At 36.3% G+C, this 144,179-nt stretch overlaps 1 long non-coding RNA gene across 1 annotated transcript; it reads right to left on the bottom strand.

Annotated features, from left to right (window-relative positions):
• Positions 1-49,743: 49,743 nt before the first annotated feature.
• Positions 49,744-132,941, bottom strand: LOC130852396 (uncharacterized). The gene is made up of 3 exons (XR_009053343.1): positions 132,879-132,941; positions 54,291-54,327; positions 49,744-49,841 (listed from the first exon to the last, which is right to left on the bottom strand). It is a non-coding gene; the product is annotated as an uncharacterized LOC130852396 (long non-coding RNA).
• Positions 132,942-144,179: the final 11,238 nt, after the last annotated feature.

Genomic DNA, 144,179 nt, shown 5'->3' with positions numbered 1-144,179 from the left:
TGTCAACCATGGTGATGGGAATAGAGTGACTACACAGACCTCCACATAGAAGTGTAGCTAAGGGGTTAAGTTACTGTCCCTTACTTGAAAAAGAATAAAAGTTATGCTTCTCCCCAGTGAATATATATTTTTCGTCATAATTTGCCCATCTTTAAGAAGATTTTACTTCAAGGACAGATGAATCAGGGAAGAGATATATAATCATCCTTTGGTTGGGATACTATTGTTGAAAGAAGAGCAAGATTGCCTGTCATTCACAGTCACTCCTAATAATTGCAACACAAATATCTTCTCAAGGACAAATACAAGTCATTTGCTTAAGTAGTACAAAAATGCTGGACTAGATCTAGAAAAACAATGTAAATATGGTCTCCAAAGATGAGATTTTCTGTAATAAGTGGTCCATACTTCTCCAGAGAGGCACCTGGTCTATAATGACATGCTTCCCAGAATCAGAAAAGTCCATTACTAATGACCAGACTTATTAGTAATTATCAGCATGTGTTCTCTTGCAGGAATTCTGTTTCAGGGAAATAAAGCTGAAGGTTACTTTCATTCTCAAAATTAATGTTATGCTAGAGTATTTTAGTTTCCTACCTTCAGAGAGTTTTCAGATAACCCTAAGGCTAAAGATTTGAAAGCTGCTGTGGACCTTTTAAACTTAAATGGCCAGGAATTAGAAAAGCTAGTGCATGGGTTCAGTGGCGTAAGAATTTTGTTTGTATTCTCTTCTTTGGCTGGAGGAACTGTTAAAACATAAAATATCATTTAGACTAACTGTGCCAGGTGGGGTAAAAATATAATCTTTCTTTCGGGTGAAAATTCTTCTCACCAAAATTTACTCCTATTCGTGGACTATCTTATAAAATGGCTAAATGGAAAAGAAGGCCTTTTTCTATTTTCTTTTTGCTTTTCTGCTTTTACATGATTAGTTCAGTGGTTTTGTCTGAGGAAAATAATGACTCCCGCCAGAAAGCCCTCTCCAGAGGGCCAATGCCAAGGAAGGGGGAAGGGAAGTGTGGACAGATCAAGAGGTGTAGGAATCATCTCACATCACCTAGATGTCTTTAACCTGATCTGTCGCTCATCTTTCCATGCCCTCTGCCACGTTGTCCATCACAATGGACTTCCTGGTATTGCAAGAGCAACGCTGAGGACACCATAAAGATTCCACTGTGATCAGAAGGTCCTAGGGCTTTTCACTGGTAAAACGCTGAAAGTTGTCATTCTTTGACACAGAACGCCTCCGTGGAAAGAAACCATATTCTCAACCTTCCTGTGAAGGAAGAGGAATGAAAAACCACTCTGCAGCAAGCATGTACCATTTATTACGGGAAAGGAAAGATGACTCAGAGAATGAAGCCAAGAGTCCAGAGGAAGGAGCCCAAAGCCTCAGAAACCCCTTTCCAAGAAGCAGAATTGGACCCTAGCTGGAAGTGTTGAAACATGCCTAACTCGATTTCAGAATTTCTTGGCACGGGTGACTGCCGTCTGCCTCCTGTAACGCTTCCTCACCTCCCCCCCACACCGGACTCAACGGGAGTGTCTACTGTGATTATTCTAGCCCTGTCTCACCATTATATGTTGGATATTTGAAGGGCATTTAACTTGTCTCTTTAGTTCACAGGTCTTTAGCTTGAAAGGAACCATACTTGCCTCATCCTGATTTGCATATCAAAATTCTAGACCTCAAGCCTGAGCCTAAACTTATAATGGGATAAAACTTTGGGAATTTGGGGGGAAGGAGGAAGTTTATTTCCTAGCTGGTGTTAACTCAACCAGAAGGCCATTAGACCGAGGTGGCGCTAAGCCTTTGGCGGCCTGTGTAAGCAAACCAAAACCTCAGCCTGTAAATCCCCTGAGGTAAAGTCATGGAAACTAAGGACAACCAATCACAAACAGCCGACTTCTCTTTTCAAAACACGTAAGCTACAGTCCATCACATAACATCCTTGGTTTGTTTCCTCACCTTTTCTGTAAAAGCCTTTCCCCTAGCTCCTGTCCGTGACCACTTCTAACTACTTCCTGTTTGGCACTGCCCAATTCCACTAGATTTTCGCTCAAATAAACTCTTAAAATTTTTAATATGCTTCAGTTTATCTTTTAACATTGGTGAGATTATGGTTATTATGGGTTTGTTAGAGCTATATTGGACCAAGAGAGGGCAATTAGAAGGTTGTTGCAACACTAATGTTTTAAAAACATATACTCTTCTTCATAACAGGAAATGTCAGTTGACTTAGATAGAAGTGGATGAATTCAAAAGATATATAGGAGGAAAAATTCTAAAGTTTTGAAGACTGCTTGAAGTGTTGAAAGAAAAGCAACATTTTAGGGTGACTCTTTTAAAGTTTATACCTTGCAAAAACTAAGTGGATGGTGATGCCCTTCACCGAGATATGGCGGGAAGAAGAATGTCGTGGAGGAAAATGCAAGTTCAGTTTTAGATATTGAGTTTAAGGTGCTTATGGCACATCCAAGCAAAGATATCCAGGACATGATCACATACTGTTAAAACAGAAGACAACAGGCCCAACACAGAGTTACTTTTTCTAAGCTCTCCTCACCAAACCGAGACTTAATTACAGTTTTGGCTCTCCCAGAAATAGGATTTTAAATAAACCAGTCAACTAGGAATCTCGCGATCAGCACTAGTTAGGTAGTCTTCCTGAGAGACTGCTGCAATCCCCTAAAGGAAAGTAAACTTGCAATAACCAACCCATTTTTTGGCTAGTATAAATTTCCTTGTTCCTGCTACATTTTGCCTATAAGAGTCTTTCATTTTGTACAGTTTCTCTATCTGCTAGATTGGATGCTGCCTGATTCTAATCATTTTTCACTCAGACTTTACAAATTTTTAATATACCTCAGTTTATCTTTTAGTGCACTGGATAAAGCTCAGGAGAGAACTGGGCTTCAGTTAAAGATTTTTAACTGAAGTCTTACATATAATAACTGAAGCCATGGGAATGGTTGATAAAGTCTAGATTCTCTTATGCCACATGCTACCTCAAGTCTAAAACGGAACCCTGATAAACACTAGAATTTAAGAGTAAGTCAGAGAAAGACATCATGGAAGGCAAAAGAGCTTTATGAAAGTGAAGGTAGAGGTAGAGGGAACAACGTTAAACAGGAGGAGAAATAAATTATCCATGGTAATAAGAGAATAGAATTGGGAGAGGTACAGGAAAATTTATCTGATAGTGTCTACTTTCTCCATGAAACAAAAGCTGTTGTTTTATTTTGACAATAAAGAGACTGGGCGGGGAAAATGAAGAAAGAAGAGATAATTTGACAGAGAGAACTAGAAACAGCCAATCAATCAGGCAATAGAAAAGGATAGTTGGAGAGCATCTAAGAGTCAAGTCTGGGGGCCATAAATATATAGTTTCCCCTTGATCTAGCAATAGGCAGGTCACTGCAAACTTGCAAAGTTCACTTCAGTGGATCTGTGAGGGCAGATACCACGCTTACGAGAACATGCTTGGGAAACGGAATTTCAGGCTTCATAATCTACTTCTAAGCTGTCCACTTGTGTGACCTTCAGGATTTTTAACCTTATGTTCCTTTAGATTTTTCATATGCATAATGAGGATAAAACAATACCAACTACAGAGCCATAAGGATTAAATTAATAAGTACATGTAAAGAGACTTGAATAGGGTTGGGCATGCAGCAAGGATTCAGAAATGTTGACTATTTATATCAGTATTGTTTTTAAATTTACTATTAGTTTCAGAATGAAATTGGTATTTTTAATATTCTCAGTTTGAAAAGAGTGCTTAAAGTAATCAGCTATGAAATCCAATCGTGGAAAGACAGGAGGTTACTAGGAAAAGCAGCCAATGCTCTGAGACAAAGGAAAGGTTCAGTGCACATGGGGATCAGTCCTGAAGCTCAAGATTAGATTAAGTTCGGATAACTGGCTAAATAACTAAGCTTGGGCAGAGAGCTTATTTAAAGTTTACATCGAAAGACTGAGAATGCTGTTTAGCTTACGAGTTTAAGAATCATTTTCTTCGAGATTCCAATAGAAGGGCAAATGGGAAAAAATGAGGTTTGAGGTTTTACTCAGTTATACTTGCTGAATAAATGAAATTATACAGAATAAATTCCTGACCATAAAAGCAAACATAGCAGGAAATTATTAAGTAAGGCTAGAGATACAACTCTAAGGGAAGTTATAGGCAGAGAGATACTTATTCAAATTGGTTACTTAAAAAATAAAGGATTACCAGCTGTTGGCAATGTCCAAGGTACAGTCCTTGGAATGAGTAACAGAATGGGAGAAAAGGGAAGGATATTGGAAGTAAAGATTTTAAAGTACTGGATGCACTATCTACACGAGACTATGGTCACCAAGGAGATATTGGGATCTGTGTGCGTACGATCAAATGAAAAAATGTAAACGTTGATTCTCAAAAATCAAATTGGGTGGTTTCTTTTTTAACTTATAATATCTGTGCCAAAATTTATTATGATTTTGATAATTAACATAATCCTACACTTGGGTTACTGTGTTTTGCCACTAGAGGTGCTTCATAAATATTTGATAGATTCTAAATTTTTAATTAATCTACTCCTCTACTTAGCCTATTATGAATGCTTTTAAATCTTTGAGAGTTGTATCTCTAGTCTTACTTAATAATTTCCTGCTATGTTTGCTGTTATGGTCAGGAATTTATTCTGTATAATTTCATTTATTCAGCAAGTATAACTGAGTAAAACCTCAAACCTCATTTTTTCCCATTTGCCCTTCTATTGGAATCTCGAAGAAAATGATTCTTAAACTCGTAAGCTAAACAGCATTCTCAATCTTTCGATGTAAACTTTAAATAAAACCACAGTGCCTTAAAGATATATTTTGTATAAATTAAGACTCCTTGCTATGCTGATGAGAGAACTGCTAATTTCATAACATTTTCAGTCATTTGACTTAAAATATCCTATCTGGAATATGCTGTGAAAACCCAACACTTTTGTTCCATGTTTGTCTGACGTTTACTGTTTGGTTTGTTTCTCAGTTACATATGTTTACCAGATAGAATTTGGAAACTGAAAACCACCACGATGCACACTGAAAGGGCTGTAGAATTTCTAGCAAGAAGGAAAGAAAGAATATAATTAAAAAACTTAAAATTTTGACAAGAAACACAGGTATATTCTTACTAGCTTAAGTAATGTTGTCACGATATATTAATTGCATACTTCCTGGTTCTGAATCTAATTTAGCTAATTTAGAAAGATCGTTAGAAACAAATGCAGATATCTTTGATGTCTGCCCAATAGCATTATTTTAGTTCCCTTTTTTTATTTATAGCTCTTCGTGTCAGTCCCTTGTGAGTTCAAATTATACATGCACGAATAGCCTCTTTTCTGTAAAAATAAGATCACAGCATCCACAACGCTCTGCAGTTTGCTCTCTTTACTTTCATTTCAGACAAACTTCCTTTAACTGTCTAAGAAATTAGTTGGTAAATAACATGCAAAGGTAAAAAAAAGTTCATACTATGCAATTTCATGTACCTTAAAAAGATGTCCCCTCACTTCACAAACCCAACGTCGATCCAAAGCACAGGCCCGATTATCATTTTTTATGAATACATTAAATTGACATTAAAAATTTCAAAAGATACAAGCAAGTATATCACTTTTTAAAGTGTGCACACATCATACTCTTTTTGTACTTTAATCAAAAGATTTCACTCATTTGTGAAAGGATGTTCATTATAGCATCGCTTATGATATAGAAACAACCTGAGGTCTAGCCACTAAGTCCTATTTGAATAATAATACAGGCATACTATGGAACAATATAAAGTTATTAAAGTAAAGCAGAAATTTATGCTCTAGGTCTCAAAACTTTGTTATATATTGTTAGGTAAAATCTCTTCACCAGTGTTCATTATCACCTAGGTTTATCATGGCTTCAGTTTTCTTTTTAACTTTGAGAACAGGTAGAAATATAACTTTTCCTCCCCAAAGAGCTAGCATTTGGCCCAATGCCATATATAGATAATTATTTGAATTCTAATTTTATTATGTGCTAAATTCTTGTTAAAATTGAGCCTATTTCTTAGTACTATATCAAGCTCCATTTTTTCCATCTACCCCAGAAAAATACAGAAAGCTTTCAGCCCTGTAACTTTTCCAAGTGAACATTAAAATCAATTTGTTAAAATCTAATAGGAATGCCATTTTTTTGGTTGGGGGCACCTTTAAATTTAGAAAGTTGGAGAGGTTTGACACAGTTACAGGGAGTCTTTCAATCCAAAAACAAGCAATGTATTTCTACTTAGTCAAGCCTTCTTTCATAAATAGAGGTGTGGGTTTTTTAAATTTATTCATTATAGTTTGTCTTAAATTTATTCTGTTATATCAATACTTTATCCTTTGATTTATTATTTGTAATGAGATAGCTTCTCATATTCTTTAATGCATTATTTTGTTTGTGTATGTGAATGCTATTGATTTTTATACCAGCTTTGTAGCCAGGAGTTTTAGTGAAATATCTTTTTTTCATTTCATTTCTCATTTAAAACCAATTCTTTGAATTTTTTCAGGTAAATATTATGTCATCTGCAAATAATCAGTTTACTCATTCCTTTCCAGTACTTAGACTTCCTCTGATCTTACTGATTAGAATTTATAGAGTGATATTGTATAGAGATGACAGTGAATGGTATTTCTTTTTCTAGACTTCAAGAGAAGTGAATCCATCACTTTGTCACTAAGGATGACGTTAGTTTTTGGCTTGCAATAATCCTTTTTTATTGTGTATGTGTGTGTGTTTTTACAATAAAAAATGAATATGAATTTTATCAATTGACTTTTTAGCATCCGTGGTGATGAGTGTGGTTTTCCTGTTACTTGTTAAATGATAAACTATAAATTTACTAATAATGAGCTGTCATTACTTTCTTTATGTGAATTTTATGTGAACACTTTTTTATTTTAATGCGACTATTTTGTTGTTTACGATTCTGATATATTTAGGATTCTGTAATGACATTTGTAAGTGAGTCTGTTTTCTAATTTTCCTTTATTAAATTATGTCATTTTTATATTGTTATGCTGCCTATTAAAAAGGACACACATTTTTCTTCATTCTCTGTGCTTTGAGACATCTAAAAAGCATCAGAGATACGTTAAAAACTATTTTAAAAAATTCAAGTTATCTGGGTCTGGAAACTTAAGGAAAGTAACTGACAATTTTATGTCTATGTTAATTGGTCTGCTAAAGTTCTATGTCTCTTCTTGTGTAAACTTCAGTAACATAACATTCTATGGACTTATTTATTATAGGTTTAAAAAAATTAATTTGCCTAGAGTTAAGCTAAGTTACCTCTTTGATTTAGCAAACCTATTTTGTAACTATACAAGTCCATGCTTCGCAAAGTACTGTGTTAACAGAAATTCCTATATATGGGAATTCTGCAAAATAAGACATGGTTCCAATATATACACATTTCAGGTAACAGAGTGCAGGGAAAAGTGAGGAAGAACTATACAGAAAAATTTTCCCTGCTCTCATTTTTTATTTTGTACAATTGTGGTTCTTTTTTTTCCTTTTCTTGATTAGGTTGTTTCTTCCCCAAAGAATGAGATTCTAAATTATGTATTAAACCATTTTATGCTTGTTATTGATAAACTTTCATTTTTATCTTTTTTATTTCTTCTGTTTATTTAATTTTAATGTTAAATTTTGCTTCACTCTCTTCTTTAAGAAAGACATAAGACTAGAAGTTTTCCTCCTGTGTTACAATATCACATTGATTTTTGGTTTGGGGGTTTTTTGTGGGGGTTTTTTTTTGGTTTTCTTGGGGGGTGGTTTGTCTTTTTTTTTTTTTTGGAGCAGAGAAAGTTTTATTGCAGGGCCATCTAAGGAGATGGGCGGACCACGCTCCAAAAAACTTCAAGCTCCCACATCGATTCTTTTTTTTTTTTTTAAGCTCTTTATTGGAATATAATTGCTTTACATTCTTGCACCAGCTTTTGAGGTACACCAAAGTAAATCAGCTGTATTTATACATATATCCCTATATCCCCTCCCTCCCACTCTCCCTGTCCTGGCCCTCTAAGGCACCACATTGATTCTTTTTAATAAATAAATTTATTTATTTATTTATTTTATTGGCTGTGTTGGGTCTTCGTTGCTGCACATGGGCTTTTTCTAGTTGCGACGATTGGGGGCTACTCTTCATTGTGGTGCATGGGCTTCTCATTGTGGTGGCCTCTCTTGTTGCAAAGCATGGGCTCTAGGCACACGGACTTCAGTAGTTGTGGCACATGGGCTCAACAGTTGTGGCTCACAGGCTCTACAGCGCAGGCTCAATAGTTGTGGTACATGGGCTTAGTTGCTCCGCAGCATGTGGTATCTTCCTGGGGCAGGGATTGAACCAATGTCCCCTGCATTGGCAGGCAGATTCTTACCTACTGTGCCACCTAGGAATTCCCCGCATTGATTCTTAATATGCAGGGTTTTTACTATTATTAGGTACTTGCTCTCCTGCAGATTCAGATTAGATTCCACTTTGATCCAAAGCTGTTTACTTCTTTTATATGTGGATACTCCTCCTATCTGACTCTTCAAACTCATATACATCTACTGGTGCTTTGCAAGCACATCTACAAAGCTTACTATTGCTACTACTACTACTGCTACTATTAATTATTTCAACCTAACACACAGCTAAGAAGTGTGGAAGGTCATTATCTGAAAAATCTCAGTTCAAAATAAGGCACTATTTGATACTACCCAAGTGTATCAATTACTTTCAGAGAACCCACATTACATTGTGACCTCTGGTGGCTTATGTCTATCTAGCTGTGTCTTCTCTTGACTGGGCTCAAATCAAGAGAAGTATGACAGGTATTTTGATAAAAGTTGTGGATGTCTTTTACATACATAGAGGATGCTATCTTCTCCTCCCATTTATATCATTTCGCTGTTTTCCCTTATCCTTAGATAGAACAATGACGTATGAATGGCATTAGTCTATCATCTTCAAAAATCATTAATTTTGATAGTTTAATATTATTGGGTAGGAACAAATTTAAGGAGACTACCTTATCTGTTTATAGATGAAGAATTCATTCAAAACGTCTAGATAAATTACTTTTCACTCTTTTCTGAACAATCTTTAAGGCAAAATTGTATTGCCATACCCATTCAAAAGCAAAGTCATATTTTTTAAATACTACGTTTAGAGTGCAAATCTTAAAAGATAGCAACAACGGTAGATGAATAAAACAAAACAAATAGATATCAAAATCCCTTGAAAAGCTATCCCTATAGACAACAAAATTTAGTAGATAGGGGAAATTCCGCTCCCCCATTTTGGAGGACCAGATACCAAACTTTGCCTCCCATGACAAACAACTAGAAAACTGGATCATCTCCCATAATTTCCAGACTTTCTCTATAGAAATACAGCATAGGTCTAGCCTGTTTCACATAGCATGCTTCTCTGTTTGCAAATAGTCTTCTATCATAAGCATCCCAAGTTGCTTCAGTTTTCCTTGTATGGCCTGATTTCCAGACTACTATACAATCTCTTATTTCTGTGAATGTACAATATCCTTCCTAAACTGTGACAGTTCGAATTGTGTGTCCTATCTTAGAATTTACATGACCAGTGTGCAACATGCTGTAGGAAGTAACCAAAGACTCATAAGTATATTATTAACTAACAAGAACTAATCATTATATTCCTATTTTAAAACAGGGGGAAAACACTTCAAGATGACAAAACCAGTGATTGGCAAAACCAGATCTCTTTATTAATCATGATGTGCACATTCCATATCTCTTATTCAAAGGCTTTTTTCCCTGCACCTTTGGGTCATGACAAGCTTGGAGATAATTAAAATTCCAGAAAATTTTGTGTAAGAACTTTTGCAAAGCTAATTCTAATGATTGTTACATTATGGTAAATGTAGTCTGCCCTTTTATCAAATAGCTAGCTTTTCAGTTTATATATTGTTTCTAATAAATAAAGTATTGAATGTGTTACCTCAGCTTTTAACTAAAATTCAATAGAGGAAGAGGCGTTCATGGCAGGAGTATCAAAATAAACTTACTCGCCTACTGAAGTATATCCCATTCATTGAATAATTACCCTGTGTTAGACACTACAGGTAGCAAGATTAATAACATATGGTCCTTGTGGTTAAAGAGCTCATAGCACACCTAGTGAAAGAACTACATGCATAAATCATCTGTTTATAGAGTATTATTCAAAATTCAACTGTAGCACAGAGGGTGGTAGCTTGATTAGCCTAGGGGCTCGTAGCCATATCAACGGAGTCAGCAGTGAGAGCACAGGTTTTCCTTAAGACTGTTTTGAAATGGTAGTACAATTTGGCTACAACTGCATAGAATAGTAGAGTCAAGGGAGAACTGAACTCGAATCCTGAGCCTACCACTTTCTAGCCTTTCGATTTGGGCCATCAGCTTCCATTTCCTCATCTGCATACCAGAGATAATAATACCTAAAACGGGGGACAGTGGCCAATTAGACTTAAACCTAGTATGGTATTTGACATGTGGTATGTACCTAAAACAATGGTAGATACTGTTGCTGTTGATAATAAACAGATCAAAAGGTAAAAAGAAGAAGAAATGAGGAAATTCAACTGACTCAAGGAATCAATGATTTGAAGATTAAGAACTCTGTAAAAATCTTACGAGACAGCTTCTCTTCCAGGGATGACCTATCTTAAGTGTTATAATTTAAATGTCCCGCTTTGTAATAGCGACGACACTTGTTCTTAACCATCATTCAGACTTACTGGAGAACTCTTTGAAAAGAGGCTAGGACATGGCTAGGCTGAGCTGAGGAGTCTCTCAGATGGACAACAGACCCTTAGGGAGGTCACAGGAGAAAGAGGTTGTTTCAATTCAAGCCCGTTTGTGAGCACAAATTGCTTCACTCCAAGTAATCACCGTGCTCTGGGCCATCACACGATGGAAATTAGATTATTTAAGGATGTAGACTACACAAATAACAAGAATAGGCAGCATTCTAAATCAGCTTAATATTCAGCTCAATTAAAGAAAAGCCAAGCATTTGTGTCACTCAGAGTTTTGGTCTAGAAATGCTGCCGTAATTTTCTGCGTTGCTGGTCTAGTGTGAACAATACAATGTGTTGATAAACTTGCAGCTTGCCATGCAGATAGTTGCTCCTGTAAATGTGATTTACAATGTTTATTAAAGAGGGTTGTAGAGCAGTCTTATTCAGGCTGTTTTTGCTTAACTCAAGCATCAATGAAAGCAATGGCAATTCAAGCTAAGAAAATCCAAAACTAAATGCCCAGCAGTTGTCAGCATCAGGAGAATGCTGAAGTTACTGCAAAATTTAAGACTTCACTGAAAGCAGAAGCAGTTGTTTATGTTGATTTCAATTATGCTAATAAGCCAAAGAAAATAAGGGTTAGGGAGAATTTTTAAGTCCCACAGTCATTAATTTAAACATGCATATCCTTTTGCTACTTGCTTAGATTTTTTTATACCACTTCTCTTTGCAAAAATAGCAGATCATCTGAAAGAAATCTGAAATGTGAAAAAGAAACTGAATTCACGACACAGCTGCATGATTAACTCCGTTTTCAGGAAAAGGATAAATATCAAAAGATTCATTAGGTTAAAGTGAGTTTAAGTTTAAGCTGAAAGAAGAGAAGAGATGTAAAATTTTTCTTGGTGGACACAGATCAAAATATAAAATCACTCTAAGTTTTCACTAAAAGTGCTTTCAAAATTTAAAAAATTAGTAAAATTTCACTAATTCCTAACACAGTTTTTTTCTTTAAACTATGCCTAGAAAACTTCTTAAAATACTGAAGAGATATTTTACAAGTATGCTATTATTTTTTATATTAATTATGAAATTCAGAAACTGCAGATATACAAAAATTGGCAAGCAAACAAAAATACTTCCCTTTGATCTTCCACCATGCAGCAATTAACCACAGTCAAGGATGATTTGGGATTCATACTTCCAATCTTTACTTGTTTTTTTTTTTTATCATTGTCAACACAATACATAAGCATTTTATCTTCAAAAATGAACCATACAACAGAAGAACATGTTTTAAAAAATGGGGAATATGGGGAATACAAATTTCAATATCTAGACTCTAGGAAATGCTACAGGAAAAGCAATCTGGTTTTCTCCAACAATTAACATCATAAAACTGCAAAGGATAGAGAAAGAGAGAGATCAATTATCATTTGCTGTATAACAAATCACCCAAACTTATGGGTAAAATGGTTTTAATTATCAATAATCATTTATTATTTTCTCTCATGGTTCAGGGGGTTGATGAGTTCAACTAGGAGGTTCTGACTTGCGTCCTCTCGCCCTATTGCAGTAGGAAGGTGGGTAGGGCTAAATAAATAAGATATGAGCATTACGTAAGCTAATAAATTATCACTTGATTTTAAAAAAGAAGAAATTCTAATTCTCTCCACATTCCTCAAAAAAAAAAAAAAGAGAGACAGAAACAAAATACAGTTTGTATTTTGATAAAGAAGCTTGCTTATTGTACTTTACCCCTATATAACAAGGAGAATGTATGTAGGGAGACTCCCTGTATTCAAGAGAAGTGACTTATTTGGACAGACTCTCTACTTCAATCTCTTGATTGAGAATTTTTAATTCTCTGTATTGAATACTAGAAGCAACATGCACTCTCTGCAGTTGTGTGACAATTAAGTGTGTCTCTGAGTGCAGAAAGGATGAGATAGGGCATCACCTGCCCCATTCTCAGAGCAAAACAGTTTGGCTCAGTATCTCTCATCCCCTCTTCCGAACCACAGGCAGGGCCACTTGCTAGTTAGAATAGGTAGCAGTTTCTCTGAGGTCTTGAGTACGAAAGCAAATAGTTCCCTATCAGGGCAGGCATTCGGTAAAGTCTGAGTGAGTTTTCTCCCAATCCTGACGCTCCGGCTTCGGTAGCTGGCAGAGCCTATTAGTGCCACGTTTAAAGTGGATAGACACACATGGAAGAAAGTTATGAACGTGCATGGAGATGGGTTTGTGAGAACTAAGTACCAGGAGACTAAGCAATGAGACCATCAAAATTGAGAGTTATGAGAAACTTTAAGCATATGATCTTTCATCTAAAATCACTTCTGCATGAATAAATTGGATTTTTTTCATCATGTACATAAGTACCTTGTTACACAGGTGAGGATTAAACAATTAGAGCAAGAGGTATTTAGAAGAGGCAACATTCTTTTGATGATAATGAAAGTGATTAGAGCCTGTGAAATAAACCTTCCAAGTATCCATGGACAAAGTGTGTCCTGAGATGATTTTAACTACAGGGAAAAGAGTGATGAAAATGAAACGAGAAGAGTTAGACTACCCAAAGGATAGTAACCTAGACCAGAAGGCTCAAGCGAACAAAGCACATGGTGATGGCAAGATTCTAGGAGAGAAATTATAATCTAGGGTGTGATCAGGTAGGGCCAAGGGCTAAGGATATTTTGATTAATCCTCTTTATATAAAATAATCTTACATTGAAAGATAGTCAATTAATGTTCATTTTGGGTTGGCATGAACATAAACATTTACCCTACACTAATAGTAATTTCAGATTTCTACCTATCCCTGAATAGTGATTCCTGAATGCCAGTTTAGCTTGGTCAGACAGATCTACAGAGTTTCTTAAGAATGCAGATTTCTAGACCGCGGCTTTAGAGATTCTGACTTAATAGGTCTGGCTTAAGGCATGGAAAACTGTTTACAATTTCCCTAGATACTACTGATGCATAACTAAACTTCAGAACTGATAACATGCTTAACAAGGCACTAATCAACTAGAAAGCAGACACCCAATACTAAACCAGTCACGATGATAGTTTAAGTATCAGAATACATGCCTGCATTCTACTTGTTTCATCCTCATAGCAAGACTCATTAGATTATAAACACAGTGAGATCAGGGATGATGTCCATCTGATTTCTTATTTTTCCCCTAGGACCTAGCATTGGTATATAGTAGGCAATAAGTTTTTGATGAATGAACAAATCACTGAATTGTTGAGTAATATGTAATTTCCAAGTAAGTTTCTCAGGTTGCCAGAAAAGGCAGATCAAGAAATGGGATTCTTCATTAATTCTTTCATCTACCCACAAAGCAATAAATATTTATTGTTTATTGTATGGTAGGCATTTTGTGATATACTAACAATGCAGCAGTGAATGAAAGAATCCATATTCCTTATGGTCATACTCCGAAACGGTGCTTATTTCTGATGAAAAAATAAAGCCTTTTCATCTCCAAAATAAGAGGTATTCTTTGAGTACCCAAGTGTCTGTTTTCTGCAAAGGTGATTGTGATGCAGTTGTGAGTCACTGCAGTAAAATCTCAGATAACATTTCATGTTCTCTGTAACTTTTATAGCTGAGGTCTGCGATCTGGTTCATTTTCTCTCTGATCTGTGTGGGGCTAACTGCCCATTTTTCTCATAACAGAAAATTTCAGTGAATTCTCTCAGAAGCAAAGCTTTCAAATCCATGACCTCTTCACCAAAATACATTTTCTACCAGCTTTTTGATTTATTAAACAAAAAGGATTAAGAAAAAGATCAATATCTAACACAAACATGCATGAGTCTTTTCCTTGCCATGCATATGACAGTATCACATGAAGATTGAAAAGGATACCCAGGGAAGGTTAGTATAGATAAACAGAGTAACTATGGAATTGTAAATGACAGGAAAACAGTCAAATCAGATCAGAAGCTAATTTCAACCTGTTTCCTATCTCTGACGTTTTATCATGGAAAACTATTGAAAATGGACCTTGCATCTTATTTCCTTGAGAGGAAGATGAACCATTTCCTCCTTGCTTTCTTAGAAAATCCTCAAAGAAAAACATCTGTCCATAAAATTTTAGTTTCCTCAGATTGAGGTCATTTTCATATCAAGCCCTAGACGTTGAAATGGTCCTATTCATCATTTTAGAAATTTTGTGAGTCCCACAGCCCTGCCCAGAGCAGAGGGTCTTAACTGGATTTGAATTTTTAATTATGCAAAGGAGTTCTAAACAATGGACATGAGTGGACGATGCCATTGTGAAGAGACAAAGCCAAATCAGCATACCTTTCATGTGTGTTTTTTTGGTGAGAATTTGAACATTGTCATATTCCTCTATTTAAACATGGAAACAATGAAAAGAATGTATTCTACCTAATTCACAGCCTTGGTTATGAAGTCTGTTTTACTTTAATGGGGGGAGGGGGTGGCCTACAGAAGTTTTTAATAAAAATGAGATTGTGATTATAGCTTTAGAAAAAAATATTTTCATATAAAGGGAACTTAATACACCAGGTCAAATACTCAAGGGATCTTCAAGTTTGCAATAGGTGATAATAGTGTAAATTATCCTTCAATTACTGAAACTAAACCCTTAATCTTTTTAGGGTGTTCACAACTCAAACTTTCACTAACAATTTCAAGAATATACAGTATCAGCCCCACTTCAATTTGATTAATTAAACAATCATGCATTATGTGATCATTTGGCACCATCTGAACAAAGGAGCTGACATCACAGATGCTACATTTTATTTTACTTAGTTTATTAAGTTATTTTAATGAGAACTTTCAGATTTCTTAAGTCAGTGTTTATCAAAGAGCAAAGAAAATAACAACTCATTTCAGGTGTAAGAGATTCAATTTTGTCTTCAGAGGGGTATTATGTAGGTATTTTCTTTTTTTGTTTTTTAACAGTGATCTGTGAACCCTGAACCAGTACACGGCCTCTCCTAAACAGCACAGCAATGCACGGTGAAAAACACTAGCCTTATTAAAACGTGACAAACAGATATGTCAGTTTATAAATGGTATGCCCATTTTATTTCCCCATGCTTAGATAGATTTTAAGCAGGGAAACCTACAACCTGGATTCTAAAGTAGCTCTCTCTTCACAATTACTGGCAATATCTGAGCTAAGTTGAGGACAGAACTCTAAACATTTGTAACTAATGTAAATATGAAAGGAAGGGTGTCTCAAAAAGTTTCAGACCCACCAGGGTAGGTTAAAGTCCTGCTTGGAATTGTCTAGAGTTTGTCTTTGTTTTAATGACACAGCAGCCAAATATGATTGTGAATAATATATAGCATATATTTTTATGATATAATGGGTGGTAGACCTCAAGAGACAGATAATTCAAACTGTAATAGGAACCAATGCAAAGTGTAGGAAATCCATAACACATTTCTCACCAAATGCATTTACCTTAGCCTTCAGTAGAAAAAATATAGAGAGAATGAGTTAAAGTCCACAAAGATCAAAGCTGTCTGCGCTTGAGGACAGAGTCAGTGGAAGAGGTGATTAACTCGCTCTTCCACCTAACCCAGGAATTCTCCTGAGCTTAGCACTCCATGGCAACAGAGAGAGTATTAGAAAGGCTGAAGAGCATGTTGGAGATACATTCAAATGGAAGTGAGGGGATTTTACCTGAAGCCTAAAAAGATGGTTTGGGGGAATGCAAAAGTAAAATAGTAAGTTATTTTGTCTGAACAAAAATGCCTTTGGCTAGGGGCAAGAAGCCCACCTTCATTCCAGACGATTCACGGCTCTATAATCAACGGCAACAGTAAGGATCCATTTAAAATACAAGTCACATCATGTACCTTGTCTGCTCCAAACTATTCACTAGCTTCCCTTCTTATTCAGAGTAAATCCCAAGTTGTTTTTGGCCTACGAGGCAAGAGAACATCTTTCCCTCACACTGACAGCTCTGCCCTGATCCCCTGCTCGGTTCCTCTGTCTCAGGCAGCTATCCTGCTCTTTCTTGAACATGAGAAGCAGGCTCGGGGCCTCTGCTTGCCTGCTGCCTCTAGGCTATTCCCCCAGGTTCAGGGGTGCACACGCACACCTCCTTCAGATCTTGCTCTTCTCAACACGATGTGCCCTGACCACTCGTTCACAATTGTATTCCTCCCGCCCTCCAACTCATAGCCCCCACCTGCCCGCCCGGCTTTATTTTTCTCCACATCCCTCATCCCTCACAGATATGATATGCCATATATTTTACTTCCTCCAACTAGAATGTAAAATACAGAAGGGCAGGAACTTACTCTGTTTGGCCTCTGTTCATTCCTTAGCACCTAGAAGAATTCTTGGCAACTAACTGCCCAATCACCACTTGTATACATGAATTAATGAAAACTACAAACCCCAAATGCTCTGGGTATATTAGCACAACTGCCTGCTATGTTTTGCTAAGTCCCAAATTTCTACTTCCAACCACCATGTCTCCTTGGAATTCCTGGCCACATTTTTGCCAGCCTGCTGCTATTGCATCTTCAACTTCAGATTTCCCAATAAAACCATTTTCCCAAGCATATTTTACTCTGTTTGTGACCCCTCTTCAAGACGTCTGCATGAGAAAATTCTCTTCATTATTTCTTCATATTATTTCTCACATCCATGTCTTCTGTTCTCTTATCACTCCAATCCATACTATTTCTGTGGACTTAATGTGTACTCATTACACCCTAATTCTCCCTGAACCCATCTAATAAAGTTGACATTATGCTTCCCCAAAACATAGCCACTCTGATCCTACATACATACTGAATAGAAATGCATGACATGAATATAAGATTAAAATGCATCTTCCAAAAATACTGCTTATTCTATCATATGCTCAAAAGCGTATGACTAGATCAGGCATCCAGAGATTTTTACTCCCTGACAGACAGGGTCAGTGCCCCCTGCTCAGCCTTGAAGCAGTTACAGAAGATGGACCATCACCTTTCCACTTCCCATAAGAATATGGGAGTAAAATCTCCGAAAGGGGAATGAAACAGGAGGGAAGGGGGCAGGGCACAACCTTTGGAAGAATGACATAGTCGGAGGACATGACAAACTGATTAGAACCAAATGGGTCTAAGATGGCGGACAAGTCAACTTTCAGGCACCATGACAGTTCTAAGGCTGACCATAAGGATCAAAAAGTGGGAGGTGGCCCAATTCTGGAATATTCCACCCACTCATTAGCCTATGAAATTACCCACCCTTATGAAAACTGACAACCCCCATACCCTGGTGCCTTTCTCACCTTCTGAGATGGCCCACACTCTGTCTGCAGAGTGTGTTTCTCTCTAATTAAGTCTCCAAATAAACTTCTTACCTATCAAAAAAAGAAAAAAAAGTGCATGACTCATTAAAAAATTTGTTTAGCACCCTGCATGGCTTTCAACACAAACTTTCCACAATTTATCCCCAACCCTATCACTCTTTAGTGTTGTTTTTTTTTTTAACTTAAGTCTCTGCTCTTACCAACATACCCTGACTCTATGTCAAAGGAAATTGTGTACATCTGCATCTTATTCAGAAAATTGATGCCATTCTCTTCTACTTACCACTCATCCAAATCCCATCTAACCTTCAAAGCCCTGCTAAAGATGTATTTCCAAGTGGAGATTATAACATTTTTACAAATATGTTTCAAATAAACTCAATGTTAGGTACTCTGCCAGGCACATCACTGGATACAGACATTCAAGAGACAGAGTCTCTTTCCTTAAGATACTGTAAGGTTCAGGAAAAGGTGCATACCCAAGCAATTTCTATGAATTTCCATAGTGATTATCACATGTGTTAACAATGTGGCTGTTGTACAGTTAAAGGCATCATTAACCAGCTCATTTTTTCATTCACTTAATAAATATTTATGAAGTTCCTACTTCATACCTGGCACTGTTCTAGGTGCTGAAGATACAGGCATCAACAAAATAGTTTCTCTTCTGAAATAACACAGTATGGTGGGTGGAGACAGCTAATAAACAATAAATGCATCATTTGTATAAACTGTAGAAGCACGTGGACATTGGTGTTAAGTACCAGAGGGGAAAATAAAGTAGGAAAAGGGGAATGAGGTGAATATGGATATTTTGTATTAGGGAGTCACAAGAGCCCCTGTTAACTACCTAATTTTTCAGCAGAACCCTGACAGCAGTGAGTGAGGGATTCATGGTGGCACCTTGAGAGAAGTAACCCAGACAGTGGAAGAGCAAAGGCAAAAAAAAAAAAAAAGAGTCAAGAGTGTACATGATGTTTTCAAGATGCCAGTGTGACGACAGGGCGAGGGAAATGGAGACAACTAGGTGTAGGATTAATATTTTTATCCTGCCTATCCAGCTCCCAGGTAAAGTTCTTTGAGTACAGAACTGTCTTAGACTCACATTTTAAATCCTCCGTGGAACGTGCTGTGAAATCTTGCATGCAGTAGACATTTAAAAACAGAACTATGATGAGGCATTGACATTTACATGCAAAGAAATTTGCTATGAATATCTTGATGTTCCTTGCATGAAAACAATTTACCCCTGTATACATGAATTGTAGGTCAATTGAATGATCCTATCCATTACAAATTCATAAAAGCTAGACCAAAGCAGAAACTTTCCTAAAGATTATGCTCTCTCTCTTTGCCATATTTCCTCCCAAATTAGTGTACCATTCTAAATCTTTTTTACTGTACTTAGTTAATTTTTTAACTTCTTAATCCCTATTATTTAATTTTTAAAAAAAATCAATCAAGGATTACACCCTTTGGCTCTCTACTTTTTTTCTTTCTTCAGATGCACCCTTTGCAACTTCAGGCTGTCCTGTGGCACAAACATTAGTATGCAGTCAGTAATATGTTAAACAGACCTGGATTGAATGCCAACCCTACACAGATATGTATCTAGGCACTGGGAGGCAAAGACAGGGTTGAGATCTGAGCACAGATGTTGCAATTAGGGAAACCTGTCTGATTTGTAATTCCTTTACTAGCTGGGAGACCACATTTATGAAAGAAAGATAAGAACAATAAACTTACAGACCTCTTGAAAGGCTTAAGAAAATTCATATAAAATGCTTATCATAAATCTTAATAAAGACAATATTTATTTTAAAATAATCTTTAAATAATTATATATCTAATGTTATAATTTTCTCATAAAGAGAATAGGATGAGCAACTTAAACCTTACTCTTTCTCCATTCCTACCTTGTCTCCTGAACTTTGTTCCCAGGTATATTTTTACCTGAATATTGACCCCATACCTATAATCAACGAATCCAGAATAGAACTTTGCTCTGCTTTGATACAGTTTCTGCATTATGATATACAGTATGTATTTCCATCATTACCCATGTATTTGTAAAATCCTCACAATGGAAACAAGGTACAGAAATAGTTTTCTAAATGATCTTTCTGACTCTGGCCTTCCCCCTCTCTAATGTGTACAGTACATCATCCAACATTAGTTCTCTTTATTATTATTTGTTGCATGGATAAAGAAAGCAAAGCTAGTGATAGGTTAGAAACATCTAGCTGGCATAAAAAAAGAAAATTCTGTCATTTGTGAAAATATGGATGGACCTGGAAGACATCATGCAAAGTGAAATAAGCCAGACACAGAAAAACAAATACTGGATGACCTCACTTACATGTAGAATCTAAGAAGGTTGAAATCCTAAAACCAGAGAATATAGCAAAGGTTGCAAGGTTCAAGGGGTGAGGAGGTTGTTGAGCAAAGGGTACAAACTTCTAGTTATAAAAGAAATCAGCCCTGGGGAATAAATGATAACTATAGTTAGTAATACTGTATAGTACACTTGAAATTTCTTATGATCTTCAGTGTTTTCACCATGGAAAAGAGAAAGTGAGATATGAGGTGATGGATGTGTTAATTACATTGATTGTAGTAATCATTTTATATTACCAAGTACATGTATATATCAAATCATTATGTTATACACACATATATGTGTATACACACACACAATTTTTATTTGTCAAAAAAAAAAGAAAAGAAAAATTGCTGGCTGGCAAGCCCACCAGGTTCTTCATTATTAAATGAGGTGCTTTTCCTTTAGCCTGGTTTCTCTGAGTGAAACTCTCAGGACAATTTCCTCTTCAACCAACGTGCACATGCTTCCCTAGAGTGAAAATGATTAGCTGCCACAGGTGGGTCACCAGGCTACAGTGAGATAGGTAAGAAGATGCTAAGCCAATCTTCCTCCCCTGGGCTGTATTGAGAAGGTTTTACTTTAGATTTTCTCTACCTTCTCCTTTAGGGATTTTCCTTTCCCTTATTACTTGCACCTAAAATCACAGTTAAAATTTGTGCTCTGCCTTTTGCCACTTACTTAGAAATTTTATGAATAGTATGCTTTACAAGTCTGATTTGGAACTCTAAAATGCCCATGTTTAGTACTCAATTGTTTCCAAAATCTCACGTACGAAGCATAATTGGATATAATTGCAAAACATTTTGAAATCAAAAGCTCCTAAAATGCCCTTTCTTAACGATGGAACTAAAATACGCTGCTGTTGGCTTGAATGTTCTGGTCCATTTTCATTTGTTTTACCTAATAGTGAATGAATATGAAACTAACTGTGACAATGGTGAATATTAATTTTTCATGTATGATGCTTGACTTAGTTTTTCTGTTTGGCCAAAAAAAGGCTAATGTCAAGAGAAAAAACTTGAGGAAGTCTTGAGAACTATGCTGTTTCAAATTACTCTTGACCATTCAAATACAGCTTATAGTTGTCTCATTAAGTTATAAGTTAATTATTTATCCTATTGTGGTGTTGTGGGTTTTAATAAAGTAAACAATATGGAGATGATTTGTCTCCATTATTTCTTTATCCTATGTGTGATGAAAACCAGTTTTGGCTTTAAGAAAGAATGGCTAGGGACTTCCCTGGTAGCACAGTGGTTAAGAATCCGCCTGCCGGAGAAAAGGGAACCCTCCTGCACTGTTGGTGGGAATGTAAATTGGTACAGCCACTATGGAAAACATTAGAGAGGTTCCTTAAAAAACTAAAAATAGAACTACCATATGACCCAAAAATCCCACTACTGGGCATATACCCAGAGAAAACCAGAATCCAAAAAGAAACATGTACCATAATGTTCATTGCAGCACTATTTACAATAGCCAGGACATGGAAGCAACCTAAATGCCCATCAACAGAAGAATGGATAAAGAAGATGTGGCACATATATACAATGGAATATTACTCAGCCATAAAAAGGAATGAAATTGAGTTATTTGTAGTGAGGTGGATGGACCTAGAGTCTGTCACAGAGTAAAGTAAGCCAGAAAAGGGAAAACAAATACCGTATGCTAACTCATATATATGGAATCTAAAAAAATGGTACAGATGAACCCAGCAACAGGGCAAGAATAAAGATGCAGATGTAGAAAAAGGACTTGAGGACATGGGGTGGGGGGTGCAAAGGGGAAGCCGGGACAAAGTAAGAGAGTAGCACTGACATAGATACACTACCAAATGTAAAATAGCTAGCTAGTGGGAAGCTGCTGCTAACACAGGGAGATCAACTTGATGATGGATAATGACCTAGAGGGCTGGGATAGGGAAGGTGGGACGGAGTAGCGGGAGGGAGGGGATATGGAAATATACGTATAAATACAGCTGATTCACTTTGTTGTACAGCAAAAACTGGCACAACAGTGTAAAGCAATTATATTCCAGTAAAGAATATTAAAAAAAAAAAAAAGAATTCGCCTGCCAATGCAGGGGACACAGTTTCCATCCCTGGTCCGGGAAGATCCCACATGCCGCGGAGCAGCTAAGTCCGTGTGCCGCAACTACTGAGCCCGCATGCCGCAACTATTGAAGCCCATGCATCTAGAGCCTATGCTCTGCAACAAGAGAACCCACTGCAATGAGAAGCCCACACAAGACAATGAAGAGTAGCCCTGCTCACCACAACTAAAGAAAGCCTGCGCACAGCAACGAAGACCCAAAGCAGCCAAAATAAATTAATTTTAAGAAAACAGCTTAAAAAAAAAAAGAATGGCTAGAGCTACATAATATTTATTTTAGCTGTTAACTCATATTATCTACATGTCAAAATTTCATTAATAGGCCCTCTTGTCCTTTTTCCTGAAGACAACAAATATATAAAATGCTGGCTGCAGGAGTTGGTTCTGCTTTATTGTCACTTAGCTATTATTCTTTTGTTTGCTTTCTATTTACAGTACCTGCCTACTTCCCTATTATCCTGCAGAGCATAGTATATGAACTTGAAATCCAAAAACTTTCTTCAATTTGAAAAGCTCTGCCTTTCAACAAGTAGCTTTGAAAGAAGATGTTGGTCCTAAGGAAATGCTCTAGATGGAGAATGGTAATCACTCTCCACATTTTTCTTTTATATAAAATATTTCTCGTATTATCTTGTAGATTTTTATTTGGAAAAGCACTTGTTTTCTTACCAATAATACAGCAGGGGATTCTGTTGCTGAATGTTTGTTGATTTTGTTTTGTTTTCTGTTTAAGTATGCTCTTAGATTTCAATTGGGTGAAACATTTTCAAAATATAAGACAGGACTCCAGCCACAGGTAACAAAAAAGTAGACAAGTGGGATTACATCAAACTAAAAAGCTTCTGTACAACAAAGGCAACAATCAACAGAGTAAAAAGGTGGCGTATAGATGGGAGAAAATATTTGCAAAATATTTAGACAAAAGGCTAATGCCTAAAATATATAAGGAATTCCTACAATTCAGTAGCAAAAAAGATAAATAACACGATTTAAAATTGGACTAAAGATTGAAAAGACATTTTTCCAGAGCTAACATACAAACGGTCAACAAGTTTATGAAAAAATGTTCAACACCACTAAAGGGAAATGCAAACCAAAATCTCTAATGAGATATCATGTCATACCTGTTAGAATAGATATTGTCCAAAAAACAGAGAGAGAGAGAGACAACAAGTATTGGTGAGGATGTGGAGAAGTCAGAAGCCTTGCTCACGGTTGGTAGGAATGCAAAATGGTGCAGCTGCTGTGAGAAGTATGGAGGTTCCTCAAAAAATTAAAAATAGAACAACCTTATGATTCAGCAATTCCACTTTTGGGTATTTATCCAAAAAAAAAGAAAAAGAAAAAAGAAAAAAACCCACTGAAATCAAAGAGATGTTAGTATTTCCAATGTTTTTGCATCACTATTTCCAATAGCCAAGATGTAGACACAACCTAAATGTCCATTTGCAGAGGAATGAATTAAGGAAACATGGTATGTATATTCAATGGATTAATGTTCAGCCTTAAAAAACAAAGAAATCCTGCCATGTCATAAAACATGGATGCACCTTGAGGACATTATGCAAGTCAGTTACAGAAGAACAAATACTGCATGATTCAACTTATGAGGTATCTAAAATGGACTCATAGAAGCAAAGAAAAATATGGGTTGTACCAATTTTTCTCAAAATTTTCTACCAAAGCAGAGAATTTATATAAGCAAAGAAGAGAATGGTGGTTGCCAGGGGCTGGGGTAGAAGGGGAAATAGGGAGTTGCTAATCAACATGTATGAAATTTCAGTTTTTCAAGATGAATAAGTTATAGAGATCTGATGGACAATATTGTACTTACAGCAAAAGTATTTTGCAGATTTAGACATCTGTTAGGAGGATAGATCGCATGTTAAGTGTTCTTATCAAAAAATTTTTAAAAACTGTTTAAGAGACTGAACAATAAAATGAAAAATAAAGACAGGGCACAGCACATTTCTTTGCCAACAACCCTCCTCTCTTCTTTAACCATAAAAAATGCCAGAAAAGTTTGAGAAAGCCAGGGGCAGAGCCACAACGCTCTCTAAAGTGACAGCAAAAAGCAATGTGTCGTATCAATTTTTCTCAAAAATTTTTACTAAAGCAGAGTATTCTAAAGGTCAGTGGAAGAGAAAAAATGTAACCACAGGGTGCTGAATGGTCCATCCTGAAGCAAACTTACAAAGTTCAAAATCTGTTATTTCATAGCCTGCAAGTGAAAGTGGATTTTGTATTCTACTGTGCCACAGTTTGTATAAATGTAGGTATATGTATAGGGCTAGGAACAGACTTGCCTCACACAACAACTGTTCAGTTTAAGTTTATAATCCTTGAAAAGTTACACCATGTTTCACAGAGCACAGAATTTTTTACTTTTTTTCACTGTATAATGACTTTTCACCCAGAACACACTAAGTACACTGTATAAGTGCCACTTCTAGGATATGGCTCTAGGTGGACATAATCAATTAACTTGTCACCTCAGGTTCTAGTCAGAATATTGAAATACATACAAAGTAAGCCCCCTGTTTGAATAAACCCCAAATGCTTTTCTTTGGGTACATACACCAAACAATAGCAACAAAATGGTAGCACACGAGCTTATGTGCAAGTGCAGTTTCCACAAGGTTTGAAGGACTCACCTTTCAGCCTTTATTTTGCCCTAATGGCATTTTTTCTCTCTTACCTTAATCAGTGAAAGAGAATGAATTAAAGTGCAAACATGGTTGAGAAGTGTGGCTAAACTCTTAAATTCCATCATGCCTTACACTGATCATCTTTACAAATGTTTCTTAATGGCTAAAGGATAAAAACTGAAAAGGGGAACTTCTCCATCAAACAGTCTTTAGAATCAGATTTATTTCAGCAAAAAATGACATGCATTCTGAACCGGAGCTAAACTCTCTCAGTTCAAATTGTGTAAAATTCTGTCCTGGGAGAGAAATGAGTCTGGGTGTCTTTTCAAAAGGAGGCTCTGTGGAGAATCCTGTGGGCAGGCACCATTGCTCTTGGCCTCCTCTGTGCCTTTCTTACTTCAGCTAGTGCTACTGTGTTAACTCTTATCATATGGGTCCAGCCATGGCATCAGTGGCCTACATCCCTGGTTATCCTATTAGACACTTGGACTCCTCGAGATTAGGCAGTTTGTGTCAATTTTCTTATTTGTTTCTTATCAAAGTGTGCCTATATCAAACAGTGGTTAGTGCTTAATGGCTACAAGAAACAATCATTGAATTAAAATAACTGATGTGGTGAGAGATATGCCCCTTCCCCAGGTAAACAGGGAAAACAAGCAATGTTCCTGCATGGAGATGCGAGGATGATTTTGAGTTCTGGGAGGCCCGTGGAATGCTGGGGTTGCTTGTATGAACGCTGGCACCAGTCACTTGCCATTTCATTTTACAGAAGAAAAAGCCTCTCCTTCTAACCTTCCAAACTGCTACTGTAGCTTTATCAAATCTGTTTTTTACTTAAAACTGCAAGAGGTTTTTGTTTGCATCTTTTTTTTTTTTTTTTTTTTTTTTGGCCCATCCTTCTGTCTATCCTTCCTCCCCGCTCTGTTCTCTTCTAAAGTTTTTCCTGATTCTTCTCTCATTTTTCTGTGTATTCACCCAAAGGAGAGCAACTTTGTCTTTTATATTGTTTGTATTTAATTTCCATCTCAATCTCTTTACATAGCGTTAGCATGTGGTAGATTATCAGAAATACTTGTTAGAAGAAAGCACATTTATTTTTCTAAAATAAAAGTTTGGAAGAAGTCTTATCCTGGAATTCTAAGTTGCCTCCTCTTTTTTCTTGCCTTTTCCCTTTTTCTATACTATTTTTCAATGTGCAACTATTTGTTTGGGGTGTGTTTGTTGGTTTGTTTTGGGGGCGGTTGGTTTTACAGAGACCATTCAGTAGTGTGGTATCAATGAACAAATACATTCATAACAATGCAAGCTGTTTTTGTTCTGCTATTACTTATAATATGACTGATAAAACTAAATACACACAGCACAAGGAATATGGCCAATATTACTATAATAACTTTTGTGGAGGCAGATGGTTACTAGACTTATCAAGGTGATCATTTTGTAATGTATTTAAATGTTGAATCACTATGTTGTACACCTGAAACTAAATATTGTAAGTCAATTATACTTCAATCAAAAAAAATAAATAAAATTAGTTGAAAGCCAAAATACATACATACATACACACACACATACAGGTGACTCTTGAACAACACAGGGGTTGTGGGTGCCAACCCCCACAGAGCTGAAAATCCACAAAACTTCACAGTTGACCCTCCATATAGGTGGTTCCACATAGAAAGATTCAACCAACTGCCCGTTTTGTAGTACTGTAGCACGTACTTATCAAAAAAAATCCATGTATAAGTGGATCCCCACAGTTCAACCCATGTTGTTTAAAGGCCAACAGTACTTGCTATTTTTTTAATTAATCTATTTATTTAACTTATTTATTGGCTACGTTGGGTCTTCTTTGTTGCACACGGGCTTTCTCCAGTTGCTGCGAGCAGGGGCTACTCTTCATTGTGGTGTGCAGGCTCCTCATTGTAGGGGCTTCTCTTGTTGCGAAGCACAGGCTCAACAGTTGTGGCTCATGGGCTCTAGAGCACAGGTTCAATAGTTGTGGCACACAGGCTTAGTTGCTCCGTGGCATGTGGGATCTTCCCAGAGCAGGGCTCAAACCCGTGTCCCGCACATTGGCAGGCGGATTCTTAACCACTGCGACACCTAGGAAGTCCTGTGCTTGCTATTTTTTTGAAATCCTCCTCCCTTGGATTCAGCTATTATGTTATCCCTGAGCATCTTACTCCTTGTCCTTTTCTGATCATCTTTTTTATGGACATTTTCATGTTGGGAATAGTGATAATGAATGTGTGAATAAAAACAACACTGAGTGTACCATTTTATATTTTACCAAATGTTTTACACAGATCACCACTTTTTAAGACAACTGTCAAGCAGTCATTACAGACACCATGTGGATGAATATATGTTTATTTATTCCTCATTTTCTTTTTAAAAATTTTTCTTCTAACAAAAAGTGACTTATGTCATCACTTTTAGTCTTTCCTGCAATCTGGAGATAGTTACTTATAGTGATGAAAATCGTGAGGTTTGAAGAAGATTTTTCACTTGCCTGAGGTCATATGGAGAATTTTATTAACAGCAAGGATGAAGCTAAGCTCTCACATGAGCTGTTTCTCTTTACCCTCACAGCACTCCTCTACACCATTCCTGTTCCCATTTTATAGATTGGTATAGAAGTTAGAGGTGTTTGGAATATGCCCGAGGTCACTAAAATTCTGGTATATAACATTAGCAAACCTGTATTTCTAACAATTACATCAGACTCCTCCACACCTACCAACCCACAGCAGGCCACTCTCTGCTTTGAGCCTGGGATGCGAAGTAAATGGAAAACCACGTTATGGTCTAATCTCTCTTCCACGGCATCCTACTGCACTTTGTTATTTTTAATTCAAAAAATGCATAGGCTGTCCAGGTACATGAAGAGCATATGATCAACATTTCAAACAGACATATAAATTAAAGTGAACCAATTACAGGAAAACAAAATAATAAGTACATTTAGGAATTCTGGGCCTCTTTACATGTGAGAAAACATCCTTGGCATAGTTGGCCGTTCTTAATCAGGAAAGCCTTTCTCCAGGTAGGGAAGAGTCCTAAGCCAATGGAATCATGGGAGAGAAGGACAGCACATTTGGGGAACTGAGAGGGGCTGCACATGTCCTGTTGAAGGTGTAGCTTGGGGAAAATGGTCTAAGGTATCTTATGATGGAGAAAAGAGTCCATGTTCCTTCTAGAAAACTTCCCACAAATCACTCTGCAGGAAGTGCATGTAACCTCTACAGAAGCCTGGTGCGTGTTTTCCTCGTGAACTTTACATCTGGCATCTGGCATCATGAATGGATGTCCCCCACCCAGCAATGCTTACAACATTCTTGCTACTGGGAAATACCCCAGATATTAAGGGCTCAGCAGAGAATATTCTCTGCCTCATTTAGTCATTCTGAACAGGCCACTGACATCTGAAATTAGAAATAAAAGGGCTGAAGCACTTCAAAGACAACCAATTCCACTGATACTCTTATTTCCCCATGAAAAAGAAATAGTATTTCAGCATGGCAGCTGCTCCAGATTCCACAACAGGCCACAAGTTTTGTGACAGCTGCTGACACAAGCTATTTCCTCAGATTAAATCTTCCAGTATATTTCACACAGAAGGAAACAAGCCTCCTCCAGCCGACTGAATTTTAAGTAAAAAGATGGTCCTATTTTGTTTTCTCAGTGTGTATAATAAAGCAACAAGAACAACAAACCCTGTTAACATATTGAAACAATTTACAGAATGTGAATACCACACACAATAAAAAGAAGTGTTGCGAAATTATCTAAAATATTTTCTTGGGTTGTCATAACAATAGAATAATGTGCACTTTTAAGAACTATATAAAACTCCACCTATGAGAATCCAGGCCTCGCATCTATGGTACTATGAAGCTTGTTAATTCATTTCTCCATATGCAGCCCTTCTTGCTCTCAACTCATACTGGTCGAGAACAAAAACCAGACACAATATTCAATTTGATTCAGTTTTTAAAAGATGTTTAAAATCGTTTAAAGAACACTGAACAGATTTCTGAAATTCATGCAAATAGTGGATGTGATTTTAGGAGACTCCTTCTGCTCTGGAAGATTGAGAATAAACTGACATAATCAATGGAGGAAAAAATGGTACTCTCCTGAGAAGACAAGCACAGATGCCCAAAGGGAATGGGAGCATGTTTGCCAAAATTGTGAAGCTCTGAAGCACATCTTCCAGGAAGAAGACAACAAAAGTTCTTTGTGGCACAGGTATCCTGCTCTGGAAATGGTCCAAACAAGCTCAGGTGGTGACCTTCTTGAAATCAGCCTTATCCTTTTCTATGCCAGGGATGATGCAAACTTCTATTGGATGGCAACAGACTGAGAAAGCACCATTGCCCTCCTTGGTTCTATCTCCACAGTCTCGCTGAGGCTTTGTTTTTAGAAGGAAAGTAGTGAGTCTTGGTTAGTAACGCTACAGTGATGTGACTTCAGGCCATACTGAAGGTTGTCTTAGTCACTTTATCCTGTAGGATTTCCACATGCATCTAGACTTTGCATATTTTATATCAATTTCAATGTGGAATACTATTCCAACATGGTTAGATTATAACAGCTTTTAACCTAAGATTTTATCCAAGAAAAATATGTCCGTGTTTAACAGTAAATGACATTTAGTACTTAATGATATCTATGATGATACACCTAGCCTTTTGCCTTTTTCTTTCTTTTTTTTTTTTTTTTTTCAATGGATAAGAAGGAACAACACACCAAAGGTAAGGATTTTGCCTAGAACCTATACTGACTAAATCTTATGTTAAATCTCTTTCACATCTTGATCTTTTATTCTGAACAATGACTTCTTGAAAAGAAATCATACCCAGAAATAAGTATCCTATTAAGAATTAGTTAGAAATGTGTCCTAATTAGAGTTAATCAAGGACCATCTTGGATAAAGGGGAACAAAGAAATGTGATCATTTGGCAATAAACTGAGCTGAGAAACATGTAGCCCTGGCTACGAAATCTTATGTTGTACATGGCATATATACAGCTTGAAGGGAACCTGGGTAACATTTTCTAGACTCGTGTGGAGGTAATGGAGTACACAAACCTAGATTCATTGCATATTAGAATTGTGGTATTGAAAGCTTTGTTAAAGACCATCCAGTTCAACTACCAGTCTACAGTCTGAATACCTTTTCTAATATCTCTTCCATGGTGTTACCCATAATATATTTGAATGTATCCATTAGAATACTTTTTAGTTGCAACTAACACAAACCCAAATAAATAGTTTAAATAATAAAAGTACTTTATTGGTTCATATACCTAAATTTCAGAATAAGGTTGGATCTCAAGGAGGTCTTAATCCAGTGGCAAAACAAGACCACCGTGCTCCTACCTTCTGTCCATGTCTCTATTTGGTACTCCATGATGTCAAATCCTCCTAAAGACAATTCCTCTCATTGCTAACAAAGAGCCAAAAGCCTACAGGGCAATAAGCTACCTTCTGCTCACCCAAAAGGAACTTTGTCTTCTCAATCAAAACAAAGCTCCAGTCTTGCTATGATAGGCTACCTTATGTTACATGTTCATTCAACAGCCAGTTACTGTGGCCCAAGGGTTGAATCAGCTTTTTGGCTTCGCTTTGAGCACTGCTCCACAATCAGTGCCAAGAGGGATGTTTGCTTTTTAAGGACTGCATGGATCCTCACTGATAAATCATGGAGTTCTGATGGAAACTGAGGGATGAAGAATACAGGGTCACAATGCTGAATGTGTCCAATGATAGGGATTTCACTACTTTCCAAAACTATTCCTTCTGCTTTTGTGTGTATCTGAGAGTCAGAAGGTATAACAACTATTCAAACATTTTAAGTTCTCAATACTTTTGCCCACTTCAGTTTTCAAGAGCAAAGCATTAAAATATTCATTCCTATACTAAATTTTCATCACCCTAGAAGAGTAAGAATTTTGACATACTACATACTACTGTTTTTATCAAAGAAGCATCACTAAAAAGATAGGACAGTGATGGGTAATTGTGGCTGAGTGGATGTTTTATATAGTTCACCTCTATTTGAGCTAGTGGTAAAGCTGCAGCTGACACTTGTAATTTGGAAGCTAATTGCCAAATTTTAGTAATGGGGTAACAGATGTCTTTAAAAATGTACACGCTCTCATAATATCCAGAGAATGTCACATTTGTGCATGTGTATATAGTTGTTCCCACATACCAGCTAGGGGTAACTCAGACCATCTAAGCTGTTCTTTACACATTCTTATTTTACTTATGACTCTCATGTTACCAACAAAATTTTGCTTTCATTTGTTGCCTTGCCAACCAAAGATTTATTTTCATGACCCATTAAGCTAGGCCATATCCCAAAGAATTTGAAAGCCAGGAAAACTTAATCCTCTGCTTCCCCTTTAGCCATCAGATCTTCTCAGACAAAGGTATCTGATTTATATATGTGTGACTTTAAATTGAAGCTTCGATTGTTCACATGACTCATTTTCTCATTCAGATCATCTCATATACACTGCATGAATAAGTGCCAAGAGAAACATGACTGTTTGGGAAGAGAAAAAAAGAAGCTGAAAAATATTCTTTAAGAATAACTGTTAAAACAAATACTGTATGCTGGCTCACATATATGGAACCTAGAAAAATTGTACGGATGATCTTAGTGACAGGGCAGGAATAAAGACGAAGTCAAGAATGGATTTGAGGACACAGTGGGGGAAGGAGAAGCTGGGACATCGTGAGAGAGTAGCATTGGTATATATACACTACCAATTGTAAAACAGATAGCTAGTAGGAAGCTTCTGCATAGCACAGGGAGATGAGCTTGGTGCTTTGTGATGACCTAGAGGGGTGGGCTGGGGAGGGTGGCAGGGAGGCTCATGGTGGAGGGGATATGGGGATATATGTATAAATATAGCTGATTCACTTTGTTGTACAACAGAAACTAACACAACATGGTAAAGCAATTATACTCCAGTAAATATGTATAAAAAATTAAAGAAATAATTGTTAAAACCTCTAAGTGAAATATTCTTTAATGTAGATTTTAATAGATAAAGCCACAGAAGCTTGTAAGTTGCTGAAAATAGAAAGTGTCTCTTATTTTTATCATACCCCCAGTGCCAGCACAAGGTAGATATTAATACGTTAGATGAATAAATAAATCTAGCAATCTATTGACATATTCTCATAGTTTAACAATTTCCTCCACTAAACTTGCTAGGTAAAAATAATGATTTGGTGACTTTAAATTATAACTACAAATGCCAAGTGGATGAAGTGAAAGAGTATCTCATCCATTATTTTCAATTATTTATTGCTACCGTGAAACTCTTAAAATAAGAACTGGATAGTAGAGCTGGAGAGGATGACAAATCTTTTGCTGCTTTGGGGCTTGGTGTGGCAGATTTGAGGACATCGTTAATTGGTTTCTTTAGACATATCACCTAAGCTCTGCCAGGCATTAACCCTACACACTTGGTGACGTCACTTTCGCAAAGCAGCATTTGACTCTATCCTCTATTTGAAATTCCTCCCTATTCTACAGCATGGGAAACAAATGGATTATATTTGGAGGCAGGGAGATTGCCTGTCATATCAAGAAACAACATACAGAATAAGAAGATCTCTCTCAACCCAGAGAAATCTTTGATTTAAACAAATCTATAGATGACAATGACTAGTCCAAGGCTTATTAAATTAAATTCCTTCAAAGCCCCTTCTTGTTCTGAAATTATATAATGTCATGTATGGCCAATACTTCAAAAACTTTTGATGTATAAAATAATTTGAAACTATCTTGGGTAAATGCACTAATTCGTTGTTCAGCCATGAAACTGTGAAACTATAATAAATTATAATTTCTTCTTTAATATCTTGCACCATTCAATGGACCATGTCATAAACTATTATAGCCTTCTCATATTAATAACAATGTTTGACTACAATGAAGAACATTTGGCTTTATTGCTTTTATCTTTCTAAGTGAAATAAAAATTGACTTTTGTTGTCAATCACACCTCTACCTTTAATCCATATGTATTAATATTCTCACTTGATAATAGAATTACAAATTATGGTAAAAACGTGCCTATGTACCATTCCATCTTCCATTTCCCTTTGTAAAGTCACAGAATGCATCATTATCAAAGTGTAAAGCTTTATCTTGTGAACAAATACTGCCTTCAGACAGTGCCAACTCAATAGTCATCCAGTGCATATAATTCACAACAGTGATAGGAGGTGGGAGAATCTGAATCAGAAAATGAACTAAGGCAAGCTCATACAGGCTTACCAAAGAGAAATGTTTCTCACAGATGGTATTCCTCATAAAGCCTTATCTTGGGTGGAGAAATAAGAAGTTTGGAGTTTAGGGGCTTGAGGAGTCACAGTGTGAGTAATACCATCTGTCATTTAACTGCTGGGATTTAAACATCCCCAGCAAGCTTGTTCTCGTGGCTGTGCACCTTTGCAAACGTCTAACTTGTTTGGGCCAACAAACTGGGTTTGTACTTGCAGTCCTATCACTAATCCTGTTATATAAAAACAAGTTTGTCTGGCCACTGAACAACTTAGAGACAAGACAGAATTTCTTCTTAGTCAGTGCACAATTATGAAGCTGTGCTGTTCAAAACACTTGAAGTTCAGTGTCTCCGGCTGACTTTTTTTTTTCCAGAGTATTTATGTTCAGTCAACTTGTACTGCCTCATTCCTGATAAGACATGTAGACGACTACATACAGAATAGGAGTTGATGGAGATAGCTCTAGGAGGAGATAAAATTGGCTTAATGTGGACTAAATCAAGCCCTTGGGAGATTTTTGCATGCTAATCCTAGATGATATAAGCAACCCACAGAAAGTGATTTAAGGTATTACACTTTTTCCTTAGATGCAAAGAGTACATTGTATTAACTCAGTAGGCTGCCTCCTCTCCCCCAATAAATCCCTATCAATGCTTGTTCCTAATCACCAACCACACCAACAGGATGCTATGTTCCCATCCAGTCCATCTTTACATCGGTCAATTCATAATACATTTATACACAAGTTTCTTGTCTGATTTTTTTTCATGTCTGTGTAAGCACTTTCATGTCTTCTCATCATAACTGTCACTGTTACAATGACAAAATATTTTATCCAGTTAAATAGATTTACTATTGGCTCTTTTCGGTTGTTTCTGGTACTCTGCTATAGCTAACATTTCTTGGCATGCACATTTTTCCAACTTCAGATTGCTCCCCTTAAAGTAAGTGTTTATAATTGTTGTTATTTAGAAAAAGACTACTTAATTTTATGGCTCTTGAAAGTTACTGTCATGGTTCTTCCAAAAGGAGAGAATCAATTTTCACTGATACAGTAATAAAGGAGTGGTATCTTTTCACTATACTTCTCTAGGGGATGACACGTTCCCTAGAATAGCTCTTAGTAAGAGCTAACATGCATTTAGTACTTATAGATGTGAGACACTACAGAGCATTTTGGCATGTTATCTCACTTAATCCCAGAAAAACTGTATGAAGTAGGTGCTATTTTTGTCCTTATTTCATAGTTAAAGCAACTGAATCCAGAGAGGTACAGTAACTTGCCCAACTTCACAAAGCCTCTAAGTGGCATGAAGTCTTCTCTCAGGTGTAACTGGCCAAAATCCATGCTCTTAACCTATAGATTGTTCTGCCTATATTTCTACATATAAATTGTTCAAACATTTGTCTGTTTACTGGTCATGTTTTACTATTAATCTATACCTTATTTTTATTTGATTTACAACAAATATGTCAACCTGCTTTTTCCTTCATACTCCAAATCAGTGGTCCACTAGCTAAAATCTAAATTCTAAAATTTAGATTACAGACATTACGGGGGCTCAATCGGAAGAGTCCAATAAGAGGATGTGGAGCTCACTTCTCACCACAAACACATCAAAAATACATCTACATATGAACAATTCTCACTGAAAACTAACTGAAAACTGGCAGAAGGACCCCTTCCCCCCTCCCCCATCCAACCAAAGCTGTAGGAAAGATGAACACATAATCTAGCAGAGAAGAAAGAAAGGCAATCGTTTAGGACCTTTACTCCTGGGAAGGGACTCAGAGGCAAAGGGAGAATACGCAGACAAACAACCATCCTGGCAAGTGGCTGGAGAGAAGACTGCTACAGCTGCTGCCAGGTTTCCTGTGACCACCTCAGTGCTTTTACTCCAGTCCAAGCCAAGTGAACACTCCAGTCCCACTCACTCCACGTCACAGTGTGGCACTGCATCTGGGGTGGCAACGACTGGGAAGAAGACTCGCTGTGGGATGCAGAGGCAACCCTGTCCTGAGACAGCATCTGGATGGTGCAGGGGCAGCCGTTGTGGGCACCTACTCAAGCATTGCATCAGAAGCGGCCCAGGACTTTGACAGTAGCCACCCCACCACAGCTGGTGCCCCAATATATGCTGAGAAGTCCACATAGGCCCTGCCTGCCCTGCAGTGTGTCTCCACAAAAGGGCAGGAATGGCAGAAGCTGGGGGCAATGGTCAGCTGTGAGGAATAAAGGGGACTTGCACCCAAGGATACATCTGAGCAGAGTGAGGGAAACAATTACAAGCACCTGCACAGGGAGTGCATGAGCGACAGCTCAGACCTCTGTCTATGGCTGACATGAGCTGAAAGACTATACTGCGGGTGCACACACACACCCCCCACTTGCTTCAGCACTTCCCCTCTCTGGGACAAGGATCCTGATGCAGGAAGAGGAGAAAACACATATTTAAAGGGAACACAGCCAGCTCAGGCCTACCTTCAGGGCTTCTGCTCCAGGAATTTGGGATCAGACTCCACCTACAATATAGCAGTGATGGCTGCTCAGCAGAGGGGAGGTCCCACCTCACACCTGGCTCCAGCTCTAGCCCCTCCATTTCCAGCCCCACCAGCTGCCAAGGTTATAGCTGCCAGCACATCCTGAGAAAAGACATGACTTGTGTCCACATCAAATTCTGCTCTCCCACCAAAGGAATTGGGCACAGAGAGTCTGTACAGGGATACTCCCACATAAGAATACCCTTTCCAAACCACAACAGATAACTGGTTTCCCCTACATTCATAGAGGCAGAGAAAGTTAAAAGGCAGAGGAACTGCTTTCAGTAGAAACAGCAAGAGGAAACCCCCGAGAAAATAATGAAACAGAAATAAACAGTTTCCCAGTCAAAGAATTCAAAGCACTGGTAATAAAAAAATGTTATCTGAATCAGGAAGAAGAATAGATGAACACAGTGAAAATTTTAACAAGGAACTAGAAAATATAAAAAAGACCCAACCAGAAATAAAGAATTCCATAACTGAAATAAATACCTAAGAATGAATAGAAGACAACATGATATGAAAGAATATATAAGTGATCTGGAAGATAGAAAATGGAAATCACCCTATCAAAATAGCAGAAGAAAGACAAAAAAAATTAATACAGCCTAGGAGATCTCTGGCATAACATTAAGCATACCAATATTCTAATTATAGAGGCCCTAAAAGGAGAAGAGAGAAAAAAGCATTGAAAATGTATTTGATAAAATTATGGCTGACAACTTCCCAAACCTGAAGAAGGAAGAAGATATCCAGGTACAGGAAGCACAGAGGGTCCCCAACAAGATGAACCCAAACAAACCCACACGAAGACATATTATAATTAAAATGGCAAAATTTAAAGCTAAAGAGAGAACTCTAAAGGCAGCAAGAAAAAAAGAGTCACATACAAGGGAATCCCCATAAGCCTATCAGCTGATTTTTCTCCAGAAACTTTGCAGGACAGTACCGAGTGGCACAATATATTCAAGAGCTGAAAGGGAAAAACCTGTAACCTAGGATACTCTACCCAGCATAATTATCATTTAGAATCAAAAGAGAAATGAAGGACTTCTCAGATAAGCAAAAACAAAAGTAATTCTTTAATACTAAACCTACCCTAAAAGAAATGTTAAAAGGTTTTCTAATAGTGGAAAAGAACTAATAATCTATAGGCAAAGGAAAATCCCACTAGGAACGGCAATTTTATTGTAAGGACTGAGGATCAACCATTAAACAAGCCAGTACAAAGATTAAAAGAAAAAAAATTAAAAGCGACTATAACTACAATAAACAGTTATGGGATAAACATGAAAATGTAAAATATGACATCAAAAACACAAACTGTGAGGGAGGAGAGTGAAAATGTAGATCTTTTACAATGTTTTTGAACTTAAATGGCTACCAGCTTAAAACAAGTAAATATAGTTTTAGGTCAACATATACAAACCCCATGGTAACCACAAATTAAGAACCTACAAAAGCAACACAAAACCTAAAAAAAAAGGAACACAAGCATACAACCACTGAAAATCACCAAAACACAAGGGAAGAAACAAAAAGAAGTAGAAATGAATGGAGAACTTTAAAAACAACCAGAAAACAACTAATAAAATGGCAATAAGTACATACCTATCAATGTACTTCATGTATTAAATGTCAATGGACTAAATGCTCTGACTGAAAGACAGAGTGGCTGATTGAATGAAAAAATAACAAGACCTTTCAACATGCTGCCTACAAGAGATTCATGTCAAAGCTTAAGACACACAGACTGAAAGTGAGAGGATGAAAAAAGATTTCATGCCAACACAAACGATAAGATAGTGGGGGTAGCAATACACAGACAAAGTAAACTTTAAAACAAAGGCTGTAACAAAAGACAAAGAAGGGCATTATATAATGATAAATGTATCAATAAAGAGGATATTTAACTTATTAACATATATATACACAATACAGGATCACCTAAATATATAAAGCAAATACTAACATACATAAAGAAACTGATAATCATACAGTAATAGTAGGGGACTTTAATAGCCCACTAATATCAATGGGCAGATCATGCAGACAGAAAATCATTAAGGCAACATTGGTCTTAAATGACACAGCAGACCCTTGGACTTAATAGGTATCTATAGAACATTTTATCCAAAAACAAAAGAATACACATTCTTTTCAAGTATACATCAAACATTGTCCAGAATATTACATAATAAGCCACAAAACAAATCTCAACAAATTTAAGAGAATAGAAAGTATCTCAAGCATTTTTTCAGACCACAATGATATGAAACTAGAAGATCACAGAAAGAAAAGTGGGAAAAGAACTAAGACATGGACACTAAAAAAACAAGCTATTAAAAAACCAATGGATCGATGAAGAAATCAAAGAGAATTCACAAAATACCTCAAGAAAGATGAAATGAAAACACAACAATCCAAAATCTATGTGGTACAGCAGGCAAAAGCAGTTCTATATGGGAAGTTTATAGTGATGCAGGCCTTCCTCAAGAAACAAGAAAAACCTCAAATAAGCAACCTAACCTACAACCTAAAGGAATTAGAAAAAGAACAACAAACAAAGCCCAAAGTCAGCAGAAGGAAGGAAACGAAGATCAGAGGGGAAATAAAATAGACCAAAAAAAAACTGGAAAAGGTCAATTAAAAGAGCTGGGTTTTGAAAAGATAAAATTGATAAACCTCTAGCCAGGCTTACCAAGAAGAAAAGAGAAAAGACCCAAACAAACAAAATAAGAAACAAAAGAGGAGAAATAAGAACCAATACTGGGGGACTTCCTAGCTGGTGCAGTGATTAAGAATCCACCTGCCAATGCAGGGGACATGGGTTCGAGCCCTGCTCTGGGAAGATTCTACATGCCATGGAGCAACTAAGCCCATGCATCACAATTATTGAGCCAGCACTCTAGACCCCGTGAGCCACAACTGCTGGGTCCTTCTGCCACAACTATTGAAGCCCATGTGCCTAGAGCCCATGCTCGGCAATAAGAGAAGCTACTGCAATAAGCCTATGCACTACAATGTAAAGTAGACCCCACTCACTGCAACTGGAGGAAGCCTGTGTGCAGCAATGAAGACCCAACACAGCTAATAAATAAATAAATAAATTTATTAAAAATTAAAAAAGAACCAATACCACAGAGATACAAAAAAATCCAAAAAAATCATAAGAATACTGTGAACAGTTACATGTCAACAGATTGAACAACCTAAAGAAATTGACCAATTTTCTAGAAATGTACAACTTGTCAAGACTTAGTCAAGAAGAAACAGACAGGTTTGAACAAATTGATCACTAGTAGTGAAGCTGAATTTGTATTTAAAAATTCCCAGTAAACAGAAGTCCAGTACTGCACAGCTTCACAGGGGAATTCTACCAAACATATGAAGAAGAGCTAACACCTATCCTTCTCAAAGTATTCCAAAAAACTGAAGAGGACAAAACGCTCCCAGATTCACTCTACAAGGCCACCATTACCCTGATATGAAAACCAGACAGACATACTACCAAAAAAAAATTACTGGCCAATATCTTTGATTAACATAGATGCAAAAACCCTCAACAAAATAGCGAACTGATCTAACAATATATAAAAATGATCATACACCTTGATAAAGTTGTTTTATTCTAAGGTCACAAGGGTGGTTCAATATTCAAAAATCAATGTGAACATTAACAAAAAAGAAAAATTACGTGATCATCTCCATAGATGCAGAAAAGGCATTTGACAAAATCTAATATTCATTCATGATAAAAACTCTCATCAAAGTGGGTATAGAGGGAACATACCTCAACATAATAAAAGCCATTTATGACAAACCCACAGCTAACATCATACACAATGGTAAAAAACTGAAAGCCTTTCCTCTAAATTCAGGAAGAAGACAAGGATGCCCACTCTCATCACTTCTGTTTAATAAAGTATTCAAAGTCCTAGACAGAGCAACTCAGACAAGAAAAAGAAATAAAAGGCATCCAAATTGGAAAAGAAGAAGTAAAACTAACTATTTGCAGATGACATGATACTTTATATAGAAAACCCTAAAATCACCAAAAATCTATTAGAACTAATAAATGAATTCAGTAAAGTTGCAAGATACAAGATTAATATGCAGAAATTTGTTGTGTTTCTATACACAAAAAATGAACAACCAGTAAGTGAAAGTTTTAAAAAAAATCCCACTTAAAATTCCATCAAAAAGAGTAAAATTCATAGGAATAAACTTAACTGAGCAGGTAAAAGACATGTACTCTGAAAACTATAAAACACTGATGAAGTACATTGAAGGTGATACAAAGAGATGAAAAGATATCCTGTGCTCTTGGACTGGAAGGATAAATATAATGGCTATACTACACAAAGCCATCTAATCTAATTTCATGCAATTCCTATCAAAATACCCAGGACATTTTTCACAGAACTAGAATAATCCTAAAATTCACCTGGAATCATGAAAGACATGAAATTTCCTAAGCAATCTTGAAAACAAAGAATAAAGCTGGAGATATTACCCTCCCAGATGTCAGACTATATTATAAAAGCTACAGTAGTTAAAACAGCATGGTACTGGCACAAAAGTGACACATAGGTCAATGGAACAGAGAGCCCAGAAATAAACTTACACACTTATGGACAATTAATCTATGAAAAAGGAGGCAAGAACAGACAATGGCGAAAAGACAGTCTCTTCAACAAGCGATGCTGGGAAAACTGGACAGTCACATGTAAAACAATGAGATTAGCACATTTTCTCACACCATACACAAAAATAAACTCAAAATGGATTAAAGACCTAAATGTAAGACCAGAAGTCATAAAATTTCTAGAAGACAACAGGCAGAACACTCTCTGACATATATCGTAGCATTATTTTTTTGGATCTGTCTCCTTAGGCAAAAGAAATACAAGCAAAAATAAACAAATGAGACCTAATTAAGTTTAAAAAGCTTTTGCACTGCAAGGGAAACAATCAATAAAAAGACAACCTATGGAATAGAAGAAAATCTTTGCAAATGACATGATGTACAAGGGATTAATAACTAAAATACATAAATAGCTCATACAATCAAAAAATGGGCAGAATATCTTAATATAAGTTTTCCCCAAAAACACACAGATGGCTAACAAGCACATGGAAAAATGCTCAGCATTGCTAATTGTGGGAAGACATTCGGGAACCTTTTTGATGTGGGCCGAGCGATGGGATTCTTGAGCAGTGGAGGAGCTGAGGGTGCGGGGCGTGGAGACTATTATCACCCTGTTTGGTCCTGAGGGATGGCTGGTTAGCCAAAGACGGGTAAGATTCCTCAGAGGAGGAACAACCTAAGACAGGCACAGCCGCAGAGGGGCCAACAGGGTTGGTGCATAGAACCTTCCTTATATCACCGTGTTTGGCCCTGGAGGATGACTGGTTAGCCAGAGACGGGTAAGATTCCTCAAGGGAGGAACAACCTAAGACAGGCACAGTCGCAGAGGGGCCAACACGGGTGGGGCACAGACCCCCAATATCTGAGAGAGGTCTCCTGCCCCCAGGGCTGTTTTGCTCTCCACCCCCAGCTCAAATCCACACCTGCTCAACTCGGACCCAGGAAGTAAACAAAGATAATTGCCTCAATCATGTGAGGCTTTTGACTGTTTATGAGTGTAACCTGAGAATGTTAGCCCACGAACTCAATAAAAGCAGCCTGGGATGAGTCAGCGGGGCTCTTGATCCGAGAGGTCTTGAGCCCCCCGGTCCCACTTTTCTCTTCAGTCTGTGTCTGTGTCTTCTTCAAGCTTGCGGCACCCGTCACTCACCTCGAGTCGCCGAGCTGGTCTCGGCAAGTGGCGCCCAACGTGGGGCACGAAAGGCTTGAGTGACGAAGGTTCACGGAAAGTGAAATTGATAAAAGTGAAGAATTGGGAAGTGCCGTAAAGCCCCCAAGAGGAGAGTAAGAGGCCTCTGAGAAAATCCTGCCAGTAAGTAAATCTCTTGGGTAGTCTATGTTCGGGGTAAAATATGGGAAATAAAAGTTTAGATTAATATCGACCAGATGTATGCCTGTTACGGCAGCTCCTAAGGGCAGGTGGAGTAAAAAGCAAGTGAAGGTCTTGTAAAAAGCAAGTGAAGGTCGATTGTTAAAAATTCTGTAAATAGTTGAGAATATTGTATATAGTTTCCTTCTTTAGGCTAACACTGGGTTTATGTACTTGGGGATAAGGTTGGGAGCAAACTTAAAAAACTGCATTCTAAAGGGACTCCCGTACCAGGTTCTGTTTGGTCAAATGTGGTCTCTGATTAAGTCAGTATTAGAGCCTCTATTAGAGCCTCTATGGGCTCCTGAAGGCTCAAATGATAGCTTTGATGAAGAAGCCGGTCCGTCAGAGGACCGATGGGCTTGTGCAGTGCCAAACGAAACTGAAAAACAAAAAGGAATTAGAATTCATACTGAAGTGATTGATAATGATTATACTGGAGAAATTAAAGTGATGATATCAACTTCGGTTCCATGGAAAGCCCATCCAGGTGATAGAATAGCACAGTTGCTTATTCTGCCATATTATAAGATTGGCAATAGTACAAAAGTAAGGAGAACAAAAGGCTTTGGAAGCACAGGAGAGGCTAGAGTTTTCCTCTCTGAAAAAATTTTAGAAACACGCCGGACGTGCTCAGTAACTATAAATGGAAAAGCTTTTAGAGGATTAATAGACACAGGTGCTGATGTTTCAATTATAAGCAGTAATCATTGGCCTTCTCGCTGGCCTACTTGTCCTGCAGACATTACAGTGGTAGGTTTAGGTAGAGCTCATGGCTTGCAGCAAAGTGCTAAAATATTGCCTTGTATTGGCCCAGATGGGCAGCCAGCCCACTTACAACCCTATATAGCAGACCTTCCAATTAATTTATGGGGAAGGGATTTATTGCAACAATGGAAGGCTGAAATCCACATCCCAACGTTAGATACTTATAGTATGCAAAGTCAAGAAATGCTAATAAATCAAGGATATCAGCCAGGGTTAGGTTTTGGTAAATATCATCAAGGGAAACTATTTCCCGTTCCAGCTGAAGGTAATGCAAATAGAGAAAGTCTTGGATATCAGTCTTTTCACTAGTGGCCACTGTTCGTAAAAGCTTACTGCTTCCCCCAGCACCAATCCCATTGATCTGGAAAACTGATACACCTGTATGGGTTGAGCAGTGGCCTTTAACCATAGAAAAGTTAGAAGCTCTAACAGAATTAGTGTCTGAACAGTTAGAAAAAGGACATATTGAAGAATCTTTTAGCCCATGGAACTCTCCAGTATTTCCAATAAAGAAAAAAACTGGTAAATGGCGTTTATTAACAGATCTCAGGGCAGTCAATGCAGTTATACAACCAATGGGGGCCTTACAACCAGGCCTCCCATCACCTAATATGATCCCTGCTAATTGCCCTTTAATAGTTATTGATCTGAAAGACTGCTTTTTCACCATTCCATTACATCCCAAAGATAAAGAAAAATTTGCTTTTTCTGTGCCTGCACTAAATAATAAAGAACCTCGAAAAAGGTTTCAATGGAAGGTGTTACCTCAAGGCATGTTGAATAGCCCTACTATTTGCCAGAATTTTGTTGCTAAAGCCCTTGAACCAGTGCGACTAGAATTTCCTAATTGTTATCTTATCCATTACATGGATGATATCTTGTGTGCTGCTCCTAATCAAGATTTACTTACTTCTGCGTATATTAGCATGCAGCTTTGCCTTGATAGAGCAGGACTTAAAATAGCTCCGGAAAAGGTACAAATGCATAGCCCATATCAATATTTGGGCACAATAGTTGATAGAACAACTATTAGACCACAAAAGGTGGAACTGAGGTCAGATCAAATCCAAACTCTTAATGATTTGCAAAAACTCCTAGGAGATATTAATTGGCTTCGCCCATGCATAGGGATCCCCACCTATGCATTGTCTAACCTATTTGCTTTGTTAAAAGGAGATTCAAAATTAAATAGTCCAAGAACTTTAACATCAGCTGCTTTAGAGGAACTAAAACTTGTAGAAAATAAAATTCATTCTTCTCAATTACAGAGAGTAACTGTTAATCAGCCATTGCAATTAATTATATTACCTTCTCCTCATTCACCTACAGGGATATTAATGCAAAATGAAGGAATTGTGGAATGGTTGTTTTTAGCAAATACTATGGTAAAATCCTTGTCACCTTATTTAGAATTATTAACTCAGTTGGTTCTGAAGGGAAGAACTCGAAGTAAGCATTTAATTGGAACTGACCCTTCACATATAATTATTAATTTAACTACTAAAGAAATTCAGGCTTGTTTCCAAAATTGTGTAAGTTGGCAAATTGCCTTTGCTGATTATATTGGGAAAATTGATAATCACTATCCGAAAAATCCCATTTTGCAGTTTCTTAAGAGAACTCAATGGATTCCTATACCAGATGCTTCTATAATTTTTCTGATATAGTGGCAGGACCCATTGACTAATATCTGGTCATCAGGAAGGTTAATCACATGGGGAAGAGGGTTTGCTTGTGTGTCACCAGGACAAGGCCTGGAACCTGTGTGGATTCCATCTCGGAGAATTAAGCCATATCATGAGCGTTCCAAAGAAACGCCATCTTGAATGGGATGTAGAATCTCCAGAGATGAACTTTGTACATTTGTTTTCAGGTTTGAGCTTTGGATACTAAGTTTACTAATTATGCCATCCCTGATAGACCTTTGTGTAAAATAAAACGGATGTGGGCTGACAGACAAGATCAGATTCTTTGGGATGTTTGCCGTGGGACGGAGGGTGTGATACTACTTAATGGTTCCTATGGAACAGTATGAAACTGGTCCCCTAAGGGGTATGCAGTCTCTAATGGTTTACACCAAAACAACTCCTCCTGCAATCCCTGTAAAAGGTTGTGATGGCATATACCAATATTGCCATGCACTCGCCCTATCCCATCTTATGGTTTAGGATTGGATTAATACTTCCTTGGCCTCAATTAGAGAATGGCAGAGCTCAAACAAAAATATGGAAACTTCCCTTAAGTTTAAGAACATTACAAATCTGGAATGGCCATGATGCCAGTGACACATCTGCTGGGATATGGAGCGGATGGTCTCACACTGGACATACAACAATTACAAACTAAAATAACTGGCATGCAATATGATTTTTGCAGTCTCTACACCAAATTTGCTACTTTACAAAGTATAGCTGATGGATTAAAAGCATTGCATCCATTGGATTGGATAAAAGGCATGAATAGCAGTCTCCTAAGCATTTTGATACTTTTTGTTGTCTTTTAATTATCCTATGTTTAAGTTCTCAGGTGCACAGGAGGAACGCTCCAAGGATTGACTGAAAAAGAAATAACTGGAATAGGCTTATCTTCTCCTACAGGCTTATCTTCTCCTACGAAAACAAAAAGGGGGAGATGTGGGAAGACATTCGGGAACCTTTTTGATGTGGGCCGAGCGATGGGATTCTTGAGCAGTGGAGGAGCTGAGGGTGCGGGGCGTGGAGACTATTATCACCCTGTTTGGTCCTGAGGGATGGCTGGTTAGCCAAAGACGGGTAAGATTCCTCAGAGGAGGAACAACCTAAGACAGGCACAGCCGCAGAGGGGCCAACAGGGTTGGTGCATAGAACCTTCCTTATATCACCGTGTTTGGCCCTGGAGGATGACTGGTTAGCCAGAGACGGGTAAGATTCCTCAAGGGAGGAACAACCTAAGACAGGCACAGTCGCAGAGGAGCCAACACGGGTGGGGCACAGACCCCCAATATCTGAGAGAGGTCTCCTGCCCCCAGGGCTGTTTTGCTCTCCACCCCCAGCTCAAATCCACACCTGCTCAACTCGGACCCAGGAAGTAAACAAAGATAATTGCCTCAATCATGTGAGGCTTTTGACTGTTTATGAGTGTAACCTGAGAATGTTAGCCCACGAACTCAATAAAAGCAGCCTGGGATGAGTCAGCGGGGCTCTTGATCCGAGAGGTCTTGAGCCCCCCGGTCCCACTTTTCTCTTCAGTCTGTGTCTGTGTCTTCTTCAAGCTTGCGGCACCCGTCACTCACCTCGAGTCGCCGAGCTGGTCTCGGCAGCTAATTATTAAGAGAAATGCAAAACAAAACCACAATGAGATATCACCTCACACCTCACACTATCATCAAAAAATCTGCAAATAACAAATCTTGGCAAAGATGTAAAGAAAAGGGAACCCTTGTACACTGTTGGTGGGAATGTAAATTGGTGCAACCACTATGGAAAACAGTATGGAGTTTCCTGAAAAAACTACAAATAGAAATATCATATGATTCAGCAATTCCATTCCTGGGTATATATTCAGAAAAAATGAGAACACAAATTTGAAAAGATGCATGCACCCCAATATTCATATCCACATTGTTCATAATAAAGATAGGGAAGCAACCCAAGCGTCCCTCAACAGACAAATGGTTAAAGAATTTATGATACACACACACATACACACAACACAGGAATATTAGTCATAAAAAATGAAATTCGTCCATTTGCAGCAACATGGAATTATTATGCATAGTGAAATTAAACAGAGAAAGACAAATACTTACATTCCACTTGCATGTTGAATCTAAAAAAATCAAACAAATGTATATAATAAACCAAAGCAGACTCACAGATATAGAAGACAAACTAGTAGTTACCAGAGGGGAGAGGAGATGTGGTGGGGCAGAAAGCAGTATGGAATTAAGCAATATAAACTACTATGTATAAAATAGATTAGCAACGGGGTATATTATACAGCACAGGAAATTATAGCCATTACATTCCATTAAAAGTTATTACAAAATAATCTGAAAAAATACTGAATCATTATGCTGTACACCCGAAACTAACATTGTAAATCAACTATATTTCATTTAAAAATAAAATTGAATTTAAAAAAGGAATGTAGACATTATTCCCAAATATACCACAGACTTATTATGCATCCATGGAAAAAAATTGCTCTGCTTTAGTCTTACCATAAGTGTGGAGTGACATACCTATATTTCTAATAAAAGGTACCATTAAAGTACCATGACATTCCAAAGAGAAAAGGTGTTTTTAAAGAGTTGTATTTTATTACTAATGACTTAATCTAGGGGCACTGGAACTGGATCTTAAAAGCTATTTATATAGTCTTAAAAAAAATAGAGGCAAATAATCAGACTTTGATTTTAATTAGCATTATAATTTATTTTTGAAGCCCAGCAATAAATTCAGAAAAAAGAATCAAAAAAGAAATACTTAAACAAAATTACTTCAGATTTTTTATTAAGTATTTTATACAGTTTTAAATTTCATCACAATTTACTTTCTCTCAGTGAATAAAGTCCTTTTAGATTTATAAGCCAGATACAGTGCTTCTTACATTCACATTCTGGATAGAATTTAAAATAATATAATAATCATACAGCTTATAATAACTTATATTAAATTCTTCTAATTGTTTCCTAAATACCTATTGGTTTTCAATATAAGTTCGGTACAAATATGGGTATTTGAACAAATGCAAATCCAAAGAAGAGCTCTATGTATGTAAAAAATTTTAATGGAGAGACAAGGTTCACAGCAGTGTTATATAATTGCAAAATCCTAAAAACAAACCAAATGTCCACAGATAGGGCAATGGGTAAGTATATATTGGTATATATACATTCGTGCAATAGAATTCCCTAGGATAGTGAAAATGAGTGAACTACAGCTTTTCATCTCACATAGAAGAATCTTTATAATGTTTTTAAAAAGCAAGTGGCAAAAGTATGCAGATTACTACCCTATGTAAATTTTTTTTAAAAATTACAAATCTTGAAAACACTGACATGAAATTATCAAGAAAATAAGAGGATGACTAACTTCTGGAGCATGATAGTAGGATGGAGAGATAAAAGACAGACACACTGGAAACTTCAAAGTTCCCTTAAATAGGTTTCTGGGTTAGTACTATTCTATAAGTTTACATGTACATCATTTGTTATTTTATATGTCATATTTAATTTCAAAAAAATGCAAGTGCTAGTAGGATCCCATATGTTTGCAAAACAAGGCAGTTTAAAAGGATTTAAAAAAAAAAAAACCTAAATAGAAACCTAGTATAGAAAGAAAATTCAGAAATTTATCTTGAATAACAAATCAAATATACTTCAGCTAGAGTAAAAAGAAAAAAATTTTAGAGGGGGAATTTACAGAAATTTATAGAATGTTTATAGTCTCCAGGAACTAATGATTATGTTGTCAGTAGAAGAAATTGCATAAAGATATCACTGACAGATTAAAATGTTAATATTTTAAATATCTGTGCCATTATAAAAAAGTAAGCTATTATGGCATTATTTCAACAAATAAGATAATGCTTAAAGGCAAGTTAAGAGTTCCTTAATTTAAAATAATTCTTAAACACTCTATTAAATGAGTGGAGAATCTTACAGGAACATATGTAATTATTTAGGAGAGACCTATAAGATTGCCTCTTTTTTGAATTTACTGCTTCTGGGTTTTAACTTTCCCAAGGCTACGTGCCTTTCAATTGAATTTAAACTAAAGAACCACGTTGGGAGCAAACAGACTTATAATTTCTTCATTATCTCATTTACACTGCTTCAGATTTCATCCACCCATCAAGGAGAAAAGTCAGTAAATACCACTGGTTCTTGCCACTAATCCGAAGAGAAAGCAGACCTATCATTTTGCTTAATATTATGTTTACTTCTATTCCATTTATCTTGGCAATAGGAACTATTCTTACAAAGGGGGATAACCACAAATAACCACAAAGATCACTTAAAGTCCATGATACATAAGAAAAACTCTTCCCATAGTTACATCATTAAATTGGATTACCCAAAAAAAAAAAGAAGAAGAAAAAAAGAAATCACAGTGGTGTTTTTCCTTATCTCATGGATTATCCTAGTGTAAAATCATCACCTCTCTGTTCTTGAGGCAAAGTTAAATTTGGTGATTATGCAGAATGAACCTCCAATTTATACCTCAGAATTCCAAACTCCCCAGGAGAAAATTTAGCCTTAGGTAAAAAGGAAAAAATTATGAAATGCTTATTAAATAAATTTTGAAATCGAAATGTAAATTAAAGTTCATCACAAATAAACATTGTTTCTCTAAGATTATCAATCACAGATACATTTTTGTATGTTGTAAATACCCCCTTGATAAAGTATATAATAATTCACGTGTTTCGTCAATGTATTACAGAACACGTTAGAATACTATTTTATAGATTACTTTTATTTTAATACCATTCATTTCTTTGAATTTAGTACACGAAGTTATTAAACAATTTCTGATAACACCTTCATTTGCATTTACCTTGAGTAATTGGAAGAGACTAATTCATATGCAATTGACCTAAATCATCCAGGGAGGTATTATTAGTATCGATTTTGCTATTTGGTGAGGCTTATTAGGTGATCTCATATTTACCTGTAAATGATGGAGACTCTAAGGGGAAAAAACTCCCCCTACACTTTTATATTGTTTCTCTTTCATTGCCAAACATCCGCTAATGTTAATTCTACATCCTTTACAAGTGAATGTACTGCTATACATGAGTTTATTATGGCTGGGGTGGGTAGAACGTGGAGGAAGTAGGCTGAAGGAGCTGAGTGGGATAATGAAGTTCATGATGACAAAGGATATAGCAGACAAACAGATGATATAGATGACATAGATGATTTAGATGACAAAGGGTCAGGAGGAGGTGAATTGTGGAGTATTCCTGTGGAGATAAAACTTGAGTTTTATCATTACAGAGCAATTTATTTTTGGTAATAATTTATTGATGTTTATATGTAATATATATAATATTAATGATATTTACTGATAATAAATTAAAATCAATTTATTATTTTCATACATCGACCAAAGATAGCCTAGGCAAGAAGTTAGCATGAGAAATGGAGCATAGGAGATGCTAGAAGTTCAGCACACACTAGCAAGCATATGTGAACAGGCAAGCAAAAGCTGGTGACAGAAAATCCATATGTAGATTAGATTTTAAAACACCTACAGGAAGTGAAGTCATCAGCATGAAGAAAATCTTTCCTTAGTAGGCAAAGAGCATGACCACCGGGCTTCAGTAAAAGGAAACATACTGTATAAAAGTGGAGACATACCTGAAAGGATTTTAGAATACTGAAAATGTAATAGTTTACAACAGTAGAAAGGAGTTTATCGGACAGAGAGTATAGTGGAAGGAGGCTGGCATATCAAGACCAAGATTCTGGCACAGGGATATAGAAGTGAGGATTTGGGTACAAATATTGAAGTTGGGCGTTGAGCTTCAAGAAAACATTGTGAATCATAAATTAAGAACCAGTCTAAATAGCAAGGGTAAAAGTGAAATACAGACAGTCAGGCTAGAACTCCTTAAAAACTCCTGCCCATGTTAAGATCAACACTAGAAACAATAATGAGTTTGTAGAAATCTGCAAGTATCCTCAGATACTGTGAGGAAGATACAGAAAAGCCCACCAGCTGCAGTTTAGTAGAAAGTCAAGGTAGGTCTTGAGAATCAACTAGATCTACATCATCTCTCCTAAAATGAAAAGTTCATTCATTTATTTGCTATGCACCTTATTCTGTGAATGATCAAAACTTTATCCTGTGATAAGCCATAATGGAAAAGAATCTAAAAAAGAATGTATATATATGTATAACTGAATCACTTTGCTGTACAACAGAAGTTAACACTGTAAATCAACTATACTTCAATTGAAAAAAAAAAAAAAGACTTCAACAGACCAGGCAGGGGCAAAGGCAGAAGAAAACCAACAGACACTGGAATGTGATCAATGCTTTGTTAAAAGAATGAGTGTATGTAGGAGGGGCACCTTACCATGGGAGAGAATGCTTCTCTGAGGAGATAACATTGGTGCTGCTGACAAAGAGGTGTCAGATAAGGAAAGGAGTTAGATAAGGCAGGTAGAGGGCACAGCTACAGTAAAAGTATAGGAGAGTAGAGCAAAATTGTGGAGGTGAAATATAGTGTGGAATAAGCAGCTTTTTTTTTTAAATTAAGGAGTTTGAATTCTAATCCTCTGTCCACCTCACCCAACATCATCCACAACAAGCAATTGATTCAGTGATCTTAGAGGTATCATTTTGTTAATCTTTGTCTAGGCTTATTGCTTAAATGGGCATAACATCTGCCATACGTAGCTAATAGATTTTCTTAAAGCTCAAGATCAAAAACATGTAAAACACCATAGACAAGCAAGCTATATTTATAAGGCTGCCTGTTATCTAGATATAGATATACATAGAATTCCAAAATAGTTCAACATGCCTTTCATTTCATCCTCCCCCCAAATAGAGTGGGTGAAGGGGGAACCTAAGGCAACCTCTTTTTGGGAATGTCCAAAATGAGGGCATAAATGTCTTAGAGCTACTCAAATGGCAATTATTTCCAAGTCTAAAGATTTGACATACATCTGTACTCATATATTTTATGATTCATATTCCTAGTTCAATTCTCTTTTCAGGGTTTAGGTTAATTATTGCTTGGACCAGAACAACACGGCAAAGCCAACCGATCCAGAGGAAGAAATCAAAACAAGCTGTTGTTTACATAACTAACATCATGTCTGCCTTGAAATTTATACAGGGCTTAACTACTTGCCAAGCACTTTCTCCTACATTAAGTACTTAGCCCAAATCCACCCTTTAAGGTAGAGAAGACACGAGTCATTTTTCTCACTGTAAAAGTGAATACAGCAGAATCTGCTTAAGTGACTTATGCAAGGTCAAATTGGGATGAAGACTTCAACTATTTTTTCTAATTAAAAATTCAGGGGTTATTTTTCCTACTATGACCAACATTCTATCTAAAGACCACCTAAATAATGAAAGAAGCAATGTACCCATTTAAAATGCCATATTCCTTTCTAAGCTCACTTAAATTTCTTCGCTCCTTTATTGGATAAGTAATTCATTTCAAAATAGTTAAAATGGATGAAAAATGCCCTTTTTGTAAATACCACTTGGTATTTGTAAATAAACAGTGATCACTGTGTCATTCTGAAAGCTAAATTTTAAAAGAGAGAAATATTTTGTTTCTCTTGTACTTAACCAACTCAATTTAGTTAAAGTATAGCTATAGAGAAAGAGACAGATTCGGATCTTGGCCAAGAATTTGTTCTGTGTCATAAAAGCCCAAGAGAAGAAGGGACCAAATGTTGTATTTAAATCTGTCATAGATCCAAAGTAGATAAGAAATTGAATCCTAGTTGACACATTTATAACCATATTTTCTAAAATATTTAAGTGCCTTGGGAAGCAGAACTACTATAGCAGCTTGGAAAATTTTTATCTTCATCTTTGAGTCTCATTGATACTATTTGTGTCCTGAGCCAATAAGGTCACTCTGGCTTTTGGAATACCCCTGTGGGGATAAAAGAGGACAACCTAGTACCTCTTGAGATGTCAAGATTTTGGTTGTGAGTAGATGACTCTCATTTTAGATTGTTCTTAAAAGAACCCACAGGCAAATAACTCCTAGAGTTATGCAAGGGTATTTTAAGCCAAGTTCATGCAGGATGAACTGTACAGACTTGTTGAGCTTCTGGCTGAGTTTGCACGTGTCCTTCATTACAGGTATGGATCAGCCTGAAGGGGAGTCAGCTCTGCTTGTGCAATTTCGTATGTTCCTACCTTTCTGTTTGACGAAAGTGTTATTTGTTGCTTAACTCTGCCTGTTCATGCAAGTCAAGGACAGATATAATCTCAAACTCATAAACCTAGCAGAAAAACAAAATGAAACTGCAATATCCAGATGTAGAACTTGATTCGTCATTTTGTGTTTTCATCTAACTCTGGTATGTTCCCTTATTTATCAAAGATTGTAAAGTTGATTATAAATACATATCTTTCTAGAAAGCATCAATGTATTCAAAAGATACTGGTGCAATCCCCAGTCATTTATGTTGTGTTTTTCTCCAAGTTTTCAAAATGTTTTGAATTGATATTGTCCATTAAAGAAACTCCAGAATTACGAGTAGAAAAAAAAAAAATCACCCGAGTCCTACCACTGCTAACCAGTCATGTTGACATTTGACAACTTTTTCCTTCCAGACTTTTTCTAAACAGATCTTTTCTCATTTATCAAAATGTAATTATCTTTTTCATACTGTATTTTTTAATCCCAGGCACTCTCTCCATATTTTCCATATATATGAATTCATTTCCTCATTCATTTATTGCAGTCAAAAATATGGATTGGGCACGTAATATATGCTGGTATTCTGCTGGATGCTGGAGGTTTAACAATGAAAAATACAGTTCTTATGCATTTAGGGAATAAGTTTGTGGGCAGTAGAGACTTGTGTATTGGAATTTACCATATGGTTTCATAAGGACCAGAGTAGGAAAACTACAAGACAGTATGGAAGCACATAGGCTTCCTGGTAAGGTAAGCAAGTGTGAAGCACCAGAGATAAAAGAACACATCATTTTAAAAAACTGAAAATAAATTCAGCAGGACTAGATCATAAATGTTAATTGGAGAGACTTCAGCAACAGAAATGACTGGAAAAATAACTGTGCCAGATTACTTTTATCTCCATTTAGCAAATATTTATTGAGCATCTACCTTGTATACCTGTGATACATTAATGAACAAAGTACCAGCATGGTTCCTGCTGTCACAGATCCTGCAAGGTCAGAAATGTGTTGAATATTATCACAGGAGAGCAAACAACGTTGCTCGAACACACAGCCAATCCCAAACCTAGTTTAAGGGGTGAGCAAGCACCTCACAGAAAAGCTGGCAAATAACCTAAGCCTTAAACAGTGAGACAGATGTGGCCAGATCACTGGGAAGTAAAGAATGAAAAGCCAGAAGAAGAAAGAAATATCCAGAGCCTTCTAAACCATGTCAAAGAGTTTAGGTTTCATCATAAGAGTTTCAGGATTTTAAGGAGACATATTACACCCTCAAATTTTCATTTGGACAAAAATTGTGATGCAGAGATTGGATTAGAGGTGCAAGAACGTAGAGGAATGAATGATGAGGTGGTTGCATTGGTCCTGATGAAGAATGTCAGTAGTCTGCACTAGGGCTGTGCAGTGGACTGATCAGATTTCAGAACTATCCAGAAGACAGAATCAACAGAACTTGTAACTAACAACATATGGACAGAGAGCAAGAAAAGTTAAGGGTAGAACTTACCCTTGTTAAAGATGATGATGTGGGCCAATGGCTGGACCTTGCCAAAAGAGAAAACAAAAGTGATAAACTGCTCTGGAGAGGAATAAGTGTAGTTTAACTTGGTGCGTGCTATTTTTGAGCTGTTTGAGAGGTTCAAGTGAAGTTGTCCAGTGTTATGCTATAAGTATAAAAATTGGCCTAACATGGGAATGCCAATACTGAATTCTATTGCATATTCAAAAAAAAAAAAAAAAGTTGTCTTCTTTCCTTCTTTAACAGAGAAGCAGATTATGGCTAAGCAAGATTACAATCTTTGCACACTACTGATTCCTAAGAGCAGCGGTTCCACACTCCTTATCCAGAGGCGTAGCCAAGCCCTAAATAGGGCCCAAGTGGGCTTGAAACAAGTGTGTGGATGCAAAGCATGCTTCTCTCTCATCTGTACCTGGATTGACAAGTAATCAAGTATGTTTCAAGTAGCACGAGTCACCTTTGCTCACCATCCCTACTCCAGCCCACCAGAACCTCACAAAAGGAAGGAACTGTGGATTACACTTCCCTTGCTCGTCCTGGTTCCTCAAGTCTGTACGTGTCTGTGCAATCCATGGGCCTCCAAGAATTGTACTGACCTTTTAATTTTGTTACTGCTCATTCAGCAGCAATGACTTATGTGTACATAAGCGTCTCAAAGTCAGGAGAGATCTTGTAATGTAATATCTATCTAGTTTTGACATGTGATTCATGATTTTTTATTTCTAAAAATGTGAATGGTAAGAACGTTCCAAATCTTGTCATTTTACTAATTGCAAAATATCTGATTATTTTAAAATCTGGCTTTGTAAAATTTTGAAAATGTTCTTTCAATATGAAGAATGCCAATAATCATTTCCATTTTAATTTTTAAGAAAATGTAGCAGCACTTCATGAATTACATCTAATCAACTAAGAAAGCAATGAAATGCTTCCTTTACAATTACATAATTCAAAGACTATAAATTCTCCAAATAATAAAACATTATCTCAAAATGTTTTATTCATCACACCAAAATATGAAGCTTTTATTTTTAAAACAATCATATATGAAATTGCACATCTCCTGAACTTAAAAAAAAATTCGTTTTCAGAGTAATTTTTTATCTGATTTTTTATTTAAGAGGTCAGATATGTCTGAGAAAAAACAAATGTATCCTAGGCATGCTAACAATACTGTATCTTTATCCTCTTTTTCTTTACGCAATATGTTAATGTATTACTGTACAAGAATCATATAAGTCAGAGTTACATAGAAAAAACATGAAAGTCACTTTATAGTACTGTAAACCCCTGACTCTCTCATTCTCATTCTTTCTCTTTCCCCCACCCCTTTTTTTAAACTAGTATTAGAGATTTATTTAATATAGCCACTCATCTCCAAAGAAAACTATTTGCACATATTGACTGCAAACTTTTATACCATCATTTTCACTTCAATTTCTTAAAAAAATTAACATGTAGAATATGAAAATATAGACTGAAAAAGCAACACTTATGTACCCATCCCTTTGCTTAAGCAATGAATATCAAAATATTTCAAATCTTGTGGATACATTTCCCAGTTGCTAATTGTTCCAAACCTCCTCATCCCAGAGGTATGCTCTTATGAAATGATGATTTCTCACTTATAAAACAATTATGTATCATTAAAAATGTCCATTATTTTGCATATCTTAACTTACATGAATGGCACTGAATCACCTGTATTCTTTTGCAGCTTTTTCATTTGAATTTGTGCTTGTGAGGTTCACCTATGTTAATTCACGTAGCTGTGGTTCATTAATTTTCACTACTGAATGGTTTTCCATTGTGTGTTGGGGGAGGGGGTGGTTGTGTGTACATATATACATGTAGGTTTCGATATTTACTATTAAAACAAATAGTGCTGTAAACGCTTCCACACACAGTCAGCCCTCTGTGTCTGTGGATTCAACCAGCCATGGATTTGGAAATGCCACAGATGAGGAAAGCTGTCTATACCATGCCATTTTATGTAAGGGACTTGGGCATCCTCAAATTTAGTTCTGCAGATTTCTCTCCAAGAGAAATCTAAGTATCCAAGGAGGAGTCCTGGAACCAATTCCCCACATACTGAAGGATGACTATATCTCCTTTATTGTGTGAATGTTTCCCTAGAGCCCACAAGGGGAATAGGCTGGGCCAGTTAGTGTGTATGTCTTCAACTTTGCTAAATGTGGTCCAATTTTACTCCAAGGGTTAAAGATTTACCTCTTCACCTGAAATGTTTGAGAGTTCCCTTCGCTCCACACACTCAAAAACTGTTATTGTTAGAATTTAAAAGTTTTCATCACTTTGGTATGTAAGAAATAAAGGCTTTAATATACATTTTTCTGATTATCTTTGTAAAACAGTATCTTTCAAAGTTAGAATTTAACACAAAAACCTGCAAAGGTCCATAATCTACTAATCTCTTGCATAAAAGGAGAAGAGATGGACATTTTCGATAAAATTCTACATTGCTTAACAGAAAATTTAGATACATGTGTACCTGATGAAAAAGACCAAGAATTGTACATTTTAAATGATCAGTACTGGTCTTGGAGATTGCTGCTTCCATTTCATAGATTTTTTTGTGGTCCAGAATTCTAAATACAACAGTATTTTAGAAATGTAAAATACTATTACTTATCTATAACATTACCTTATATCTCTTTTCTGAGGCTTAAATTCTGAACAGCACTAGCCAAAGCAAGCGAAATCTACATGACATGAAAACTTGCAATCAATGTTCACAGAATTACATTTTTTTAATACATCTAATAAGTGGGGGGAAGGGTTGTCTATTTGTTTATTTTCTTCAATCTTTTGGATTATTCTTACAAGTCATATTTTGTTTCTACCTGGACATGACTTTGGTGGAGAAAAGGAGTTTGATGATCTCCTATTTATATTTAAAGCTCTCTTTATCTTTCACAGGTGGATTATTCATTTTGAAAAATAACCACATTTTCCAGTTTGTGTACATACACAGTGCCACTGAAGTGCTTTCGGTGTATGAAACAACTCTATTGACAGGCTCAACAATGGAATGCCTCTCAATGCCAGCACACGGCTGCCTTATTTTCCACTTTGAGTTCACTTTTCCTTATTAAGAAATCCCAAGTGCCCAATATTCCAATGGTTAGCTACTCTACAGGAATAGTCTCTACATTTTTATATTCACATAAATATATACAGTATACTATATACATATAGTATATTTATAGTAAAGGTTTTATAGTCAAATATATGTATATATATGCTATTATTCCTATTTTTGATATTCTAAATACTTTCCAGTATTCCTATACTCTATATATACTGCAGCCTATGCAATTGAGCAGTCCTCCTTATGAATATTTTACCAGCAAGATGAGGTTCCTATGTACCTCTGTTACAAAGTTCCTATCTACATTCAATAGGAAAATAAGTATTCCCAGGGCGTATTAAAAACAACAACAACTAAAACCTCCTCAGAGATTTACAATGATGTAAACAACTTTTCCTATGTAAAAAATTTAATAATACACAAACCAGCATGGGCTTTGCTCAGGAATCACATAAAAACTTATGTAGCTGTCAACTCTCACCACTGAGAGGGGATGCTTTGGAGAACAAACTGAATGAGACTAGCTGCTGCCACTTAACCACTGAACTAACCATTAAACCAAGGGCTAGAGCCCCAATGATGTTTCTGCCTAACAACTTCTTACTGAAATTCAATGGTTTTATTTACATTATGATTCTAAGGAATGTGTGTGACTGCACACACAATTTTTTCCCACCAAGTTTTTCAGAACTGTTTGTTCAGATTATTTGAAACAACCAAAACCTTTACAAATTGGTTCTTTGGAGAAACATTGTGATGAGCCAAGCTAGTTCTACCGTCATTGCTAGTTTGGTCTCCAAACCAAATTCATGTATAAATACATACAACTTAAAATATTTTACATTTTACTTTGTAATAAATGCACATTGATTTAAAATTATGTGCACCAACATTTTCAAGTTCCTTTACACAATGTTCTGATCATGTAATTCTTGACATACACAGGAACTATATTTGCAGCCCCAGATCATTCATGTAGGCAAACAGCCTACTGTTCATATTGCATAAACTGTCTTCAGATTTAGGTTTTAAAAATGGAGATCAACATGGCATCACAGTCCTACACATGCAATAAATAATACCTGTCAGTTGAAGAAAATGAGCCTCAAGAATGAATTACATCTGCATGTCAAAACTCTAGCTAGAGTTCATTTTCCGAGAAAAACACGAATATTTCACATTGTCAACAATATAAAATGTTTAAGAAAATACTCACCTGTTGTCGTATTTTAAAACTGTATTGCTACAGAGATTAGCATGCCATGCAAATTTCAGGAACCTCCATATTTTGTGCTCTAATTTTTTTTTTTTTTAAACTACCAGAGAGTTTTTTTCAAAATTAAATCCAAGACAACAGCTAGGAAAACATGTCTGGCCATCTAGTATAACTTGATCTATTTTCTTAATGCAGTGATATATACCTTTATCAAAATAAACCAAATATAATGAGAAAGGGGGGAGAGTCATGTATCTAGTCACATGTCTATATTAGGTGTTTATCATTTCTTAATGGTAATATTACCCTAGACAAAGAAACTGTGTTAGATTTAGTAATATGCCAACATAGATAAATCCACTTATTTTGTTTCTCTTTACAGATGCAAAATGGCATGTAGCAAAGCAAGTTTTTGCTCAGGTAACTTTACACATATACCTCCTGAAATCTCTTTCTGCAAAGGTTTTTGCTTCAACAGTACCACCCTTTAGTCTCTCTAATTCAGTTCAAGATCATTGCCACAGAAGCCTTTCCTCTACTTATAATTTAAGATTGGCCTTCTCTATACTTGTGGTCTGGCAGTAATAAAAGAAAGAATTATTTTTTAATTATTTTTTATTATTAAAAACTTTCAGAGTTAAAATTCGCTTATTTTATACACAAGATGTAGAAAATTTCTTCAAAATGACCTGACCAGAGCTCACTTCTCTTCTCTGCATCCAACCCTTGTCTCATAATGCCTTGCTGTTTGTTTTTAAATACAGCATGTCTTCCCAACCCCAGCTTCATTCTAAAGTTTAATAAAAGCGCACTAAATCAATATACCTAGAAATCTGTTTTCCTTCTTTTATCTAAGATCATACACAACTGTAAGCAAATTATCAACTAATTTTCTGATCAGCAAAATCGGAATATTGATCCCTGCTTCATTTCCTCGTTGTATAAAAGAGATGACTTACAAAATTTATCATCACAATTGTAACTATGTCACAAACAGTAAGAGAAAAAGCCGTATGTTACATTCCTTAGCCCCTTTATGAAACTAAGCCCCTGTATGTAATTTCGAGAGTTAGATGTTGTCTTGGAATACACGAACTAGGATATACTATCCATAAACATGGTTCTATTTGGGAAATTTTATACATGGGATGAACATAATTTATTGAAGATGTCCTGGAAGGCTCTACAAATTATATCCATCACTTCAGGCTCTCATAAATTCACTTGTTACCAGTGAGCAGCCGAGTCACATCATGTTTTGGTGTGAGTTATTCAAGTCTTTGATGCAGAGTGTTGCGAGGCAAACCCACTGTCCTCATGTCTGGATGAATTTCTGTCAAAGAAACTACAAAGCACTTTTATACTACTCAGTCTATGTTCTATTGCTTTTTTTCCTTCCCTTCCTAACAAAGTAAGAAAAACAGAGTAAGACATCAGATAGGAATGGGGATCCATAAGAATATATATCAAAATGATTTGAAACTGTAGAGTTCAATGTAACTATCGAGGATTATAAATTTTATGATCATAACCATGTGAAAGAAAAATGATTTTTGTCTTCATTCTTTACTCACAACATCCCTACCACATTCATCACTACAAAAGCACAAATGAATTTATTTAAATCATTTTTCAAAGATCATGGTTTCTGAGAAAATAAATGCTATTTCCATGCTACATTTCTAAATGGATATCTTATGGCATCTACTTAGGCAGAGTTAGAAATTAACACAAATCAAACAACCACAAGAGTACAACTCAAAAATGATAAGAAAACGAGGGACAAGTTGTATCAAATTTTATAGCCAAAGGACCTGGTCAAAGACTCAGACATGAAAAAAATTCACGGAAATGGGGCTTGACTGCCTTTGTTTTCTGGGGGCTCAAACCTACCCTGTGAGAGCTAATCCTCCCTAGACCCGACACAGTGATCATTTCATTAAAAAGGGCCTGTGATAGATACTTATCAAGTCAGAGATAGTCACTTATCTCGCTCGTCCTATTTCAATCCAAAGCCAGAACTAGGAGCCTAGAGGTCTTTCAGCAATCTAATCTTCAACTGAAAGTAACAGAGTTTAGAATAGCTTTTGACCTACAAGCAAGTTTTGCAAGATATATTTATAGTGTTATCAGAAGCCTCTAGGAGTCTATGAGACGGTGCATTTGAATGAGTATCTCACTTCAGCTAACCTTCCTAGGTTTTAGCACTAATCTCCCTGCTGGTAATCGGTGACTCAGCTTACTGAAAATGAAATTATCTGAAAAGTAAGTTTGAGAAAGGAAGACACTCCCTGACAATATTTATAGGCAAAAATTTCAGCTAGTATAGAAATCTCATAATCAAGTATTTAATTATCAGTACACACACAAAAAAAGAATGGGGTCTGTTCTAGATTTTTCTTAGCCTTCACCATTAGTTCAGAGCTGCGATATTTCTTAAATAAAGCCTTCTCTCTCACTCTATTTTCCCTCTCTTCATGTTCTCTAGCTTCATGTATGCAGTTTTTGTCTTCCTCTCTCAAAATTATCATCTCTTTGACAACAGACCAATAGCTGGGGTCTTTATAGTCCTTGAAGTGTAACATTGTCTACAGCAGAGTATATAACCATCTATGGAGAAAGGGCTGATTTACTTTTGTTTCCTTTCCCCAGTATGAGGCTTGGAATTTCACCTATATTACCACTTCATAAACAAGTTTAACCTGTGTATGAGGTAGTTTGGACTTAATATGAGTTATTTCTGTATGACTTCTCTTTCAAGTGCCTTTTTAGGGTTCCTGAAACGATATACTTCCTGGGATAGTGTGGCTCGTCTTTCAGAAAATAATTAAGTTACGAAGATCCCTTGAGGGCATTGTGAAGGAGTACTAGGCGAAGGGATGGCACAATGTGGGGTGAGGAAGCATCAGTGTCGAGGGGAAGAGGCAGGGTGCCCGGTGGGCAAAACACATGGATCCACATCACACTCACCGTTGACCTTTCAAATTCAGACACACCCTTAGCCAAAGATTCATCAGGATTTGCATCTGCTCTTTTAAATAGAAAATAATCTTACTGAACACTAGTGGGATTCATCTTATATGGATGTGAGTGGTTTTATCAAAACTATATGATGGGAGAAGTAATTTTGAATTTTGAGATATTTGAAGGAAGGCAGGCCCAGGTGAGTGATTCTTGGCAGACAGAGAACAAAGAGAAATTGGGGAAAAGAGTTTATCTACTTGGCAATTTTGCCCGCTGTTGGCAGTACTTTTCCTTGGTTCAGAAGGCTATAGCAGAAAGGACACAATCTATTTTACAAAAGACACAGCAGACAATTCTACCACTAAGCACTAAGAGCAACAATAAAGCCACAAAAGAAGCCCATTGTGTATGGGCTGCCTCCCAAAGCCAGGCACCAGCCTTTACCTACTATGCTAGCTGTTACTGTTTGATTTCTTTCAGAGTTTAGGTAGACTCCTCTCCACTTCCCTTTGAAAAAATGCTTTTCTAATTATGTTTGTGATGGACGTGTCAGTCTTGGGATGCTGGGATTCTATAGAAAGGCATGATGACTGAGCTATGCTGGGCCAAGCTTGGTAGTGGACCTCATCACACACAAAAAGAAAACGATTCATAAATTGGCAAAGGGTCCAAGCAATTGGAACACTCTCTAGTATTTTCCAATCTGGATGTAGAACAAAGGAGGCTTTATCCTCTCTAATAGCAAAACTATAACAGTGTGAGCCCTAGGGATGCAATGACTGTAACCTTCACCTCATGGAGCCACATACGCAAAGAAAGAAGCAGGGGCAAGAGAGGGAGAGAGGGCATCTGGCAGAGTTTGGACATATACTTCTTAATTCCACGGCTCCTGAAGACCCACCTCAGCACTTGGTTATGTGGGTCAGTAATTCCATCCTTTAATTCACTTTGAATCTTAGTCCTTTCTTCATTTATAAGGGTACATGGAACATCTCATTTACTTCTTAAAATATCAAGCCCCAATTTTATCAGTGAAGAAATGGCAACTTAAAATGGTAAATCATTAACTAACTTTCCTCAAGTTCATGCAGCTAGTTGTGGCCCAGGTCCAACTTTTAGGCCTCAAGCTCTTAACTGCTAGGTTTGTCAACTGGATGCTTAACTATTCTAGGCTTTGTTCTTTAACATTAATTTTATTGGCTTTTCTTTTTTTTTTTATCTCAAGAGGATCAAATAACAAAGAAAATCGTTTTGAGTGCTGTGAAAAGGCATAAGCAAAAGCATTTTCCCACTGGTCCAAGTGCCTGATGACAGCTGGAGGCTATCTGGCTTAAAACTCAATCTCTTCAATGTTAAATTGGGCCTGTTAAATTGTTTACTGATTCTACTATGTGTATCTTGTTTGTCTGTTTAATATGAGGCTTTAATTATTTATGCATAATAAAAACATCATAAATGATAAATGATTGCAACATTAATTTAAACTTTAAATCAGACACAGTGCAGACTTAAGTCAGGGCACATGCACTTTTACACCCCTGTACTCAACATAAAAGACAGGAGCAATAGGAGGGCATTAGAATTAATACCCTAGAAAACAAATGACAGCTTTCATAATTTTCAGGAAAAGAAAAAAAAAGGGAACACTGTATCCTTCCAAGAAGATACAAAAATTCCTTACATACTATTGCTACTGATATGTAAAAGACAAGAGATGAAATATCTGACAAATGTGTAATCTACGAAAGAAAAATGTTGTTTCATCATATTTGTTCAGCCTGGTACTACTCATGCAAAAAGCGTTAATCGTTCACTAGAGCATCAGCAATCATTTTAGGACACTAAAATTACTTTCGCGTTACAACGAGGGAAATAGACTGTAGTTATTTACATTCAAGTCTTTGATGGAGTTAGAAATTATATATGAATGCCTGCACCCTGTGCTCATTTAAGTCATGGTGTGTGACCAGTTAATCATATACTCTTGCAAAGAATCAGAAAAGTATTTTTGTATCCAAAATCACTAAAATCAAATCAAATCTGAGCTAAACTTTATCACAAATTTTAGGATATTTCTATCCAAACAATAAATACTGATTGTAAGTAATGTCTACATGTAAGAGTAATCAACTTGACCCAAATAAAATAAGCAAAGCTAAGTATTGTCCCCAATTGTAAGAGAAAATATCACTCTTTTTGCATCTGCATGTCTCCTGTCTGTAAACCCCAGGATTGTGTAATGAAATCCTCTTGTTCTTTCTCAGCCAGGAACAAGTTAAAGCTGACCTCAGATACCATAAACATGGTTTCCAGAGAGGGGAATTCAATGCCCTCAGCTCTTCTGGAAAGCTGATAACTTTTCAAGGCAGACAGTAGGGAACCTGGCCCAGACTGCTTTCTCTTTGGATCTCATACAAAGATGCTACCCAGCTGGATAGTGCTACCCACAGTAGGAAAGTAGGGCAGTATTCCTTCATGAGAGGCTAGAATTAGACTAACATCCTTCTGCATGCAAATTTTACAGGCTCCTTTATTTATCTACACATTTTTCATAAGGGGTTGGTAATGTGTGCATGAGGCTGCCCATGTTATTAACTGCTATTACCTGGCATAATTAGGTTTTCTTCCTTCTTTACTTTGATACCTTTAATTATTAATTCAAATCTGGGAACATATGAGGTAAGACAAATCTCATTTATGTCTATGTCACCCCTAGCTGAGACGCCTAGGATGTAACTCATAGTAGGAAATCCCCAGAAGCCACCAATTGGTTGTAGAAAGATGGTGTCCATCTGGGTAAGCAAGCTCTTTATGACACAAAGCCAGCTTTGCCATCCAAAGAATATAGATCTCCTCACTGTCAAAATTAGAGAGTACCTGAGTTTTAGCAACTTGTTAGCTTTTGATGAAGCCAGTGATTCATGTTTCTGATAAAATCCCAATTATGAAAGTAGACATTCAAGAGATATTAAGAGACAAGGTATTCAATTGTTTTTCAAGATCAGTGGTTCTCAGATTCTGTGTTTTCTGTGAAAATACTCATACACAATCACTGGGAGTCATTAAAAATGTGTATTTCTGAGGTTCCAGCGATGCTGCTTCAGTAGGACTGTTGCTGTTTAACAGACATCACAAAGGATGGTGAGGCTTACATCTTGAGAAGCACTGCTAGGGTCCTTAAGCTTCATTCATTTACTAAATCATATCAGAGAATTTACATCTGGACTAATTACTATAATTTAGCACAGAAGTGGCTTCATAGGATTGTAATTCATTTTTCTTTCTTCATTTTTCTTTAAGGTTATTATGTGACGTGACTATGTGAAGAACCATTTTACTTCCTGTGAAGCTCAGATTGACATTATTCATTTTTACCTCAATGTTCTTTTCATAATGGGCAATATATTCCTCACAGCACTCAGTGTCAGAAAAATAAATTTTTTCTCCCAACAATCTGCTACCGAGGGTTACACTTTATCATAACAATATTTACTTGGTTACCTGAAAACACAAGGAGAAACTTTGTTCTGAACCACAGTACCTTTCATTGACTCTTTACGCTGACTTTAACACTGTTTGTCTTTAGTCATGTGTATCAAATTCTTTTTTGCATGCAATTACATAAGTAATAATAACTAAAATGGCAAAAGCAGATGTCATTTTGTAATGATGTCTACTCCTTGGGGCTAGAGGTTTCAAGAAAGTTTGCTGACCCATTTATTTGTATAAATATTCAAAACCACAAATTGAAGTGGTACAAGCACACAGTCAAGACAGCTTACCAAGATACACCAATATGTTTAATATATTTATACACTTCATTCCAATAGCCCTGATAATGACCTTTATTATGTTGTCCTGCTCGACCCTAATAGTATGATTACTAACCCTAGTAATGAGTAGACGCATTATGTCTAACAATGCTTCTCATCTCCTTTCATGTAGGTGGGATTTTATATCCCTATTTGTACTTTATTCAAACCAAGGGGCATGACAAATTAGTACCATTCATCTAGATTCTGTCCGCCTTGCAACATGTCTTCCTATGCCAAAACCTTTTACATACCACTGCCAGATTACTTTTCCTGGGGACTAATTCCAGTAACACTCAAATTATTTAGCCTGGCATCGAAGGCCTTCTATAGTCTTGATACAACTTGTCTTTCAAAGTCCATTTCCCACTATGCCTCCCATAAGCATTCCAATCCAGCCAAACTCATTTTCCACTTTATCCCCCCCTTGCTTTCCCAGTCCCAGGTAGAATGCCATTCAGTTGGTCTTTAAACACTCCAAGTATACTTATCCTTAAAGCCATCAAAAACCCTTACAAGAGAAGTAATTTCTTTTCCCTCTAACTCTCATAACACCTTTTATATTTTTCCTTACCACATGTATGTTTCATTAGCTTTAGTAGGGAATAGGTCTTATTCCCCCTGCAAGACAGAAAGCAGGATGTGTTATTACCGTTTAAGAAAATCCAATATATTCTGTATCACACAGTGGGCAGGCACTCAACCATTTGTAGAATGAATTGAAAAAATTGCCTCATTTTCAAGAAACTATTCACTATTTGTATTTGTCTCAGCAACACCGTATACACCAAAGATGCAAAGTAACTTAAGGAACACAGTGCAAACATAGGAATCAGTCAAGCAGGGCATGTATGTGACCTGCTGGGGCAGCATTCCTCATGTTCCTTGGGGAAAGCTCATGGATTCAAGGTCAGCAGCAGGTATATCAGTCTCCTTTGACCCATCACACTCCCTGGGAGCCCAGAGCCCTCCCACAGGGCCAGACAGCTGACTCTGAAAGACAGACATCTCCCAGATGTGTTCTGCTGAGGGCGCTTTGAGCACTGTATGCTGTGGTAGAATTTTGTCTCCAGCCATAACCTGCCAGCTAGGCATATGTTGGGATAAGTACTAGGTTTTATACCAAGCCTTAAAGTTGCAGATGAAAGACACAGGAAGCTGACAATAAGATTCATCACGTCAGAAATCTGCTGAGGAAAGCACTATCCCCTGCATGATGGGGGAGCTGTGGTACAAGCCTAGTGGCTGACCAGTGCTATCAGCAGGAAGCCATAACTGGTTTCTATGGTGTTTGCAGGAGGCAATTCTTTGAAGAAAGACGCTTGCAGGAGGATCAGTTTTACACAAATTCACTCTTAACTTTCATATAGTCATAGTTCTAAAACAATCTGAATTTTATTTGTTATACGAAATGTGTACATTAGAGGACAGACCCAAGTTTGTACCATGCAAGCTATTCTCAGAACCTGCTATGTGTGTGTGAAACACCAGCAGGAGGGGATGAATCCCTTCACTAGAGTAAAACCGATCAACAAGCTAAATCAACAGAAATCCCAGCCTGGGTTGGTGCCTTGGGTGTCCTGGTGACTCCAGTACCAAAGATGCACAGTGGACCTTTCTCAAGGTCTTCCTCAGGAATAAAATGAAGGGGATATCTCTTAGGTATTTTCACAATACAGGGAAATATGCACATTCATCTCCTACAAGGTTTCAAGACTTGTAAGTTCAAAGGATTCTGTTTCATCATTGCTTTGAAGTCTAGAGAAGTATGATTCTGGTTGTCATCCATTTTAATGGGCTAAAGATCAAAAGAACCACCATCTGAGTCATCCACATATCTAACTACTGGTCCCATAAAGACATAGAGCATGTGGATTATTAACCAAAGTGCTCTAGGACAGGGGTCCCCAACCCCTGGGACCTAATGCCTGATGATCTGAGGTGGAGCTGATGTAACAATAATAGAAATAAAGTGCACAATAAATGTAATGCACTTGAATCATCTTGAAACCATCCTCCTCCAAGCCCCCCAACCCCCCTTCACCCCCCGCCCCACCCTGGTCCTTGGAAAAATTGTCTTCCATGAAAATGGTCCCTCGTGCCAAAAAGGGAGGAGAAGGGCTGTGGTGCTCAGAAACTATGGCCAAATTCATATCCTTATCAAATTCCCTCCTCAAAAAGCAAGAATGAAAGCAAGAAAGATAAAAGAAAGATTTGCTCTGACTGTTAACAGCCAGGAGGTGCAGACAGTGCAGCTACCCTCTCCTTGCCACCCAGAGGCAGAAGTAAAAAGGGAAAGGACAACTTTGACTAATTTATGTAGGTTTAAGGGTCAGGTGGGGGAAAACTGTCAGAAATCTAAGTTTAACCTGGACAACTTTCTAGAAACACACAGTCTGCCAAAATTGAATCAAGAAGAAATACACAGTTTGAACAGACGGATCACTAGACGGGAAATAGAATCTATAATATGTAAAAAAAAAACCCTACAAACCAAAGTTCAGGACCAGATGGCTTCACAGGCGAATTCTACCAAACATACAAAGGAGAGCTTATAACAATTCTTCTCAAACTCTTCCAAAATTTTGAAGAGGAGGAAACACTCCCAAAGATATTCTATGATGCCACCATCACACTGATTTAAAAAAAAAGACAAAGACCACCAAAAAAGAAAATTACAGTCCAATATCTTTGATGAATATAGACCCAAAAATTCTCAACAAAGTATTATCAAACCAAATCCAACAACATATGAAAGAGATTATTCACCATGACCAAGAGGGATTCATCTCAAATTCACAAAAATGGCTCAAAATACACAAATCAATCCATGTAATACACCACATAAACAAAAGAAAAATAAAAAAGCACATGATTATCAATAGATGCAGAAAAACAAAAAGCATTTGAGAAAATTCAACATCCATTCATGATAAAAACTCTCACTGAAGTGGGTTTAGAGGAAATTTATCTCAACGTAATAAAAGCCACTTATGAGAAATGCAGAGTCAATACAATACTCAACTGTGAAAAACTGAAAGACTTCACACTAAAATCTGGAACAAGACAAGGATGCCAACTCTGACCACTTCTAGTCAACACAGTATTAGGAGTCCTAACCACAACAATCAGAGAAGAAAAATAAATAAAATGTATCCAAATCTGAAAGGAAGAGGTAAAATTGTCATTATATGCAGGTGACAAACTATATACAGAAAACCCTAAGAACCTTATAAAAAAATTACTAGATCTAATAAATGAATTAAGCAACATAAGAAGATACAAGATTAATATTCAGAAACTGGTTGCATTTTCTTACACTAACAATGAAATATAAGAAAGGGATTATTAAAAAAAAAACCTTTTAAAATTGCACCAAAAAAGAAATCTCACAATAAACCTGACCAAGGAGGTGAAAGACTTATATGCTGATAACTATAAAATATTAATAAAAGAAACTGAAGAAGAGTCAAAGAAATGGAAAGATAGCCCATGCTCTTGGATTGGAATATAGATTTAATGCCATCCCTATCAAATTACCCATGACATTTTTCACAGAACTAGAACAAAAAAATCCAAAAATGTATGTGGGACCATAAAAGGCCCAGAATTTCCAAAGCAATCATAAGAAAAAAAAAAAAAAAAAGCAGGAGGTATAACTATCCCAGACTTCAGATGATACAAAAAAGCTACAGTAATCAAAACAGTGTGGTATTGGTACAAAAACAGACATACAGATCTATGGGACAGAATAGAGAGCCCAGAAATAAACCCACACATCTACGGTCAATTAATCTTCAACAAAGAAGGCAAGAATATAAAATGGGAAAAAGACAGTCTCTTCAGCAAATGGGGCTGGGAAAATTGGACAGCTTCCTGTAAATCAATGAAGTTAGAGCACACACTCACACCACACACAAAAATAAACTCAAAATTGCTTAAAGACTTAAGCATAATAGAGGACACCATAAAACTACTGGAGGAAAGCATAGGCAAAACATTATCTGATATAAATTGTACCAATGTTTTCTTCAGTCAGTTTCCCAAGGCAATAGAAATAAAAACAAAAATAAATAAATCAAGCCTAATCAAACTTACAAGCTTTTGTACAGTAAAGGAAACTATAGAAAAAAAAATGAAAGAAAACTTATGAAATGGGAAAAAATATTTGCAAATTATGCAACTGACAAGGGCTCAATCTCCAAAATATACAAACAGCTCATACAACTCAACAACAAATAAACAACCAACTCAATCTGAAAAGTGGCAGAAAATCTTAATAGACATCTCTCCAAAGAAAACATACAGATGGCTAGTAGGCACATGAAAAGATGCTCAATATCCCTAATTATTAATGGAATGCAAGTCAAAACTATGAGTTACCACCTCACACCAGTCAGAATGGAAAGCATTAAAAAGTCTACAAATAACAAATGCTGGAGAGGCTATAGAGGAAAGGGAACCCTCCTACACTGTTGGTGAGAATGTAAGTTGGTGCATCCACTATGGAAAACAGTATGGAGATTCCTAAGAAAACTAAAAATAGAATTACCATATGATCCTGCATTTCCACTCTGGGCATATACCTGGGCAAAACTGCATATAATTCAAAAAGATATATGTACCCCTATGTTCATAGCAGCACTATTCACAGTAGCCAAAACATGGAAATAACTTCAATGTCCATGCCATTTGAAGCAACATGGATGCAACTAGAGATTATCATACTAAGTGAAGCAAGTCAAAAAGAGAAAGACAAATACCATATATCACTTATATTTGGAATCTAAAATATGGCACAAATGAACCTTTCAGCAAAACAGAAATAGACTCAGACATAGAGATCAGACTTGTGATTGCCAAGGGCGTGGGGAGAGGGGTTGGGAGTTTGGGGTTGGGAGATGCAAACTATTACATTTAGAATAGATAAACAGCAAGGTCTTACTGTATAGCACAGGGAACTATATCCAATCTCTTGGGATAAACCATCATGCAAAAGAATGTTAAAAAAAAAATGTATTTATGTGTATAACTGAATCATTTTGATGTACAGCAGAGATTGGCACAACACTGTACATCAACTATACTTCAATTAAAAATGTGGAAAGGAAAATAAATAAATAAATAAATAAATAAAGGGGTAAAAAAAGAAAAAAAAATCTAAGTCCAGAAGTCCAAAGAGGGACAGAGACATAATCCCAACTCCCCAAGAGCAGGACTACTGGCCACAATGCAGTGGAGGACCCAGAAAGGAGAGCAGTGAGCACTTAAGCACAATTCCTGCAGCAACTGCAGGAGGGAGAAAGGAAAGGAAAAGAAGGTAAAGACAGAGGCCTGAGCTCAGACACATCCTAGCTCCCTGGATGATGGTCTGAAGGATGTGGCCACAAGACATAGGACATCCTAGAGCATACAAAACTTAGTCACTAATCCTGGTGACTGCTGGCCCCTCACTAAACCTTGGTTCTGCTTAGTTGCTCATCAGACTTCGAAATGGAATATGATTTTCCAAAATACATTTGCTATTTCAGTAAAGTCCCTACAACTGAAGAAAAAAAAAGTCATTATTTAGGATACACAGTTTCAAATAAATATTCAAGAGAACTGTGTTCATTATGTTCTCAATGCTAGCCATGAAGATAATTGTTTGAAGAAGGAAGTAACATGAATTTTTATCAACGAAAAATATGTATCAAAAGGAACAATTTTTTAATGAAACCACTGACTCCTTCCCTCGTTACTCATAATTAGGAGGTATCAAATATTGCTATGTACAGTCCTCAGAAATTTCTACCTTTGTACACTGAAAGCATTGTATTTCTAGTACTATGTTGAACAGTATACAATTTTTCATGATATGTAGTTTCTGTAAAATTGTACAGCTTGACTAAAGCAGGATACAAATTCATAACTAAGATAATCCATGTCCCTAAGTTGATTGTAATGTTTTCTGCTGTTGAGAAAAAGATGTAAGTTCTCATTTTCTGGGTTTACCAAGCTTTCTTGGTAAAATTTCCCTTTAAAAATTTAAGTACCCAGTACTTTGAAACTTACATGGAATTCCATGTTGTCTTAGTAAATTGGCAGTATTCTATTGGGGGCGGGGGGGGGGGGGGGTTAGATTTTCCTTTTACTGATTTACCAAGTGTTAGAACTTTAAATTTTAAAAAAACCTATAATCTAAAAACTCTCTGCCACTGATTCAAAGTAGCCCGGTATGTCATTTACACTTTTTAAAAAAAAAATATGGAAAATTTTACTGAAGTACATTTGAGTGAGTATAAGGCAGAAGCTGACCTACTAATCTCTATTATGTCAGAACTGCTAGGCTAAAACTTTCTCTGGTCTTTAAATTAACAAATGCGATATTTGTAATTATACAAACACAAATTCTCCATGCAGTTTTCTTAAGAACTGGAACATCCACTATCAATACTTTATTTGCTTTCTCCAAGATAATACTTTATGAAAATAAGCTTTTAACCACTGGAAAAATCATCAGACTTTGGTGTTTCCTTTTTAAAATGTAAACCTATCCATAGGTATCTCAATTCATAAAATACCTGAATGCTATGCTGTCTTATGCCACATTACTATTCTCTGCAGCACAGCACTTTAATATGGTTTCACAATGGTACCAACTCATCCGATGAAGTACAAGATTAAAAAAAGAATGCAAGAGAAACAGGACAGGTAGAAGGACAGACGCATCTAAATTTTGTGGTGCAGACATGAATATTCACAGCTGCCCGTCAAATATGAACAGCTTTTCAACCTTTTGATTGTTCCCCATGTTGCGAGTCCCACCTCCACAAAGTAGAAATAACAATAGAACTTCTGGTGTTCCTGTCGAAGCATGATGGGCAACACATAGCAGGCTGTAGCCCCAGACCTCTTTTATCCAGGCTTGTCAGCATCCTATCCTGGTTCCTTTTGCAAAAAGCAAGACCCCGACTATCATACGTGGTTTATTTGTGGTTCTCCCATGTGTTTTCTTTAATTATTTCTCTTTGCCATTTTTGAGGCTAAAAGAGGTCTTAACACATGAAATTACCTGAACTCTTACTGCAGTAGAGAATTGCTTGAGAAATATCATCCACTCCTAATGCATGGTTTCCCAGCTACTGCAAATTTTAATATAGTATGTCAGTCTTTTTCGTAGTACTTCATGCTAGAATAAGCACACAGTGAATGCATGTGATAAGTCAAATGGGTTTTAGATCAATAGCTATAAATAATTAAAATCTACTCTTTGCAAAACATCTGATGGGATATTTACACAGTTTGAAATCATTGTCCCTTCCCAGTATTCCATCCTCTTCTCCTCTACCTGGTACCCAAAAATACAAAAGTGAAATAAAAATATGCAATAGACATGCCTCCCTTGAATATATACACATATACTGAACACCACATATAACACTGCCAGTATTATTCTGAACAGCCATTTGAGCAGTTTGGTTGATTCAAGGGGAAATTCAGTCAAAGTGAAGAGAATTCTTTTTTACTTTCATGATCCTTAATTAGGTGGATCAATAGAATAGCTGTCACATTTTGGAAGGCCATTAAAATCAGCTAATTAATCAAAAGTAAAGTTCAAAGCTTGGAGTATATTTATTGCACTTCATTTTCCACCATTAGTGCTTAGGGCACTGAAGAGATTTCATTTCTAATTATATTCTCATCTAATTAATTCAATGATGCCAAAGTCTTGTTTTTATCATAAAGCAGTTACTTGTAATACCCACAACCACCAACACTGAGAAGGCACCAGGGTCAGGCACTACTGACCAAATTAAGACCATCTCATTGAAATTGGGCCCACTATTCTTGTGGACCTCTGTTTTTCTGCGCTGTAGAGCATGGAGTTCAGTTAGTTTATCAAGTACTCTGAAAAAAAGAACCCTGCTAAGAGGTATCATGAGATCATGGATTTAAAGTATCCCAGAATCAATCAGCTGGAAAGATCATTTAGAAAGCCAAAGGCATTATAGAAATACTGCACTGAAGCATATTACTAATCCTTATCCTTTGCTTTTATTAAGTTTAAAGTTACAGTTCCCTTCACTTGTATTATCTTTATGGCCTCCTGCCTAGAAAAAGAAAAAAACAAACAACCCACATGGCCTCTCAATTTTCAAGTGTATATGAAAGAAAAAACGTACGCATACAAGAAACATGCATGTAGGTAGCTTTATGTCAAAGGATACTATGAATTTTAATTCAGAAGTAGCTTTTGAGTGTAGTCTGTCTTTATTACTGCCTCCACCATAGTACACACCTTGTCATCCATTTAGTCAACAGGAATTTTTAAACACAAGTTTGGTTTGAGGTACACAGAGACACAGAGATTAACAGGCATTGTCTTTATCCTCCAGTAACTTAGAGGAGATAGTCAAGAAAATAGATCAGAAGAGCAATAAAGTATACAAAACATGGTAGGACAGTAAGGATCAGATATGGCTGGTAGATGTACCTAACTCAGATTGAGGGAGAGGTTTCAGGGAAGGAATCTTTGAGATGACTTTGATGTAGCTCTTGAAGACTAAGAAAGGATTAACCAAATGAAAACCTAGGGCAGGGCTGTGCGGGAGGGCAGTAACCACAAAGGCAAGGAGTGGGGCATTCCAGGAGAAAGGAACACCATGTATACAAAGTGCAGAAAAGATGAAAAGCCTGCTTTGTTCTAAAACAATTTTTTAATGAAGGAATCAAGTTTTGCTTTTGGTTATTTGTTTGTTGTTTCTTAATGTAGGAATAAGACTTGGGAGTTCAAACATTAAGAGCATGCCATACAAAGAAGCTCAAACTATATCCTGTAGGTGGTGAAAAGCCACTGAAAAAAATTTAAAGCAGAGAATGACATGATTGAGTTTTGATTTTTCTTGATGTGGGCAACAGTGTGGCTAAAATACCCTACATCCTGCACCACTAATTTCAAGATAGTGTCACTGACATTACTACACATGTGAATCTATTTCTGACTTAGCACTGGAGAAGAGGAGAAAAAACTAAAGAGAATTAACATTTTGTTGAGTGTTTACTGTGTTCCAGGCACTGTGCAGGGTGCATTTCTCCTAAAGTGAACATCTTTACACATCTCAGTGCTTTCTACACTTTGTAATCCTTGGAGGCTGACCTCATGAAAAATCCATCTTTATTACATCACAGTAGTTTGAACAGATAGTTTTGCACAGAATTTTCTTAATGTCTTTTCCTAATAGAATACAGGCGCCTAAGCAACACCACTTCCTATAGTGAAGGTGTGATATTTTAAAATTTGGAGGCGGTAGGGACGCTTACACAAATTTTGTCCATATCATTTAAGCTAATGTGTTTTTAAGTGCTCTGAACTCCATCATGAGTCTTTTGGAAAAAGGCAGTTAATGAGGGAGGGAGGTAATAAGGTTGAATGGAGGGTGTTTGCAGAGAGTGGTAATTTTAGCACAATTGCCCTATTTATTATCCCAGATTACTGAAATGACAAAAATAGAACAACAAAACAATCGTCATGGAAAATAAGATGTGTTATATGTCTCTTCACTATCATTATGTGGTAGACTTCTTCAGTGTAGGTTTCTGTCCAAATCCCACATTTAAATACTGTTAACAATTTACTCCATTAAGACTATGATCTCACCCCAGCAATGAGGCAAGAAGAGGCAGAAACAAGGAAAAGGAGACTGCCAGGAAGCCAGGCCAAGGACAAAAATATGTGAAAAGAAGGAAGTGATGGAGAAAAGAAATAATAAACCTTGGGAGAAAATGCCAAAAGGAAGATTTTTTTTTAAATTTTCTGTTTCTGAAATTAGCAGGCTGAATGAATAATCAGAATATGGTGCTGCTATTTAGTACTCTACAGGGTCAGAAGAAAAATTTAACTGAAATATGAAATATTTCTGGACATTTACTATTAATACAGAGTATCAAAATTTCCAGGAAATATTGCCAAGTTAGATGCTTTCTATGATTTTTTTTAACTTTTGAGGACTTTTTTTAATAGTAAATATATCACTTTGGATTTACCATTTTAAAGCACAACATACAATTTCAATGATTTTTCTTTTGCTCTCAACTACATTTTTTTTTTCTGATGCAAATGGGGCTAACTTTGTCCTTTATCTTGTCCATTTAATATCTTTTGATTCAGATAAAGTTTTCATAAACATTTAAGCTATCAGCCCACAGCTGCAATTTGCCCAGGTATGTCAGTAAAGTCAAAATAAAAATTTTTAAGGAACCAAAATTGAAGTTTAGTGAATACATATGCTAGTGTTATTTCAGCAAAATTTTACACCTTACAAATCAGAAGTGTTATTAATATATACTTAGCTGTGTTCTATCATCAGTTAAAAAAAAACTTGCACTTCTGTGATTCTCCTAGATGTATTTTAAAACTAATACTGAATCACTCTAGAACCCAACAAGCTGTGACTTTAAAGTTAAAGTGCTCTTCTCACATCTGGTGGGCAGCATATTTTTTTAAACATGGATTTTAACATGTTACTCTAATCCAATAAGTAAACTAGTCAAAGAATATGAAGTAGCAAATATAAAAGAAAACCAACACAGCAGCAACACATTTTAACCCAAAATGACCTATACTCTGCAAACTACAAAAGACCATTGGAGAAAACTGAAGATGATATAAAGAAATGGAAATAGATCTCATGTTCTTGGATTGGAAGAGTATTGTTAAAATATCCACATGACCCAAAGCAACAGATTTAATGCAATCCCTATCAAAATACCCATGACATTTTTTTTTACAGAAATAGAACAAATAAACCACAAAATACCCTGAATTGCCAAAGTAATCTTGAGAATAAAGAACAAAGCTGGAGATATCACACTCCCTGAGTTCAGACTACATTACAAAGCAACAGTAATCAAATCAGCATGGTATGGCACAAAAACTGATACATAGATTAATGGAACAAAATAGAGAGCCCAGAAATAAACCCACACACCTATGGTCAATTAATCTATGACAAAGAAGGCAAGAATAAACAATGGAGAAAAGAGTGTCTCTCTACAAATGGTTCTGGACACGAAAGCTTGAGATTAGAACATTTTCTCACACTATATATGAAAACAAACTCAAAATGGATTAAAGACCTAAATGAAAGACCAAAAACCATAAAACTCCCAGAAGGAAACATAGGCAGACTGTTCTTTGACATAAATTGTAGCATCATTTCTTTGAATCTGTCTCCTAAGGCAAAAGAAGCAAAAGCAAAAAAAAAACAAAAACAAAAACAAAAAAAACCAAATGGGACCTAATTACATGTAAAAGGTTTTGCACAACAAAGGAAACCACTGACAAAAAAGCAACCTAGGCAATGGTAGAAAATATTTGCAAATGATATGACCAACAAAGGGTTAATAGCCAAACTAGATGAACAGCTCATAAAATTCAGTATCAAAAAAGAAAACTGAACAACCCAATCATAAAATGGGCAGAAGATTGGAATGGACATTTTTTCAAAGAAGACATACAGATGGCCAACAGGCACATGAAAGATTCCAAACATCACTAATCAGAGAAATCCAAATCAAAAACCACAAAGAGGTATCACCTCACATCTGTCAGGACTGTAATAGAGAAGAACAAATCTAACACAATATTAGATCTCTTTTTTTAGCTTTAACCCTTGTACTCTGTTGCCTGTGCTTAGTCAAGCTGGCTCTGCACCTTTGTAAAATAATGTTTCCTATAGACTGAAATATACATTATAGCCCATTTTGAAAGCTCTGACCTTTAAAGGAATAACAATTTTAGAGATTAAAAAGTTGCAGAACAGAAAACAACAATCCCCTCCTTGGAGATTTATAGGAACATTGTGACCAGACCTACATGACAGCTGCAGGAACAAAGGATTCCTTCACCAACAAGTTTGCAACACCCCCTCCCCTTTTAGTGTAAAAGAAGCCTGAATTCTGACTGGGGTAAGATTATTCTTTGGGATGCTAGTTCACCATCTTCTGAGTCTACTGGCTTTCTGAATAAAGTCACTATTCCTTGCCTCAACAAGTTGTCTCTCAATTTATTGCCTTCTTGTACCACAAGCAGTATGAGCTTGAACTCAGTAACAAAATGGCTATCATCAAGAAGTCTAAAAATAATAAAAGTTAGCCAGGATGCAGAAATAAGGGAATCCTAGTACACTGTTGGTGGGAATGTAAATCAGTGCAACCTCTATAGAAAACAATATGGAGGTTTGTCAAAAAACTAAAAATAGAGCCACCATATGATCCAGCAATCCTATTCCTGGGCATATATTCAGAGAAAATGAAAACACTAATTTGAAAAGATACATTCATCCCAATGTTCATAGCAGCATTATTTACAAATGCCAAGATATTAAAGCAACCTATGTGTTCATCAACAGATGAATGGATTACTTGTGTGGTATATAAATATATACACAATGGAACATTACTCAGCCATAAAAAGAATGAAACTCTGCTATTTGCAACATCATGAATGAACCTAAGGGGTATTATGCTTAGTGAATTAAGTCAGACAGAGAAAGAAAAACACTGTATGTTTTTACTTATATGTGGAATCTAAAAAAATAAAACAAATTAATATAATAAGACAGAAACAGACTCATAGATCCAGAAAAACTAATGGTTACCAGTAAAGAGAGGGAAGGGGGAGGTTCAAAACAGGGTTGGAAGATTAAGAGTTACAAACTACTATGTATAAAATAAATAAGCAACAAGGATATATTACACAGCACAGGGAAATATAGCTATTATTTTATAATGACTTTAAATGGAGTATAATCTATAAAATTATTGAATCATTATATTGACACTTAAAACTAATACAGTAAATCAACTATAATTTTAAAAACAAGAAGTATAATGTAGCTATCAAGTCTCTACTTACAGATTGTCAAGATTGCAAATCTGGGTTTTACTTAATGCTTAATTTTCAAATCAAGAAAATGTTTAATAATTTTACAAAAAAAATAATAAACTCAAGGAAAACACATTTTAACCCAGATTTGAAGAGTACCAGATGTCATTTTCTATGCATTAAATTACTTGATATAAATAAGTATGTGTCTATATTGTAAAAGTGACAATATTAGCACTGGTAAGGATATAATTTATTCAAGATAGATGGGAATATAAATTGTCACAAATTTACTAGAGGCAACAGACTACACTACTAAAACCTCAAATGTGCACTTATACTTTGAATTAATTCTACTTCTAAGAAAGTTTTTAAATAATGAAGTTATACATCATTTTAAAATTACAATGTATTATCAGTATTGTCTTACGAAAAAGTTAGATACTTCTTGAATAATGCCGTTACCTTGCCTAATGCCAAAATATGGATCCTGATTAATTTCATTTTTATTAATGATATCCAATGTTTTACATATTGATTCTTGTTATAAAAAACTGGATCTGAGTAAGTAGTCTTAGTAAGTACAGAAAAACATGATTAGTGAAAAGTGTTGTTTTTTTTATTATTTCAAAAAAATATTTTGAGAATAATCAAAACTAAATATTTTTCCCCAGGTTATACTACCCATGACAAGCAATTTTCCTATAATATGAAGAATCTTGAAACTTCTAAGATGTTGAGCAAATTCAAGTGTCTAGATCTGTGTCTCTAATTAATGAATATCATCTAGTAGTTTTCCTGCTACTGAAGTGCATGATATGGTCTGAGACCCTAACATCTCACTTCTTTCCAGAAAGCCAAAAGTGTTTATAAAATTTCAGGAGTGTCAATAGCATAAACTAAAAGAATACCAATCTTGTACAGATTTCAATGAAGATTAAGAAAAATCACAGACACAAGGGCCCAACATCATTAAAACATTTATCTTCCAGATCACATACTGCTAGAGCAAGGAAAATACTGATAACAGAGAAATAGTACACAATATTTAACTGAAATTTTGAGCATTTATTTTTGAATAAAAAATTTACAAAATCCCCAAATGTTGGTTTTGTTTACTATTCGATATCTCAACAATGAGTGAATTTTGAGTAGTAAATGAAACAATGAATGCCTCTCTGTAGTTTGATCTGGAATAAAACTTAAAGATATATCTATCGCACTGCTTTTCCTTACACAAATGTGGAAAATTTGGTCAAGGAAATGGAACTGACAAACTCTTCTACAAATTGATGAAAATAAAATTTGTGTTTCAACTTCTTTTCCCCCAACAACACTCTGTTCTTCATTTTGATACACAGAAGAGTATGTATGTCTCCTAGCAATTGTCTATTATATAATATTCCTTCTGATTCTCACACTCATTTACAAAAGAAGAATCAGACAGAAAATGTGAGATTTGGAGATTTGGATTTTACTGACTTCGTAGGAGCAGTTGACAATGTTGATCACAATCATTTTTTTTTTCTTTAAAGTTATCAGCATATCCACACACTTTATGCAATTTTACCAACTGGGGTCATACCATTCATGCTACTTCCTGCCATCATCTGTATCCCACCATCATCACCATCCTTCTTAGGGTACTAGGTAAACCCTCGTGCACAGTCACTTTCTGAAATGTTTTTCCAGGATACCTTCCTTCTGCTTGCTCATCTCCTTCTCCACTGGCTGCTCGAGTTGTTTCCTTTACTGACTTTTATTCCTCTGCCATGACTTCTGACACCTACAACCCAAAATCAGGCCAAACTTCATAGGTTGAGGGCACAGTCCTTCACAATACTGCCTTCATTTCAGGCCACATACACTTCTGACAAGCTGGCTACAGATTTGGGGGTTTCCACTACCTCTTTAGGATTGAAAATTCACTATAACAACTCACAGAACTCAGCAAAGTGCTATACTTACTACTACAGTTTTATATAGCAAAAGAGTACAAATTAGAATCAGCCAAGGGAGACATAGGAGGAGCACAGGGAGTGTCTTGGAGACAAGTTTTCCATTGTCCTCTTCTTGGAGTCAGGATGCGTCAGTCACCCTCCTGGCACATCAGTGTGTGACAATGTAGAATACTGCCAATCAGTGAAGTTCACCCAAACTTCAGTGTCCTGAATTTTTGGGGGGAGCTTTATTACATAGGTATGATTAATTGCATCACTGGCTGCAAGGTTGGATTTCCAGACATTGGGCTAATATCATCAAGCTCAAAGTCCTAACCCTCTAATCACATGGGTGGTCTTTCTGGTGTGGCCAGGCCCCATCCTGAGTCATCTAGTTACCACAAACCACCTAGGGGCACACAAAGTGTCAATTAGCATAAGCAATCAGGCCCACCATGAATAACAAAGACATTATTATCACTCAGGAAATCCCAAGGATTTATAGTTACTACCTATAAGAACCCAGGATCAAGGCCAACCAAATTCTTTATTACACAGGGTCCTCTGTCCTTCAAATGTTGATGTTTCCCAGGATTCTCTCTTTCTCATTACCATCAGGAGACTAAGAGAGCTCATCTTTTAAAATGAATTTTGTTGCCCTCTTCAGACAGATGACTCCCACCTCTCCGTACTGAGATGGACCCTCTTCTGTTCTCTAGATCAATCCTCAAAATGAGGTGCCTGCACCAGTAGTATTAACATCACCTCAGAGTTTGTTAGAAGTATAAGTTCTCAGGTCGCAACCGATGTATACCTAATCAGGAATTCTGGGGTGATGCCAAGTCATCTGCGTTTTACCAAATCCTACAGGTAATTCTGTTAAGCATGAACGCTTGAGAAACATTACTCTAGATCTGTACCCCAGCTGCTTTTCGGATCTCAAGACACCCCAAACCCAACCAGTAGAGAACTGTGATTATCTTTTCTCTCATAGCATTTTTCTGCTCCTGTTTCAGGAAATATCACCATAATTCATTTACTGAACAAATATGTTCTATTTACTCAGTGCTTTGCTTATTACACATTAGTAAGGACAGTCTTCTCTCGGGGAGCTTACCACCTAGTAGAGGTAAAAAACAGGATTGTACTGTATAGTATAAGAGTTCTGGCCTTGTGAGAGATGGGGAACTAGTAGTGGGGGACTCGGAAGATTTCCCAGAGGAAGAGAGATTTAAAGTAACACAAGATGGCAAATAACTGGGACTTCCCTGGTGGTCCAGTGTTTAAGACTTTGCACATCCACTGCAGGCGGCGTGGGTTCCATCCCTGGTGGGGGAATTAAGATTCCACATGCCATGCATGGTGCAGCCAAAAGAAAAAAAAAAAAGAAACAAAGAAAAAACGTATGAGCACCTCAATTCCATTATTTGCACTAACTAATTAACCAACCACATGTGCTACTGTACTGTACTGATATTTTGTTCTCATTAGAGATCAAACAAAAATAAAAAGACCACGGAGTTAACATAAATGCAAAAAAAAAAAAAAAAAAAAAGGATGGAAAAGAATTATCTAGAGAATTAAAGAAAAGGAGAAAAGGAGGGAGAGCATCAGGTGGAGGAAATCACATGTGTAAATGCTTAAGGTTAGATGGACTGTGACATATTTCGGGAGCTGAAGGAAGGTCGTTCTGGCTAAAGCATATTGAGTGGGAGAAAGGGAAACAGATGAGGATTAATATTTCATCTGGAGAGAGACTGTGCTTAACCTTGCGAGTCTTTCAAGGATTTTGGTCTTTAGATTAAGAGCAAAACTGAACAGTTATGAAGAGAGACCGGTATGAGCAGATTTTTTAAAAGATCATTCTGGAAAAAGTGAGCTGATTGAAGAGGGAAAAACATGGGAATGAGGAGCCCAGACAGGAAGCTACTCCTCCAGTCACCCATAGATACGAGGGGGTAGCTTGGACTAGGAGGAGAGGAGGACTGGAGAGAGAGACCAATTTAGAAAACACTTGGTTCTTCTAACTAAACAACTATTACCAGGACTTCCCTGGCAGTCCAGTGGTTAAGACTCTGTGCTTCCACGGCAGAGGGTGAGGGTTCAATCCCTGGTGGGGGAACTAAGCCCCCGCATACTTCTCGGCCAAACAACTGTTACCCTTGATCTTTTTCCTATTCTTTTCATATCAAATCAATCTTACAGTTATGCCATTTTGATAACCAAATTTTCTTTTATGTCTTTAATTTTCTGATTCCTATAGCTATATCCTAGTCTAGCTTAGATCCTGCTGTAACCACCTAACTTAGCAATTTTCAAGGCCATACAGCAAGATCTCAGTGTATTCCTATCACTCCCTGCTTAGAAGGTTTTTATTTTTAACCAACTAGGAGAATCAAGTCCCAGCTGTGTAACATGGCTTAAAGGCCTTCATAAAACTCAATGATGCTAATTAAGCCACATCTTTTAAAACTTCTCACCTCCCACTCTGTGTTCTAGCCATACTGAAATGTCCTAAACTTTTCCTCCCAAACTAGGCTTTGTTTCCACTTGCTATTCCCTCTGCCTGAACACTGTCCCACAGTCACCCACAGAAACTCCACACCCCACCTCTCATATGCAAACCAGGCAACTCCTGCTCAACTAGTGAAGTTGATATGACTTCCAGCCTCTGGAATCCTCCCCTGGCCTCTTAATAGGATATAGTTGCTCATCCTTTGTTCTCTGCAACTCTCAGTAGCTCTGTTATATGATTTATTACACTAAGTGATAATATCTACTTATTAGTCCTTTTCTCCTACTAGCTTCTTGAACTCAGGGAATACATGTTATTCCTCGCTATTTGTGGTATGCCTTGATACACAGTAAACTCACAATAAATGTGGGTAAATGATTAACAGTGTCATAAGTCCTAAATTTAATCACAACTTTACTTTTAAACAACTGTATCATTTTAGTTAACTCGCTAGCCTTGAGAACTTTGATTTTTCCATCTTCAAAATTTAGATAACACCCTGACTCAAAATTGTCTGAGTTAATTGAGAATAACAGACAATTTTTAAACTGTAAATGAATAGATTAATAGGATATGCTTATTTTTAACTTCTTGGTACTTTGATTTCCTCTTCTATAAAATAAGGTAGGTTTGGCTAGAACTGGCTTTTAATAGGAGCTCAACAGACACTGAGTAACTGACTAAATGAATGAATGAATGCCAGACAAATATTCCCTAACTTTACGGTCCTTGGTCAAAAATTTTGCAACTAGTTATTTCTTGAGTCCTCAGGAAACTCTACCATTGAAGCCTTGTTCCCTCGACATTCCTGATTGTTATTAGTATTACTCATTTTCACTATAAATTATTCAACCTCAAAAACAGAAAATTAATATCCTTACGTTTCTTCTGATCCAAGAATGAGCTTCTGCTTGGGAAAACAAAGCAAAATACTATGCAAAAATACAGTCACTCAGTATTTTTCATTTGTTTTCTCCATTAAAAAAAGGTCAACTTCCTACACAACCATGTCTCACTTTTGTCATACTTTCCAATATTCATTTAGAAATATCTTACACTAAGTAAAATAATATAATCTCTCTGTACAAACTACTATAACAAAGGAAACAGCAAACAAAAATTGCATTTCATAAGACTTTTGCAAAACATAGGATCTAAAACAAGAATTTAGAAAACAGTGCAGGGACTTCCCTAATGGTGCAGTGGTTAAGAATCTGCCTGCCAATGCGGGGGACACAGGTGCCATCCTTGGGTCGGGAAGATCCCACATGCCACGGAGCAGTTAAGCCTGTGCGCCACAACTACTGAGCCTGCATTTTAGAGCCCATGAGCCACAACTATTGAGTCCACATGCCACAACTACTGAAGCTTGTGCACCTAGAGCCCATGCTCCATAACAAGAGAAGCCACCGCAATAAGAAGCCTGAGCACCACAACAAAGAGTAGCCCCCGCTCTCCACAACTAGAGAAAGCTAGTGCAGCAAAGACCCAACACAGCCAATAATAAATAAATTTATAAAAAAAATAAATAAAATAAAAAATAAGACAGTTCAGCTGTCCCTGCTGTGTTCCTTGTATAAAGTCAGTTTAAATATTAATTTAGCATGTAATCATAAATCAAGTCAGAATGAGAACCCCTGATGCTTTCATCAATGCTTTTCTCCTCCTATTGTCACCTCTGGTTAACCAAGAGTCACTGACTTCCTAGAGCAGCAATGGAAGGTGACATCATACAAGCCTCATGTGCTTCTTTAATTTCTGCTCACCTGTGCAAGTAAACCTACTTCTTAGAAAGCTTTTAAATAATTAAAACCTAGTTAACAATTTTCCTCTTCTTTTGAGAGAAATGCCTTCAAGCACTTGGTGAAGGCCACAGTATTCATCATTATGCTAATTTACATGTCATATGGCATATTTTAAGCTTTTAACAATTTTATACCTATTTCACATAAAACACATTTGATGTTTATTCTGCATATAAACCGTAGCTTTGAATTCTCATCAACTTCAAGAGGTCTTGAAAAATAATAAGGGGAGATAAAGAGAGGATGGTCTTCAGAGATAGAAGATTCCAAATGTCAATAATTTCTTAAAAGAAGATTTTCAAGGATATCTTCTCTTTAATTATGCATATTTTGAATCATAGGTTTATTAAGATTCTTAAAATCCTGCAGGAGGATCTTAAAATGTCTCTTCCCTTTGAGTCTAGATTAGAAGTCTAACCCATATGCATGAGAAGAAGATGCCAATAGAGGTTTCCCCCAGCTTTCTCCTGGGCTGGCTCAGATTCACTGTCTAGTGAAGCCTCCAGTATGGGAAAAAGAATCCTGGATAACACACAACAGATAAAAGTAAATTGCAGATAGTTATTATTTACTTTCAGGGTATATAGTGAATGAAATCCTCAATCTAATAAATATTTATTCATCCGCCTTCTGAGAATCCATGTTTTTGTGGCAAGTCTGGATTTAATTTAAAGTCATTTTGTCTAGGCCTGTTGACATTAACATCATTTAGGATTTACCATTCAAAGAGTGTTGCCTGCTTTTAGGTATTTAGAATCTGAAGAAAAGTGCTGCAAACAAGTGTACAAAGAATATTCAAATAGAGAAATGCATGCATTAAGCTAAATCAAGAATAGTTAAGTATTTGCATTGTTGTACAGATCTATATACCAGTGGTAACCCCAGAAATAGCAGGGAGCAGAGGATATCATGGAAAGTAAACAAATGGTTCAAGTACCAAGGAAGGCAGAGGAGAGGGGGAATATTTGGCTAATATTTTTTCTGCTTCAGATTGATGGTTAAGCCCTTGATCCAGGGAAAAATCGATGTAACTAAACCTTGAGACTATGATGAAATTGACATTGATTTACAGAACTGCAGAAATTAAAAGAATTTGAATACTTCAAAACACTCAATGCTCAAGTTCTATAGGTATCAGGTATTACCAGCTCCACAGGTAGGATGATTTATTTCTTGTACTTTCAGTCAAAATATCAATTGGCAGAAGACCAACCTTAGAAATTATGGCAAAGGTGTGGCTAAGAGGAGCTTGGGGCAATCTGGGGACTCTCCAGAGCACTTGACCTCCCACTGCATTTCTCTGCACTCACAGAACTGAGTCTTGCTTGGCCCTGCAAGCTCAGGAGGAAGGCTTCTTAATCCAGAGCACAGGGCTGGCAGGACTTCCCCTGTATCAGTCTTTGTATACTAGTTCTGCTACCGCACTAACTCGCCTGCTTGCTCCAGTCTGCTTGTCTGAATGTCATGCCCTAACTGTTCCTTCATGCTGGGTTTGAGTGCCAAACCCTGCCTCAACCCTTGTTCTTGGCATGTGTTACTGCCCGTGCTGGCTCTCCAGCTTGCCACTGCCAAGCCAAGTGGGGCCCTGCCTGTACAATCTGACTACACCTTTGTTTGTGCAGCATACCTGGGTTGAACATCTGGAAAATTATAATAGTGGGCATAATGGTAATTAATACTTGTAACTGCTTTCCACAGTTTGCTTAAATTATTTTTAAGACTTAAGTAGGTGTATATTTGTTTATATGATAAGAAAAATAACAGAATCAGATACCATTCTGGTGTCAGGAGCTCTTACGTAAGGAATAGTCCCTGTAGGACCTTCAGTCCCTACAATGAAAAGAATTTGGAGCACCTTTAAGTATGTACCTTAAGAATGTATTGGATTTTATTTACATTTGAGATATTTTAATGCTCCAAGTGAGAGTTGGAATGACAACATTTATTATTTATTTTCTTAGGAAAATTAGCTGTAAGTGGAGGCTTTTCAGAATACTGTTGTGTAAGGCACCTATTTATGACCTGGGACTCCAGACCTTTCTTCCTTATATACTTTGCCCATTCTCTCCCGTAAGTGCTGGTGTTCATTTGTCAGGGGTTCCATACTTTATTGCACATTGGTTTGATTCAGCTGGGCCTCACTCGCTAGAGTTATTGACTTAATCCTGGGCATCCAAAATTTTTCAAGCTCCCTGGTTATCCCATTAAGCAGCCAAAGTTATAAATCTCTACTGCAGTTCTTCACAAAGTGTGGTCTCTGGGCCAGCATCATTGGCAATACCTGCGAATTCCCTGCATGTGTAAATTCTCAGACTACTCTTCACACATACCAACTCGGAGTCCATGGGCGTGAAGTCAAGCCATGCGTGTGTATATGTTTATAAACAGTTTTGAGATATGTCACATGCCATACAATTCACCCATTTAAAGTATACAATTTGGGACTTCCCTGACAGTCCAGTGGTTAAGACTTCACCTTCCAATGCAAGGGGGACAAGTTCAATCCCTAGTCCGGGAGCTAAGATCCCACATGCTTTGCAGCCAAAAGACCAAAACATAAAAGAGAAGCAATATTGTAACAAATTCAATAACGACTTTAAAAATGGTCCACATCAAAGAAAAAAAGATCTTAAAAAAAATAAAGTACACAATTCAATGGCTTTTAGTATATTGTACGAAGTGATACAGTTATCACCACAATTTTAGAACATTTCCATCATCTGAAAAAAACAAACAAACAAACAAACCTCTGCAGGTCCTAAATCACAACCCCTCAAATCCCTTCACCCTCCTACCCCTAGGTAGCCACAAATGTATTCTCTGACTCTACAGATTTATATTTTCTGGACATTTATTATAAATAGAATCAGACAATATGTGGTCTCCCATGACTTCTTTCATTAAGCATAATGTTTTCAAGGTTCATTCCTGCTGCAGCATGCATCAGAGCTTCATTTCTTTCTATTGCTAAGTAATTCCACTGTATGGATATACCACATTTATCTACTCATCAGTTGATGGACAATTGGGCTGTTTCAACTTTTTGGCTATTATGAGTAATGCTGCTATGAACGTTCATGTGCTGACTTTTGTATGGATATATTTTCCTTTTTCTTTAGTATATATATCTACGAGTAAAATTGCTGGATTGTATGGTAACTGTTTCATCCTTAGAGGAACTGTCAGTCTCTTTCCCCAAGAAGCTGCACCATTTTACATCGCCACCAGAAGTGTGGGGGTGCTCTCATTTCTCCACATCCTTGCCGATACTTCTTATCTGACTTTGATTCTAGACATCTAATGGGTGCAAAGTGGTATCTCATTGTGTTTTTGATTGGCATTACCTGGATGGATAATGATGTTGAACATTTTTTCGTGTGCTTATTGGTTATTTGTATTTCCTCTCTTGAGAAATGTCTCTTCAAATTCTTTGTCCATTTTTTAATTGGGTTTTTTTAGTGAGCTATATTTATTCTAGCTACAAGCCTCTTATTAGATATACATTTATTAGATATAATTAGACCTGCAAAATTTTTCCCATTCTATGGGTTTTCTTTTCATTTCATTTATAGTGTTCTTTGAAGCATAAATGTTTTTAATTTTGATATTGTTCAGTTTCTTTCTTTTATTGTTTATGCTTTTGGTATCCTAAGGAACTACTGCTTAACACAAGGTCAAAAAGATTTATGCCTGTGGTTTAAATGTTTTTATAATTTCAGTTCATATATTTAGTTTATTTTGATTTTTTATATATAATGTGAGGTATATACATGATTCTTTTGCACGTGAATATCCAGTTGTTTCAGCAAGTTGTTGAATAATTTGTGTTTCAATAAGCCTTACAGGGAATTCTGACACCCGCTTAAGTTTGACGATCACTGCACTATGTATGCTAAATCTTCTCTTTAATTACTGAGAGACCATTCTAAGCATGGTATATAGGATGCTCTATTACAGAAAATTATCGGTTCTCTCATGAGAATCATATAGATCAGTTAAATGTAATACTGTAACTATACATTCATACGTAGGAAATCAATCAAAATAATATTTGATGTATTAGTTCAGAATCTTTTTTCAAAGCTAGATAAAAAGATTATACTTTGCCGTATTCTGACTATCATGTGTTTTCCAGATTTGAGCGTTAACATGCTTAGCAATTCCCTGCCCAGATGACCCTGTTAAGAAATAGGTTTAATACTCTGCATTAGCCAAACTGTCTTGTGAGATTCCTGCAAGACTGTTCATGCACAAAGTTTGGATATGTGCAAAAATCCAATCAGTTGTCCGCCATCCTACTTCTTTTTCAGGGGAAATGTAAGGGTCTATTTTGTACTGAAAGGGATTGTTTTTGGTGTGATGAGAATGTTGTATTTTTCCAAGCCAGCTGTAGTATAGTTTCAATTCTACCAGATTGAAAGTGAATTGTTTAAACGCAAACATGGCCAATGTCAAAGCCATCTGTCAGGCAAGTGAGGTTTTCTTGAAAACACTTTCACATTTGCTACCATCTTTAGCAGGCTGGGGAGCTTCATTTGATTTATACATCTTTGGAAAATGTATCTTGTCCCATGTCTTTCAATACTGGCAAATTCCTTAATCATAACTATTAGATATGTGTATCAGCTATAAAAAGAGTTATTATGGAGGGCTGTATATTTCTGGCATTGAACTAATCTTGACACTGTAGGTGTTCTTCCACCATTTTACAAGCAAAGCACTGTAATTTATCCATAGTCACCCACCTAGAGGGTGATAAAGTTTTGAACAAATGTTCTTCAGACTCCAAAGGACTAGATCTTTCCGCTAAACTGCCTAACTTCACATATGTACATATATATATGTGCAATAATACTACAGAAATGTTAAAGCCAAAAAATGTCTAGTTTAGACACATAGAATCTTCTTACAAGTTCATTAATTATTTGACACATGTTCTACAAGTCTGGCTTCCATTCTAGAGATAATTAATAAGCAAATATAAGGCTACACTTTTATTCTTGAGCTCAAAATTATAAAAAAAGAAAAGGAATTTATAGTGATAGAATAAAAGAAATGTCTGGCTTCCATCTGGACAGAAGGTCCACATATATCCCTTCCGTGTGCCTAGGACAGTTACAGTTTACTTCTTTTGTCCAGCATAATTATTAATAGCACCTCCTTTACTCTTAAAAATTTCCCATTTTATACAACAAATTATGTGGTCACTTCATATCATCGCTGGTACGAACTACCCATTAAGGCACAGCCTCTCTCCAGATAACTACTTAGAACTATAACTCAGTGTGTCTTAAGTATGTGCCTGCCTAAGTCTTTTCCTCCTACTACTAAAGGGTGAAAAACATACCATTAGCATTATCTCTTTAAGACATTGTACCTTCAGATAACCTGTACTGGGCAACGACATGGAATAGAATCTGTTGCCAGGTGTTATTCCATCTATGTGAATTATTTATCTGAAAACCAAACAACTATGAAGACTGAGGAATAGGATGAGTGGCTGAAAGGGCATGAAGCATGGGTATTTTCTTGAGGGAAGTAAAGGCTTTTCCGTGAGGCCCCCTGCTAGTTCTCAGTTAACTCAAAGGAAACCTTAGTTTCTGGAAGAAAGCATGATGGCTGGAGGGGCAGGAAAAAGACATGAGTCTAGCTTAGTGAATGTCAAAGACTGTAGTATTTTTTAAACGGAACTGTGGAACCCAGCAATGCCTCTGCAATATTGTAATTTGGTGGATAAAGTTATCAAGTGACGGTGCCTTTCTTCAAAAACATTAAATGAACTGAAACAGAAATATTTTTTTCTGGTATTTCTTCAATACCAGAAGGCTGGTGACTTTATTTGGATTTATTGAATACTTACCGAGCTGTTTTCCCATCTCTGAATCTGACTAACAACCAATAGTTGACTTGGGGAGAGGTTCCTGTATTTAGAAAACTAGTTTCCTAATACATTTCTAGAGAAATATTACATTTTGTCCTCCACCTTGGTTAAGGACTGTCAGGGCTGAGCCTGTTTGGAGGAAGATTGTATGCAACTATGCGCATGGTACCAGAAAATATAAATCTGTCCCTGCTTTCTCATAGCCAAAAGAAATAAAAATGATCTATCTCAACGGAGCTTCAACACAACAGCAAGACTCATTAATTAATCATTTGCCTTGTAAAATTAAGTCAAGTTATCTGATTTCCTGCTTTGAAAATGTCAAACTTTTCTTCTAAAATGCAGCCAATTTGCAATTACCTAGAGAGGGTTATAGCATTTGGGCTTGGCTTTCTGCAAGGCAAGTTAGGGCAGATTCACAAGATTCCAGGAAACTCCTTTGACACTCCACCTCTCACTCCCTGTTGACAACCTGTAGGTATCCTCCAGCAGAAGTCAGAAGCTTTTATTCCTCCCAATGTGAAATTTAATGAGTGTGCAATACCATTATATAACTTAAACATTTATGTTTATTTAAATAAGGGTACAGGACAAGTTCATGTTTGCTTCAGCTTCTGCAAAGGATGACAAGTATGGAAGTAATATTCCAGTGCTGTGGACTCATCTCAAAAAGCACCTTGCTTCCTTCCAGAAGCAAAACTGCATTTTGTCTAGAGTCAGTTATCTTTCAGACTTTTGCTCCTGAACAAACAAGAAATGCAAAGCTGTATTTTAGAAGCACTGGGTAAAGATCAAAGATATGAATTTTGTCACTCTCTAACACTGGGCTCAGAGATCTGTTTACTAGTGTCACATACATCAGTGTTGTTGACAATAAGCCACTCTGCAGGAAGAAGTATGAGGATGGTTTCCGCCGGGGGTGCTTCTCATTTTCCAGACTGTACTCACCTCTGGAGCCTCAAGCAAATACTCAGACAGTTTAAGAATTCCACCGGCCTTTGCTCACAAATGAGCTGTCTCTTTTGCCATGAAGAGCGATGAGAATTTTCCATTTTCCTATCCATATATCAGACTTGCGTGTATAACATTGTTTAACTCAATCAACCTCCGTTCCTTCAACAAGCGTTCCATTTTGGGGGCATGTATTATGCGACAGACTCTTCTACCACTATTAGAAATTCCAAGATCATCAGGATTAGCTCAGTTCTGAAAAATGCACTGAGCACAGGCTGCATCAGATGCTGGGGAGGCACAGCCTGTAGGGAGGGAAGATGAGGAATTCCACCCTGGGGGGTTATATTCTAGCTGGGGGTGTCTGTTAGTAAAGCAGGGGTTCAGTGTTGTGCTATAAGCAGACACAAGGTAGCAGGGGTTTGCACAGAAAAGGAGTCGAGGAGATCAAAGTCATCTCCTGATCAGTGTGTACACTTGAAGGAATAAATAACAGGAGAAGCCTGCCAAGGAAGTCAGGGAGATAAGGAATTTCCACGCAGGAGGAGCGTACGCACAAATGCAAGGAATAGCTTGTGTCTCTCTAGGAAATACGAAGTGCTTCTGTGTAGCTGGAGCCCCAAGTTCAAGCAGGTGGGGAGGGGAGGAATGGGAAGAGGTGCCCCTGGAGAAGAGGGCAGAGGCCATAAAAGGCTCCCCTTTACATGAAGTCCCAGGGAGACCATGAAAGGATGCTAAACAGGTTACTAAAATCATCCCATGCGTAGTCACGTGGCAAATGTATTGGAGCAGGTGAGACTGAGCCTAAGGAGGCCGGTCGAGGCCATCACAGAGCTCCGGGAGGAGGCAGGGGCAGGGCTGCTTTCAGCACCACACAGCACAGGTCTCAAGAGCACAGCCTTACATTGCTTCTTCTCTGGCACTTCTCATAAGGCCAGTGAGAGAAATTACATTTACATAAAATTGCCTAATAGAAAACCCAAAGAAGCACATAGCTAGATGTCTTAAGTCCTGTCCTTGAATTAAGGAACATTAGAAAGCCATTAGCTGAATCTGCTGCAGAAAAATCTCAATTTGATGATAACAACAACAGCAAAATGTCCATTTGCTATTGAATTTCTCTTGGAGACCTGGTTAATACATTGCATGTGTCTTCTTAGATCCTATGTTATATGTATTATTTTTAGGATTTAAGATGAGAAAATTTTCAAAAGATTTGGTTTCTCTTTTTAGTTGAATATTTATAAAACCTAATTTTGCTCTGGTTGTTGTACAGTTCGCACATACTTTTTCCCTCTAATAATTACAAGAATACTAATTTCACCTTTAAAAGACAGGTGCAACTTCTCTTTTATATATATTTTACTACTTTTTAAGTATATGTGACTCATGGTAAATTAACTCATGCCCATTTTGGAAATAGCTAGTGTACAAATACGAAATCAATTGTATCATCCTCACATTGATAATTCCTACAGAATTTTCTTTTAAGATCCTAAACATGAAATCCTAAGTAATACAGCACAATAATCCAAAAGGGTAACTAGCTTCAAGAGCAACTGGACTACTATTTTAAACACTTTTCCTTAATATACTTCCCAAGATGAAAGGTTATGTCTGAAGCCTCAATGGTAGGTATCAGGCCATGGTAATATTTCTAATGTACTTCAAAGAGAACTTTTTTGGATATCTGTTTCCATGATTGTGTTTTGAAATTTGTAACTATTCAAATAGAGAGATTCAATTCATTTTTATCCATCTCCAGAGTATCTCAAAAGTTACAGCTACACTATAGATGTGCGTTCCTAAAGAGAATCTACTGCACACTAATATATGAAAAATACAATGTGCTTATTACATCTAGTGTCTCAGTCAGAAAGCTACTACCACTTACTTTATTTTTAATCCAACTACATGAAGTTTTTGTAGACGTGATTCTTAATGATCCCAAATTCTCAAGGACAACTCTAGAAAGTACTGCTTCAACATAAACATTTTGATAAATTTTATGTCATTTATTTAATAAACAGCTTATGAGTAGGTTTGCTGTGTGTTTGTCTTTTACTACATAGCTCTGAAGACCACAAGCAATGTTGTATAACCGGTCAGTGCCAGAGGCCCCTCACTTCTCACATTGTGTAGACCACCTTCCACGCAGGCGGATTCTTCTCCGAATTTAGGCAGTGAGTATTAGTTGAGTACGCTCACACAGCCTTGTCTTAGAAAGAAGTCAAGAGTCTTGATCATCCTATTTATAATTATATCATCAACTGAACAATATTCTGGTACACTATAGATTTAGTTCTGCTCAAGCTCTTTTAACTTAAAGTGTCTCAGTCCCTACCTCCTGATTGTTATTTCTTTTCCGAGGTGAATCTGTTGTCCCAGAGCTTAGAGTGAGGTATGCCTGAGAGGGTGCTAACACATTCATAGTCTCACACTTGCTGATCCAATTCCCCCTTCAAAGGGCCTGGTTTTCCTTCTGCCCTTGTCTTTCCTCAACAAGTTATTAAAAAGACGTTTTAGGAAGCTAGGGAAGATAGAAAGAAAGCAAGAAAAAGTTAAACGAAAATATCAAGAACAGAAGCCTTCTTTTACCCAATATTAGGTTTCCTGATAAAGTCAACTCTCCAGCCTCCTTCTCCCAGTGTGAGAAGTCACTCCTGCTTTTATGTCACCTTCACACACACACTTGCCCAGCCAGTTGCCCACACAGGATCACGGGGAGCTACTACCTGGGGTCCCATCATTAGGAACATCTGTTTCTGAGCCGCTGCACCCACTTTTCCCTAGTCCAGTGAAGGTTCTGCTGGCTCAAGTTTGCTCACCTGGAGTGGACTAGAGTAGGCTCTGCTCCCTGGACCTTGTGTTTGATCTACATTTCATGTAACTCCAATCACCATGTACTTTTGTCTTAGGGAAAAAATAGCCTATTTTTAATTGCTCAGTATTCTGATTAATTGTTCACAGATTGAAAATTGCTTCTATAAACCTACCATTTTTGCTCTTATATTACTGAACACACCATTTATTATTTTGAAAATAGTGGTATTGTGGTTTTCCAAATACACAAAATAATTCTCCTTCAGCTCCCTCTGGGAGACATCAAAGAGTTTTATAAACACTTTGTTAGAGGGAAGAAGGAGGGAATCATGCCTTCCTGATGCTACCTAGTTCAGTTTCATCTAATACACAGAAATCATTTAAACCATCAATAGAAAAAGTATTTCTAACAGGAGCATTAGTGATAGAAATAAAAGTTAAATATTTCTTATTCCTGCTCCCTTGACATCTTGCCTCTAACTTTATGTAGATGTTGCTTAAGCATTTAAAATGTAATTAAATGTACCATTCAAAAATGGAGGAAAATTTCATGTAGAGCAAAGGAGGAAATGCTGATTATAATGAGAACAAAGAAAACATAATGTAATTACCACCATTAGAGGAAACTGTTGATAAAGACAAGAAAACTATTTAAAGCCCATCAAGAGGTGAGCCTTCCAGTGGGAAAGGGGTTGAGGAGCAGGCAATAAGGAATTGCTGCTATGGTAAAGAAATACTTTTCTGGAACTTACAAAATGGTCAGGAAACATAAAAACACAAGGGTCTCTGTGAAATAGTGTTTAAAAAAAAAAAACCACATGAAATTCACAAAGATTAAATTCACTGAAGGATTAAGAAATAGACTAAGTGAAACATATAATAGCACGATTGCTCTAATTCAGTATTCTTTACTAAGTGTATTAGATTCTATTAAACTGAATATTATAACCCAAGGGATAAGTTAAATTAAGCCATAGAAAATGTGACGAATGATTGTGAAGTGCACTCATTTACGAAGTATTAAAAGGACATAGCTGGTATTTGCATCTAGCTCGTATTTGAATCTAGCTTTTCAAATTTTTAAACTATTTTAAGGGACACATTTGATGTTCCTGTGACTGTGAGAGCCAGTTATGAAACAAAGCCTTAGAGTCAGATGCACAATTTCTTCCAACTGTCAATTTCAATGTCCAGAATACACTTACTGGTTCAACATGAAATCTTTCTTGCACATGATTCCCAGCTAATGGTTAATTAAAAGAATTTCAGATTTTTCAACAATTTGTTCTACTTGAGAAGTAAAGTCATGCCAGATAATAATCAAATTGCAAAAAAATTCAGCAGAGCCATGAAACTCTGCTGGTAATACTTAGGGCTATTGGATTCCAGCCCTTCTCCAGATACAGGTCCCAAAGGATGACATCTTCCCACAGTAACATGAAGATCGACCAGCCTGAAGTCTGCCTCACAAAGTTCAAGCAGGTGATGGACCCTGACAGGTTCACATGTGTCCTGTTATTTAATGCACACAACACCCCTCTAAGGGAGAGCTTCACAACTTGTCCCACATTTATAGCTGAGGAAACTGAGGCTTGGATAAGTTTACCTCACACAGAATGAAAATGAAAGGAAAAAAAAAAAAAAGGCAAGAAGTCTCCAACTGAAAATCTGGTGTAGTTTCCAATATGCTACCTAGAATTTCTCTCCATGCCCTACGGTCCCTAATTTAGAGATAATCTAAACTTGCAGAACTTTGGGGAAGCTGCCTATGAAATTGCTAATTAGGAATAATCTCAAATAACTCATATAGAAGTAAACAACAGGAAAAGTTACATGCTGAGTCATTTTATGTGCCCACAGGGCCAGACATGCTTTGAATATGTAAATTGCAACGTTTCATCTGCAATTTTTTCTTCTTAGTTTTCCTCACATACTTATGAAACTAACTGATCACAGATATACATAGTGACATAAGCCTATAATTTTAAGTTTAGTATCTATACATGCATATGTATGGCTGGGTCGCTTTGCTGTGCACCTGAAACTATCACATTGTTAACCGGCTATGCTCCAATATAAAATAAAGAGTTCAAAAAAATGAAATAAAGTAGATAAACAAAAAAATTAAGTTTAGTACCTGTGAACAGTAACAAAATGTCATTCATTGGCAGTTTGGGATTTGTTACCTTTCATGTTTTGAAAGGTAGCCAATGTGTCCTGCCTCACCAAGCTTTCCCTAAACTATGGACAGCATGTTCTTAGCACAAGCCTCAATCTTGTACAGAGACCTGAAATAAAAACCAGAGTAGAAGACAGTGTGTAAGAAGTGGCTTTCCCTTCATATGTTCTACAAAGACTTCTACGAGCTCATTGATGGGGCAAAAGAATTTTCCACTTGTCAAAGAAAATAACCAAGCCATTAGTGAGAGAGTGAAGAAATTGTTTCAAAATGTCAAGTTACATGTCTGGGATATATTCTTCTGAAAAACCTCAAGGGGAGTTGAATATAGATGCATATGTGGAATGAAAGTCATTCACGCCATGCTGCATGCTGGACACAGGATGTATAAAAAGAGAAGTAAGAGCCAGCTCTTGTCCTGGGGAAATTCTTTATGGAAAAAAAAAAGAAGTTTGAATTATTATCATGATTATAGTACAAATTGATATGTGTCATTATGAACTGTTAGCAATATTGGGTAAAGTGCAACAGTAAAAAAAAAATGCCTACGGATATGGGAAAAATCTTCACAATTGAAATATGTTACACAGAGTGTAATGAAATGTGCCACACCAAGAAGAGAGACAAAAAGCAAACAGCAAATGTAAAGGTACCAAGTTGAAAGGCCAGGCTATCGTCATTCAATGATAGTTTAAGTGACCATGAGGAGGGGAACAGGAGATGAAGTTGAGGAAAAGTCGAGACAGTTCACCCCTGTGAAGTCATTATCCAAATCCCAGGAATGGTCTTCAACAGGTCTTGGCACCCCTGAAGACACGTAAAAATAAATTCTTAACTTATCTTCAGACATCGTAACCCAAAAGATCTAACGTGAGATCCTGGAACCTGCATTCAGTCAGCCCGCATGTAAATTCAGTGCTGGGTAAACACAGAGTACGCAGGACATGCTTTGAGAAATGCCATCCTACAGCTTGAAGGTGAAGAGCCTTGGAACTCCCCTGGGTGCTACGGGTTGACTGAGGGAATCCAGAGAACAGGAAAGTTCCCAACACTAGTGAAAAACAGATTCTCATTTCATTACTAATCTACAAGGAACAAGCTCAAGGGCTTTGGAGGTTTCATCTTACTGCAAATTGGAATGGCAAAGATGCATCGACTATGTTTAGAACAGTAATTCTTAAGTTTCAGTGTACACAGTGTACGTAAGAATTGCGCAAAAGACATATTTAAAAGTGCAGGTGGCTGATGACTCACTCCCAGGGTTCCTGATTCAATAGGGTTGGGTAAGGCCAAAGACTCTGCATTTTTAACAAAAGGTTACATAGTAGTGATGCTGATTCAGCGATCCTCTGCAGGGTGTGACTGCTTATCTGAAGACACCGGGAAACACGGCTCCAATGGGATCCCTATAAGCATTTTGATAGCATTGATGTTTTATGAACTGGTTAGACATCTGGTCTGATTTATAGCAGGTCCACTCCCATTTTAAGCCTTTAATAACGATTAACATTTAGAATGTACAGATAAACAGGTAACAAATTAATCTATTCTCTGATTATCCTTTACCCTCATACAATGATCACTTTATATATAAATGCTTTGCTTCTTCAGCATTATAATTATCTGTTAAAAGAGTCATTTTTCCTTTTTTTGTTTGTTTTTGTTTTGTTTTGGCCGCACCGTGCAGCATGTGTGTGTGGGGGGGGGGGTTGTTTGTTTTAAAATACACCCAGCATCTTTTTTTTAATTTTTTAATTAATTAATTTATTTTATTGGCTGTGTTGGGGCTTTTTTGCTGTGTGCAGGCTTTCTTTAGTTGCAGTGAGTGGCTACCCTTCATTGTGGTGCGTGGGCTCCTCATTGCCGTGGCTTCTCTTGTTGCAGAGCATGGGCTCTAGGCACGTGGGCTTCAGTAGTTGCAGCACATGGGCTCAATAGCTGTGGCTCACGGGCTCTAAAGTGCAGCCTCAATAGTGGTGGTGCATGGGCTTAGTTGCTCCGCACCATGTGGGATCCTCTTGGAGCAGGGATTGAACCCGTGTTTCCTGCATTGGCAGGTGGATTCTTAAGCACCGCGCCACCTAGGAAGCCCAGCATGTGGGATCTTAACTCCCTGACCAGGTATTGAACCTGTGCCCACGTGGAGTGTTAACCACTGGACCTCCAGGGGAAGTCCCAAGAGTCATTTTTCTTGATCACTGTCCTATAAGATTTTCAGGTAATTAGTGGGGGAAACCTACTTTCTTTTATCAAAGTTGCTTCTTAGTGAGCCATGATCTCTAGCACATTAGAGGTTTGTTTCATTTAGGTGAATAAGTGTCTATTAGGTAACACAAGCCAGTATTTAGGATAATTCCCCATTAAAAACTAAAAAATTCAAAGTACACTTCAGTAACTCAATTACACACAAGTTTACAATTTAATTAAGTTACCCTCTGTTCTACCATAAAAAGACTTAAGGATTGATTTCCCACTCGTAAAAACTTGAGTTTATTATTGTGCTAGATCAAAATCCAGTTTCAGAGTATACCTTATTGAAAATGTGTAATATGTTAGGTCAACAAATTATGGAATAAGAGACCAGAGTGAAAACCTAAGCTGTGTACCCTCTGCAGATGTGGGTGTATGTGAACAGGCATGACGGCCACCGGACAAGAGGAAGAGAGTTCCTGCCAGAAGTTCCCAGTTATCTCATGGATGAGTTTAGCTCTAACTGGCACCCCAGGAAGTACCACAAAGGCAGTCATCATGTCTGTCTTGTTCCTTACTATCCCTAGCGTCTAACATTGAGCCTGACACATGCTAACTATTTAACAAGGTATTTATTGGGTGAAATCCTACTCCCAACAACTGAGAAACAATAAATAGCATTTGGTTCTCCATGCAGTGTACATGATGAAGGAGCTCCTTTCCTATGACGGAATCCAAACACAGAGTTATCAAAAGACATGGCTCAGAGAATAGAACGGTACAAGATATCCATGATCATGGGGATTTCTTGATTTAAAGCCTGAGGAAACAAATTTTACTTATAATAGATTTCACCAGAAACCATGTATATCAATTATGATTCTAAATTTTTTTTTAACTTTGCTTCTAAATGTGATTTCTCACTAATGCCCTACTTTTTTCTCCACTCACCTTCAAAATAGTACATTTTAGACTTACTTAAAAAAGGTTCATATGCTGGAACAAGAATGTGGTAGTAATAACTTCTGCAGTTAACCTTCCTCAGAGAGCCCCAAGTATCTTTCCATGCCACAGAAGTATATTCACTAGTCTACACCAAACATTTATAATCATTTGTAAGGCCTGATGAAGCACAATGACCTAGGTCATTATTTCCACTAGTACTCCATAAATTTAACATTTATGAACATTTATCAAGTTAAAAAAAAACAAACATTTAGGTAATTTTAAAAAATTAGGAAAAATTATGTACTTACAAAAGCTAATTCAGTGTAATTATAAGATAGACTATCAGAGGGAATTACCTGGTAGTACAGTGGTTAGGGCTCTGCACTTCCACTGCAGGGGGCACAGGTTAGATCCCTGGTCAGGGAACTAAGATCCCACATGCCACAAGGTGAGGCCAAAAAATAAACACATAAATAAACAAATAAATAAGTAAATGAATAATTTTTTTAAAAAAAGAATATCAGACATTTTTATGCAGTGCGTTTCAGTGTCTAGGAACTGGAAGTTATTTATCATTCCTACTTAATTGGCCCATTATTCTAAACTTATTCTCTTCCTTAAAATCGAGAGAAGTTAAAAACTGTCTTGGTTTGATTCAGAACATGGGACTATACTGAATTCTTTAATGGCCTTTTTGATAGTTGCAGAAGGCAGCATTTGCCCAAGGCTTAGTATCTTAAAAATTAGAAACTCCAGAGCAGACTATTCTCTTTTCCCTACCAGGTGATTTTCTCATGATCACCCCTGCTCCTCAGAATATATCAGGGAAAGCAATTAACTCAGAATTGTACCATAGTAGGTAAGAGTGGTAAAAGGTGACAGGCATAGAAGTTTTTTTTCTCTGTTGCTTTTGCTTCCTCTCTTCTCTTCCTCACATATAGGAAACAATAATGAATAGGTGCATGTAATAAATAAGATTTTCAGCTTGGATCTGCTTTAAGTATAGAAAGGGCTGTACAACCCTAACTGGGATCAGCATCATGAGGAGATATCCAGGTTTTGATAAAGGAACTCATTTTCCAGGACTTTGTTTTATCCTCATGGCTTTAGTAATTTCGGCCAACATGTGATTTAATTTACAAATATTGATTGAGATAAATGATTAAAAGAAAAAAAGGGGCTTTAGAACTCATTATATCATCACAAGTTGATGCTTTGAGTATTTCAAACTAGAAAATGAGAAATGACACAATTCAAACTTCAATCTTTTGAAAGAGAAAATAGGATAGGGTGAAAAAAGGTTTTGCTCTTTCACTCAGATCTATGACTCATCTAAAAAGACATGTAATGAAAATGACACTTGACTTCCATTTGTCTAGTACAATTAACTTATATTCCTAAGGATTTTTACATATTGTTTCATTCTGGGTTCAAAAAAACCTAGTGAACCAGAACAGTACATTATGATGCCCATACGACGTGTAGTAAGTGAAGATAAGCAAGTAACAGCTTGTTAGACGTCTCCGATTACCACCATTTTGTCATTTAAAGAACTGTATTAACAATTTGCTATGCCTACAACATTGGGTTAGACCCATGGTAAGAATCAAAGAGGTAAGCAATCTCAGCCTTCAATAAACCCTCAATAACTTGCAGTTCACTTTGTTTCCTCTCAGCAATGCCCCCCACCCTCCAGAAGCAAAGTGTTTAGAGCCACAAATGCGAAGTGCCCAAACTCTGTCAAAACTTATTCTTGGGACTTCCCTGGAGGCACAGGAGTTAAGAATCCACCTGCCAATGCAGGGGACATGGATTCAAACCCTGGTCTGGGAAGATCCCACATGGCTTGGAGCAACTAAGGCCATGCACCACAACTACTGAGCCCACATACCTCAATTACTGAAGCCTGAGCGCAACAAGAGAAGCCACTGCAAGGAGAAGCCTGAGCACTGCAACTAATAGTGGTCCCCTCTCTCCACAACTAGAGAAAATCCACACACGGCAGTGAAGACCAACGCAGCCAAAAATAAATAAATTTATTAAAAAAAAAAAAACTTGTTCTTGAGTCATTCAATTTTTAATAAAGTAGTAATGCTTCAAATCCCATTTGCATATACCTTTATGTTAAAAGAATCTAAATAACACGCAAAATAAAAATAGAATTCTTGAACACTTTTTACATGAAAACATACTGGGGAAAATATTCATTGATGTGATTATTGAGATTGGACCTTAAAAGATGCGAACCATGTAATTAAGTGTCCTATCAACAAGATTAGCAGCCAGTAATTTGCCACAGGACATTCACATTCCATTCAAAGACTACAGTTAGTAAATCACTAAGTAGTATCATTTGGAAAATTGAAATTGTCCTTTGGTTCCATTTAATGTACTAGGAAATGGCCCTGTATGACATCTCATTCTTGCAAACAATTTTATTTGGAAATCCTTGTAATTCCCTTCACAAATTCTACAATGGAACTACAGTGTGTTAAAAAGCCATTTGAGTAACCATGTAAAATTCAAGCCTTTGACAAATCACAGCATGTTTCTCAAGAAATCTGCTGGGTTTCCTAATTGAATCATGATCAAAAGATTCCCAGTTGGTAAGCTTATTTTTAAGAATAAGTCTCGAAAGTAAATTAACTATTTCCTCTGTAATGTTCATTAACTAAATTGTATCTCACTTTCAATTACCATGTTCTTCAAACAGGGGAAAACTCCATCGTCATTCATAGACAGCACAGAATTCTCTTCCATATTCCAAGAGATTTAAGAATATACTGGAGTGGAAACAAAATACCATACAGCAAGGGAGAGGAACTGAAGTCAAGCTGTATTTTGAAAAACCCCAAATTTGAAAAACACTTCCGAAACTTGTTAATACATGGCATTCAAACTAGGGAGGAGGACCCATGACTGTACACTCATTTATGTACAAGAAGCACACAATGGCCCAGGAAAGTGAGGCAATAGTCTTGTCATTAGGGAAGTCTAAAGAGAGAATTCCTTTCTGTATGTCTGGTTGGCTACTAAGCTCCCAAGACCAGAGACTTTGTCAGCTACATTCTTCGATCTGTAGTAAATATCCTGCTATTTAGGTACCTGCAGAGGAGCTCTAAGTTCCAGAGGAGTCATGACTTAGTTCTTTTCATCTGAAACTTCTACTTCAAATGTATATACCTGAAGATTATTTCCCCTTTGATAATGACTGCAGTAATGTACTAGTCACAAAGTCATAGAGGTCACTTAAATGTTGGTGGATTCTTTAATTCTATTAATGATAAAGTAGCAGTTACCTAGTTCCTGTGGCCATGTAGGTAACTCATTATTCAACCTGGGAAAGAAAAAAAGGTGAATTCCAAGACATTCACATTTGACATCCAGGATGGCATATGAGCTGCCCCTCACTTGCCAACTCCGCCTGCTATGTCTTGGCTGCCCAGAGAGCCATGCTGAGAAGAATCTGGGGCTGCATCTAGGCTCAGCCATAATGAGTGCCCGAGATGCATAGCAATTTTGTCTGTCAAGGTGAAAAGCAGCAGGTCCTGTGCCAGGTACATGAAGAACCTATCTCAAATGATATTCATTTATTGCTTACATCAGTCAAACTTACTGAAAAAACACATCTTTATTTCATATTTTTGGTGTATTTTGGAAGTTAGTAGCACTAAAAGAAGTACTTTTCTATAAGTTGTCAACCTGCTATTTGAATATGGTAAAGAATGAGAGAGAATGCTAGCTTTGCTAATAAGAAAATATAGAAATGAAAAAATAGAAATAAACCAAATATTTAACATTTAAGCATTAAAAAAAACTAATGATGTAGTACTATAGAAAGACTGTTTCCCCAAATATTTAATAATGTTTAGACTGCCAACAAAAAAAGTATCTGTTCTGAGATTCACTTGTATTAACTGGCAGTTATTGAACATGCTTTATTTAAAAGTTTTTAGATGCTTTAAATATGTGAAAGATGTAAATCCCTACATTTCTAAAAAATTTAAGTAATTATGCTACGCACAAACATGTCTGAGTTCATTGTCAGTTTTATTTGCCTTTAAGGTCTTCCAAATAAAATAGTACTATGGCATTATAATTGCAACAAAAATAACCTATGTTAAAATTAACTATATAAACATCATTTAAGGTAAAAAGAAACTTGCACATACAATTTTGGATTATTTTTCTTATTAAAAGTTACCATAAAAATGTAAATATACCTGAATGAAATGTAAGCCCAGAAAACTTGTCTTCAAATCATTTAAAGGAGAGACATGATGGAAAAGTTAAACCTTCTCTTTATAGCTTTGAAGTTGTACGCAGCTAATTAATAGTCTTATTTTAAACAAGTATATTTTGTGGGTAGGACAAAGGGTCATGAGCATTTCATTTCTTTTACTGGCAAGTTCCAATGGAGGCAAATTCTGCCTGTAGGTGTCACTACGTAAGACAGAGTGTAGAAAGATACAGGAATACAGGAGATAAATGAGAAAACCCAGAAGCAGTAAAATAAAAGGGTTTGGAATGTCTCTTTAGCTTGGTTATGAGGTAGTACTAACAATAGCAATATTTATTATATCCATGTCATGTTTGAGGCATAGTGCTAAGTATTTCTACGCATTAATTCACTTATTTCTCATACAATAAGCTAAGTATTAAGTCCATTTTTTAGAAACAGCTTTGAGATAATTTACAAATGATGCAATCTACTCAAAGTGCAATCTAATGGTTTTCAGTATAGTGACAGTTATGAACAACCATCACCACAGTGGTTTTAGAAGATTTTTATTACCTCAAAAGAGAGGGCACACTAATATTAGGACCATGACTTTGTCAAAAAATTTACTATATGTATTTTGCTTAAAATGCTATCGGTGGCCTTTAGAATTCACTAGCAGGAATTACTTCCAAATTTTTAATTAAAAAAATTTATGTTGCTGGCAAGCGGCAAAGAGTAAAGCAGACTAACAAGTTGTGCAAAATCCAAGTATTGAGGCACCTTCAAATTACTCCTGAATAGAAATGTGTGTTCTGTTCTTGGAGGCATGACTTCCAAAGTCAGGACCAAAACAAAGAATGAGTATGAATTAGAAGGAAAATGAGGATGTGTCACTACAGAAATGCTGACGCAATGCACTTATTCAATGGCAAAGACAAATTAAACATTTGTTGGGCATATTCTTTGTACTGTATCATCCTTGTTGCTAAGAAACAGAAATATTAAATGCATGGTACTAGAGAGTACACTATAATTGCGTCCTTGCAATGAAGTAAGTACTGCTCATCCAAAATAATCATAAAATTTCCCCTTAAAGAAACTTGTAATGTGACAATTGTAATCTGAGATAAATTCAAAATCAGAAATGAAAGAGGAGACATTACCACGGATACTGCAGAAATCCACAGGATTATAAGCAACAACTATGAACTATTATATGCCAGTGTATCAGGTAACCTAGAAGAAATGGATTAATTTTTAGAAACATACAACCTACCAAGATTGATTAAAAATAGAAAATCTGAGTAGACCAGTAACTGATTCAGGAGAATGAAAAGAGTATCAAAAAAACCTCCCAAACAAGGAAAGCCCAAGAAAAGATGGCTTCATTAGTAAATTCCACCAAACAGTTAAAGAATTATTACCAATGTTTCTCAAACTCTTCAGAAAAAAAAAAAAAAAAAATTAAAGAGGATGGAATAGCCTGAAACTCATCTTATGAGGCCAGCATAACCCTGATACCAAAATCAGATAGGGACACTACAAGAAAACTTTAGACCAATATCCGTTTTGAATAGATGCACATTTAAAGTATTATCAAAACATTTAATTGGCAAGTTGTTTAATTAGCAAACATTAAAAGGATTATAAATCATAACCAAGTAGGATTTATCCCTGGGATTCAAGGGTAGTTTAATATATGCAAATCAGTAAATGTGATGAAACAATATTTATGAAAATCATAATCTTCCCAATATATACAGAAAAAGCATTTAACAAACTATAACATTTATGATTAAAACTATCAACATATTAGCTAACATCATAATCAATGATGAAAAATCAGAAGTTTTTCTCTAAGATCAGAAAAAGCCAAGGGTGCCCACCCTCACCACACTCTTTCAACATTGTATAGAAGTACTAGGGAGATCAATTAAGCAAGACAAAAAAATACAGGCATCCAAAGCAAAAAGAAGTCAAACTATAGTTATTTGCAGCTAATATGATCTTATATATCAAAAATCTGAAAGACTCAACCAAAAAACTGTTGGAACTAATTAAAGAATTCAGTGAAGTTACAAGTAATAATAAAAAAAAACATCATGAAATCAGATGCATTTCTCTACAGTAACAATGTGAAAGAAATAAAGAACATTATCCCATTTACAACAGCATCGAAAACAGTAAAATATTTAGAATAAATCTAACAAAGGAAGTGAAAGACCTGTGCAATAAAAACCAAAAGGCCTTCATAAAACAAAGTGAAGAAGATATACAAATGGAAAGATTTCCCATGTTCATGGATCAGAAGAATATTGTTAAACTGTCCATACTACCCAAAGCCCTCTTAAGATTCGGTGCAATTTCTATCAAAATTCCGATGGTATTTTTGATAGAAATAGAGCAAACAATTCTAAAATATATATGGAACCACAAAAGACCCTGAATAGACAAAACAATCTTGACAAGAACTGTAAAACCAGATGCATCACACTTCCTGATTTCCAGCTATACTACAAAGCTATCAGAATTCACATAGTATGGTACTTGCATAAAAATAGACATAGATCTGAAAGACCAGAATAGAGAGCCACAAGTAAACCCACATATATATGGTCAATTAGAATTTGACAAGGGATCCACAAATACTAAATAGGGAAAGAATAGTTTCTTCAACAACATGGTGTTGTAAAAACTGGATAACTACATGCAGAAAAATGAAATTGGACCATCTCACACCACTCACAAAAATTAAGTATATAAAAGACTTATAATAAGACCTAACACCATAAAACTCCTAGAAAACAGAAAAGAAGCTCCTTGACATTGGACTGGGCAATGATACTTTTGAATGTAACACCCAAAACACAAGCAACAAAAGCAGAAAACAAGTGATACAACATTCAACTAAACAGCTTCTGCACAGCAAAGGAAACCACCAACAAAATGAAAAGTCAACCTATGAAATAGTAGAAAATATTTGCAGATAATTTATCTCATAGGGGGTTAATATTCAAAATATATAGAGAAGTTACACAACTCAAGAACAAAAAATCATTGATATAAATGGGCAAAGGATATGAATAGACATTTTCCCAAATAAGACATCCAAATGGCCAACAGGTACATGAGAAGATGCTCAACATCACTAATTAGGGAATTTCAAATCAAAACTACAATGACATATCACATCACACCTGTTAGAATGGTTAGCATCAAGAACACAAGAACTAGCAAGTGTGGAGATAAGGGAACCCTAGTACACTGTTGGTGGGAATGTAGATTTGTTCAGTCACTGTGGGAAACCATATGGAGGTTCCTCAGAATTAAAAATATAACTACCTTATGATCCAGCAATTCTGATTCTAGATATATGTCCTAAGGAAATGAAATCATTATCTCAAAGAGATATGTACAATATGTACTTATTGCAGCATTACTCACAACAGCCAAGAAATGGAAACAACCTAAGTGTCCATCAATGAATGGATCAAGAAGTTGTATATATGGATAAAGAAGTTAGTGTCTATGGACACAATGGAGTATTATTCAGCCTGAGAAAGAAGGGAATCCTGCCATTTGTGACAACCTGGATAGACCTTGAGAACATTATGCTAAGTGAGACAAGTCAAACAGATAAAAGTGAAAACTGTATTGTACCACTTATATGTGAACTCTTAAAAAAAAAAACCAACCTTGGAAAATCAGTAGAATGATAATTATCAGGGGCTGAGGGGTTGGAGACTTAGGGAGATATTGTTTAAGGGTACAAAATTGCAACCAGTAGATAGGTCCTAAAGATCTAATGCACAGCACAGTGATTGTATAGACAATGATGCATTATACACGTCAAAGTTTCTAAGACAGTAGTTCTTCATTTTTCCCACCACAAAAAAGAAATGGTAATTATGTGACAGGATAGAAGTGTTAGCTAACACTACAGTGGTAATCATATTTCAATATATAAATACATCAAATCAACATGTTGTGCATCTTAAACTTATACAGTTATATAAATATATTTCAATTAAAATTGTAATTTGAAAAAAAATTGTGATTTGTTAATAATTACCTACATTAACATGAATATCAGACACAAGAAAGAAATGCAGTGGTACGTGAATATCAGCGTTCCAAGACAGCTTAAAATTCTATGCATCGTCATCCCACATTTTTTACATTGCTCTCAATTTTAACTTTCATCCAGCACACATTCTAGCATGATCTAAGATCCTAGCCCACTCATATATATTAATAACCACACTCCTCTCTTGGATTCCATACTTATGATTCAAGGTATTAGCCATACAATGACTAAATATGGGTAAATATCTAAAGCCAAGCACCTCTTGCACTAAAGATCTTTTAGTAACATTTGTCACACACATACAAACCTGTGCTTCTAGAAAAAGGTAAAGTCAATTTTTTCTAATCATTTTATTCATGCTGTTTATTTCTTCACAGATTCATCATCTGAATTAATGGCTTCTAAAGTTAAGGTCAGGACTAATATTCTTTTCAAAGGCTTTTCAAAGGCTGTCCCTTATATGACTCTAGAAGAACTTGATGTCAGTAACATTAACAACTCATCACCCTTTAAGAAAGGTCAGAGTGGGACTCAGAAAAAAAAACCACATTCTAAATCTTTGCAGTGAAACCAAAGCATATTCTTAGAAATTTGCACACACAAAAAATTTAAAATCAGAAACCAAGAAAAACCAACTAGAGACTTTTTTTTGGGGGGGGGGGTGTAGAAATATTCTATATCTTTACTGAGGTTATGGTTACACAGGTATATACATTTTTCATAATTCATCAGTTTTACATTTAGTGTATTTCACTATATATAAATCTCACTTCAGTTTTTTTTACATTTTTTTTTTTATACCAAGAGGAGGAAACAAGTAGTGACCTTTGCTCAATGGTGCCAGGTACATGGAATGTCCACCTACAGATCCCCTTTCCTTCTTCCCTTTATCCAGAACTTTCTTTTGCTTATGCTTCCTACAGGTCCCCATATCCACTAACACTTTGAAAAGTAGAGTGGGCTGTTTTGTGACTTCACAATAAATTGAGTTATGATATTTAGAATTTCAAGCTTGATTCTAATTTATCACTTGTGTATTAGTCATGAGTTAATACATGTAACTGCTTTAGTGTTTTTTTTTTCAATCTTGCTTAGCATATTTATTTTGCTTTTTCAGACTCGTTTTATTTTTTTTTTAATTTTATTGATATATAATTCCTTTACAATGTTTTCTTAGTTTCTACTATACAAAGTGAATCAGCTATACGTATACACATGGCCCCTCTTTTTTGGATTTCCTTCCCATTTAGGTCACCACAGAGCATTGACTAGAGTTTCCTGTGCTCTACAGTAGGTTCTCATCAGTTATCTGTTTTATGCATAGTATCAATAATGTATATATGTCAAACACAAACTCCCAGTTCATCCCACCCACCCTTTCCGCCTTGGTATCCATATGTCTGTTCTCCTGTGTCTGTGTCTCTATTTCTGCTCTGCAAATAAGATCATCTATACCATTTTTCTGTAATCCACATATATGTGTCAATATACGATATTTGCTTTTCTCTTCCTGACTTACTTCACTCTGTATCACAGTCTCTAGGTCCATCCACGTCTCCACAAATGACCCAATTTCATTCCTTTTTATAGCTAATAGTCCATTATATATATGTATCACATCTTCTTTTTCCATTCATCTGTTGATGGACATTTACATTGCTTCCATGTCCTGGCTATTGTAAATAGTGCTGCAATGAACATTGGGATGCATGTGTCTTTCTGAATTATGGTTTTCTCTGGGTATATACCCAGTAGTGGGATTGCTCAGTCATATGAAAAGAATGTTATTTTTAGGGTCCTAAAAATATCCCAGGAGTCCAAAGAAGCCAAAATTTCTCTTCTTCACTAACTGACCAATCATAATATCCCTTAGGGTGGCAGTTCACATTATTTTTCATCCTTGCACAAAAGAAGGGATAAGAGAAAATATTTAATGTCATCCAGGAGAGAAGAAACATGGTACATTAGATGTTCAGAGGAAGTAGTTGGTGTGCTATACGAAGTCTGCATTTACAGAGAGATTACAGGAAATGCTCCTTAGCATCCAGACTGTCAATGATAACACTGAGAGAAGACTGATTGCACGCCCTGCATTCCCAGTGATGGTGGGCAGTGAAGGCTTCAGGTGGGGTTGGAGCACTAGGTAGCAGCAGAGAAAAAAGGCTGCCTCTAAAGAGGGGGTTAAAAAACGGAAACATTTCCATTCTGTGAATTACTAGATGAAAGGAACCTTCAAAAAGATTGCACATACTTTCTATTTAAGGAAAACCAATAAAGACATGTTCAGATATGAATTTATAATATTCTTTCAACAGTTCTCCACTTATTAATTTTAATTAAGAACTCCTTATCATATGGAATTTTCCATTAAATGTGGGAAATTTAGCTACCAGTATTACATAGAATAATTCACCCTCAAATAAATTTGCCCTAGAGCATGATTTCAAATGGCAGCAACAATCTATTTTAATGTGTCAAAGATACAAAACCATAGAGTACTGTAGTAACTAAATTTGACACTAGTATGAGTGTTTCCATAGCAGAATGGTGGCTTTAGAAGTGACCTTTCTAAAGGAGAAAACAGAAAGTTATGAAAAGATTTTCTTTGTATACAAACATAAAAATGACACTTGCCTGATGAATAGAGCAGTTTAAGACTTACCAGAAATGGATTACAATTCACATAGGTTGTAATATTTATAGATATGACAGGTCTATGTTTCTTCAACTATCTTTGAAATTTATTAACTTACACAAAAACTTATGTTCTTAGGAATATGTAGGTATAGGAAATATATCAGCTCCAATAAAATTTGATATATGGTTTTAAAATTTATTGGTGCAGAATGTTATCCAATATTATTTCATTTTTTACATTTGCTTTTATATCTTAAATAAAATAATACCTAGAATTTTAAGCAAAGCACCTCCCCTTCCACTCACCCTCAATAAAACTGTGGAGTGAAGATTTAGGAAAGGTAGCCCTATGCTAAGCTTAAGAAGTCTTTCAATTTCCACAAACTTAGAATTGTGTTCTCCAAATACCAAAGATTCCACAGGGGTGACTCAGGGTTTCTTTCTAATAATATTTGATTTTTTTAGAATATCTATTTTCAACTTGTAATTGAAAGTAATTTACAGTCAATATGTATTAGAAAATTTTAACACACTGATGACCACTGTTCACTCATTCATATTATCAGACTACTTAGTTTAGACTAAAACTTGTAGTCATTTGCCATTTCTCTACCTATATGTGAAAGTCATGAAAACACATCCTCTATTGCAACAGTTATTAGTCTGCAACAGTCTTTTAATTGAAGTCTGAGCTTGTACCCTGACATAAAATCAGACACCCAGAAGCTTTCACAATGTTTCCTTACATGGCAAGCATGGCTCAGGTAGAACTGTTCATATGTTCAACTCATGGCGCAGTATAGCATGTAACATGAGAATATGTCTCACTCTTCTGAGATTTTTTATTATGAGTAGTTTTAGTACTTATAGATTCAGATATTTCTTAGTAACTATAACTTTTTAGTATTTTCTTCAGTGAGATGAAATATTCCTTGAATCTAATTACTTTTTTTTTTTTTTACTGTACTCAAAAAGAGATTGTTATACAAAAAAGCAATTCTAGAAAAAGGTAACATTTCAAAAATGTTGATTCTAGGATACAATTTTATTAATGCTCAGTCTATAAAATGGGGACTTTTCTGAGATAGTTATAGGCAATGAGTTCCAGAATTTACTTTACCAAGCTAAAAGTAACTGGTTATCTGAGCACAAGATGCCAGGGCAAGTCTATCAAATAAAGTAAGATCTTTATTGTTGTCTGATAAAGCAGCACACCACCTGTTAGCTAACTATCATTATGACATGGCTGTATTAGCTTCATCATCTTGCTAATAATTAACAGGTATTTTTGTAAGAAAAAGTCATATATTAACTGAACGTTACAACTTTGACTTTAAACATTCTTTTAAACTTCTGAACTCAGTATGCAAAACAGAAAATTTTTCATTCAAACTTTTGAACATCTATTAGATGTAGTTTTCATTCAGGTTTAATTTTTCCCCACTAGTAAGCCCAGGACAAGGCCTCTGGGTTTTCTACCCAAGGTTTTAATTATGCTGAGGTTTTCCATTCTGGCAGGTGGGAGCAGACCCTGGTTTTGTTCCCCTATTCTTTTGTGTCATTTTTCCTCCCTGGTATCCAGTAGTTTTCCTACCCACATTTGGTGCTCACACATTCATATTTTTGACAAATTAAATATTTCAAGCTTCTACTTGATAGCAATAAACAGATCCCAAAGAACATCCCTGAAGATTATACTGTCTTTTCTTACGTCAATTTTTCATCTAACTGCTCCTTATGCAATCTTAGCAGCCACCTTTGACTCATAAAGCATAGTTATTTTACCCTACACAAATAAGCAAAGTGGTTTTATTTCAAGTAATGTTGATGATAGTTTCAGTATGTAAGAGTGGTCCAATATGTCAGATCACACTTATAAATTCAAGCAATATTTCTAGGTAACTACAGATTTTAAACATGCCATTTTCCATCTTCTGAAAAGACTTACATGGATTGCTCATAAATCTAGTCACATTATCCCTTTCTACATATATGAGAATTAATTTAGCTTATAATTCACACAGATGCAAAGTAATTTGTATTACTTGTTATCTCATGGAAATAGATAATTGTTTGACATTAGAAAATGATGAACAGCTTTAAGCCTGGTATGAAAATAAAATTTAATTTGATCAGTTGGCTTGAAAACTAGTGTTAAGAATTATTAATAGTTTATAGATTGTCTCTCAGCCTGACCAATTTATACAGCAAAAGTTTTTTTTAAATTGGTAATTGTCAAGTTGACTCCTTTTGAAATTTAAGATTGGGTACCTGTGGCCCTATTATATTCTAAAGGTTATACACTCACAAAATAGGTTGTGACAGCGATGTTAGCTCGTAATTGTGGTGTTGGTTAATATATCTGGGTCTACTTTCTTAGACAACAATATAATTTTGAAACAAACATTTTCCCCCCTCTACTTCCTAAGTTTGGGGATGACACATGATCTTATACTTCATTTATATCAATGTCTTTTATAACAGATTCACAATAACAATCTGTTGACATTGATAAACACAGGAAAAGGTTCTTCAAAGGATTTCAGCATGTTTATTGTGAAACTTAATTCTTGAGGCAGTCAATCCATTTGTGTGCCAAATGTACTTAAATTTGTTTTGTCTGTTTAGCACTCATGCGCATTTTCACAGACAGCAAAAAGTAATTATTTTTTATTTTAGTCCTCACAAAAACTATATAAGTGCTGGTGTTATTATTATTACTTAGAGAAGAAAAAAAGGGGGCTCAGATCTGCCCAAGCCACAAGATTAAGTAGCAGGTAATGAGTCTAGAACCGTGTAATCCTGGTTCAATTCCAAGTCTGTTTGTACTGCAGTACACTGCTCACAGAGCTACTATCCAAGCTTTCAAAGAGTCCTATCTAAATTCAAGTATATTATGCTGGGACCCTTTGTCTCCCCTTAAGAGATTCAGGCTATTAACACCATAAAAATTACTGGGACATTAAGATATGTATTAGCCAAACTTAAAAGCATATATATTGAATAACAGGCAAGATTCATGTAATTTTCTGATCTAGTGCCTATTATTAAAACAGTCATTTCTATAATGTCTCTATGTTGATAAGTTTTTTAAAAAACATTTTAATGATAAAAAGATTTCAAATAGGGTAATATAAAAAATTGCCTTCTGTACATAATTATAAGACAAATTTTTTATATAGCTTAAAATTATTTGAAATGCAACCCATTTCAATTATTTTCTGCTAAGTTTCATCCTGTACAATTTTCTAAAAAATTAGAATCCTTTTAACATTAATGTGTATATAAATACACTTTACATAATAAATTCATTTTTCAGGTTTGTAATTATATAACTTACAACAGCATTTTTAAAGCATTTTGTCTCTGAAATAACATTCATATAAAGAACAGTATTTCCGATATTGTACCAAATAATAAATGAGTTATTTTAAATTAAGTGATAAAAAGGAAAAAAGGGTTACTGAGGTAGGGGCAATTCAATCTCAAATGGTTTGCTGACTCGTATTACACACATTCTTCTCCTGAGGATGATGATATTAGCATAATTCCTGTTACTAAATATGTAGGTGAGTCTTCACATCCTTACTGGCCCCATATAAATGGCTGATGCTTACTCTTTATGTGACATAGGATTTCTTATGTCCTTTGGCTCTTATTTGATGATCGTTATCTAAATTGGCTTGCAAATCCATCATTATCTCAGTGTATCCTTTTATTTTAACCTGATATCCTCATCTTCTACTTTTGAGTACTTTATAGTTCAAATGGCAGAGCTGTATTTCTTAAACATGCTTCCCACCTCTATGCCTTTAAATAGGACTTTTCCACCACCAGGGCTGTTCTTCCTCCGTCACTGCCTGCTGAAATCCTGTTCCTCTTTCAAGGGCCATCATCTTTAACTCCCTCCTAACGCACCTCTCACAGACACGCTATCTAGAGAAGAAAAGTGGGGATGGGAGAGAATGGAACTAATACTTGTTGAGTAAGAAATATTTGAGGCCAGGATGGTGAGCTCAGTGATTTATATATATTAATTCAGGTAATCAAAGTTTTTCTTACAGTTTTTTATTTCTACCTTCTATTTTAATGTTTTTAATCAGCCTCCTGGATTGCTCCTTACAAGTAGAATTCTGGGTAACTTTCGAGAGTCAATTTAGTTATCCCCACTCCTTGCAAAAGTTTGTAAATTTCCAGGCAATCTTTCATTCTCCCAGTTTGAATCCCATACCTTTACATTCCACTATTAGAGTTTTTAATCATAATGTAGCATAATAGCTTCTATGTATTAAGTGCTCTGAGTAAGGTAGCTTTCAGTGCTAAATTGGCTTTAGCCTAACAAAGTTGTCAGGTTAGAGAATAAGGTGTAGATGTTACCCTTATTCTTATTCTGTACCTGAATTAACTTAAGGTCACATGCTCATAGATAAGCAACTTATCTAAGGTCACTGAGTTAGCTAACCTTGTTGTCTGGATCCTAAGCCTGCATGCTCAGTAAAAGCACTTGAAATAGAGCCCCGGGTTTGCCAGATTTGGGAGGATGGCTGTGGCTGCCCACGAAGCAGGGGGCTAGGGAGCCCAGTGACATGATAATGACTTACATTAGCCTCTGCATCCCTGATGGGCCTGGAAGATAGTGCCCAGTTGATGCTGGTGCTGGATACAAAGAAACCAACCATTCCTCCTGTATCCAAGTCATACCTCTCACTTTGAATTTCTTCATCTTTTATTGTATTGATTTAATCGAAGTTCCTAAAAGTAAGTCTAGGAAAAACTGTCTGAAAAGAAAGTTTCCCATATTTAATATTGGTTTATTCTTTTTAAAATGTTAGTAAGATTATAAAGATTAATGAGGTTGTGTCTCACAGAGAACTTTAATATTTCTAGATAAAAACTTCAAATACAAGTTTTCCTAATATCAGAACAATATGGTTCTCATCTTCTAACATTTACAGGAAGCCTACTGAGTGAAGGAAATTAGAATTTATCAAAGATACCAGCTTTAATCTTAGTCCTGATTTTGCCAGATTCTTTCACTTATACCACACACAGTTATGAGAGCAGTGGATGACTTATTTCAAATTCTTTCAAAAAATACTGGGAAGTTGGGGCCTAGTCCCAGGGATAGTCTCCAAACAGGGCACCCATTTACTCCCAAGAGAAGAGATGTAAAATACAGAGTCACAAAGGCTGAGTGTTTGAAATAAGAAGTACTAAATACATTGAGTATGGTTGTAAACGTACCTCATATATCTTGATCAGAATAACACCCATGTGTTGTGTTTTGCTTTGTTTGCCGTCGCGTGTATATTAGTGATTTTTTTTCATGTCCTTTAGTGAATCTACCCCAGGAATAATCTGTTTGTTGCACCCCAGAAAAAAAATGGTTAATTTTTGCTACCTAAAGTGCGATGGGGGTCAGGTTAGCTGCTGAGGAAAAAGCCTGGGGATTGGAGATGTGGATGCCTCACACCTCAGTGTGCCTCAGTTTTGGAAGGAGAGTTGAGCAGCTGGGATGGAAACCACAGTGACAACAGGATTACTTATGTGTTTCATCATATTTAGGTAACAGCTCATCAATGGAATCTGTTAGTGTATCAAGTTTTATTACTATAAGTAATTTGTCTTCATGCATCTCATTGTTTTTAATCCTCGTTCATTCAGAGAAACTTAAATGGATATGAGCATTATGATTTTAGTTTTTATTTCAGAAATGACTATATATCCATATAACTCTTGAATTTATATAGAGGCTCCCCAGGTAGAGGGCATGAGTTTAAAGTTAAAAGAGGACTTTTTATTTAAGCAAAAAGCAAAATTGTCAAGAAAGATGGATTATATTCATAGAGATGACTGCTTAACCCAATTCATATTTGTAATATTTCCATCTTATATACCACAACTGGCTTTATTCTCCATGTTAATTTGACTAATAAATTACTATTTTAAAAAATTAATATAATTCTATGTCAGACATAAAAATTTCAAAGCTTATTTTCTGAATTAAATAAGAACAGAGCTCCATTGAACAGTAAGCACTCTATGTACAAAGACTTATTTTTTATTTCTTCACTTATCACATCATCTAACACGTACTAACACTTAGATGATTGCTGCAAAAACAAGTCATGGAAATAAGCATAACAGATAGAAGGCTGATTGGTGTATGCCTCGAAAGGTGTCCTACATGAAGAGGAGTGGTTGATGGAACAATGAGTGGAATGGTCTGAAAATGACCTGGGAGCCCATTCTGGGTGTCCTGTATAAGGAACCTTTTCGATGCTAGAAAAAGAGAGAGAGGTGCTTTTCTCCTTACCCCAAATGGAAGGCTGCACCTAAACTCAGCCTCCAAAGGGACCAATGTTTCCCTTCCCCCAGCATGAGGGGTCACAAAATCCCACTGGTCAAAAATCTCCTAGTCATGAGCAGCTGGCACTCCCAGGTAATTTATTAAACAGTTGGTACCCCAAATCCAGACTGCCTGGTATGTATTATTCCACAGATGAGGTGGTTCTCAGGACTGCACCACAAGAAAGGAAAGGAACTAAAGTGGGAGTGAGGTCTGTCCTTCAGAATCCACACCCACACAGCTGTGCCCCATCCTCTGCATGGCTCTCAACCACATGATGCCAGGATCATTTAAACTCATGCTTTCCTTTCTCTATGTGAATTTTTCCATTTTCCAGTAAAGCCTATTCCTTAACCTATACCATTATTATAAAATGGAATTAGTTCAACTCCTGTGACATGACAGATGGAGACCTAAAGGGATGGATTTTACAAAACAGATACCATCATCTCATTATTACATTTCAGTTCAATTTAACTAACACTTTATTTAACATTTCATACATACAAAGCTCTGGGCTAGACAGTGTTGTGAATACAACCTCTAATACTTCATTTGGTAAATTACAATCCAGTTGTGGCAAACTTTGAAAATCCATATTTAATCAGGTAAAAGAAAGGTATTATCAGAAGTAAAACAGAGCAATGAATAACTTATTCTAACTAAATAGTTGAAAAAAGATTTCTTGGAAGGCTTTGCCAAGGAAATGGATTTGCATTAAGCATGAATATTAAGAGAAGAACTTCAACCAAGTAAGAGTATTCCAGGAGTTATATGCAATGTGAGCACAGAAGATAATTGTTTCCTCAATAGTCAGAAGTTCTGAAAGTTTCTGGAATAATGTCATAGGGCTGAGTGTGGGTTGGGATTTTATATGTTTATATGTATATGTGAATTATTTATATTTCTTTTAAACACCAACATTTTTGTATTTAAGGAAATATAGAGACAAGAACTAATCTCTCTCTCCTTGCATAATTCATACGCCCTCCCCCAAACAGAATGCCAGGTGTAGGTTAATGTAGCACAACAGTAATATCATATGAATTACCACAAATTATTCCACCAAATGCTAACAAAAGCACCTATTCCTCTGGAAGGCAGGATGCTGACCTGCAGAGACATTTAACTTCAACTCAAAGTAACTATAGCCTGTGGAAGTTTACATCAGTACAAAATTTCTAGAGAGCAACTTAATATGTATCAAAGTCATAAAAATGCTCTTAACTCTGACCTACTAGTGTTCCAAATCCAGAACTTCTCCTACACAACTAATTAGAAAAATACACAAAGAAAAAAAGTGTTTTTAAAGTTATTTATAATATATTAGAAATATCCTAAATATCACATATTAAAAAAACAGGTAAAAATAACATAATATATCCATACTACTGGGTTATCAGACCTCCACTTTTTAATAATCACACCTTTGAAGAATACTTAACGATATGGGTTCATAACATGGATATAATACTGAGTTTAAAGTCCAATTATAAATAGAAGGAAAAAGGAAATAAAGGAAAAAAGAAGCAAAGACAAAAGACAAAAAACGGGCTATAACACTGAAAGTTTAGAATACTTCTGGGTTATTTGCATACAATTTTTAATTTTCTGGGCTGTGTGAAGAATTTCTTTTTATAGGAGATGTGGTTTAAGTCTTTCAAGAGAAGAGTGTCATAATAATGTTGGATCTTTAGGTTATTAATGGCCTCTCTGGGGAAGAGGAGACCACCAACATGTATTCTACACAGGAACTGGGATTCTACTTGGTATATTTTAGAAGTAGTAATAAGGTCAGATAAAGATCACTGAAAGCCCCAGACATCTTCATTGTCGTCTTCATCTCACAAAAGCTGAATGATTATTATAGAAATATCTTAATTTCAGAGAAAAAATATTAACTATTCTAATCTAGCTGCTTACCACTGTTCAGACAATAAAATCATGGTGGAAAACTAAACCTTGAAAAACTGAATGGTGAGCATACATACAAAAAGGTAGGGGGGGAAATGCCTTTCTAAAAGAATCTGAAAGCAAAGATGGATTTTCCTTCTTCACTGGCTTTGCCTAACAGCTTATCAGTTAGCCTCAAATAATGTACTTTAAAGCCTTATGTAACAAATGCCACTCCACACAAGAAAACCAACCTTATCTTTCCAAACTCTTGGCAAAATCTGGTGACCTGTGTAGGCCTCACAGGTTTTCTCTTTGAAGATTTGCCAGCCAATTCTATTCTATTTGTTTGGGGTTTGACTTCTATCATGTTCACAAGATTGGGAATAGATTGATTTGGTGCAATTTCCCAAATCAGTACTTCTGGTTTCATGTTCAAGTGGGTCAAGGCAAGACCTGTCACACGTAGGGCAAGGAGAACAATTTTGCCTGGGCCTCACATTCAGGAAAGGGCTTGACTTTAAACTTTTGGTGTTATCCCCAAATGACTGTATTCCTACTTTTTGACTCCATAGATATTACAATTTTGTTCTTACTAAAAAGGCTTAGTGGTAAATGTGGTGGAAGTATTTTCACATTGCTCATGTATCTACTATACCTCAATAATTCTCTTTGGAATCACAATTAGACACTCACTTTAGGAAACAGCCAGGTTAACCTTGGCCTCTCACTTCAGACAGGCAAGGTCACAGCTTATCCAGAATAGGGTGTAAAGAGTCAGGTCTCAACCTTTCCACATCAAAAGGAAAGTTAAAGTTCTGGCAGAGATAGTAAGATGACAGGAAATGAGTATCTGCATAAATAATATATTTGAGAAGAATAAATGATGCTGTTAAGAGTCAATTTTTCTACCCTAACCTGAAGAATACAAGAGTTGGATACAGAAAAGGCAGTAGCAGCCAGAGTAAGAGCTTGTACACATGTCTCTCTGAAGCCTCCCTGCACATCGTCGCCTGCCTCCAGGATTATGCCCAGAAGGAAAGGAAACAGATAATGTAATGTGATCAGGTGCATACTGTATTCCTTAAAAATTAGGATACTCAGAGAACAGTGCCTGGTATCTTTCTAGAAACTTGGGAAGTGATACCTTGGGAAATGTTTCATATGTCCTAATGGAATAAAAGTAGTAGCATATTGATTGCTGAAAAGGTTGTCCATGCTCACCAATGGCCCAAAGCAGCCCAGAATCTTCTGTGGCTTTGAAGAGGAGAGGAGTCATCTGAACCTTCCATGTGTTTCCATGGAGAGGACAAGGTCAGTGGATTCCAAGATATCCAGGTCACAACCCAGAAAAAAGTCTGAGGAAGTGAGGATGGATCGTAGTCTGAAGCCCAGGTAAAAATATGTCTATCTCAGCATATGCCAACTTGAAGGGGCTGACATCAGAGAACAGGATGGAAAACTAAATGTCTTGCTTATGCCAATTTGGACAGAAGCTGACAAATCAAGGAACAGATGCCTTTCCCACAAAGGGAGGCCTAAGATACCTCCATGATATATGAGAATTGACTACATTTTCTGCCTAAAGGTAGAACCGAAATTTGAAATAGAAATTAAATTGAGCATAGAAAAGTTTTTTTTGCACTTTTAAAGTCATAAGATGAACTGAGACAAATAATAAATTGACCAAGACCACATTTTCTGCCATCAGAAATAAAATGAGGGCTCAGAGATTTTGATAACTTTTAAGAAAAATATTCTCTACACCCAAGTTCATATTTTGACAAATATATACACATATATTTTTGAACTTATCCACGATTTTTATAACCCTGTTTTAGTATCACCAATAGTCTCAAAATGTGAAAGAGGCCCCGATATTAAGGTAGCTTGAACCCATTGAAAGTGTATTTGTTCAGTGCTAATTGCTATTATCTCATGCAATCTATTGATACCAATGCAGTATCACCTAGTAACTAGAATGGAATCTTAATAGAAAGGAACTTAGCAGCATTTGGATGAAATAACATAGTGTTATGTATTTTTTTCAGTACCAGATCTGTAAGCAACAGACTATAGACTCTATTCTAGAACTGGTATGGCGGGAATGTATTAAGATCCACTCTAAACTGGATAAATATTAAAGAGTTAGATAACAGAAGATTATCATCTTTATACAATGAATTCTATATAGAAGAAAACGTGACCACATATATATTATGTTTCTTACATTTGGGGGGAACCCAAATATGTCACTGTGATATTTACTGCCACAACATCCTGAGAGGTTAGAATTGTGCATTGAATCTTCTAGGTTGTTTAAAACTCTGAATCTAGATCCAGAGATTCCCTACAAAGTTACCTCTTAGGACTTAACCAAATTACTGAAAGTTACTTAGCACTGAAACCATTAGTCATTTTTCACTGGATAGATTCTACAAACGGAATCACAGCCTAGTGAGAGTTCTGTTTGTTCCATCATTGGCTTCAAAAAAATACTTGTGGGGATATTTTAAGTAACTTTTCTATCTACATACCTTTCTACAAGTTCTCCAGTTAAATGACTTTATTTCATGAAATATTGCTATGTTGGTGTATGTCTTCCAAGCTTTCCTGTTTGCACTCTTAAAAAAATATCAAAACGTAAGATGGACTGGAAACCTGCTTAGTAGCATTAATAATACATGGTTCTGAAACTTTAAATTTTCATCATTTGAATTGACTTTTCCTCATTGATTATTGATTGAAAAAGCAGAGCCTCACTCCCTACTGGTTTCCACACCTAACAGTATGTAACCACCCCAATCGTTCATCTTCCATGCTACAGCAAGACGTAGAATCAGCTGATTTTTCCAGATTCCCCTCCACTCCCACTCGAAGAATTTTAATATCCCTGGTTCCACAGCTGACAGCTTGATTTCTTCAGCCTTGAGCCACTGCCCATACAGATGCTAGATTTTACTAAGCCATTACAGTGGAAATATTATGCAAACCTATTCTTGAGCTATTTCCACCGATAGTATTGCAAGCAAAAATGTAGGATTTATGTGGATCAGAGTCCTAATATTTATAGATTGAATAGGCAACAGAGATATTTAACCAAATGAGATATTACTTATGTGCCCCCAAATAAGCCATCTTTACAGAACATTTTTTCCAAGACTACTCTTACTGTTATCTTAGCCATTTTAATTAATATATTAGATAATTTTTTACAAAAAGATATTAGAAAATATCTACATTATGACTATTATTATATTATAGCTATTATGATGGAGTGTAGCATCCATTAGGCAAAAGGATTACAGTCAAAAATCCGTATGGATTTTGTACAATGCAAAGAAAAGAACTTCTCAATCATGGTAAGCCCATCTTGAGATGGGCTTTCATTAACTTTGTTTCATCTCAAACCTCTATTGTGTTTAAAATAAGTGTTTGAACATCCATTTCTGTTAACATTTATCTTTCAGATAATAGTTGATATTTATCTCCACTGGATTAAAGTTATACCCGTAGAGCTAGCTCATCCATGATGTCACTATCAAATGTCAAGGAAATGAGGAGGCCAAGAAGATGGTACTCACTAGGACTCCTTGAACCTGAGTTGAAGCTAGTAAGCAAGACCTGTTAGGTTACCTCATTATATCATTTTTTAGATGAGATTGCCCAGTGCCTCAACCACCTCTCTGACGATTTTGATAATGCATTTTAAAATAAACAAAAACATGTTTTAATTACTATTCCTTCACTTACAAGCCTTCACTCATTTTTACCAGAGTAAGTTTCTGCAATGGAGCTGTACTAAAGTAGCTATGGCCATTGTAATTTCAGTAAGATCTGTGCCAACTAAGGTCCAGAAGGCCAACTGACCCTCATGGTATAACTAAGTTTATCAAGATTTTTAAAAACTTATGCAATGATTTGAAACAGTAAACCCTAGAAGATCTTTCTCGATTGAGAAGTTGGTATTATTCCTAAAAGAAACCATAATGCCACAATGTTATTATGACTTCCATTTTTACTAGGCATTTTTATATACTTCAATGCAATAAAAACAGCCCTTGCAAGGTTAAAAGGGTAAACTCTCTCAACGTTAACTATGCAGTAGGAAATAGTTCTATAAAATGTTCATATAAAATATTTTTCCCTATCAAAGTGTTGATATTGCAAGTTTATAAGGAATAAAACTTTAACAAACTAAACCATAGAATGTCATGAATAGGAAAACATTGTTTTCTGTGTATGTGTGTGTTATCATACAGTGAACATCTTTGTTAATTAGGAGTGTATGTCACACACGCACTACCCTCACACTGGCTACAGAAATATCCCTTTACTTTAAGGGCATCCTACATCATTATTATATATCCACTTAATGTAAAAATTATAAATACTTTTTTTAAAGTTTTGACAGTCTTATCCACATGAGGTACAAATTTCCTATTACAGAGTAAGTTTATTTCCTACTGACAATGTTATCAATTTGGAACATGATAAAAGAATTAGTATATGTCCTTTATCAAGTCCCATTTGGGGATTAAATGAAATTGAACCTATTTTAATGCATATGAGCAATATTGAAATGTATATTATTTTGAAGGGAGTATTTTATTAAAAGGACTCTGTAGTTGTCTCACTCATAAAATCAAAGAATGACATTTCATAATATATTACTCCCTGACATTAAAGGTTTTATGTAAGGCCTCAGCCTTTGGAATCTTCCAGTTATCATGTTTCAACACATTGTACTGGTTGACATTTAAAATCTCTACAAGCTCATGTGACATTTTAGGCCTGTCATCATGCTGCTGCCTTACAACAGATTTTCCTCAGGAATGAAACCCAGTGACCTAACTGACACCACCAAGAGAGTATGAACTCATTAAGTCCAAGTAGATCTAATTAACCAAATCAGTAATCCCTTGAAGTATTTTGCTGTCCAGAGATCTTTTGTTCTTCATGATTTAACTTTAATGAGAGATCATCCAGAGTCACTTTCCATAGAGCTGTTCCCAAGAAACCTGTGTAAATTACAGCTGTCCAAAACAGAGTTCTACCCCTGCCCTCTTGGAAAAGCTTTTCATGAATTTTAAGTTTTTTCCTTGTGATGAATAAAGATACATTAAGGATGATCTTATTACTCAGTATCACCGAAGTTGCCCTTTCTTCATTCTATTCTATTATTATTTACCCACCCCAAATGATCTCAGTTGGGCTCCAATTATTGCACTTAGTTCTGTCTTTTCCTCTTTTTCACCTCCCTTTTGCATTTTTTTTTGTATATACCTAAAACATGTAAAATCTTACTTCCTTTTAGAACCTCAGATGTATTCTTGTCTGCAGTTATTAGATTGCAATTATTCACCTTCAGTTTTGCTGACCTATCAACTTAATCATCTAAAAATCCTTATAAGCAGTCAGGAAGTGACAGCTAATAAAGAGAATAACTACTATATACTAAGTTCTTAATGTGTGTCAAGCTCTTCTCTAACACATGCTTGATGTTTATTTTTTATAATAGGTGAATGGCAAGATAGATGAATGGTAAGACAGACAATTGATATAAAGGTACCTCAAACATGAATGGATAGATAAATCTAAAGATATCACGACATATAGAATTTTCTGTATTTTCTCTATTATATGTTTCTGCATCAATTATTTCACACCTATGTTTGTTTCTCATTGTTAAATTTGCTACTAAACTTGAACAAATTTACCTGTCATGCAAATTCTGTCTCCCAACTCTTAGATTATGGTTATAATAAGATTATAATTATTTTAAACACAGAACTTTTTAGTGAAATATCAGCCTTTATTCATTGAAAGGGAGCAAGAAATGCTTTTTGCCAAGTATTAAAATAAAAAAAAAAAAAAAAAAAAGACTCCAACCTACCATGTGTATACACAAACACACCACCCAAACCTCACATCCTGAGCCAAGAAGAAAAACTCTGGGACAGTGTGCCTAGATCTTTCATTCTGTGCCCCAGTCACTTTGGTTAAAGAGGGGAGAACTGTAACTGTGGGAGGAGGGAACACACTTTTTTTCTAGTAAAAGTGGGAATAGAGTCTCTAATATAAGCCACTCTCTGCTATAATCAAACTGACTTTCTTAACTCGGTGGCTATACACTACATAAAAGTTTATCACTAATACACTCCTCCTCATTTAACTCAAACAGCATGAGGCAGCTGATGGAGTTACTACTCCTGATGCCCCAATCACTTTGTTGGCTATTGTCCTATACAAGGAAATCATATCTCCCAAGAGGAAATGCAAAAATGAGCTGCTAACCTAATTATTTAATGGAGTGTTTTTGATTACTCTAGTTTCCCCCAATTTCTCCTGTATTTAAGGATGAAAGTTATTTTTCCAAATCTTTCCTCACCTAAGTAGTAAAATATATGAAACTGATATTTACAGAATAGAGCAAGGCTAAGAGTAGGTGTATTAAAAACTAATTTTTTAAACCAAACTCGCATTCAACAAGTAACATTCTAACATAATCAAACTCCACAACAGATACACTACATTTTTCTTGCTTTAGAGCAGTGATTCATTCTTAACTGTGGTTGATTTTGCTCCCCAGGGCACATTTGGAAATATCTGCAGACATTTGGGGTTGTCCCAACAGCTCTGGGCCTCTAGTAGGTGAAGGACAAGAGGCCAGGGATGCTGCTAGTATTCCCACAATGCACAGCAGTCTCTCACCACAAAAAATAACCTGGTCCAAAGTTTCAATAGTGCCCAAGTTGAGAAAGCCTGCTATAGGAGGAAGTCTGCAGTACATGTTAAATTATATTTTAATATTAGAACATGTGAGGGACAGTAAGTGAATACAGTAAGTAGTTCGATACAACAAAATGGTACTCTTTCCCCTTTTGTCTTTAAAAGCCAGTTGAAGAGAGGAAAAATGTAGAGAGGAGGGTAAAGGAGAAGACGCTATTTATACACATCATGTTTATCTAATTAAATCCCCATGACCGACCAGTGAGAAGCCGGGAACATCACTAAGTGGTAGTTAAGAGCATAAGCTTTGTAGGCAGCGTTCTGGGTTCATCTTCCAGCTTTTGCTTTTTAGGGGTGTGCTATTTGGCAACTTAACCTCTGTGCACCTCTGTCCCCCATCCATAATACAGGGATAAGAACCATGTATTTCATAATGTTGTCGTGATGATAAAACTAGTTAATGTAATAAGTAAAGTGTGTGTGGGAGGGGGTGTCTAAAACCCAGGCGTTTGCTTTTATTGGTATGGTTACTGCTATGACTCCCATGATTGCCACCATCATCTTTTCATACATGAGACCAGGGCTCAGGAGAGTCTAACAAAACAGCTTATAGGTGGCACAGTGTGAACTGGACTGCACCCCTAACCTGACTCCAGGCGGGGTGGTAGGGCTGCGTGGCATCACACATCAGAGACGTGCTCCAAGGCCAAGGTGTTGCTCTGATGTCTCCCGGAGGTTCTGTCGTGTCAAATTCCTAGCCTGCTTGTGAAGCTGTGCTTTGTCCCTCAGTCATTCAGACTTTAGAACTTGACTATTTTGTCTTCAAAACTCATGTTTGTTTTGGATGCACTTGAGGATATTTACCAAATAATTCAACATCTTAACAAACTTTATGTAATGGTGGTGATGGTGATTAACAAAGTGTTGGCTACAGCCCATTACAGTTCATGCACTATCCCCCAAGTTGTCTGAAGACAGGAATATTCACTCACCTTTTTGCTGCTAGCTGCTTCTCTCTCCTGCTCTTCAAGCTCTCCCGACCCTCTCCCTCTCCCAGCTCCCACCCTTACCCTTCACTCTCCACAACTTCTTCAACCACTCAGGAAGAAAAAATAAAAAGCACTAAATCACTGCTCTCAGATTACTAGAGATGTATTAGTTCAATGATAAGCAGAGCAATTAAGGCCACTCACATATATCTAACATATCTTTATCACTATGTGAATGTTTTTTCTGTATTTGGCAGTTTCACCGTCTTCTACCTCAGAAACAACCATGATATTACAATTTGTTAATAAACACAGCTTTTATTTTATGATTCAGAGTCGCCACTTCCTTTACAGATATTGACGTCTGCATCCAGATATTCCTCGGTGGTTGCACCCCAATTCCCAATATTTTGGTGACAGCAGCTAAATTGAGTTTAGCTTTATAATTTTGGCATTTCCTTACTATGACGTTATTGCCACTTTAACTCTCCTGATCATTCAACAATTGAAAACCCAACCAAGCAAATGAGCCACAACAAAGCAAAACTTTCAGATCCTCATACAAAATCATGTACTTTTTTTCCTGTCCTTAAGCCATAATGAAGGTAATTTCCTTAGCCTAGATTGCTTCGAATTTTCACACTCCTGTTAACATTTGCAAATTTTCCCTTTCTTTGGTTCCATTTTAAGAAGTACAGGATAATTCCTTCTTGGCTACTACAAAAAGGTTTTAAGTTTTTAAAAATTAAATCCTTTGCATTACTTTCTATTCTTTCCCAATTCATCACTTGATAGTATGTATTCTAGTCTTTCACAACTCTCCCAGGTTTATATGAAAATCAAATTCTTACTCTAACAGCTGCCCTGATACCACTGTTATCAGCAGCAAATAAAATGAACAGCAGTAAGAACTTTCATCTTAGGAGTAGAGAGCAAACTGGAGAAAGGGATAAGGAGTTCACTCACAAGCCAAAGTATGAGCATTTCAGGCAGTATTTTTTTTTCATGTTACATATGACACAAGCACTTGTATTAGTTTCCATTACTCCTGTGACAAACTATTGCAAACTTAATGAGCAAAAACAGCACAAATTTGTTAACTTACGGTTCTGAAGGTCAGAAGTTCAAAATGGGTCTCGCTGAGCTAAAATCAGGGTGTTGTCAGAGCTATGTTCCTCTCAGAAGGCTCTAGAGGAGAATTTATTTTCTTGCTTTTTCCAGCTTCTAGAGGCTGCCTCTATTCTTTGACTCATGGGCCCTCCTGCTTTTTTTTTTTTTTTTAATTCTTCATTGGAATATAATTGCTTTACACTCTTGTGGCAGTTTTTGAGGTAAACCAAAGTGAATCAGCTGTATAAAAATGGCTCTCCCGCCATTTTTAAAGCCAGTAACTGCAGGTAGAGTCTTTCTCACACTGCAGCACTCTGAAACTCTTCCCTCCCTCCTTGTCTTATAAGGATGCTTGTGATTACATTGGGCCCACCTGGATCATCCAGAATGTGCTCTGCATCGCAAGGTCAGCTGATTAGCAACATTAATTCCATCTGCAACATTCATTCCCCTTTGCCTTGTAACAACATATTCACAGTTTCTGGAAATTCGAATGTGGATGTCTTTGGAGGGCGGATTATTCTGCCTACTACAGTGCTTGTTTGTCTGGGGTGTGTTTTTTTTCCTTTGCTCAATTGTAAATCAGAATAATTAAAAATTAGGTAATAGTTAGAACTGTAAGTTTTTTCCTTCTCTCAATACTATTGCCAAGAAAAACGTGGCCTCTGTTCAGCCATGCCGAATAGAAATACAGAGACAGAGCTCTGGAGGAGTAGAAAGGAAAAGCTTTATTACTTTGCCAGGCAAAGGGGGAACACCGTGGCTAGCGCCTCAAGAACGGTGCCCCCCTCTCTGGGGAATAGGGAGAGGTCTTATAGCTGGGGCTCGTGGTCAGGGGTAGGCGATAAGGATCAAGGCAGTAACCGTCCTGCATTCTTCTGATGGGTGGGTGGTGAGCTGAGTAGGAGTCAGCATCATCCACCTTCAGGTCCAACGGGTCTGGGGTCTACATGCTTGTGGGCAGCACACCATCGTTAATCACTAACCTCTCCCACCTGGAGGGGGTTTCAACGTCTGCAAAATAGCTCAAAGATATTGTTGTGTGTATTGTGGCTGGAGAAACAGGAGCTTACCCCAAGGTTGGTCTTGCCTGTTTCTCCCAGGTCTCGTGCATCCCTTCCCTTCATTAATTAACAACTGCTTGCATTTGCCTACTGGAACTCAGGGAAGGTCATGGAGGCTGAATGAAGGCTGTTTTCCTATAATCAAAGAAATAGGGGACACAGAAAGGCTTTCTGCCCAGGGGCCCCATAGGGCCCTGCTCGCTATCAATACCTCTTAAAATCCCAGCCAAGTCACTGGTGCTCACTCTCTCTCTCTCAGAACAAAAATTACAAAAAACTTTACAGAATAATTAGTAGGCTTTTCATACATTGGTAAAACAAAACAAACAAAATGAATGTCAAATAAATGCTTAATGGAACCAAACTAATTTTAGCATTTAACTGATTTTTGTTCTCGTAAGCATTTTTAAAACTTTTAATGTAAGTAATACATAACAGAATAATTACAAGTAAGTAAAAGAAAAATTATAAAGTTAAAATCATTCCTAAACCAACTACAGTGGAAAGCAGTTATCTTTTTTATATATTCTTTCAGATCATATTATCATGGAAATATTTCTGTCAGTAATTACATATTGAAAATTACGACTAATATTTCCTTATAATTTACAGTGTGTGTTTTGTGAGGTTCAGGGCTACTTTCAAAAGATGTGATAAATATCTTTTATCACAAAAAAAGACACTCATATGAATATCTGTGTACTTTATCCTTAAAAGTGATTGCTAGGAGCAAAATTACGAGGTAAAGATTACACTCATCTTTTAGTAGTTGTTTATGCAGACTACATGTTGGTTTTTAATAGATGTATTCATGAACTTCTTAGTCTGGAAGTGAAGTTTAATTTTGCTCTATAATATAAAGTATTGCAATTTTTCTAATTTTGTGATTTCAAGAAACCTTTTCATGCAAGTGGCAGCACTACAAACAGGATTATAAGTACGCAGTAAAGAACGTAGTGTATGGTGAGTAGTCAGTAAATGGTTGAATGACCATGTTTGCTTAGGGTTATGTATGGCTGCAAAATTTAATCAGCCTAGATGCATACAGTGTGCAGTACCAACATACCCACAATCTCCTTAATACTTTTTGTCAAATGACAGATTACATTGTTTTGGAGCAGTGACTCTTACAACCTTGGCAAGACATTGTAGTCACCTGGCAAGTTTTAGGAAACTGCAGATTAGGCACTGAAGCTGCCCAGGAGATTCTGCTATGCAGTCAAGGTTTTATACTCTACTACTCAGGCTTTGAACCAGACTAGACCATTAAATCAGAATCTCCAGGGGTAGGACTTGGGAAACAGCACTTTCTAGAGCGCCCCAGGTGAATATCACATGCAGACCAAACTGAGACCCACTGAAAGGGTCCTCTGGATCAATTCGCCAACCCATCTGTTTTACAGGTGAGGATAATTGAGACCTGAGCACCCAACAGCCTTCTCCCAAGGTTAAATGGCTAATTAAATTCCATGTTAGAAGTCAGGTCACATTTAGCATAGAGATTCAAAGCACAGAAGAAACCATTTTAAAAGATAAAGACATTTTTCAAACCACTAAAAATAGATGAAAATGCTGCATCATTTAGAATCTTCTAGGAGAACTAGTGAATTATACATCTTATCTATTTATTGCTTCTACACTCTCTGGTCAGATTATCTACTGACTCACCTAGGCTTACCTTGCACTTTAAGTGATTCTGAAAGGGCTTTGAACTAATTTTGGGGAGAGTCTTGGGGTTCTGAGTGTTACACTCCTGAGGGGTCCCACGTCCCAGTAATTGGTCCACTAATGTGTTAGTGGCTGGAGTTTAACAGAATGAAAACAATAGGAAAACAGAAGACATATGGTTAGAGGACTGACTGTTCTGTGCCAAGTTTCCTGTGTGGAAAATCAAACAACTTGCTACTAATTGTTTGTGTGCAAAAGTCTTTGGCAATGAAGCCAACAAAAGCACTGGATAGTGTGTCAGCTCAAAGCAAAACACGTCAAATTATGTATTCAGCAAGTCCTTATAATCAGAACCTTGGTCATGTGAATCACTTGCTTTTTACTTAGGCTTCAGGAGGTCCTTCCTGTGAACAGAACGTCTGGCCTATTAAACACAGAGCAGCCAAGTCAGAGCCACAGGTGGCCGTGATTTGGCAAGTGATAAAACACCAGCCATGCTGAAGACAATAAAAAACGGACAGGATTTTTCATCTGGTTTTCAATATTTAATACAGAACAAGAGTTTCTTAGGGGAAAGCTGAGTTTTATGATTCAACATAACGCCCAATATATTTCCCTAATACATTACCAAGCCCCTACTTAAGATCTGGGAATTGTTTGCTTAAAGTCACTGATTTAAAAGTCTGTATAAAAGATAGTACTGTGGCTGAATAATAAGTAGCTATATTCTTTTATTTTTCCCGTTTCTTCTTATGTTTTTAAGGATTCATCATTGGTATTTACATTCTCCATAATCTTAGAGAAAAGGCACGTACAATTTGTGTACTGAGAATTTTACAAATCCACAAACTTCACCTTCTATCTCACTCCCAGCCATAATACACAGCCAACAGATGCTCACAAGATGTCATCTACCTAACTCTACAGACCTTTGTACTCTTTCTCTCTCAACAGTTTATGTTCATTGTATTTCTTATCAGTCTGATCCTTCTCAAGCTCCTGAGTTACCTATGTTGCCCCAAAACTTATTGCACCTAACACTCTTCAATTTCACCCTACAACGTGTTCCATATACAATTCCATCTGAACACTATTTCCTCTCCTGTAAATCCTCCAAATGAATGTATACATAATGATGAGCATGTGAGCAAACCCTAACACCTGCATCTGGGTATCTATTTGTTCCTCCTGTTTTCTGGGGTTATAAACTCCAGCCCCGGATACGTGGTAATGGAAAAATAGGACCACTGCCAGGGAAACTGAGACCTATTCCAGGCTCTGCCACTTCATAGATTTACCAGAGTAAACGATCTGAGGGCCCTATTTTCTTCAACCATAAAATAAAAATATAATTTTTACAGCGTTTTGTTCAGAGTGGCTAAGATCATGGAAGCCAATGAAAAGCGACCATCTTAAAAAGGCATGTGATTGAAAATTTGTGTCAGAATTTTCATATTTGCAATTTCCTTATAGTTTGAATAAACCTTAAAATGTAACTAGTCTAACAGTTAAGTGCAAAATTTTATTCTTATTCTCTGGTAGATGGTTATTAGTTTCTGCTTGAATATATTTAGTGATGGAAATTCTTTCTGTCTGAAAACAACTCATTCCAGTCTTAACAATGTGTACTTATCTATGATAGTTTAAAAAAAAAAAAAGCACCATCTCTGATATAGTTTACAAATTGACAAGATTTTACCACAGGATATTAGGAAATCCTTTTTGCTTCTCATAATTATCACCAAAAGATAGATAATTCACAATTAGGGTCCAACCTCCTACTTAAAACAGAATTGGTAAAAAGTCAGAGCACAAGCATAAAGACAATCATCTTCTATTCTCAAACTTTGACTCCTGCACTCTAAGATCTTAGAGGGTCCATCTTGCAGTGATTTTTAAGTGTAGCAAATCTAGGTTTAGCTTGCAAATAACTAACAAAAAGGAAACAGTGACAAAAATATTGAGGCAGTAAAAGACTAAAGGCCAAAAGGAATTTCTGAGTAATTTGGGATATCAAAGACAACTTGTATTATGGCCAAAAGCATATGAAAAGGTGCTCAACACATGATCAGGGAAATGCAAATGAAAACTACAATAATATATCAATACACACACAGCAGATTGTTGAACAAGAGAATAACTGACAATACAAAGTGATAGTGAAAACTTGGAGTGACTAGAACTCTCACACATTGTTGGTGGGAATGGCAGTTGGCACAACCACTTTGAAAAATTATTTGACTATATACAGTAAAACTAAAAATACCTATGACCCAACAAGTCTGAACCTGGGAATGTACTCAACAATAATGAGTTCTTAGATCCCACTAAAAGACATGAATAACAATGTAAAAAGAACCTTTGTTCATAATTGTCCAAAACTGAGTTTGACTGAAATGTCCCTCAACAGTAGAAGGGATAAATCAATTTTGTAAGCATTCATGCTCTCAGTAATGAAAAAGAACAAACCATTGTTACAAGCAACAACTTGAATCTCCCAGGCATGATGTTCAGCAGAAGACAGACTCAAAAGAGGAAATACTGTACAGTTCCATTTACATGAAATCATAACTCATGATGATAAGGAAAATTAACTCGTGATGATAAGTTATAATAATGGTTACCTTTGTATGCCAGCATGGGGTGTGAAGGAGTCTCCTGTGGTGCTGGAAATATCTTGTATCTTGATCTATAAGGTGATTACCCAGGCATCTACATTTATCAAACAATTGATGTATATTTAAGAATTGTGCACAGAAAAACTATCAGTAGAGGCTTATAGCTTTACTATATTATACTGTAAAATATAATTCACCTTCTTTTTCCATCTCAGCCTCTCTAGAATACACTAAAATAATATTGCATGTAATAGAGTCAAGTTGGAAAGAGTTGCCAAGAGCTTAATTTGAATTAATTATTGTTTGAGAAGAAAAGTTGCTCTGTAATTGTATATCTTGATAGTAAGAAAGTATATTTAGCACTTCTAAATGTCCTTCTGTTTACGTCATATAAGCACTTATTAAAATGAGCTGCAGAGATTCTCATTGATGAAAGCATTCATGAAAAAATAAGTGTATTTTAACCAGCAGTTACTTTATTTGCTATGAAGGCAAATTAGGATGACCTGGGTCAACAGATGGATTTAATGGAGAAGGACTACCTTTTACTTTGTGGAATTCTATAGCAAATCTGAACTAAAATGATGTCACCACGTAACTCTCTTGGAAAAAAATGGAATTTGCTAAAGAACACGGTTATTTAGAAAAGTGTTCTAATAGTGTATATCCAAGTATCAAGAACTCGAGGATGCAAAGTTTCTAGTCACTGATTCCCCGAGGCAAACACTTAGGGAAGAGAGGAGTGGGTCATCCTGCCCATGAGCTCCCTTTTCTGAAAACTGTACAGCTGCATGTGCACCTGGGTGCACTTGATACTTTCCTTATTCAAAACTTTCATGTGATTTTCATTGAAAAAAAAAAATAAACTATTCTAATAGCATCTACACCCCCTTAGAGAGGAGTATGAAAATAAAAGTAACCTTACTTGTTTGTTGTTAGTAAGATAAAAATTAAAGAAAAATAGAGAAACCCTACTACTTAAAACACCTAATACTTTAAAAATAAGCCACAAAAAAAGAAAGAAAGAGAGTGCGGAGTGGAGAGAGAGAAAAAAATCGAATTCCTTCTGTGAGAATTTTTTTCAATTGACTGGAAAGAGAAATTAATCAGACAAAGGAAGGAGGAGGAAGGGTCCATTATAGAACTGAAAATCAAATGCTTACACCTTTTATGATGTCATACAACATTACCTGAGTAGGGCCTATGAGAAAAAAGGGAGCATTTCTGAGAAGGGCACAGAAACCCAGCTCCATGGGAAGCAGGTAACTTAAGTCCTGCCTTCTATAGAGGCCTGGGCTCCCTCCCGAGGGACCAAGCTTTAGGAATCTCCCCTGATAGAAAGGGTTGTTCACTTTTAGCACCATCACTCACCTCTACTGTCTTTTTAAATCCCTGCCTTCCACATCCCCACCCTATACTTGTGTTGCTTTTGTTTTTTATATTGAAAAAGCAGAAGGTATGCTGTAAGATGCAAGGAAAATGTTCTAGTTTCTGGGGAGCAGTCCAACTCTTGTGGTTTTATTAAATAAACATTCAACAAATTTCTACTATATGCAAAGCACTATGATAGATCCAGAAGAAGAAAAACAATTAAAAGAAAATAAAACACATTCTATGAAAGGTTGACTTCAAATTGCTTAAAATCCTGTAGAGAGAAGAGGGTGAGGGGGATGTTTGAAACCAACAGAAAAACATGAATACAATTGAGGAAGTAAAAGACGGAAAGGATACCCTAAATGCATCATATCTGGAACGATTCAACTTTACTTTTCCATAGGAAATGAGGGCATATTAAGCCAGTGAAGGTCATTTAAAAATCTGGTCTCAGTGTCATGGTGAAGGTAGAGTCCAAGATGGTCTCTCAGGATGAGAGTGTAGAAAAGGGCTGAACTCAAAATGTTCTGTTGAAAAGTAAGTATAGGGTAAAACAAAAATTCTATTTTTAGGAGGCTAAGTACATTCAACTATTGCTTGCACTAATTACTACCTTGGAAGCTTCAAAAATTCCTAGGTAGATGAGTCTGGGGGAGTAATCTGGTTGAAGAAAGGTAAGCAGACTTGTCTTCAACTTAATTTTCATAGCAAGCAAATCATTTAATTTTGGTTGTTTGTTACTTGGCACAGTTTAGGAGAGGCTGATGGACAGCAGTCTGGCTCCCCATCCCTCTTCCCCCTTCCCCTCCCCCACATCACTTGGTACTTCCACTGACCATGAGTAAAAATAACAATAAAGAACATGAAGACAAACCAAGCAGTTACTTCTTCATTAATAATTTTAAAGGCAACAATTTACAATAACTAGATATTATTTATCATTTCAGAATCAAATGATAAATTGCATAGCTTTCTGCAGGTTGGTGATTCTTGAATTTTTTTGGTTACAGAGGCTTTTGAGAATTTTGAAAAAATGACACTCTTTCTTCCAAAACTACCTATATTTGCCTCCCCACATATACTCAAATTGTATCAATTTAATGTAGTTTATGGGTCCCTGGGAAATTCATATATAGTTTTTATTTTTAGCCTTCCCCTCAGCCACCCAGCCACCCCCCCCCCCCCCCGGCCCCATCGCTAATGTTTGGAAGCCATAGATTGTATTTCTTTTTTTTTTTTGCTTTTTTCTTTTATTTTTTTTAATAGATTGTATTTCTATTTTCTTACTGCTCTCTTTATATTTTTACACAAACATTCTTCACTATAAAATGAAATACAGAGGTGGTTTGTAGATACTAATCTAAATGAAAATTCAGGAATTTCTGTATGATTTTTTAACTTGGTGCTCGTTATTATCACTGATTTTGGTTTTTTTTAAGCAATAAAGAGATAGAAAAAAAGTCAAGGATTATTTGGATGAAAATTTTAACTTTGGTGTCTGTGATAGGCTGCTTTTACATGCTACGGCTTTCAATAAGTCTAATAATTTAAATAGAAGTAAATTATTAAAGTAAAATAGGCTCATCCCCCAAATGGAGTTCTATTAATAAAAGATGGAGCTCTGAAACCATAGTAACAGAATGCTCAACAGTAATAATTTATTTGCCTTAATAACTTCTATCAGACTTACAAATGCCAACAAGACAAGAATATGAAAATTAAAATCCTTTCCTTCAAAATATTTTATTTATAACTAAAAGAAACAGAAATTAATACCCAGAAAAAATAGAATTAATTTATTTCAATATATTAAATTATTTATAACAATTATTCTAATTCCTTCTGAAAAGCATCACTTGAACATAATCTTATGGACTAAATTTTAAAAAGAAAGAAACCAGGTTATTAGTCAGTATTTAATAAAATGTTGCTCCATACTTCTTTTGAGATTTTTTAGTTAATAGTAATAAAGGAATGGATAACAGACATTAGAACTTAAGTTATTCCATTAAGCTAGTTAAGTAGATGGGTAAATAACACATGTTATACAAATGGTCAACTTTGCTACTATAATAAGGCAAAAATAATAATGAAGGAATTATAATTTTTTTAGTTGAATGGACCTTAGAATTATTTAATAAATCCTTGTTTTAAAAAGAAGAGGGACCGGAGGGGGTAGGTGAAGCATAGTTTGGGAGTTTGGGATTAACATATACACACTGCTATATCTAAAATAGATAACCAACAAGGACCCATGGTATAGCACAGGGAACGCTGCTCAATATTCTGTAATAACCTAAATGGGAAAAGAACTTAAAAAAGGATAGCTACATGTATAACTGAATCATTTTGCTGTACACCTGAAACAAACACATTGTTAATCAATTATACATCAATATGAAATAAAAATTTTTTTAAAAAAAGAGCAGGAGGTGTTCATATTAAGGATATATTTACAAAACAAACAAATTACTTGGAATCGAGTGACTGATTCAGAATCCAACCCGGCACCTTAATAGTTTGTGTCCTTGGACAAGCCATTTAAATGGCCTAAGCCTAAAATGATCAGTCAGAGGAGATTTAACAACCTCATAGGATGGTCGGCCTCATAGAATAGTCAACCTAAATAAATGCTCCATAGAAAAATGGCTTATGATTTGCATTGCTTTCCTCAAATATCAGTTATAACTTTGAAGCCCTTGGTCATGAAGTTATTTAAGAGGTAGAACCAGGATCAAAAACACAGGATTCTTCCCTCTCAGTTCTGAGGTTTGGTTAGGGCACAGCACTGCTTGGATCCTCCAGGTTTCTTACGGGGCCAGGTGAGCCTAGACTGCTCACAGCTCATGGGCTAGTCCGATCTGGCTGTAGTAGTTGGCCTTTTTCCCCAGTGGAAGTACACATAAGAACTCTTTCTACTTGTGTAGTTCCAGGACAAAGTTAAAGAGCAATACTTCATCAATGTGGACCACTCCCGTAGCCACACTAATGGTTTCTCCTGGTTGTCAGTACTTGATAATTTGGGGTGGAACAATCGCAGAGTGCTGGGAAGGCAATTGGAGCCCCTAAGCTACAGACCAGAAGCAGAGCTACAATGCCCACTGGAGCCAGGGAAGGCCCCCAGGCAGCCACAAAAATGTCCTTCTGGCTAGTTCTGTCACAGCTGTACAGAGATGTTGTTGTCTGAATTATGGACACAAGGCTCAAGTCTATTTCAATTTTCCTTGGAAATTTTGATATGTACCACTTTGATTGTTTATACATAAAATGCTGGTGTACTCTGAAGGAAAATAAGCCAGCCAAAGATTTTCTTCCCTAGTTGAAAAGTAGCATAAAAATCAGTGAGAAGGTTCATTACAGAAGCCTTTGGAGCCCTTGAGTCACCGGTGGTGGAGGCCAGTCCTCTGAAGTTATAAACTCTGTATCTGGTAGCACATAGTAGAGATGTGAATAGACCCACCTTCTCCTTGGGGGATACAGTAAACTTTCTCAACCAAGAACAGAAAAGCAAGTCCCCTAAATTTTCACTTCATGAAGTGAAGATGGCTCTTCTTGAAGGACAAATGTAGTCACTCAAAGAGACATCAAAATCTCTCCAGACCTAAGTGATAGAGGCCAAAAAAATCTTAAAGCCATCTTAGAATAATGTAGAACAATGTCAGAGAAAAATAGTTAATGGTTTTGAAGAAAATGTTCAGGAAAGGCTAAAGCTGGTTGCCTAAGAAGATGCTAAATGGTAGGACAGAGTGGCAGAGCTGAAGGAACAGAAAGAAATGCTTGAAAACTTTAACACACAAGGAAGCAGGTTGTGAGTGATAAAAAGAGCTGATTAAAATCTAACTGAATCTGCGCTGAAATGATAAACTTACCTGCTCTCTTTATAGAACATTACTTAATGATGCAACAGGAAATTAGAAAAAGAGAGTGATTCAGAAAACAAAAACCAAGATTATAGGTCAGATGTCAATTTGGGGAAACTCATTGATGATGTGAACTTAAAAGTTAACTTTAAGGGACTTCCCTGGTGGTGCAGTGGTTAAGAATCTGCCTGCCAATGCAGGGGACACAGGTTCAATCCCTGCCCCAGGAAGATACCACATGCTGCAGAGCAACTAAGCCTGTGCGCCACAACTATTGAGCCTGTGCTCTAGAGCTGCAACTATTGAGCCCAGGTGCCACAGTTGCTGAAGCCCACGCACCTAGTGCCCATGAACTGCAACAAGAGAAGGCACCACAATGAGAAGCCCACACACCACAACGAAGAGCAGCTCCCACTGGCAGCAACTAAGGAAACCCGGCACACAGCAATGAAAACCCAATGCAACCAATAAATAAATAAATTTATTTTTTAAAAAAAGTTACCTTTAAAAAAAACTTGAAAAAGGAAAACAAGGAATACTTTTAAAGTTATGTGAAGAAAATAAAATACACAAATTACTTACAGTTCAAATCAATTAAAAGTCCTCAACCACAGCAGTGTGAAAATTCACAATTTTTAAGTAAGGTTAAAGGCTTCAGCTAAAACCCCAGACACTTCCTGAAGTATACCCAGAACATGAAATGCAATTTCACAGCAAATCAACGGAGGAGGGAATTTACCTCTTAGAAGCAGAGGAGAAACTTCCCAAAGTGGATGAAAACATCAGCCTTATACATCAAAACCTTGACTTAGTACAGGAAGATAGCCAAATAGCTGGAGGAAAAAAATTAGAAAGCATCATTTCCTTCAAGCAAAGGTGGACCAACTCCCATGAGAAAATACCTCAAGAAAGTTGGTTGACAGCTCTGTTAACCAAGAAAAAGCTCAAAGATCTAAGGAAAAAAATCTTTACAACAGGCAAAAACTGGCTGAATTAGAATTTTAAATCCAGCTTTTTCCAGGGGGCCCTGTAGCACCTATTCCACACTTGGCCCTGGGCAGCAATCAAACAGGGTCAGGACATCTCTGCATCCTCAGGGCTGCAGGGGAGCTGGAGGGATGGGCTGTGAGGGCCCCTGGATGGAGAGCAGTCTGCAGGTTTGAGTCAGATTTACAACAGTCACCCCCTCCCCACTAACATCCACAAGCACAGCAGGATACCAAATGTATTTTCTCTCTTTAATTTCATTCTGTTGATGCCCTTTTAGTTTAGTTACTTGACTGATAATACAGTTGCTCTCACTGAAGTTTTATATAATTAAAGATAGCGTTTCCAGAATATAAATGGTTTTAATATAATTCTTAACCATAAAACATTCCCAGTTCATTGGCCCCTCTAGAATTAGATCTCATATGTGTGCATTTTAATTTAATTTGTTCAATATTATTTAAAACATAATTGAAGTCTGACATGACCTGGTAGAAACAAATGAAACATGAAAAAACATGCTATAAGGTGTGACAAGATACCTCTACAAGTAACCTCACATTTATTTCAATAAATGTTGACTGGTTTTAAAAACAAAACAACACAAAACAATCGAATCACTTATCACACCCCTTCTTAACTTATTCATGTTTTTATTAATTTAGCCCTAAATTCATAGATCAGTTTTGGGGAGTTGACATTTGGTAAGCATCTGATTCTTTTTCCAAATGGTGTTATGTTGTTTCTACACTCATTGTACTTTACACATTTCTAAACTATATACAGTCAAAATAAGATTTTCTTTTATGGCTTCTAGTTTTAGTTTTTTACTTGGAAACAATCTCCTCTATATAAGATTGTTTTTAATTTCCTCTTTGTTATTTCTGTGGTTTCAAATTTGTATATTTAAAAGTAAACCCCACTCTGTTTTATGTAAGAATTCAAAATCCAGCACTGTTTTCCCTACACCACCTGCCAGTTTTCAAATATGATTTATGAGATAATTTGTTTTCTAATTATTTGAAATGTTACTTTTATCAGTTGTTAAATTCCCATGTGTATTCAGCTCTATTTCCACTACTTTATAACTGTGATCATAAGGATTTTAAAAACTAACAGGGTCTCTTACATTTTTTTTCTTTCCTAATTTTTCTTGGGCATTTAATCTTTCACTTGAAACTAGCAGCATTTGGTCAAGTTCTCCCGCACACCCCCAAAACATAAAACGTATAGCTTAATTTAAGACGACCTTTTCCTAACATCTTCATTCTAAGAAAAAGCATACTTCTATACTTATGCTCCCATCCATATATTAGAGTTCACCCATGTACTGCATATTTATTTTTAGGTTTATAGGAATTTTAACCTATAATTCTGAGTATATGATGTTTTGAGATATTCTTTGTTTTCTTCAACCTGTATCTTCCTCATTCTTTAATTATATACTGAGTAAAATGCCTTAAGAAAGGAATATGATGGGAGATAAACCAAAAATATGCAGAATATTCTTGCCTTTTATTTGGAAAATCACAAGCCCTAGAGGAGAGTGAGAATTTGGAGAATGAAGAAAATATCTTGGCAAAGAAGATGAGGAAAGTAGGATACCTCCCCCAATCCCTGTCATGTACTACCACACACACAAACCTTATCCAGACTCTGCTGGAATCTGAGAAGAAGAGGAAAATGAGGTAGTGCTGGGTCTTCTACTATCCATGCTTCTTTCAGCCTTCTTTGAGACCCTAGAAACTTTCTGCAGCAAAAAAACATAGGGACCTAATCAATCATAATGAACAAGAAGATAAGCAGAAGAGCAGAGTCCCCACCCTGACATTCTTGCCACTGTGTAGCATATGTAGCCCCTCTCCCAATAGCCCACAAAATCCTATCTTCCAGAAAAAAACCTTGAACTCCCCCAACACATGCACACAACAAAAGCCATTTTCTTGTAACTATGGCGTTAGCTTCCTGTAATTTTGTGGAGTGATTTGGAATTCCTCCCTTGATTTTGTCATGTCAGCTGAGAAATAATAAGTTCATATCACTTGCTGCTATTGTTAGAGATTTCTGTGAGATGCTCCAAATCTAGAGAAACACGTTTTCTCTTGGACTCTTCCCTTGATTTAGTCCATATTTCACTAAATTGGGAGTGTATATTTCATAGTTTGAGACAGAGTTTGGGTTGCTTCCTGGCTTAATTTTTAAAAATTTTTTGCTATTATATACTTTTAATGTCAAATACAACTCATATTCACAAAAGTAAATAAACCATAGCATACTGTTACATATAAGTACAAAGTGACCCCCTTTTCTCCCAGTGCTGTGGTCAACAGAAATATCAGCAGTATCCCCAAAAGCCATCCATTCTCCCATACCTTGCAGAACCAAGTCATTTAACCACGAGATTTTGTTTTTGCTTTTGTTGTATTCTTTTTTAAATTTATTTATTTTTATTTCTTAAATTTTATTGAAGTATATTTGATTTACAATGTTATGTTCATTTCTATTGTACAGCAAAGTGACTCAGTTATACATATGCATATTCTTTTTCATGTTCTTTTACATTCTGGTTTATCACAGGATACTGAATGTAGTTCCCTGAGCTGTACTGTAGGACCTTGTGGTTCATCCAGTTTTTTGCTTAATGGATATGAATCATGAGTGAGACCAACATCCTATTCTTTTTTCTTTTCATTTAAAGCATTAACATATAATTTAAATACAGTAAAATTTACCCTTTAAGTGTACAGTTCTGTGGGTGTTGATGAAAGTATACAGTCATGCAGTCACCACCACAATCAAGATATAGAACAGTTTCATCACCGCCTCCCAAAGTAACCTCTTTGATGGCAGTCTTTCCCCACTCCACATCTCTCTTCCCCATTCCAATAGTATGGCCATTTCAAGAATGTCATATCACTGGAACAAAATAGTATTATAGCCTTTTGAATCTGACTTCTTTCACATAGTATAATGCATTTTGATTTATCTATTTTACTGCATGTGTCTGTTCTTCATCCTTTTTATTGCTGAGCATGGGTATACCACAGTTTATCTCTTCACCAGTGGAATGACATTTGGGTTGTTTCCAGTTTGGGTGATTACAAATAAAGCTATTAATACTATACATACGCCTATAGGTTTCTGTGTGAATGTAGGCTTTCATTTCACTTGAGTAATGCCAAATTGGATTGCTGGATCTTAAGGTAAGTAAATGTTTTCTTTTATAAGAAACTGCAAGGTTGTTCTCCAAAGTAGCTGTGCCATTTTGCATTGTACCATCAATGTATGAAGTCCCAATTATTTTGCCTTTTTGCCAGTACTTGGAGTTGTTACTTTATTTAAAAGCCATTCCAAATAGATATGTAGTGATTTATCCATGTGATTTAATTTGCCAAATGAGTAATGATGTTAAGTATCGTTTCATATGCTTCTCTGCCACCTTTGTGTCTTCTTTGGCGAAGTGTTTGTTCTCATCTTTTACATGATTTTCTATTTTTGCTGTTGTTTGTTTCCTTGTAAGTGTTAACAGCTGTTTATATATTATTTGCACATAGGTGCTTTATCAGATGTGTGATTTGCAAATATTTTCTGCAATTCCTATGGCTTTAGTTTTCAAATTCCTTAACAGTGTCTTTCACAGAGAAGAAATTTTTAACTTTGAAAGTGCAATCATATATGTGTATATATATATATATATATATATATATATATGTAGTATTTTGACAGTGTATCTGAGAAATCTTTGCCTAACTGAAATTCACATTTCACATAGAAATCCCAAAGAGGAAAATTTTTTAAATTCTTAGATAGAGGACATTGTTTCCAAGTAAAAAACTAAAACTAGAAGCCATGTATGGAAACTTTATTTTGACCATATATAATTTAGAAATGTTTAAAGCACATGAGTGTTATAAACAACATAATTTTTTAAAAAAAGAAACAGATGCTTACTAAATGTCAACTCAAATGTGATCTATAAATTTAGAGCTAAATGAATAAAAATATGAAAAACTTAACAAGCGGTGTGATAGTTGATTTGATTTTTTTTGTTTTCTTTTTTCTTTTGTTTATAAAATCAATCAACATTTATTGAAATAAATGTGAGGTTACTGGTAGAGATTTATCATCACATCTTAATAGCGTATAAAAATGTCTTCATATTTTCATTGTCTCTAACAGGTCATGCCAAACTTCAATTATGTCTTAAATGATAATGAACCAACTAAATTAAAATGCAATAGAATGAACTGGGAGTGTTTTATGGTTAAGAATTATGTTAAAACAATTTATATTCTAGAAACCCTATCTTAAAATAAATTATTTCTATATGGTTTTGTCTGGAAATTTTATAGGCTAGGTTTACACTTAGGTCTGTCACCCATTTTGAATTAATACTGTATATGTTGAAAAGTGTAGTGTTTAGAAGAATGACTGTCACATACTAAGCACCATGTAAGTATTTGTAAGTGCTAAAGTATAAGTATTATATTAATAAAGTAAATAATGTATTACATACTTGGTATATATTATATACCTAAGGTATAAATATGTAAAGTATGTTATATATTAAGTGTACAATAACTCAAGTATTATATCACCGCGTTTGTATATACACATGATCACACGTATACAGGTAATCATCATCTAAGTATACAACAATATTCTTTCTTCTATTTCTCCAATTTCCAAAAAGAATATGGTACTTTTCAATTTGCGAGTAGCTGTTTTAATTGGCACGCTTTACTTTAGAATCAGAATTTCAGAGAACATAACACTTTTCCTTCTCTACGTGCAGTGATGAAAATAACAACAGCAACAACCACAACAAAAGCATTGCATTTTCTTTTTCAAAGATCCAAATTACATTCACATTTTATGTTTTAAATGAAATAGTTTCTTCTAGGATAGAGAGTATATGTTTATGTTTAAAAACAGGCCTTCTATCATAATCCTGGTGAGTCAAGGATTTGTGCTTCTTTTCTTCACTGATTTAAAATATAGTGAACATCTCCTAACTGCTTCCATAGGATATGTTGCTTTTAAAAAAAATCTTTGTGAATAGGATTAGTATAATTAATATATATAA

Source organism: Hippopotamus amphibius, chromosome 4, assembly GCF_030028045.1.
Source record: "Hippopotamus amphibius kiboko isolate mHipAmp2 chromosome 4, mHipAmp2.hap2, whole genome shotgun sequence".
In the NCBI taxonomy this organism is placed as follows: domain Eukaryota; kingdom Metazoa; phylum Chordata; class Mammalia; order Artiodactyla; family Hippopotamidae; genus Hippopotamus; species Hippopotamus amphibius.
This window is presented reverse-complemented; position numbering and strand designations above follow the sequence as displayed.